Below are 144,179 nucleotides of genomic sequence, written 5' to 3' on the forward strand. Positions count from 1 at the left end.
ATTGTAGTTAGGATAGAACTTGTTCGTGGGCCTGACCCACTATTATTTTTTTTCAGGTGACGGACAATTACAGGTTTTAGAGCTTGTTCGTGCTGAGCAGGGTCGGTCACTCATTCTTCTGACGACGTAGGAGTATTCCTCTTGGTTTAGCATTGGATTTCTTTTCAGTTGTTCATTTTTCAGTATTGGATTTTTTGTTGGGGTCCACGAGATGGATTCCCGAGTTGTATTAGAAGTGGAGGAGAAGTTGGATGTATTAAACTAGTTCTTATTTATAAAATTATATTTATGAGGTTTTTCAATAAAGGATTTTCTTTTTAGTTTCTTTCAGCAAATTTTTATTCATTCATGTTATCTTAATTGTATTCTGTGTTCATTAATTGCTAATTGATTTGATATCTTCGGGTAATCGGGCATGGGCTTGGCCAACCCGCATCCGAAAATCCGGGGGTATCACAGTTGGTATCAGAGCACTCCAGGTTCTAGTGTCCTTAGGAATGTCTTTCGTTATTGGACTTCCACGTTACGTCTCTTAAAAACTTAGAGCTATAATAGGATTCGTTGTACTCTATTTACGGTTCGTTAAGAGGAGTTGATGTCAATTATATTCTGTATTTACAGAATGGTTGACACTGGGAGGAGGATTGGGTCTAAGGCAAAAACGATAAAGACCCAAAGGAGTAGAGGAGTACGTTATCGAGTTCTTTGCCAGAAATAGAACTTGAGATCGAAGGTTTAGTTATGGCATTGGCATTACTTAGAAAGTATAAGCCAAGGAAGGATTACGGCGTATGTGTTTGGTCGCCGCCTATCGGGATCAACATTCCTTCAATTGTTCTCAACTAGGAGACAAATGAGGAGTAGGAGTCCGAAGAGGATCCTAATGGAAGAGATTTCAGAGTATCCAAGGGAAAGGATACTAAATCCTCAAGATGAATGATTGTACGAGGATGAATTTTTTTTTGCTCGTAGTGGAATGAATGATACAAGTAAAGTTGGTGTGGACCAATTTATATATAGTTAAATTTACGTAATATCTCTAAGAGAGATAAATAGGAGGTACTCTTCAGGTATTTAGGGATTGGATGGAGTTCTTCACAGAACGAAATATAAGATTATATATCACGTTTCGGAGAGTATAAGGATTAAGTTGTGACTTCTAAGTTGCTTTATAAAGCCACATTGGACGGTTTGCATTTCGCATATAAGGGGGATGAGAGTTTAGCCTTTGATATTTGCTTAGGCAAACAGAGGATACTTTTAAGCTATGTTTAAAAGATCTGTTTCAAGGTTGAATGATTATCTACGAAACTATAAAATGAAGTAGTGAACCAATCTGGTAAGGTTGAGTACAAAGGAGATTTTCTTTTCTAAAAGGAACGATGTTTTAAGTAGTATTATATTTTTGTTTTATGGTATGTGTCTTATGTGTTTCATTGTATGTATTTTATATGTTTCATTTGTTTTTCGTTAATTAGTCCGGATTGGGAATATGGTTTAGTTAGGGGGCACACGTATGTGATCAGCCAACTATTGTTTTTGGATCTGTACATGTATCATTATGGTATGCTACTTGGGATGGGATAGTTAAACTATCAATACGAGTCAAATAATCTAAAACGATTAGGTTGATATGCTCTATGCTAGATATGGAATCATTTTATAACACCATAATAATGGTGGTATTCATGAGGGTGTGGTAGATAAAGACCACGGTAATGCCACTGTGGTTTATCAAGGGTGTTGGGGTTGCAGAACCTCTTCTTGGAAATTTCGAAAGTGGTCACCAAGATGGAAAGAGGATTTCGTGCTGGTAGGCACCTGTTAGAATGACGCCGAGAGAGGATAGTGGATTGATTAAATCTTCATCAGTCTGTACGTAATCAAGATATTATTCACGAGGGTGTCATTTGGAGGGGTTGCTAGTGTTGCACTTGGAGGAGGAACCAAAGTTTCTACACTGTATAAATGTGGAATTTTTTTTTTTTTTTTAGGGTCCTAATTCACAACAATTAGCTGTTGCTACGACGTTGATGACTATAGGGAGGATGGAAAAGTTCCATATGCATTTGAAGTGATACAAGGAGTCAAATTGACACTTACTTATATTAAAGAAGTAGGGTGTGTCAAAGACAGGAAGTGAGACCGAACACCTATATATAAGGAAGCGGTGCACGATGTGTGTGGAAAAGTCATAGCTGGTTGACTTTTGATGAATGGAATTACTGATTGACTTTCCATATCGGTAAGTCTATCATGGAATGAGGAATGTAACGACTGAGGGTCACAACTCTTTGTATGTTATGTATCCTGATGGATATTCAAGCTTTCGGTTAGTTATTGCATTTGGAGTTGAAGTCTTAGTTTGTGTAATAATGACATTGGCTATTACCAAGGAAATTAAGGAAGTCAACTTCAAATATTGGGGTTGATCTTAGTGGAGGTGTTACCTTACTCAGACAAAATTAAGGTACTGGAGGATTGGTTTCTGTTAATGTTGTCAAAGTGAGTGCGATGTAAATTTTCGTCACTTCTTCTCAATGCACTCGGATGATTATAAGGTACATCAAGACATCGAATGTCTGGTCAGGTTGATGTAAGGATATGTTTAATTGGTATATATGGATTGGTTGGTTTTAAATTAATGTTATGCATATGATATGCATACTAGGACTATGTGTGATTTAGTTCATCGTTAAATTTTAAATTGGCATGGTTGATTTGCCAAAGTATGATTAAATATACTTAAGGAGGCATGGTTGATTTGCCAAGGACATGGTTGAATGGTCGGCATGGTTGATTTGCTAAAGCATAATTAGAAATTGCTTTGCTAATTTCGGTAGTGATTTTTGCAATTCCGTGGAGCCCATACACAGAGGCAGAGTCCACAACGGAATGGAAATGAATTTTAATAGCAATAATTCAGAGTTTTATGAATTCTGAGGACGAAATTCCTTTTGTTAGGGGGGAAGAATGTAATATCCCTAGTTTTCAAAAGGATAAAATTGGAATTTAAATTATTTTTATTGCATTTTTATGTGACTATTTGCTTATGTGTTTAATTGTTTTATTCTTTATTTGATTTGAATTATTAATTGTGTATTTTAATTGCCTTATTTGGTTAATTAAGTTATGGCTTGTTTAATTTTTATTATTTAATTGACTTAATGGTATTGTTTGTTTTATTTTAATTTGTAATATTGCTTTAATTATTAAGTGGTTTAAAGTTAATTGTCTTTAATATGTGCTTAAGCAGAAGTTTAATTAACGGTCTTCAGTAATTAATAATATTAAGGTTTTAGTTTTGTAAACACGTATGGGCCGACTAGGGTTCAGTGTAGGGTTTAGTTGGATTAAGGTTTAGAAATTTCATATAAATATATATCATACGTCTCCCTAGGGTTTTATAACTCTATTCACGGCACAGTGAAGGCAAATACATAAAAGAGAGAAACAAAGAGAGGTTGTGAGGGGAAAACAGAGGGGTTTCAGTCAGGGTTTTGACGGAGGATTAAAGGACGGACTTAGGAGAAGGGAAGATTAAGCAATAGGAGATTGACAGTGAATTGGACATCATCGGAAAACCTAGGAAGATGGCAATAAGGTTTTGATTCCAAAACCACACAAGCAAGTTCTGTTCTTTCTCTCTCCTGTTGGCCTGTGTTCTGTGCATACCTAGGTGTCTCTAGGATTTTAATTGAATATTAATCAGATTTGGCATGCATTTTATATGTCAAATTGATTATCTATATGTGTTTATATTTGTCTGAAACAATTCTTGATTGACTTAAGTTCGTTGTCTGTTTTAAGCTTACAGATTTGCACTGTTCTAATGGTTGATTTAACTCATACTGTTATAAACAAGGGTTTAGGATGTTATTGAATATATATAAGATGGTTAAGATTGGTTTTGATTATCTGGGTATGTTTTAATATAATCTGTAAGTATGCTTGCAAATTGAAGTTCAAGTTTTGTGTTAACGCATAATGAATCGGTAGGGGTTTTAAGTCACGGTAATAAATTCCAACTGTCGAAACAAATCATTGGAATGCTACTGGATATATATTAGACTACTAAGATCAGTTTTAAGGAAGAACAGAGGGATTGGAAGTGGTCGGAGTCGAAGCAAAAGGTCGGAAACAAGGCTGGAATGGACTGGAGGCTCACAAAGAGGGAGAAAGCCGGCTCTGGGAAGCCAAGAGCCAACTTCCACTCTTCAAGAGCCAGCTCCAAGATGGTATGGAGCTGGCTCCATGCATATAAGAGCCTGCTCTCAATTTTTAAGAGCAGGCTTTCTCCTATTTTGACAAATTTTAATGTTTTCTGATTTTCTGGGCGCCGTTTGGATTATTTTAATTCTTTCAAACTGTGTTGTGAGGGCACTGGGGGTTCTTAATTTAAACTTCAAGTGTATTTAAACCTCTTATTGCATAGTTTATACATTTATGCTAAAGTGTTAAACAGTAGGAAAGTAGACAACTTTTCAGTACTGTTAACGGCTAGAGGAAAGTTAAATTGCGTAGTTTTAATTCAGTGATTGAACGGATTATAAAACAAGTCATGGGGATGATTTTGGGTATAAATAGGACTCTTAGGTTCAGTATTAAAGATGAACAGAAGGTTGGGAATGGCCGGACACGAAGCTAATAGGCGAAACGGAGCAGAACTGGACAGAGGAGACTCTAAGCTTTCAAGAGGAGGCTCTAAGCTTTGAAGAGCAGGCTCTAAGATTTTAAGTTCAGGCTCCATGGTGCAAAGATCCTGCTCTATGGTTTTGAGAGTAGGCTTCTTTGGTTAGGTTTCGTTTGGTTGCATTTTGGAGCTGTTCGGGCACTATTTGGGCTTTGCTTGGAATTCTGAATTGTTTTAGGGACTGGGCTAACAATTTTAAAAGTAATTTTAAGGGATTTTAGGCTCTTTAATTGCATAAGTTAGCCCATTATAGGAATGGAATGAACTGTGTGAAATTTAGACAATTCACATACTGTTAACGGCTAGAAGGGAAGTAATTGCTCAGTTTTTAAGTGGGCGATTTAAGGAATTATATCATGATTTAAATCTTGTTTTAAATGCACGTTAGGGTCATTTACTTGATAAATTTGATCTGTGCACACTCTGGAGTATAATTGTTGAATTAATAAACTAGTTTCTGCAATTACATGAATTAAGGATTTGAATTAATTGCTGAAATATTATTCATTATTCTGCAATTACTTGGACTATGGATTTTGATTTTAATTGCTAGACTATTAAGCTGTTTACGCAATTACTTGGATTAAATGCTTGGATTTTAATTGCTGGATTATTAAATTGTTTATGCAATTACTTAGATTATGGAGTTGGATTTTTATTGCTGGACTATTAAACTGTTTTAGCAATTCTAGGGATGGTATTTTGGGATTATAGTTGATGTACTATTTAAATTCGGTTTAATAAACTATTTGGATTGTGTGGATTTATTTGACGTACTGATTTTGTTGAGGCATCATTTACAGATCATATGCACGGTATGCACCGGTATGGGATGGTGGTATACGGAGGGACGGATTAGATCAAAACGCTAATTCTAACCCATTCATACATAGGGAATGGATTAACTAAAATAGTTAAATCCTACATGGTTTCATGTCCTGTCAACTAAACTAGTTGAAGGACATATTAGATGGTTGTTTATTTTATTTTTATTAGGAAGGATAGGGATTTAATAAAAAAATTATATATATTTAAATCCTAATTATATGTAGTGTCTGAGTGACGAATAGTTGACCGACACAACATTGCATTTGGATGAATTAGGAAGGATAGGGATTTAATTAAAATGTTTAAATCCTAATTATATGTCGTGTCTGAGCGACGAATAGTTGACCGACACAACATTGTATTTCGATGGAACTTATATATTTATTTATGGTACCAGGATATGAGCTTTAGTCTCAGTATCGTTGGTTAGGGAGCGTATATGCATTGGGATGCATAGTTGGTTATGATGGTTGAGGTATACCCTGTTAGGTCTAGGTACTCATGCCCACCTATGGGTGCGTTTTTGCATATTGCCTTCTATTCAGGTTGAGACCCTCATCATAGTCCAGTGAGAGTCATGTAGTGTGGATATATGCATATATATATTTACGGACTATATAGATATGGTTGAGACATCTAGGATGTATCTGCGTATTGGGTCTTTGTTTGGATTATAGTTAGGATAGAACTTGTTCGTGGGCCTGACCCACTATTATTTTTTTTTTAAGTAACGGACAGTTGCAGGTTTTAGAGCTTGTTCATGCTGAGCAGGGACGGTCACTCATTCTTCTGACGACGCAGGAGTATTCCTCACGGCTTAGCATTGGATTTCTTTTCAGTTGTTCAATTTTCAGTATTGGATTTTTAGTTGGGGTCTACGAGATGGATTCCCGAGTTGTATTAGAAGTGGAGGAGAAGTTGGATGTATCAAACTAGTTCTTATTTATAAAATTATATTTCTGAGGTTTTTCAATAAAGGATTTTCATTTTAGTTTCTTTCAGCAAATTTTTATTCATTCATGTTATCTTAATTGTATTCTGTGTTCGTTAATTGCTAATTGATTTGATATCCTCGGGTAATCGAGTATGGGCCTTACCAACCTGCATTCGGAAATCTGGGGTATCACAAAAACCAGCAGTTTACTTTATTAAGAACTTCTTTAGATCGTAAACTTCCAAAAGAATAATCGTAATATATTCTTTAAAATAATACTAGTGTACATGATTTAACCAGTACTACCTTCTATTAATATCTCCACTACTACTAGTACTAAATATCACTCTTAAAAGAGTATTCATCCTTGAACTCCGGTACCCTCCTTCTTAAATACTTTGATACCAACTGTGATACCCCTCGATTCTAAAGCCACGGGTGATTAAGTCCGAGTACAGATCCGAGGGATGCCAAATAATTAAGTGTATAAACAAGCATTAAGTACAAAAAGAATTTAAGAATAAATAATTAAGCTGAAAAGAATCTAAATAATAATCCTTGAAATACAAATTAAATAATCCAATAATTCCAAAACCTCCAATATTAATATAACTCGAGAATCCATCTAGTGTCCCTCGTAAGATCCCGACTGGGAATAAACAACTGAACTGAAAGAAACTCCAAAACTAAAACATAAAGAAGAGTCCTATGTAGTCGATAAAGTGAATGACTATCTCCGTTCGGCACAAACAAGCTCTAAGACTAGAACTGTCGAACACTTGAAAAATGATAGTGGGTCAGGCCCACGAACAAGTTCTACTCTACTACAATCCAAACAAAGACCCAATACGCATATACATCCTAGACAACCCAACAATAGCTATATAGTCCATATATATAAATATGCACTAAGGGACTTTTACTGGACTATAAGGCGGTCTCAACCTGACTAATAGGCAATTTGCAAAACGCACCTAAAGTGGGTATGAGTATCTAGACCTAACAGGGTACACCATTACTCATCATAGCCAGTTATGCATCCCACTGCATATACGCACCCTAACCATCGATCCTAAGACTCAAGCTCATATAATGGTACCATAATCATATATATATAAATCTATTCAAAACCAAGGTAATGTCATTCAACTGTTTGTTGACTTGACATGAATTATAAGTAGGACTTAACAGTATAGTTAATCCATTCCCTTATTCCAGAATAGGTAGAACTTAACGTTTTGAGCTAATCCGTCCCAAATATGCCATCGTCCCATACTGGTGCATATAATCCACAAATCCAATAATTGATGATTTAAAAAATAAATTTAAGCGTCAATTAATCCACAATAAGCGTAATAAAAATATGTAAATTAACATAATTATATTATGCCACTGCTACATGATTAAAAACTATATAATCATATATAGAAAATTGCTAGTGTAGAGGTAAGCAATTTGAATAATCTAAACTAAATATAATATGTAAATTTATTTTAAAATCTCATATTGTTCAAGTTCTTAACACCATTACGTTTATTATCCATAAGTACACACTCTGGGATTTTAGTATATCCTTATAATTCATTTAAATCCCCCATGGAAGCTTCTAAATCAATCTGGAACCCCAAAACCCAAGCACTGTGGCCAAAAACTCGTCAAAACCCAACACACAGGGAAGGAGTTACCTCCTTCCATCATGGTGTTGGCTCCCCCCTTAAGGGAGCCGCCTCCCTACTAAGTAGAGTCAACTCCCCACAAGAGGGAGCCACCTCTTTGCAATTAGAGCCGCCTCCCTTCAATAAGGAGCCGGTTTTTCCCCTGCTATGCGTTGTCTGCTTCATCTCCGGCGACTTCCAATGATTCCGTTCGTTTATGTTAAGGTCCCTAACAGTTTGAACTAAGTCCCAGATTAATCCAGAAAAATTATTTAAATCCATTATGCATTATTAATACCAATTAAAACAAGTATTCACGAAAGAAAATTCAAGATACAACAATTATAATCTTCATTAACATACATACTATTTTAATCTGATTCCACATGCATACATGATCAAAATTAATGTCTGATTAATCCTGGAGATACCTAGGTATGTACAGAAACACAAGTCAAGAGGAAAGAGTAAGAATAAGAACTTACCTTTTAGATTTCAGATTCAAATTTCAAGTAAAAAATGAGTACTATGCTAGCTATGATACATCATTAATTTCTCAAATCAACAAGAAACATGCATCCAACATGTATTTCATACAAAAGCAAGTAAAACCACTTAGAAAATAAATTATAACACCCCCTACCTCACAAGAGGATTGTTCCTCTTGAATCCAAAGCAAATCAACACAAACTAGCAAACCCTTCAAGGGTTATGAAGAGGAGGATGAGGGGAACAAAAAGCATTCCCAAGGTTATGTAATGACCCGGCCTTTTTCCTCCTTTTTTCATTTTTGGCGATTTTCTTTTTTCATCTTTTTCCTATTTTGTCTTTTCCCTATTTTGTCTTTTTTTTCCGTTTCTTTCGTTTTTCCTTGCATAACCTTACTTGTTGTGCTCGAATTTGATTCCGGTTTTGCATGCATTCATGGTATTTAAATTCCATGACATCTACATTTTTACTTTTGTAGAAATGCATATTAAATGCTTACTTTCTTTATAAAAGCCATGAAAACAAGACTTTTTGTAATTATCCATAACTTGAGGGGTTTTTGGGTAATTAAGTAAAGTAATTATTTTTCATCTTAGGGACCATTTTGTAATTTAATTTGGAAGATATTTTCAAAAAGGACTTGTTTGCAATTTCCGGAAAGTGTGACAAGTGCCACACTCTCATTGGTCCACTTGTTGACATTTGTGTGGAAACACTTTGATGCCTTGGATGATGACATGTGGAGGGTAGAGATTCACCCACTTGTTGGCCTAGGATTGGTACACTTGTTGGCATGGATGGTTGACAAATGTAGGTTCAATATTAAGTCTTGGAAGTTTACATAGGATGGTAACAAGTGTAGGCTTGAGATTAAGCTTGGGAATGAACCATAGATTCATGACAAGTGTAAGTTCACCATTTAGTCTTACATTATGTGTGTGAGAGAGGTAGTGTAAGAGCACATAGTGAGTGGAGGATTTCTAGCCCTTCCACTCACCATTTTACACTTTATCATTTTCATTTTCACATGTCTTCAAGAACCATAACCTAGCCACCATTGGAGAAAAGCTTGGTTAATAGCTTTTTTCTTCATTTTGGCCTCCTTCCACTCACCTTAGACATAAAACCTTGGAAGACAAAAGCTTCCTCTCACTCACCTCTTCATTAACCCTAAACTTGTTTTCCATTTTGAGCTTGGTTGCTTGGATTATAGAGATTCAATTCTCTATTGAGGTAGGGGGTGTTATCATTTATCTTCCAAGTGATTTTATTTGTTCCTATAGTGATATCTAAGTTATATGTTTGTCTTGTATTAAAATGAGAAATAAATTATTAATTGTGACTTGTATGTAATTCACTTAAGACTTGATAAATAACATGACCATGGCTTCATTCATAACTTATGTTAATTTGAGGTCATTTAGAGTTGTTTTAAAATCTAGAGGGATTAATGAATTAATTTAATTAATTTTTATTTATATGCTCCCATGACTTAAATCAAGTTTTGAAGTGATTTATATAATAACCATGACATGTACTACAACATATATTAAATTGAGCATGTTTGGATGAGAAGTGAAATCTAGGGAATTTAGTTGTTTTATTAAATTGTTTAAATTATGATTTTAAACTTATATCATACTTGTGAGGTTATGTTCTTGTTGTTGAATGATATTGTTGTAATTAGTGGCAAATTGCATAATGATCATTCAATATTCTTCATGCCATTTTAGTTGAGAACTTAGGGCATGTATTGTGTTTCCAAAATTGATTTGTGCATGTTGATGGCTTTACATTGTATATATATATGTTATGTTGATACATATATGTAATGTGCACAAAATGTTGATTTTGGAAACTTGGGGATGTCGTTGTTATGACTATGGCTAGGGCATGGTTCTAGTACGGGGGAAAGTCCCTCTACAAGTCTAGTGCGCACATAGGGAGGTTACCCATGGGCTAGTAACCCTAAAGTAACCACATTGTCGGTTTGATCCGGCGTGACGTCCAAGTATCCACTTTGGTTTGATTTTGCATTTAAATTCCAAGTTGTTAACTTTGTAAAATTACATCTCATTGTGTTATGTTGAAAGTTCTATTGTCACTTGATAGCATAAATTAAATGGTATTGGATTGTAACATGGTACAAAGATAAACCCATGCATTCCCTACGAGTAAACTTGTTTACTCACCCCTCAGTTAATGGGTGTTTTGCAGGTAAAGAAGCCTTAGTGTGGGATGCACAGCATTCGTAGACTCACTAGAGTTCTTGAAGTATATTTTGATGACATAGAATATGTATATGTAAACATATCTTGTCCTACTTTTGCTTACTTTAATGAAACTTGTACTTACTGTCTAGGTTATGTAATGTGCACTTAAGTGCACCTTTTGACACTCTTAGAATGTGCTTGTAATGAGGCCAAGGGCCAAAGACACTTATGTGAAATGTATGCTAACTTTGAACTTCATTGTTGCCTATGGAAGATATGTGGATTAATGCATTGAAGGGTTCTATTTTGCATATAATATGCCATGAGGCCATAGGCCATTGCAACACATCTATTTTATAACATTACATATGCTTGCATGCTCACTTTGGCAAACAAAACCATCCTTGATGAAACAAAGACTCTAAGTAGCATTTTTAGGGAGTTTTACCCTATTCTGTTCTAGGGGAATTTTTGGTATTTCAAAATGCGTTTTTTTCATTTTTCCTTTCTATTCACATAGAAAACTCAATTTTGATGGGGGTTTCTTCTTTGTGTTTTTTCAGAAACTGCCATCTTGGCCCTTAAAAATCTATTTTTTTCTGAAAAATCATTGCTGCCAGGTTTTTGCCGACTTTAGTGCAAATATACTTGGTACTATTCATCAACTTTTTTTTGAAAAGCGTGACGACCAATCTAAAACTTCCGGGGGTCTTGTGGTTGTATTTTAAGATTGCATTTTCAATTTAGGCAATTTAAAAACCTTTCGAAGCCCCATTTCCTTTCTTTGGGCAGTAGCTTGGAACGATTTTTGACCTCTTGACCTGATTTTCTTGAGGGTATTTTGGACATTTTACAATGCATTTTTTTAGTTTCCGTCTGTGTGTGGGGTAGAAACTTGATTTTAGGGAGGGTTTCTTCTTTGAGTTTTTCCAGAAAAGTCCGTTTTAGATGCCCGTTTTTACTCTCAGTTGCAGCAGTAGTGGGTTGATGGCACTGCAGCTGTCACGGCCTTCGTCGGGCCGCAGCGACGTCGATTTTGTTTTTGACCTTTCTCCCTCATCCGGACTCTAAATCAAGTGAGTTTTTTTTTTTAAATTGATTAATTTTTCATTTTCTATCCAACGGTGTGCTCGGTTGCACCCAGATATTTCTGGATAATTACCAATTTATCCTTTTAGCTTTATTGCTCGTTTTGCTTTGTTTTGTCTTTTCTCCTTTGTTCGGAATCCGGATAATGAAATTCTTGAGTCCATCATCATTAGTTTTTCATTGTCTTCCCAGTGGTGTGCTCGATAGCACTTGAATCCTTTTTTTTATAAAATGACCATTTTGCCCCTAGGTTCCTTTTTGCCCGTTTTTGAAACGACACTTCCGCATTTATTTTCCTTTGGGTTCCATGACCTCATTAAGGGTCACATTGGTGTCTTAGAGACGCATTGTGTCTCTAGAGACCATTGTTTCACCTTTCGCTTCCGCATTTCGGATCTGTTATTGGGTCATCTTTTGGTCATCACTGACGCACCGGGTTTACAAAACTTAGGCCGTCACAAGTGGTATCAGAGCTCTTAGGTTCTAAAACCTTAGGACGACGGGTTTTGGGTGCATAACATGCTTTTGTTAGTGTGCTTTGATTTATTAGCATACCTTTGATAACATGTTTTTGGCATTATAACATGATTACATGTGTTCTTGGTGACATACTTGTTATTATGATATGTCTCTATGTTTGTATGCTCATATGTTTAAGAAGCATCCTTGTTTAACATATTGCTTAAGTGCTTAACTATTTAAATAGCCTTCCTTGATTGCCTTATCATGACCGTATGTTACATAACTCATCTTGCTTCGTATTTTTTACTTTCATAGTACGAGTTGCATTCGGTCATAATAACTTGTGTTATTGTTGACCTCTTTCATTGTATATGTTTAGCATCATGGTTGTCACACGTGGGGAGTCTTCGCGTCAAGGCGTTGAGGAGTAGGTGGATGACACCGAGTTTACGAGGGGTCCAGGGAGGCCTAGGATTCCAGTTCATGGCACGGGTCCAAATCCACCACGAGCTCTGACTTACGAGGAGCAGATTGCACAGGGAGTGGCTCTGGGGATGTCAGAGTCCATTCAGGCGATGTTTCACCAGCAAATGGCGGGGATACAGATTCCAGTATTGGCGCCAACACCAGCACCAGTTGTTAATGAGGCATTGGACTACTTCATAAAGTTACAGAGGGTTAAGATCGACCAGTTTGTAGGGAGTATGGATCCGCTTGCTTCAGAGGCATGGTTTGATCTTATGGTACACAAGCTCGATAGCATGGCAGTACCTACAGACCGATTGAGGATCTCCTTGACGGCCTCTATGTTCATGGGAGATGCCGATATCTGGTGAAGGTCTATGACCAATATCCACGATATGGAGATGATGACTTGGGAGGAATTCAGGACATTGTTCTTTGACCGCTTCTTTCCAAGGGCTATGAGGCATGATATGAGAGTGCAGTTTACAGGTCTCTATCAGGGCAGGATGAGTGTCATTGAGTATGAGACACGCTTCACTTCTCTTTCCCATTATGCACCGGAGATGGTAGCCACCGATGAGCTCAGGGCAAAAAAGTTTCAGGATGGGTTACATCTTGGTATTAGGCCACGAATTTCAGTGTTAGATCTGAGGACTTATGGGGAGGTAGTACAGAAGGCTATGCTAGTTGAGGTAGAGGACCGAGATCAGCTTAGGATCAAGGGTTCATATAAGCAGCCACGTGGAGAGGCTTAATCAGTATCCGTTGGGGGTCAGTGGAAAAAGGCTAAGGCTAGGGACAGTTCACGCACTCAGGGACAGTCACAGCAGGCTCGGTCTGCATCTATAAGTCCAGTATCTTCGGGGTCAGCTCGGGGAGTCATTTGTCACCACTGTCAGCAGCCGGGGCACATCAAGCCTCGTTGCCCATAGTTACAGTCTCAGGGCAGTCGTTCTCGGACTAGTAAGTCTTCAGCTTCGACGCAGGGACTTCAAGGGGTTTGCAATTACTGCAAGCAACCTGGACATTTCAAGAGGGAGTGTCCGAGCCTACAGAACAGGGCACAGAGTGGCGCAGGCCCACAGGCCACACCAGCACAGTCGACAGTTACACAGTCAGGTTTCAGGGTGCCTCAAGCACAACAGCTAGTTGCACCAGTCAGTTCTTATCTGAGTAGGAACCCTACACCTACTGCTTCCGGACATCAGTCAGCTCAGCAGGGCAATTCACAGTAGTCAGGGGCTCAGGGACGAGCTTACGCACTGCCACAGGCCGATACCTCCGCAGGGACTTCTTCAGTTCGAGGTATCTTTCCAGTTTTCAGTTCTTGGGCTAAAGTTCTTGTTGACACAGGTGCATCATATTCATTCATATCTGCATCATTTGTACATTCTTTGGGTCTAGAGGTCACGCAACGGGATGGTTTCCTTTGTGTTGACACTCCAGTTGGTGGTCCAGTGTTTTTGGACCGTGTTTGTCGGGGTTGTGCTATCGAGATAGCTGAACGGACGTTGGAGTTTGATTTTGTTGTTTTTGACATGACGGGTTTTGACGTCATTCTTGGGATGGACTGGTTGTCTTTCTTTCGTGCCATGATTGATTACTTCCATGGGAGAGTGTCTGTTTGCACTCCAGCGGGGGATTGTTTTCACTTCGTGGGAGATCAGAGCGATTCCCACCCAACGGTGATTTTCAGTATCGGTGATTGGAGTTGCCACAGGTCCTACTTGGCTAGCCTATTAGTTGACGAGGGTAGCAGTCTGGGCCGTGTTTTTCTGAAAGTTGTAGACGAGTTTCTGGATGTCTTCCCGGAGGAGTTGACAGAACTCCCTCCTCTTCTGGAGGTTGTCTTTGCCATTGATGTCATTCCCGGTACTGCACCTATTTCTATGGCACTGTACCGTATGGCACCGGCAGAGCTTGATGAGCTGAAAGCTCAATTGGATGATTTGAAAGCTAAGGGCTTTATTCGTCCTAGTGCTTCACCCTGGGGAGCAACGGTTCTTTTTGCGAAGAAGATGGATGGGTCTTTGAGACTTTGCATCGATTATCGCAAGCTGAACCATGTCCCAATCAAGAATAGGTATATTGTGCCTAGGATTGATGACTTGTTTGATCAGTTGAAGGGAGCGACATGCTTTTCGAAGATTGATCTGAGATCGGGTTACTATCAGTTGAGGGTTAAGGATGAGGATGTATCCAAGACCGCTTTCCGCACACGGTATGGCCATTATAAGTTTCTAGTGATGCCATTTGGTTTGACCAATGCTCCAGCAGCTTTTATGGACTTAATGAACCGTGTATTTAGTGACCATCTTGATCAGTTTGTTGTAGTCTTTGTTGATGACATTCTTATATACTCAACTTCGGTGGAGGAGCATAAGTATCATTTGAGGACAGTGTTGCAGATCCTTAGGGATAATCGGTTGTACGCCAAGTTCGAGAAATGCGAATTTTGGCTACCAGAAGTGAAGTTCCTTGGACATGTTATGTCAAGGGGCGGTGTTATAGTGGATCCAACGAAGATTGAGTCAGTGATGGATTGGGAGCGTCCAAAGACAGTGTTTGAGATTCGAAGTTTTCTTGGCTTAGCCGGCTATTACCAGATATTTGTTCGGGATTTCTCTCGTTTAGCGGCACCTATGACTCGACTTACCCACAAGGGGGTCAAGTTAGTATGGAACGAGGCATGTGAGTCGGCACCAGTTTTGATCATTCCTGAACGTGGTTTAGGTTATATGATCTTTTGTGATGCTTCACGAGAAGGTTTGGGTTGTGTCCTGATGCAGACAGAGTAGGTGGTTGCTTATGGGTCTCGACAGTTGAAGACTCATGAGTTGAACTATCCAACACATGATTTGGAGTTAGCAGCAGTTATCTTTGCCCTGAAGGGGTGGAGACACTATTTGTACGGGGAAAAGTTTGAAGTTTTCTCTGACCACAAGAGTCTCAAGTATCTATTCTCTCAGAAGGATTTGAACTTGAGACAGTGCAAATGGGTTGAGTTTATGAAGGATTACGATTTTGAATTACAGTATCACCCGGGTAAGGCCAATGTGGTGGCCGATGCATTGAGTAGGAAGTCACGGGGAACTCTTGCTAGCATTTCCCTTCATAGATGGAAGATGCTAGAAGAGCTTGCAGATCTTGGTTTACAATGTTATGAGGATGTTTCACCGACTATTTTGTTTAGCCTTGTGGCTCAACCGGCATTTGTTAGCAGAGTTATTGAGGCACAGTTGGAGGATGGGGAGATGAAGGCTATCCATGTTCAGATTTCAGGCGGCGAGAATGTAGAGGGTTGGACCTTACATTCAGACGGTGGTCTCAGGTACAAGGGGATGATGTTTGTTCCATTGTCTTGTCTTGAGGACGTTCTTCGGGATTTCCACCACTCTAGGATCACAGTTCATCCTAGTGGTACAAAGATGTATCACAATCTGCGATGACAGTTTTGGTGGCAGGGCATGAAACGAGATGTTTCACAATTCGTGGCTCGATGCTTTACTTGTCAATAAGTGAGGGCAGAGCATCAGCGACCGGCAGGATTGTTGCAACCATTACCAGTAGCTGAGTGAAAATGGGAGCATATCACTATGGATTTTGTGATGGGACTTTCGAGGTCTCAGGTAGGGAATGATGCCGTTTGGGTCATAGTTGACAAGTTGACTAAGACGGCTCACTTCTTACCGATGGCAATGACAGATAGTGCAGAGAGACTAAGTGGACTGTATATGAGACAGATTGTTAAGCTTTACAGAGTTCTTGTATCCATTGTTTTGGATAGGGATCCACGGTTCATCTCTTACTTTTGGCCGAGTTTTCAGGAGTCTCTTGACACGGGGCTTCATTTTAGCACGGCATTCCATCCTCAGACTGATGGACAGTCGGAATGCACCATTCAGGTATTGGAGGATATGTTGCGGGCTTGTATTTTGGATTTTGGGGGTAGTTGGGTGGACTACTTGCCTTTGGTTGAGTTTGCCTACAACAACAGCTACCAGGCCAGTATTGGCATGGCACCTTTTGAGGCGTTGTATGGCAGACCTTGCAGATCTCCAGTTTGTTGGACCGAGGTCGGTGATACTGTTGCCTTGGGTCCCAACATTGTTATTGAGACTACAGAGAAGATCAAATTGATTCGGCAGCAGTTGGCTACCGCACAGAGTAGACAGATGAGTTACGCTGACAGGAGGAGGCGATTATTATCTTTTGAGGTAGGGGATCATGTCTTTCTTAAGATTTCTCCGCGTAAGGGGCTTCGGAGATTTCGGCAGACTGGCAAGTTGTCGCCTAGGTTCATCGGACCATTTGAGATTTTGGAACACGTCGGTGAAATTGCTTATCGTTTGGCATTGCCGCCAGACCTAGATAGGGTTCACGACGTCTTTCATGTCTTTATGTTGAGGAAGTACGAGCCGAACCTATCGCATGTTCTGCGGTGGACTGATGTGGTTGTTGATGAGGACGTGACCTACGAGGAAGGTCCGGTCTAGATTCTTGATTCACGGGAGCAGGTCTTGCGGACCAAGACCATTCCATTGGTTAAGGTCTTGTGGAGACATCACGGTGTTGAGGAGGCTACCTGGGAGCTCGAACAGGAGGTTCGCTCACGGTATCCCCATTTGTTCTCCTTTTCAATTACGACTCGATTTCGGGGACGAAATCCTTTTAAGGAGGGTAGGTTGTAATGACCTGGCCTTTTTCCTCCTTTTCCATTTTTGGCGATTTTCTTTTTTCATCTTTTTCCTATTTTGTCTTTTCCCTATTTCGTCTTTTTCCCGTTTCTTTCGTTTTTCCTTGCGTAACCTTACTTGTTGTGCTCGAATTTGATTCCGGTTTTGCATGCATTCATGGTATTTAAATTTCATGACATCTACATTTTTACTTTTGTAGAAATGCATATTAAATGCTTACTTTCTTTGTAAAAGCCATGAAAATAAGACTTTTTGTAATTATCCATAACTTGAGGGGTTTTTGGGTAATTAAGTAAAGTAATTATTTTTCGTCTTAGGGACCATTTTGAAATTTAATTTGGAAGATATTTTCAAAAAGGACTTGTTCGTAATTTCCGAAAAGTGTGACAAGTGTCACACTCTCATTTGTCCACTTGTTGACAATTGTGTGGAAACACTTTGATGCCTTGGATGATGACATGTGGAGGGTGGAGATTCACCCACTTGTTGGCCTAGGATTGGTACACTTGTTGGCATGGATGGTTGACAAATGTAGGTTCAATATTAAGTCTTGGAAGTTTACATAGGATGGTGACAAGTGTAGGCTTGAGATTAAGCCTAGGAATGAACCATAGATTCATGACAAGTGTAGGTTCACCATTTAGTCTTACATTATCTGTGTGAGAGAGGTAGTGTAAGAGCATATAGTGAGTGGAGGATTTCTAGCCCTTCCACTCACCATTTTACACTTTATCATTTTCATTTTCACTTGTCTTTAAGAACAAGAACCTAGCCACCATTGGAGAAAAGCTTGGTTAATAGCTTTTTTCTTCATTTTGGCCTCCTTCCACTCACCTTAGACATAAAACCTTGGAAGACAAAAGCTTCCTCTCACTCCCCTCTTCATGAACCCTAAACTTGTTTTCCATTTTGTGCTTGGTTGCTTGGATTATAGAGATTCAATTCTCTATTGAGGTAGGGGGTGTTATCATTTATCTTCCAAGTGATTTTATTTGTTCCCATAGTGATATCTAAGTTATATGTTTGTCTTGTATTAAAATGAGAAATAAATGATTAATTGTGACTTGTATGTAATTCACTTTAGACTTGATAAATAACATGACCATGGCATGATTCATAACTTATGTTAATTAATTTTTATTTATATGCTCCCATACTTAAATCAAGTTTTGAAGTGATTTATATAATAACCATGACATGTACTACAACATATATTAAATTGAGCATGTTTGGATGAGAAGTGAAATCTATGGAATTTAGTTATTTTATTAAATTGTTTAAATTATGATTTTAAACTTATATCATACTTGTGAGGTTATGTTCTTGTTGTTGAATGATATTGTTGTAATTAGTGGCAAATTGCATAATGATCATTCAATATTCTTCATGCCATTTTAGTTGAGAACTTAGGGCATGTATTGTGTTTCCAAAATTGATTTGTGCATGTTGATGGCTTTACATTGTATATATATATGTTATGTTGATACATATATGTAATGTGCACAAAATGTTGATTTTGGAAACTTGGGGATGTCGTTGTTACGACTATGGCTAGGGCATAGTTCTAGTACGGGGGAAAGTCCCTCTACAAGTCTAGTGCGCACATAGGGAGGTTACCCATGGGCTAGTAACCCTAAAGTAACCACATTGTCGGTTTGATCCGGCGTGATGTCCAAGTATCCACTTTGGTTTGATTTTACATTTAAATTCCAAGTTGTTAACTTTGTAAAATTACATCTCACTGTGTTATGTTGAAAGTTCTATTGTCACTTGATAGCATGAATTAAATGGTATTGGATTGTAACTTGGTACAAAGATAAACCCATGCATTCCCTACGAGTAAACTTGTTTACTCACCCCTAAGTTAATGGGTGTTTTGTAGGTAAAGAAGCCTTAGTGTGGGATGCACACTATTCTTAGACTCACTAGAGTTCTTGAAGTATATTTTGATGACATAGAATATGCATATGCTAGCATATCTTGTCCTACTTTTGCTTACTTTAATAAAACTTGTACTTATTGTCTAAGTTATGTAATGTGCACTTAAGTGCACCTTTTGACACTCTTAGAATGTGGTTGTAATGAGGCCAATTGCCAAAGACACTTATGTGAAATGTATGCTAACTTTGAACTTCATTGTTGCCTATGGAAGATATGTGGATTAATGCATTGAAGGGTTCTATTTTGCATATGACATGCCATGAGGCCATAGGCCATTGCAACACATCTATTTTATCACATTACATATGCTTGCATGCTCACTTTGGCAAACAAAACCATCCTTGATGAAATAAAGACTCTAAGTAACATTTTTAGGGAGTTTTACCCTATTCTGTTCTAGGGGAATTTCGGGTATTTCAAAATGCGATTTTGTCATTTTTCCTCGCGAGTCACATAGAAAACTCAATTTTGAGGGGGTTTCTTCTTTGTTTTTTTCCAGAAACTACCATCTTAGCCCTCAAAAATCTATTTTTTTCCAAAAAATCATTGCTGCCAGGTTTTTACCGACTTTAGTGCAAATATACTTGGTACTATTCATTGACTTTTTTTTGAAAAGCGTGACGACTGATCCAAAACTTTCGGAGGTCTTGTGGGTGTATTTTAAGATTGTATTTTCAATTTAGGCAATTTAAAAACCTTCCGAAGCCCCATTTCCTTTCTTTGGGCAGTAGCTTGGAATAATTTTTAACCTCTAGACCTGATTTTCTTGAGGGTATTTTGGACATTTTACAATACATTTTTTTGGTTTCCGTTCGTGAGTCGGGTAGAAAACTTGATTTTAGGGAGGGTTTCTTCTTTGAGTTTTTCCAGAAATGTCCGTTTAGATGCCCGTTTTTACTCTCAGTTGCAGCAGCAGGGGGCTGATGGCACTGTAGCTATCACGGCCTTCGTCTGGCCGCCGCGACGTCGATTTTGTTTTTGACCTTTCTCCCTCATCCGGACTCCAAATCAAGTGAGTTTTTTTTGTAAAATTGATTAATTTTTCATTGTCTATCCAACGGTGTGCTCGGTTGCACCCAGATATTTTTGGATAATTACCAGTTTACGCTTTTAACTTTATTGCTCGTTTTTCTTTGTTTTGTCGTTTCTCCTTCGTCCGGAATCCGGATAATGAAATTCTTGAGTCCATCATCATTAGTTTTTCATTGTCTTCCCAGTGGTGTGCTCGATAGCACTTGAATCCATTTTTTTTGCAAAATGACCATTTTGCCACTAGGTTCCTTTTTGTCCGTTTTTGAAACGACACTTCCGCATTTGTTTTCCTTTGGGTTCCATGACCTCATTGAGGGTCACATTGGTGTCTTAGAGACGTATTGTATCTCTAGAGACCGTTGTTTCACCTTTTGCTTCTGCATTTCGGATCTGTTATCGGGTCATCTTTTGGTCATCACTAACGCACCGGATTTACAAAGCTTGGGCCATCATAGGTTAAGCTTGGAAATCACTAGATGAACTAACACCATGGTCAACACATACACACACATGCAAGACCACATTTGGAGCCTACATTTGTCACAAATCAATGGCTTCTTCCTAGGCTTAATCTTAAACCTACACTTGTCAACCATCTAAGCCAACAAGTGCACCAATCATAGGCCAACAAGTGGTTGAATCTCCACCCTCCACAAGTCATCATCCAAGGCATCAAAGGTTTCCATACAAATGTCAACAAGTGGACCAATGAGAGTGTAACACTTGTCACACTTTCTGGAAATTGCAAAAAGGTACTTTTTGAAAATATCTTCCAAATTAAATTGAAAAATGGTCCCTAAGATGAAAAATAATTACTTTAATTAATTACACAAGTAACCCCAAAAACAATAAGTTTCCAAAGAAAGTGTGCGTCCACACCCCTAAGGAAGAAAGTAAACAAATGGCATGCATTTCTAGGAAAGTAAAAATACACATGGCATGGAATTTAAATATCATGGATGCATGCAAAACCAGAATTAAATCCGAATACGAAAAGTGAGGTTGTGCCAACAAAGTGACATACAGGAAAAAGACGAAAAGTGAATAGTGTCGAAAAAACGAAAATGTGGAAATGACTCGATCTTCAAAGGAAGTTGTCAATCCAAACGAAAGAATCTCAAAAACCATTTCCAAGCACTCGAGATGACACCTAGTGATGAGATACAGAACTTAAAAAAGAAAATTAAACGGAAAAAAATTATCTGTAAAATTTGAGAAAAGGAAAGGGAGGAAAATGATCGGGTCATTACAGCTGTCGAGAGAAAGAAAGAGAGGATCTTAGCCAAGGAGTAGGCCGGACCAAGGAGGAAGGAGAGAGGGTTGTTCATGGGTTGAACCAGGATCAATAGAGGGCTTCGAAGGCAGCCAAAGGTCGCTAGAAAAAGCTAGGAAGAAGAAGATAAGGTTTTCAATCTGAAACCTTAAGGTAAGTTCTTCTTTTATCTCTTTCCCTTAAATTTTGTGTTCTATATATGCCTAGGACAATTCCAGGATCATTAAATAGTAAAATCGACCATGTATGCATGCTTAAAAGGATTAATTATAGTGTCATTATATACGTGTATATGATTGTTTGATTTTGATTTATGATGCATAAAAACTTGTTTTAATTAGTTTAAATTATGCATAGTGACTTAAAATAATTGTTAGGGATCGTTTGGGACTTAGTACAAACAATTAGGACCCTTAACGGAGGAGAATGGAGCAAACAAAGGTCGCCAGAGATAAAGAAGAAGACCCGCAATAGTGATCGAGCTAACTTGGTTGATAATGAGCCGACTCGACTAGTAAAGGAGCCGACTCGATTGACAACCGAGCCTGCTTAATTGGAACCGAGCCTGCTTAGTTTGGCTGCGACCTGGGTATTTTGTTTTAATTGCACAGATTTTTTTAAAAATATATTTTAATTAATTTAAATAGGTTTAATAGACTTGGGAAAGTCCCATAATGCATAATATACCTTTATATGTTTAAGGATTGGACAGTATGGGATTTTAAATAACTTCTATGTGGTTTAATGGATGCTTTTATTTATTTAATTATTTTAATAGTTGAAATAAAGTGTTTAAATGATTTTAATCATGACTAGGAGGATGTATATAATTTAATTAAGATGTAGGTTAATTACTTTTGATGTAAGTTAACTGCATGATATTTAAATTGTCATTATTGCTTAAAACCATTTATTTATGGATTATTTGATGTATGAATCTATATATGTATATATATATATATTGCATCAATTGTTAGATTGTGGATGTAATGCACAATTTTTATGATATGGGGGCATATAAGGGATGGATTAACTAATAAGTTAAGTCCTACCTATTCGTATCAGGCCACAGAACCAGTTGGATGATATACCATTGAAAGAATAATGCTGGTAATAAGCGCCGAATATTGTGTATTCAAGCGTCCTTAATTGCATTAGTTAAGTCCATTATTTGGTTTTATTATATAGATTATCTTCATTTATGTGTTGTTGTGTATTTTCAGGTTTATTCTCCAAAAATAAATAAAAACAAGGTTTTATGGGCTTTTGAAGAATAATATCATCTCGGGCCTTAACATCAAATGATTTTCAAAAAGAAATGGCCCAAAGAGCTTATGGACACTTTCAGCATGGTTTAAAGATGAAGATGGAATCAATGGCCAAGCCAAAAGCAAAGCAAAAAGATGAAATTGGGCCCAAAATGCAACACTGTGGGCGCCCGCCAACTCCATGCACAAAAGTGGCAGGCGGACGCCAAGAAGGAAAAGCAGCCAATAATTGCAAGAAATGAAATAAATGAATTCTAGTAGCAAACCAATTTCATGGGCAGACGCCAAGAATCGCGGGTGCCCACCAGATGCCGCAGCTGCATGCAGCCATTCATTTATGCATGCACAGAGAGGCTCATGGCACCCGCTGGCAGATACCAGATGCTATAGGCGCCCGCCAACTTGCAGACAGCAATGAGCTGTCCTACTCTCTCTTGGTCAAATATTATTCCCTTAATTTAGGAAAGGAAGGCCATGACTTTGGGGGTCTTTGTAGCCTATTTTATTTTATTTAGAGGGTTGATCCATGATTGGAAAACGTTATTGAATTATTTAAAAAGAACGGGAGAGAGATTTTTAGGTTTTTATGAGTTTTCTACTGAAAGGAGGCTGCAACAGTGGGGTTGAAGTGGAGGACTTCTTCTTCTTTAATCCTTGAAGCAACTGCCATGTCCATAAGGAACCAACTCCTTTCCTAAGGAGTTGATGTAGCCCATTCCAAGTAGATATATGGTAATTGTATTTCAATTTGGGGATTTAATAAGTATATAACAAGTTGTATAATCTCGAGATTTACATATGTTGTAATTGGATTTCATTTAAATAAATGATTATGTTGAATTATCTATCTTGTCTTAGAATTCAGTTCTTCATAATTATATTTCTTACATCTTTATAGTGAGAATGAAGATGAGATTATGCAATGGTTTTCTTGGCATGATGTATGAAGATTTTGATAGTCCATGACTTAGGAAAACATTAGATGGATTATGACTTAGTCTTTCACTTCATGTGCATTTACCATACATGTAAAGGATTTGATAGTTCATGACTTAGGAAAGATGTTCCATACTACACCCTAGTTTAAGTAGATGAATCATACTAAGTTTTGATGGATTATGCTTAACTCTTAAATGTATGAACTTCTTAAAGATATTGTGGTTATCATGCATTTCTATATATCATGGTTGTATACATAGTAAGTCGCCAAGTTAATTGCAATTAAACATATTTATGAGGCTTTTGGTGAAGTCAATTCCCTAGCTTTCTCTCTCTAAGTTTAATCCATTTGAATTCATTTTATTCACTGTTTTTATGCAATTTCAATTCATAGCTCTAAGTGATAAACAAATCAAACCATTATATCTTTTATCAAACTTAAAGTGATTTTACAACTTTGGTTGCCATAAACTAGCAATCCTCGTGGTTCGACAAACCCTTTTAATAGCCTTATTCTACATTGATTTGTGCTATTGCAAGTGGTGATTTTAATTGATTTTGTTGTGATTGTTGTGTATCTTAGTTAATGATAGGCCGTAGATCATTGTCTCAACCACTTCTTGAGGAAACCATTGATATTGCTTCACTTGAAAGGACTCTTAGACAACAAAGAAAGAACCTTAGGGATCCTGAAACTATAAGGGAACTAGAAATTGAAGTTGACAACATGGCTAATAATCTTGAAAATCCTAGAGTTGAAAATCCTAGAGCTGAAAATCCTAGAGTCAAAAATGTTGGAGTTGAAAATGAAAATGTAGCACCAATGACTCTTAGGGACCACTTTGTACCCTTAACATATACATCTCCATCATGAATTGTCATGCCTAATGTTAAGGCCCAGTACTATGAAATCAAATCTACCACAATCCAAATGCTTCCATCTTATCATGGGTTTGATAATGAGGACCCTTATAAACATCTTGATGAATTCCTAAAAATCTGCTCCACCATCAAGATGAGGGATTTCCCTCAAAATGCACTTCATATACATCTTTTCTTATTCTCTCTAAAAGATATGGCAAAATATTAGTTGAACTCCCTTATTAAAAATTCCATCACTACATGGGTCTAATTGCAACAAGAATTCATGAAAAAGTATTATCTTGTGAGTAAGACCAACTAAATGTGTTGTTCCATTCTTAGTTTTTCCCAAATTGATGGAGAACAATTCTATAAGACATGGGAAAGACTTCAAGATCTTCTTAGGAAGTGTCCGCACCACTAAATTCCAAAATGGCAATTGGTGCAAGCCTTCTATGATGGTTAACCGAACCACATAGACAATTAATTGATTATTCTTGTAGGGGCATGTTCATGTCCAAAAATTCAGATGAAGTATGGACTTTGCTTCAGAGTATGAGCGGAAATTATATTCAACATAGTTCTCATAGAGCTCCTACTTCTAGTATTGGGAAACCCTCAAATATGTGCCAATCACGGATTTTAAGGGATGAATCATCTCAAGTGGATGCCATAGCACATAAGGTTATTTAGCTTATGGCACCACATCTTTCCTCTTCTCAATATTCTCTATCAAGTGCTATGTGCGCATATTGCACAAGCACTTTTCATCATAAAGAAGATTGGCCCACACCGGAGCAATTTTTTGGAGGTACGCAAGAGCAGGCCAATGCTATGTTTTCTCATCCTGGAAATAATCCTTACTCTAATACATACAATTTGGGTTGGAGAGATCACCCAAATTACTCGTAGAGGCAACCAGCCCCACAAAATTTAGCATTCCATAGTCATAGGCAACCAAATCAGTTTAATTCTCAGCCCATTAACCGGCCATTCCAAGCTTCTTCAAACTACCATCCTTCTTCTTATAATTAGAGCTATTTAAATCAAAATTCTTCTCCTCCTCACCCATCCCAATTGGATGAGATATTAAACACCAATAAGTAAATAATGGCTGCCATTAGTGGTTTGCAATCAACTGTGCAATTGGTTAATATTCATTCCCAATCAATAGCTAAAATTGAAACCTAACTAGGACAATTGGCTACTTCTGTGAATCAGCTTCACAAGAGGGACACGGGAAAACTTCTAGCTCAACCCATGGTGAACCTAAAAGGGCAATATGTGATTGATGAGATCCCTCCTCCGAGTGGACCACATCATGAGCAAGTCTAAGCAATCACCACACTTCGGAGTGGAAGAATTGTGGATAATAGGTTGATGGAAAAACCGAAATTCTTGCTCCTAAGAATTCAAGTCTTCCACCTAAAAATCTGAAAATCAGTCCAGATATTCCAAATCCGCCAATCCTAAATGTTGAGACATCTTATGAGCCTAAGGCTCTTTGTCCTCAATGCCTCAAATAGTTCACACACTTTGGGAAAAAGGGCGATAAAATTCAGGATATGTTTGAAGTCTTTAAGCAAGTAAAGATCAACATTCCTCTCTTTAATGCCATAAAGAAAACTCCACCTTATGCTAAATTTCTCAAGGATTTGTGTACTCAAAAATGCATTTCTAAGAGCAATATTCCTAAGAAGGTGAGGTTAACTGAGCAAACAAGTGATATCATTCAGCACAATACACCTCCAAAGTTTAAGGATCCGGGTGCCCCAACAATCTCATGTGTCATTGGAGACAACGAGATAGAAAAGGCCTTCCTTGATTTAGGAGCGAGTGTAAATCTGATTCCCTACTCAGTTTACTTGTGACTTGGCTTAGGGGAACTCAAACCCACCTCGGTTGTCATACAACTTGCGGATAGTCCGTTAAACAACCTTGCAGTATCATTGAGTATGTACTCATCAAGGTGGACAAGTTCTACTTCTCGGTTGACTTCTTGGTTCTAGACACTGAACTGGTCCATAATCCCAAAAGACTCATTCCTGTGATCCTTGGTTGGTTCTTCTTAGCCACAACTAATGCTACAATTAATTGCTGAACTGGGGTGATGGATATTTCTTTTGGAAATATGAATATAAAGCTTAACATCTTCAATGCTTCTCAACATCCTCCGGATGAAGATGAATGTTTCTTTCTTGACATCATAGATGAAGTGGTCGAAGAATCTCTCTCATTCATTCTAGGTCAAGATCCTTTTGAAACTTGCTTGGCTCACTTTGGCTTCAAAGATTACGATATTGATCAATCTATTCGTGAAGTCAACTCTTTGCTTGATGCCAATGCAATCTCGGACTATCCTTCTTGGAAAGTGCCAAAGGAACCTCTTCCATTAGTTTTTAGCACTTCTCGTCCCTTCGCTGAAATCTTCACCTCAACTTGAGTTAAAGCCACTCCTGGCTAATCTCAAGTATGTATTTCTTGGTGCCAACAAAACTCTTCCGGTCATTATTGCATCGGATCTTTCCAAAGACCAAGAAAATAGCCTTTTATCGGTGCTACAGAAGCACAAAAAAGTTATTGGTTCGTCGGTGGCTAATTTAAAAGGAATTAACCCCTCTATTTGCATGCACTGCATTCTTTTGGAGGAAGACGCCACACCTTCCCGAGAGGTGCAATGCAGGTTGAATCCTAACATAAAGGAGGTTGTCATGAAAGAGGTAATCAAGCTATTAGATGCGGGAATCATCTACCCCATCTTGGATAACAAGTAGGTAAGCCCCACTCAAGTTGTTCCAAAGAAATTTGGCCTCACCATTGTTGAAAATTCAGTGGGAGAACTTATGCCACAACGCACCACCACTGGGTGGCGTATGTGCATAGATTACCAAAAACTCAATTGTGTAACTAGGAAAGATCATTTCCAACTTCCATTCATTGATCAAATCCTAGAAAGGATAGCTGGCCAAAGTTACTATTATTTTCTTAATGGTTATTCTGGCTATAACCAAATGGCTGTAGATCCTCAAAATCAAGAAAAGACCACCTTCACTTGTCCTTTTGGAACTTTTACTTATCGTCGCATGCCATTTGGGTTATGCAATGCACCGGCTACTTTTCAAATGTGCATGATGTCCATATTTTCTGATATGGTCGAAAAATTTCTTGAAGTGTTCAAGGACGATTTTTCCGTCTTTGGACCATCCTTTAAAGATTGTCTCCGTAATCTCTCGCTTGTTCTAAAAAGGTGCAAGGAGACAAATCTGATTCTAAGCTGGGAAAAAAGTCATTTCATGGTTCAAAAAGGAATCGTCTTGGGATACATTATCTCTAAAAGGGGGATTGAGGTTGATAAGACAAAAGTTGAATTAATTTCCATCCTTTCTCTTCCTTCTTCGGTGAGATAAATTCGATCCTTTATTGGTCATGCTAGTTTTTACCGACGCATCATCAAGGACTTTAGCAAGATATCTTGGCCTTTAGGACATCTTCTTGCTAAGGACACTACTTTCAACTTTGATAAAGCATGTTTAGAGGCTTTCATGAGGCTTCATTCACTTCTCTCTTCTGCCCCACTCATGAAACCACCTAATTGGTCTCTTCCTTTTGAGATCATATGCGATGCATCCTATTATGCATTAGGTGCTGTTTTGGGCCAGCGTGTGGGTAAAGTTCCTCATGCCATCTATTACACTAGCAAGACCCTTTCAGATGCTCAATTAAATTATATAACAACTGAGAAAGAGTTGCTAACTGTTATCTATGCCTTAGACAAATTTTGTTCATATCTTCTTGGATCCAAGGTTATTATTTTCATGAATCATGTTGCGTTAAGACATTTGCTTACAAAGAAAGAGACCAAACCTTGACACATTCGTTGAATACTCTTACTCTAAGAGTTCAACCTTGAGATTAAGGATAAGAAAGACACTGACAATGTCGTAGCGGACCACCTCTCTCGGCTTCTCATTGAGAAAACTTCTGATTTTTCTCCAATTCATAATTCCTTCCCAGATAAGCAACTGTTTCAGATTTCTCATGTGTAACGATCCGGTCATTTGCCTTCCTTTCCTTTTTCCTGAAATTTTACGAATGAATTTTTTTCATTTAATTTTCTTTTCTGAGCTCTGTTTCATGTTGCTTAGTGTCATCTTGAGTGCTCAAAATTAGTTCCTGAGACTCTTTTCCGTGGATTGACAACTTCCTTTGAGGACCGAGTCATTTTCACATTTTTCGTTTTTTGGCACTATGCGCTATTTTGTCCTTTTCCTTATTCTGTCTTATCTCCGTTTGTCAGTTTTTGGCACAACCTCACTTCTCATGCTTGGAGTTGGTTTTTGACTTCACGTGCCTTCATCTTGAGTGGTTTTCTCGAATTACGTATCTTTACTTTTGCAAGAAAGTACTCTAGTTGCTCCCGTTGCCCACAAGGGCATGGATGCACAATTCTTTAGAATCTTTTTCATTTCTTGGGGTGTTTTTCGTAAATATCTTTTGAAGATATTTTATTTCAGGGCTATCTAAGAAAATATTTCGCAGTTAACCCTTTTTGTAGGGGTCATTATGGAATTAACGAAAGTTATTGCAAAATATCTCATCTGGAGCCTAGATCCTCATACAGGATTCATTTTCAAATTTTGTCGAGTCGTGGACTCTTAGAATTCCGTTCTGGTTATTTTTCTCCAGTTTCAGAGTTTCTGGACCCGGTTGCCGCCGAACTTATTCGGGGCATAACTTTTTGCTCGGGACTCAGTTTTTGACACTATTTCTTCCGTTATTCATATTTTCTTATTTTGAATCTTTTTCATTCATGGAGTTTTGCCGTTTGAGCGCGTCTGCTCAAAATCCACTTTTCCAGACCCGGCAGGGCCCTTTCGGGGCACTTTTTGTGATTTTCTATAAATAGGGGGTTTGAAAAATTAAAACAGAATTTTCCTCTTCTTCCCCACACGTTCTGGACCAGATCTCACAGCCTTCCATGGCTGCCATCTTCTCTCTCCTCTTTTGGTTCACTTTTCTTTGATGAAAAATCTTCGGCCTAAACGTTTAATATTTGTCTTGATGCCACGCATCTTATGCCCTTATTAGAATCCATTTTCGACGATTTTTTGAGTTCGGGTTTGGAGTCAAGTTGAGATTTTCATGGGGCTTCTTGCGGATTCTTGTTCACAATGTTGTCCCCGACAAAACCTCTCGGTATTATCGGATTCGGAACGCTTTCGTTTCGGTGGAGATTTGAGATTTTCATGTCAAATTGAGGTAGGGGATGTTCTAGGTTTAAATTCTTGTTATATAGCATGCTTGTGATGCTTATACTACTTGTTTGCATGATTAAATATAAAATCTAGAGATTTTATTATTTATTTTTCTTGTACGGGATCTAATTTTTCCGGTTACTCGTGACTTAGTTTAAACATGTAGCATGATATTATATTGCCCCATGATATGCTCATTGTCATGTATTAAAATTAGAGCATTTAAACAAGTACTAAAGCTTTTATTTAATATTTATCTTAGGTGAAAGATTAATTCACATGGCCTTAACTAACTTGAAATCAATATGTGTTAGCATATTAAATTAGGCCTTAGCATGCTCTCCAACATAGTTGAATTTGAAAGTAATTGGAGGTGTTTTGAAAATTAGTAATTATTAATTAATTTAATTAATTAATTTGCCCCGAGTGCACTATTCACTCTATTTGAATTCCGACTTGATATTCTTGATTTACATGCCATATAGCTTCACACATATTTGATTTATAATATTCGGTTAGGTTTTGAAACCTTTTATTTAATTAAATTCCATGTTTAAGATTTAATCCTCATGGTGATATACAACTTGGAATTGTATTGTGGCATGCTAGAAAATTAAGTTTTGGTATGGTTGTTCACATGTATTAAATTGGGATTTATTGCATGAGAATTGCAACTTTTGTTTTATATTTAACTTTAATGAAAGTTTAATTCGCATGGTCGTAAATTGAATGAAATAAACTTATAATGTGATATTACATTAGTCCTTGGCATGTTTTCCAACATAGGTTAATTTGAGAGCATTTGGTTAAGTTTGAAAATCTAGAGATTTTAATTAAAGGAATTAATTAAAATCTATTTTATGGTCCCATTAGCTTAATTAAGGTTTTTACTTGATATTTGTATTGGCCATGACTTATTTACTAGTATATATTAATTTGGGACTATTTGAAGTTGTTTTAGAACCTTGGGATTTAAATTAGCATGATTTAATTAAAGTTCTACCTTGTTGTTGTATTTAAACTCATGAGCTTACGTTTTCAATATTGAATATATTGTTATCTTGCGTAATGATTTGTACACTTCATATTTAACATCATTCATGCATAGCGTGTAACAAATCACACACTGAAGATTCGACATTTATCATATCATATTAGTTGTGGACTTAGAGCATGTATTGTATAGGTTTCCAAATTTGGTTGTGCTTGGTAGATAGTTGATTATCTTGCATATTCCTGTTGATATATGCGTTGTTGCACAACTTATTGATTTTGGAAACTTGGGGATGTCGTTGTTTGGCTATAGCTAGGACGTGGTTCTAGTACGGGGGATAGTCCCTTTATGTAGTCTAGTGCGCACATAGGGAGGTTACCCGGCTAGTAACCCTAAAGTAACTATGTTGTCGGTTTGATCCGGCGTGACGTCCGAGTATCCACTTTATTTGATTTCACATTTCATTTTCAAGTTGATAACTAGATGATGTTGTAACTTGTTGTTTCTTATTTGTCGTTCCATTTTAAGTTACATGATGTTAACTTTGCGAAATTTTGCTTTATGCGTTGTATTGGAAGTTCCAATGTTGGTTAAATTGCATCGATATTGAAAATTGTGTTTTGACGTTCTAACAAAGCTTAGGATTGATCCTATTGATTCATTTATAACTTAGACGTTAGGTGGCATGACCCACTTCTGTTGTTTTCGTGTTTTAGATTTCAAGCTGATAGCTTTAAGAAATTGTATTTTGTTGCCTTGTATAGTATGCTTTCATCTGGTTAGATTGCATTGAAGTTGTAAATTACGTTTTGATTGTTCAGCATGGCTTAGGATGATTCCTTAGACTTATTTAGAACATAGACATTAGGTAACATGATCACTTTAGTTGTTTCTGTATTCGAGATTGCAAGTTAATACCTTTAAGAACCTATATCTTGTTGCTTTGTATAACATGCTTCCATATTGTTTAAATGGCATAGATGATGTGATTTATGCTAGAAACACTCTAAGGTAGCTTAGGATGCTCCTTGAGTCTCATTTCGATATAGACGTTAGGTGGCATGAACCCCTTTAACATGTTTCACCTTAAGGTGATAAATTTGTAAAATGCTAGGTCGATGCATGCTCATCTCCTACGAGTAGCTTTATGTTACTCACCCCTACGATACTGGGGCATATTTCAGGTACGAAGACTTGGTTCGTGACGCCTAGCATTCCTTAGATGTCGTGTAGCTTTCAAGTTTCCATTTCATGCAAATGTTAGTATGAAATGTCATTTTGTAGACTTATATGTCAAAATATATATATTTGATTCCATGTATGTAATGTGTACTTAAGTACACTCCTTTCAATGTATTTGATATGTATGAAATGAGGCCGGAGGCCAATGACCATTATATTGTATTCTATGTACTTTTTAACTTCATGAAATATTATGAAAATCTTGAAAAATCGCAAGTCATTGCTTCACCATGGTTGCATCGGGTGTGGGAATTCCATTCTCATTCTTTCATAGGGTCTCATAAATCATGTTTGAAGTGTGGCTAAAGGCCAAATGATCATTTGATCGCGTTTTGTATTTTTGGATTTCGAGTTTTCATTCCAAGTTCCATTTTTGCCTTTTTGCCCGTTAGGGGGTCGGATTTTGTATCGGTGGTATTTTTAAGTCGTGGACCATTGTAGCATGTCCAAATAGGTAAGTTACGTTTGCGTGCATGGTCGTTTCCAGGCAAAACCTTATCGTTTGTGTTTTGAGCCTCTTGTGAATTCATTTCGTAATTTTTTTGCATATTCTGATCTAGGGGCATTATAGACTTTTCACGGTGGTTTTATTTTCTTCTTTCAAAATGGTTGAATAGAAAACATGATTTTAGGGGGGCTTCTTTTTCGTATTTTTCCAGAAAATGTCGTCTTGATATCGGAAATCGCTTACGAAGTTCAGCTCTCAGTTTTTCAATTTAGCAGCTTTTTGGACCTCCATGACCAGATTTCATGGAGGGTCATTTTGGGCATTCTACATTGCGTTTTTTTTAATTCTCTCAAAAATCATGTAGAAAACTCAATTTTGAGGGGGGTTTCTTCTTTGTATTTTTGCAAAAAAAATCATCTAGGCCTCCAAATTCGGCCTCTGTTCTGTTTTTTTTTTTTTTTTGAAAAAAAAACATATAGCAGCTTTTAGGCTGCTGGCAGCCGTGTGTACCCCCAGCGCGCGCGCGGCGTGCATGAGTGTGCACATGGGCGCTCATGGGGGCTGTCATAGCCCTCTCGTCGGGCTGCCGCGACGTTAATTCTTCTTTTGGGCTTTTCTCCTTCGTCCGGACTCTGATTGAAGTGAATTTTTTTTGAACTTGACTAATTTTTCGCTGTCTTTCCAACGGTGTGCTTAGTTGCACCCGGTTCTTCCTGGATAATAACCAGTATACCCTTTTTACCTTAAGTGCTCATTTTTTTCTTCGTTATGCTATTTCTCCTTCGTCCGGACTCCGAATCATGCGATTCTTAAGTCTATCTTGATTAGTTTTTCGTTGTCCTTCCAGCGGTGTGCTCGGTGGCACTCAAAACTACAATTTTCAAAAATGACTATTTTGCCCCTGGGGGCTTATTTGTCATATTTTCGGTCTTGTACTTCCGGCATCAGTTCTTGTTAAGTTCCACAACCTCATGGAAGGTCACTTTGACTTCTTAGAGTCTTGTTTTCTGTTTTTGCTTCCGCATTCGGATTCGTTATCGGATCATCCTTACGGTTCATCACATGACACGCTGGTCTAAAAACCAAGGTCGCCACATCATGTGTCGCCTCCTTGGTTTGTTGATATTGTCAACTATCTTGCGGTTGGAAAAATTCCGTCCCAATGGTCTAAGCAAGAGAAAGACCAGTTCTTCGTTCAAATCAAAATTTTTTGTTAGGAAGACCCGGAGCTTTTCAAATATTACCCGGATAAAATAATTCAGAGATGTATCCCTGAAAATGAAGTCTAAAATATTCTAAAATTCTGCCACACTCTAGAATGTGGAGGGCATTTCAATGCTAAGAAGACTTCATCTAAAGTCCTTCAAAGTGGATTTTATTGCCCTTCATTATTCAAGGACGCTTACAATTTTTGTAAGTCTTGTGAGTGATACCAAAAGCTTAGGGCCATGTCTAAAAGAGATATGATGCCATTGAACCCCATTTTAATTGTCGAAATCTTCGATGTATAGGGAATCAATTTCGTGGGACCACTTCCACCTTCACATGGCCATGAGTATATACTCTTGGCGGTAGATTATGTGTCTAAATGGATAGAGGCCAAGGCAACCAAAACCAATGACCACTCCACGGTAGTCAAGTTCATTCAAACGAACATATTTAGTCAGTTTGGTACGCCTATGAATAATTACCCATGGATAGCTGTGTGTGTGTATATATATATATATATATGTATATATAAGGATAGTCTTATTATTATTATTATTATTATTTGTATAATTAACAGTAATAATATTAATAATATTGGATAGTTAGTATGTATATATATATATATATATATATATATAATTATATTATTTAACTATGCATATTATATATATATGTATTCACGTTAGCTGGGGACTGGCATATAGTTATATATAATTTCCTTTTCTCTTTTATTTTCTTTCTCCTAAAGGCAGCCCAATTGGTTTTAAGGTAGGATTAGTGTAGCCTATATATATAAGTTATATTAGTTTGTACAAGGGTTAGAAACCCTTATTATGCAGATAAGAGAGGGGTGAGATACCGAGAGAGAGAAAGAGAGGAAGGAAGAGAGGATCTTGGCCAAGGAGGAAGGAGAGAGGGTTGGTCGTGGGTTGAACTAGGATCAACAGAGAGCTTCGAAGGTAGCCAAAGGTTGCCAGAAAAAGCTAGGAAGAAGAAGAGATGGTTTTTAATCCAAAACCTTAAGGCAAGTTCTTCTTCTATCTCTTTCCTTTAGATCTCGTGTTTTATACATGCCTAGGACGATTCCAGGATCCTTAAATAATAAAATCGACCATATATGCATGCTTAAAAGGATTCATTACCATGTCTTTATATATGTGTATATGATTGTTTGTTTTTGATTTATGATGCATAAAAACTTATTTTAATTGGTTTAAATTATGCATAATGACTTAAAATAATTGTTGGGGATCGTTTGGGACTTAGTACAGACAATTAGGACCCTTAACGGAGGAGAACGGAGCGGACAAAGGTCGCTGAAGACAAAAAAAAATGACCCACAGCAGCAATCGAGCTAACTCGGTTAAGAGCGAGCTGACTCGATTGGTAAATGAGCCGACTCAGTTAAGAATGAGCCAACTCGATTGACAATCGAGCCTGTTCAGTTGGGCTGCGAACTGGGTATTGCATTTTAATTACCTAGAATTATTTTAAATATATTTTAATTAATTTAAATAGGTTTAATGGACTTGGGAAAGTTCCAGAATGCATAATATACCTTTATAAGCTTAAGGATTGGATAATAGGAGATTTTAAATAACTTCTATGTGGTTTAATTGATGCTTTTATTTATTTAATTGTTTTAACAGTTGAAATAAAGTGTTTAAATAATTTTAATCATGACTAGGAGGATGTATATAATTTAATTGAGATGTAGGTTAATTACTTTTAATGTTAGTTAACTGCATGCTATTTAAATTGTCATTATTGCTTAAATCTATGTAAGAATTATTTGTAGGAATTATACTATGCTATTTATAGATTATTTGATGTATATATATATATATATATATATATATATATATTGCATCAATTGTTGGATTGTGGATGTAATGCACCATTGTCACGATATGTGGGCATATAAGGGATTGATTAACTAATAAGTTAGGTCTTACCTATTCGTGTCAGGCTACAGAACCAGTTAGATGACATGCCATTGAAAGAATATAGCTAGATAGTTTACTTTTATGTTTTTGGGTATGATGGATTTTTATATGTATAGATATGTGCCATGGTATATGCTTGAGTCTCAGGATCAGTGGTTATGGTGCGTATATTACCTGGGATGCATAGCTAGATATAGTGGATAGTTGTGTGCCCTGGTAAGTCTAGATATAGTGGATAGTTGTGTTTTGCATGTTGCCTACTATTTAGGTTGAGGCCGCCTTTTAGTCCAGAGAGAGTCCTTTAGTGTGCATCTATCTATATATATGGACTATATAGTTATTGCTGAGTTAACTATGATGTATACGTGTATCAGGTCTTTACTTGGACTATAGTGGAGTAGAACTTGTTTGTGGGTCTGGCCCACTATTATTTTTCAGGTATTTGTCAATTCCAGACTTAGAGAATGTTCGTGCTGAGCAGTGATAGTCTTTCATCACTCTTCTATGTAGGATTCTTCTTTACATTTCAGTCTTTAGATTATTTCATTTAAGTTATTTCTAATCAAATTTTATTAGGGGTCAACATGATGGATTCCCGAGTTATAATCTAGATGGTTACTGGTATCAGAGGATTCAGATGGTTTATGGAGGATTTATTTTATTGAATTTAATGGAGGATTATTATTTAGTTTCTTTTCAGCTTATTCATTTATTTTTATTTATCTTTTGTATTCTATGCTTATTTATTACCTTAATTGTCTGATATTTCCCTCGGTTTTGGGCTTGAGCCTGATCCATGTCTCGAAGTCGAGGGGTATCATAACTATCGCCTCATTTTTTAATATTTTTTTATAAGTTGTCCTAGAAAATAAAATAACCTATCCTAAATACAAAAGAAAAAATCTAAACTATTCTACAAAATCTAAACTATTCTACAAATTAAAAACTAAAATAAAAATAAAAATAAACTCACCTAAAACTATCCTAATCAACATTACAAAAAGGAAAATAAAATTAAAATTAAAACTAATCTATAATGGAGATGTTGCCCCCCATCAAATGCTAAGTTTAATGTCTTTAGCTAGACATAATGCTACTCTCTAGCCAGTATCTAAAAATTCTATCACTTCCTTCATTTGGATTTAACCGCCTCTGTGCTTCTTATGAAGGTTTGGAGTCTTCTTCCAAGACAATCTGATGTATGCACACTGAGGGATCTGTGACGACCCTGGATTTTTCGACCTAGTGTGTCCTGTGATGAACCAAAAGATGACCCGATGACGGATCCGAAATGCGGAAGCTAAAGAAGCAAAATGGCCTCAAGAGATGTACGTCACCCCTAAGGCAACAAGATGACTTCCCAAGAAGCCACGGAACTCAAATGAACTAAGCAATGAAGCAAGAATGCCAAACCCAAAAAGAAATGAACCAAGGGCAAAATGGTTATTTCACACTGAAATGGGTGCCACCGTTCACACCATTGGAAAGACAACGAAAAATGAACAAAGTTGGACTTAAGATTCGCCTGATTTTGAGTCCGGACAGAAAAGATATGAAATTAAAACAAAGTGGCCTTCTCCGTTTAAGAGTTACCATGACCCTATCTTATTAAAACTGGAATAACTCACATCATAGATGGAGTTTTGATGAGTGGTTTGTACCATTGGAAAGCTAACTTCAAGATCTTGAACTTAGACTCAAGAATGACTAGATTTGGATTAGAAATGAAAAAGATATGATTTCCCAAAGTTGGAACAACAAAGTTGTCCAAGGAAAAGATAAAGAAGATGGTCATAGGGAGGATCGGTCGACCGAAATGCAACCATCAGCCGGCTGAAGCTCAACCATTGGTCAGCTGAACCCCAATCATCAGTCGACCAAAACGAGGTTTTTCCTAAAAAGCCTACTGGAATGGACCCTCGAAACTTGTCGGCAGGCTGATGGACCCTCATCAGCCGACCGACACATCCACTGCAGCAGAAAAAGCTACTGCAATGGGTGAGAAATGTGTCCGGTCTGTCTCTAAGGTTTTACATGCATTCTACATGATCCGAACAAGTTTGAAAACATTCCCTAGCATCATACAAGCATCCAAAACATGCCAAAAATAGGGAGGAACTCAAAATGATACCCCAATGCATGAATTTTCATAAAAATTCATAAAAATTGCCCAAAAATAGGTCAAAAGTTGAAATTTACGAGTTTTGTGAAATATGGACGTGCACGCAAACGTAAAAAGACATTTAAGACGTGTTCTAATGGTCCGCGGCCTCAAAATGTCCTAAATGCAAAATATGACCTCTCAACGGCCAAAAATGCCTAAAAATGCAATAAATGAAACCAAAATGAGAAACCTAGAACAAAATGGTGTTCGGCCCTTGGCCATAGCTCATGCATGATCATGAGACTCTACGAAAGAAAAAGAATGGAATTCCCACGCCCGATGCAACCATGGTGAGGCAAAGACTTTAACATTTTTCAATATATTCATAGTAAACCTTGAAAATGAAAGTGCATGGAATACAAGATACATGTCATTGGCCTCCGGCCTCATCTTATACATTTTAAATACATTGAAAAGAGTGTACTTATGTACACTTTACATATATAGAATCAAAGATACAAGTTTTGTCATACAAGGATACAAATAGGATTTCATTCCAACATTTTCATGAAAATGATACTTCATGTTTACGAAACTTCCATGGCTCAGTGTGCATCCCAAATCACGGTCCCTGCACCTAAAAAATGTTCCCACTACATGGGTAACATAAAGCTACTCATAGGAGATGAGCATACATCGACCTAACATTTTACAAAATTATCACCTTAAGGTGAAACATGTTAAAGGGGCTCACGCCACCTAACGTCTATGTCAAAGTGAGACTCAGGGATCATTCTAAACTACCTTAGATCATTTCTAGCATAATTTACATCATTCATGTAATTTAAACAACATAGAAACATGTTATACAAAGTAACAAGATATACGTTCTCAAAAGTATCAACTTGCTACTTAAGATACGAAAACAACTAAAGTGGGTCATGCCACCTAATGTCTATATTCTAATGAATTTATAGGATCATTCCTAAGTTACATTTGAACATCAAAACATAAATTACAATATCGATGCAATTTAACCAACATTGGAACTTCTAATACAACGCATAAAGCATGATTTCTCAAAGTTAACATCTTGAAACTTAAAATGGGAAATCAACTAAGTAACAACAAGTTACGATATCATCTAGTTATCAACTTGAAATAAAATATGAAATCAAACAAAGTGGATACTTGGAAGTCACGCCGGATCAGACCGACACCATAGTTATTTTAGGGTTACTAGCCCATGGTAAACCTCCCTATGTGCGCACTAGATTGTAGAGGGACAATCCCCCGTACCAGAACCATATCCTAGTTATAGTCAAATGACATCCCCAAGTTTTCAAAATTAACAAGTTATCCAACAATGTATATATCAACATGTCTATACAAGATAATCAACTATCTACCATGCACAACCGAATTTGGAAACACATACAATACATGCTCTAAGTCCACACTACTAAGGCATGACAAATGTCGAATCTTCAGTGTGCGATTCGTTACACGCTATGGCAATATCATTCAATATTGAAAACATAAACTCATGAATTTAATGCAAATCCAAAATAATAATTTAAACATACAACCAACGTCAAATACATGATTAAATCCTTAATACAAAAGAAATGGAAATTAATTAAATAAACTAATTAATTTCCCTAGGTTTCAATTCTCAACCAAATGATCCATAATTAATACATGCTATACAATATAACTTGATCGTTACATATATCAATTCAAAAACTGAATTAGGCCATTGGAACAATAAAAAATGGAATTTAATTAAATCTTAATAATCAATTCTCTAAATTCTAAAATAACGTCAAATGGTCCCAAATTAATATATGCTAGTATACAAGTCCTAGTCATCACAATATCAAGTTAAAAACTTAATTAGGCCAATGAAGCCATTAAATAGATTTTAATTAATTCTTTTAATTAAAATCTTTACATTTTTAAACTCATCCAAATACTCTCAAATTAACATATGTTAGGGAACATGCCAAGGCCTATTGTAATATCACATTACAAGCTTATTCCATACAAGTTACATCTATGTAAATTAAACTTTCACCAAAGAAAAATATTAATTAAAAGTTACAATTCTCATTCAAATAATCCCAATTTAATATATGTGAACAACCATACCAAAGCTTAATTTTCTAACATGCCACAATTTAATTCTAAGTTACACATCATCATGAGAATTAAATCTTAACCATAGAAATTAATTAAATTAAATTCTAGAACTTAAACTAAAGCATGCATACAAGTTATATAAACTTTTAAAAACATCAATACAACATTAATATAAACCTAAGACATCTCCTACCTCAATTTGAGATGAAAATCTCAAATCCCCACCGAAAGAAAAGTGCTCCAAATTCGACGAAACTTCGGGGTTTTGTCGGGGACAACACGATGAACAAAAATCCCAAGGAAGCCCCATCAAAATCACAACTTGACTTCAAACCAGAACTCAAAATTTAGCCAAAAACGGGTTCTAATAAGGAGAGAAAGGTAAAGCACGACGAGGTCTACGATAAATCTTAAGGCCGAAGACTTTCTATTAAGGAAATCAAGTGGAGGAGAAGAAGAAAAGGTGGCAGCCCATGGAGCTCCCATGGCTGCTAGCCAAAGAGGAAGGAAGATGATAAAAAAAGTGACTTTTCACTTTAAGACATTCGATTTATAGGAAAACCATAAAAGTGCCCCGAAAAGGCCCCGCCGGGTCCGGAAAAGTGGAATTTGGGTAAACGCGCTCAAATAGCAAAGCTCTGTGAATAAAAAAGAGCCAAGAGGAGAAAATATGAACAACAGAAGAAACAGAGTCAAAAATTGAGTCTCGAGCAGAGAGATATGCCCCGAACAAGTTCGGTTGCAACTGGGATTAGAAACCCTGAAACTGGAAAAAAATGACCAGAAGGAAATTCGAAGAGTACATGACTAGAAGAAATGTGAAAATGAATCTCGTACAAGGATCCAGGCTCAAAACGAGGCATTTTTGCAATAACTTTCCTTAATTGCACAATGGCCCCTCCAAAAAGTGAAAACTGCACTAATGACCCAGAATGAAAATATCTTCCAAAAATATTTTCTTAAAAACCCCTAAAATAAAATATCTTCAAAAGATATTTATGAAAAACACCCCAAGAAAATAAAAAGATTCTGAAAAACTATGCATCCATGCCCCTATGGACACCGGGAGCAACTAGAGTAATTTATTGCAAAAGTAAAGATACGTATTTCGTGGAAACCACTTAGATTGAAGATAGGTGAAATCAAAAACCAACTCCGAGCATGAAAAGTGAGGTTGTGCCAAAAAGTGACAAGCGGGGAAAATAAAAAATAGGGAAAAGGACGAAAAGTGAATAGTGTCCAAAAAGTGAAAATGTAAAAATGACTCGGTCCTTAAAGGAAGTTGTCAATCTAAAGAAAAGAGTCTCAAAAACCATTTCTGAGCACTCGAGATGACATTAAGCATTGAGAAACCAAACACAGAACAGAAAAGACAATGAAAAAAAAAATTTATCCAAAAAATTTTTAGGAAAAAGGAAAGGAAGGAAAATGACCGGGTCATTACAACCTACCCTCCTTAAAGGAATTTCGTCCCCGAAATTAGGAACATACCGGGAAAAGAATAGAACAAGGACTGAACATAAGGTCAAACCAAAGGACAGATCATAAAGTACTAAAGGACAACTCCGAAAGCCCTAAGATCATTCGAAAGAACATAGAAACCAAGAACTGAGTGATACGTCCCCAAACAAATCGGCATATTAACCCAATGTCAATCACCGAAAGAATCCCAAGACAATGACAAGTTAAATCAAAACAGATGGCTAAGAATGACAAGGTAGTACGAACAATAACCTGAACCCACCCACACTTACTCGTTAGTAAGATAGCATGACAGTATAAGGTACTAGTTCATAACACGCCCCCAACAGATCAACTCTGAAAGAAACTTTTCGATACAAATGACATCAATGTCAAAAATGATCATTACCAAAAGCACTATGGGAACCATACATCAGCGAGAGTTGAGGTAGCTAATCCCAAAACTCTAACAACAATGTCACTGGCACCGTTACGCTTAAGGCCTTAAATCCCTAATGCTAGAGTAACAGCGACCCCCACATCTAAAAATACTACAACAACAACACGAGTCACGAACCCATAGCCTGACATGTCTGTGCCCATAAGCTAATGGATCGGACCCACAAAACCAAAAACCTATACATCGATCTGAAGTAGACCTACCGTAACGCTACATATGTGACGACCCTGGATTTTTCAACCCAGTGTCTCATGTGATGACCCGAACTGGATCCAGAATACAGAAGCAAAAGATGAAACAATGGTCTCAAGGGACATGATACATCCCTAAGACACAAATGTGATCCTTAATGAGGTCACGGAACCCAAAGAAAACAAATGCTGAAGCGACGTTTCAAAAAGGGACAAGAATGAACTTAAGGGAAAATGGTCATTTCTAACATAAAAGTGGGTACTACCGAGTGTACTATTGGAAAGACAACAAAAAATCAAGCAAGATGGACTCGAATATCGCATGATTCGGAGTCCAGACGAAGAAGACATGGTCAACGGAAGAAACAGGGGCAAAACGGTCAAAAGGAGCCAACCCAAAAACATCTAACCGGTTAGGAGACCTATCTAACCGGTTAGAAGGCCCTAATACATGACCAAAACACTGCCCAAGCACAGCTAACCATTTAGATGACTCTATCTAACTAGTTAGATAACAAAAAACAATAGGCTTCAGCAAGGAAAACCTGGCAGTAGGGTTTTTTTTGGGAAAAAGTGGATTTTTGAGGGCCTAGATGACATTTTCTGGAAAAACACAAAGAAGAAACCCCCCTCAAAATCAAGTTTTCTACATGACTCATTAGTGAATTAAAAAAAAACGCAATTTAAAATGCCCAAAATTCCCGACCATGAAATCTGGTCATGGAGGTCCAAAAAGCTGCTAAAATTGAAAAACTGAGAGCTGAACTTCGTAAGCGATTTTCAATACCAAAATGACATTTTCTGGAAAAACACGAAAAAGAAACCCCCCCTAAAATCATGTTTTCTATTCAAACATGTTGAAAGAAGAAAATAAAACCATTGTGAAAAGTCTAGAGTTCCCGTAGATCAGAATATGCAACAAAAGTGCAAAATGAGTTCATATGAAGCTGAAATCACAAACGATGAGGTTTTGCACAAAAACAACCAAGCACACAAACGTAACTTACCTATTTAGATGCGCTACAATGGTCCATGACTTAAAAATACCGTCGATGCAAAATACGACCCCCCCTACGGCCAAAAAGGCAAAAATGGACTTGGAATGGAAAACATGGAATCCAAAAATATAAAATGGAGTCAAATGACCTTTTGGCCCTTGGCCACACTTCATACAAGATTTATAAGACCCTATCAAAGAATGAAAATGGAATTCCCACACCCGATGCAACCATGGTGAAACAATAACTCAACATTTTTTAATATTTTCATAATATTTCATGAAATTGAAAGTTACATAGAATACAAAATAATGGTCATTGGCCTCCGGCCTCATCTCATACATATCAAATACATTGTAAAAGGTGTACTCATGTACACATTACATATATGGAATCAAATATACACATTTTGACATATACGCTACAAGTGGCATTTCAAGCCAACATTTTCATTAAATAGATACTTCAAGTCAACGAAACTTCTATGGCATAGTGTGCTTCCCAATTCAAGGTCCCTGTACCTGAAAAATGTCCCCACTACATGGGTGAGTAACATAAAGCTACTCGTAGGAGATGAGCATGCATCGACCTCGCATTTTACAATTATATCACCTTATGGTGAAACATGTTAAAGGGGTTCATGCCACCTAACGTCTATATCAAGTGAGACTCGAGGAGCATCCTAAGCTACTCATGCAATTCAAGGCGAACAATGGCATACAAGTATACATGCTCAAGTATACTAAACAATGCTAAAACATGTTATGCGACAATAAACATACATCTCTAAGTATACTAAACCATATTAAGACAAGCCATGCAATGTCTAAGCATATCTACACAAGTATATGATCGGTTGGTCAATTAACATCAACCTTCGCAATAGCACAAATCATTGTAAAATAGGGCTATTGGTCGGGTAAGTCGAACCACAGGGACTACGCTAGTCTAATACAACCTAAATGTCTAGAATCATTCTTAGAATGATGAAGGGTGTATAGAGGTTTTGTTGGATGTCACTTAAGCTAGGAAATTAAAAGTGCATAAAACAATAAATTGCAAGAATTCAAGGGAGTGAAGTACAAGTAAAGAAGGCTAGGGAAATGAATCCACCTCCATCCCTATACACATGCTAGGTTAAGATTAATTTAAGGGGAAAACAACATATATGATAGTCATGATACATAACAATACTAGGTTGCTATAATATCCTTAAGAAGTTCATTTAATTAGAAAGGCAAGAATAAACCATCAAAGGTTCGCATGATCAACTACCTAAACTAAAATGTAGCTTAGAACATGCTTACTAAGCCAAGGATTATCAAGCCCTAATTTAAATGGTGAATGCACATAAAGCTAAGAATCAAGTATAGCCCATCAAAGGGAAACCCTAAGCCATGAACTATCTAGGTTCTCCAACTCCATGCCATTAAAACCATTCCATGATCTAACTTCCATTGTCACCATGGAAGTGCAAGCAATATGATTAAGAAAAGCAACCACCAAGACAAGATGAATAACTCACAATAATCATTTAAAACATTCAACATTCATTACAACAAAAATGAGGCTCTTGACCATGGAAAGACTATCAAAAATACATTGTAATCCCCAAAAATAAACTATACTAACACATGCTTACAAGGGAGGGGTTTCATCACCTCCCTAGATGAGGTTTAGTTACCCATTGGTGAACTAGAAGAAGGAAGAAGCATCATCCTCATCTCCATTTTCGAGCTCCTACTGTAGCACTCAAGAACACCCTTATCCTTGCTCTCTTCTCTCTCCTTTCTCTTGCTCAAGATAAAGCTTAATGATATATGTGGCCTTTGGGTAGCCTTTTATGCTCCAACAATACCCTCTCTCCTCCAAGGAACACCTCCAACCACTTCATAAAGAAGGAAGATGGCATTGAGGAAACCAATGTGCAAGTGGGCTAAAATGAGCCATTTCCGAAGGACATTCTGCCTGATTTTCGAGCACACGCTTGGTGACTTCGAGCACTCTAACTTAGTGCAATGTGCAACATTCTCCTCTTGCTCAGTGCTGACCTATTTTGGGAAAACTGCTATAACTTTGTGCCCCGAACTCCGAATGACGATCTGTTTGAAGATTTGGAGAGCTGATTCAGTTCTTTAAAAACTTCATGTTTTGATGAAGACCCAAATCTTAAGTCTGGTTGGTCGAAAATGGGGAGAAAGGAAGTACATCAGTGCTGATAGGCAGTTCTGCGCACCTCTGTTGTGAAGATCATAACTCTCTGCTCCGAACTCCGAATGATGAACCACTTGAAGATTTGGAAAGCTGATTCAGAGCTCTAAATCTTTCATGTTATGAGGGAAGTCCAGTTCTCGAGTTTGGAAGGTCAAAATGGCAAGCAAAGTCCAGGCTCTACTGCTGCCAGAATTCAGCATTGGCACCTTTTGTTGCTCAAGATTCCACAAGGCCTTATTCTTGTTCCATTTTGGCCAATGAACCTGAAAATGCATAAAAACATAGAATTGGAGTTAATCTACATAAAATAATTAATAACTGGACTTTGTTAATGTAATTTAGGGCACTTGAATATACATTATTCGGCGCTTATCACACCCCCAAACTTACATTTTGCTAGTCCCTTAGCAAAACTACAATGAAAAACATAAAGAAAAGACAACCATGGGCATGCTACTACAAAAATATCCTCCATGGTAAAATGAGATAGAAACATAGCTCAAATACAACTTGAAACAGACAAAAACTGGAGATGGGGTCATTGGGAAAACTACCTTGCATATATGAAGCATTGATACAAAAATTGGCTAAATACTTTTCTACATACATGCATCAACATCAAAGTCTATATAAATAACTCAATTATCATCTCTTGAATGGAAATCAACTCTAGCTTCAGTGAAAGTGAATTGAATTCTCAACATGCGGCTTTTACTTTCTTTTCCAATTCCAAGGCACAAGTTTTCAAGTCAATGAATTCCCTTTTACATGAAGTCCCTAAGGCATGATTTTATTTTCAAGACAACTTTTGTTGCTTGTTAACAATTTATTTCAACACATAAGCGAAACATAGAATGGTTGTGCAATGCTGAAGTCCCTTAAGCTTTCTAACGAACCCTTGTAGCAAGCGTTAGGCCAACAACTCCCAAACCAGATGGCTTTAGGGTGCTAAGTGTAGAGACACTCCATAGGGCTTAATAGCTCAAGTTGGAAAGGCTACGAACTCCAACGAACCATGTTTATTACTAGTTTAATTTTTTTTTGAATGACCGTGCAATGTTTAAGTCCCTTAAGCTTTCTAACCAACCCTTGTAGCAAGCGTTAGGCCAACAACTCCCAAACCAGATGGCTTTAGGGTGCTAAGTGTAGAGACACTCCTAGGGCTTAATAGCTCGAGTTGGAAAGGCTACGAACGTCAACTGGTCATTTTTTTTTTTTTTTTTTTTTTTTTTTTTTTTGAATATACATGCCAAAGGTATCCATCTATCAGGTTCATCAAATCAGATTAACTAGGCCAAGGTCAAGGTCAATCAAGTTGCATGCCTCACAGTTAAGTTTCCAATGTGCATCTGTGCATTGTGAAGCTTATAAGAGTGTAAATCCAGCAAGAATCTAATTGAGGCATTTATACAGACTACATTGTATTTACATGATCATTTCAACTCAAATTTTTCTTTATTTTCAAAATTTTTCAATTGCTTCTATACACAAGGTATTAAACATATGTTTCATCTCCGACAAGTGTCAAGTTATACTATCATTGCTTAGCAAAAATTATGGAACCAAAAAAATATGCCAAGAATGCTTGATGCACCCCCAAACTTAAACGACACAGTGTCCTCAATGTGGACATGGATGCAAGTGAGAGACAAAAATGACAACGAGTATAAAAGGAACAACAATACCCAGGGGGAGGGAACGGCATTTTGAGACAAAAACCCCCAAACTTGAACTGGACTGCGCAACCTGGAAAGCAACATGAAGAACCAAAAGAAACAACCACAAACAGCATTAATATCACAAGCATAAAGACAGAAAACGAATGTATCGAAAGTTAACAGAACATAAAGAATTTGCATTGCAAAAAGAGTTTACATGATGACAAAAAGAGCTGTACAGGGATCATGTCGACCAGAGCAACTTATACATAGCAAATTCTTACAGTGTAAAAGGAAAACAAAATATACAAGAGAAATAGTTACAGAGGAAACAAAAGAGAAGGTCCACACGCGCAACAAGCTACTGGCCAGAAGGTAAACGGGCGAGGATGGAATGGAGGAGAGATTGAGTCTTACGCCGTTCAGCGGAAGCCAAACGACGGTCCTCAGCAGCAACACGGTGATCTTCAGTAGCAAGACGATGATCTTCTTCAGCACGTGAAGAAGACTCACACAGAGCCTGAGTGCACGCGGACAAAGAATGCTCAAAACGATCTAGTCGCGCATGAATACCGGCAATGGAAGCCCGGATGAAAGCCTGGTCCTGGTGAGAGTCGACCGAAGGCTCTACCCGCGCAGTGGCTGCGGCGGTGGAAACTGCCTCAGAAGGAGGAGGAGGTGGAGCGTGGATGAACAGGGGGGCCGGAGGCGGAGGGGTACTAGAATGGCTCAGAACATTGATCCACCGGCGCTGGGTAAAAAGTTTAATTTTGTCGCCTTTTGGTTCATGGGGAGGAACAACGAAACCCTTGTGCTGAAGGAGTCGAGTGATGAAAAACGGCAAAGGCAATTTCCGATTTTCAACTCGCGGAGCCCGTGCATTATGAGCATCATGCCAAAACTTCATAAAGGTGGACCAAATGAGCTCTGGGATGGAGAACCATTGACCTTGGTCCATGGCATATAAGGCTTGCAGAAAGAGGCCCCGACGCTCGGTGCTATGCACCAAAGGGCAAACATTGTGCTTGAAGACAGTGTCAATGAACCATAGGCGTTCCGGAAGATTGGTCTTGCGGATAAAAGACCGGGGCCGAGTAGGATCGTCAATAGGGCAAATGGCAGCGGCAATCTGCGCCACAGTTAATGTATCCGGCTCCTCATATAAAGGGAGATTCTCACGATTGACAATGTCATCGGGGCACTCAATGGGGCAACCAGAAACCTGAATGATGTCGGTCATAGTGAAAGCATAGGCGGTGCCATCAATGGATGTAGTGAGAGAAATGGGTGGCTCTTCAGGGCACTGGAGATTCTGGTAGAAGAGGCGCACTACACGGGGGTAGGCAACCCTGGCAAGGGGTGCGCAAATGTGTTGCAGACGCCGGTTAGTCAATTCGGCGACAGCCCACGAAGTTGTGGGTAGAATGTCAAAGGCATCCGTGAGCGGAAATGAGAGTTCGTAGTTGAGTTGTTTGCGATCCCAAGGATCACGTGGTCGCTCACGAGTGACAGCACGGGCACCTGAAGAGGGTCGAGGAGGGCGAGAAGGACCGGCACGAGACATTTAGAGAGGTGGACTTGGTTGAGGAATTTCAGCGAACACCTGGCGTGCACCACAAAAAGGAGAAGATGGAAGTGAGTGGGATGGAGGAGCAAACCCAAAATTTTTAACAAAGAAACAAGCTCTAGCATGGACAAAGCAACAACAAATCACCAACAAAACCAAACTCCAACATTACCAGCCCATCCTCCGTGTAAAACACCATGAATGAACAAAGGAAAAGAAAAACTAAGGAGGAGGACACAAACCTGAATGTCAGGGTATCCGAGAGCAAGAAGGAAGGCAGGAAGAGGGAGGTGAGAGGATGGGGTGGTGAGGTATTGAGGTGAGTTGGTTAGGCAAGTGGATGCTGAAGGTGGTGGGTGGAGGAGTGCCGAGAGGGTGATGGGTATTGGATGGTCATGCATGCAAGGTGTTGTGCATGCTGGTGGTTGTGACTTTGGTTGTGAGTGGGAGAGGGTCGAGCAGGAGGGTGGGGAAGGTAGAGAGAGAGAGAGGTGAAAAGTGGGTGCAATGAGGGTGGTGAAGTTGGAGCCAAGAGAGGGGGAGGAGAGTGAGGTGGTGGTAGCTTCGGGGTTTAAAAGAGAGAGAGTGAGAGCTTGGTTCGAGCACTCGAAGGCCCATTTCGAGTGCTCGAAATTTCGGCAGAGAGTTGGGTGAGGGGCTAGGGTGTGGGAATGAGGAGTTCGAGCACTCGAAGCTTAGTCTTCGAGTGCTCGAAATTTGAGCAGTGGGTTGCAGGGAAGGGTGAGGGGGGCCGAGAGGTGAGCTGGGTGGTGAGGGGTGTGAGGGGTGACATGCATGCATGGGCCTGCATGCATGCATGCCCGAGAGGGTGGATGCAGGAAGGTTGATGGTGTTGGAGGGGTGAGGAGGTGAGAGGGGTGGTTTGAGAGTGTTGCATGGAAGGTGGTTAGCTGGGTGGTGAGGGGTGGCATGCATGCATGGGCCTGCATGCATGCATGGCCGAGAGGGTGGATGGGGGAAGGTTGATGGTGTTGGAGGGGTGACATGCATGCATGGGCCTGCATGCATGCATGGTCGAGAGGGTGGATGGGTGGCTTGGGAGTACGAGCAGAAGTCTCAGAATTGGGTTGTTGAAGTTTCGAGCAGGCTGAAATATTTGGGTGGAGGCTCGAGCACTCGAAATGGGAATTCGAGTGCTCGAGATGAGGACAGTAGCTGGGGATGAGGCTACGAGCACTTGAAGCTTGGTGGTAGAGTGCTCTAAACTGGATCAGTAGGCTCAGCATTGTGGGTTGAAGAATGTGGAGCACTCAAATTGGAATTTGAAGTGCACGAAAGGGGCTCAGTAGCTCGGACATGAACTGACATATGGAGATTGAATGTTCCAGCCAACTTGAAGGCATGGATGATCCTGCATGGATGGATTGCATGGCTGCATTTTGAGTGCATGGATGAATGCATTTGATGGATTGCCATGCATGGTGCTTCGAACTATCCATCCATCATGTAAGATTGCAACAAAGAAATGCATAGAATGCATGCAACATAGAAATGAATGGAATGCATGCAAGCAAGGTGTCTAGGCATGCACAAATGCAATATGGAATGGAATGCCATGCATGGTTGCATGGAGTTGGAACTCTCTAAAAAAATGTTTTTTTTTTTTTTTTTTTTTTTTTTTTTTTTTTTTTTTTTTTTTTTTCAAACTTTGCAATTTCTAATGCATGGAAAAATTGCCAACTTTCAGAACATCACACAAAGCATGGGTGGATGTAAGAAAATTTTCAAACCTTTGCAACATCACACAATACATGAATGAAATTTCTGGAGAAAATTTTTAAACTTGCAAATTCATTCCATTCCAATGCATGGGAAATTTTGAAAGTTTTGTTTTGAAACCTTGCAATTTTTCAACTTTTTAAACATCTCAAATGCATGAAGAATTTTGAGAAAATTTTCAAACTTTTTAGTAAACATGAGAAAATATGCACATGAGTCGCATTTGAAAAAAAAAAAAATCTAATGAAATTGCTAGAAAGCGATGGAGACTTCCGGGAATGAAAATTAGAGTTGAGAAGGTCTAAGAAAAATCAAATTTTTGGCTTTTCTAAACCGTTTCCCAGAAAAATTTTTTAAGGCACGAGCAATTTCAAAGAGAAGGAAGCTTGGAACATCGAAAGAATTTATTCCCTTGCTTTGCTAAATTTAATGTCGATAGCTAGACCAAGCTAGAGCAGGCACTAATCCTCATAAATTGGATCCGTCAAGAGGACTTCCTCAACTTTTCGGGTTAGAATTGTGCCGTCAATGCAAGGCTTAAGCCTTTGGCCATTTACCTTGAAGAGTGATCCACTTGCAGGATCATGAAGTTCGATTGCTCCATGAGGAAAGACGGTAGTGACAATGTATGGACCATCCCATCTTGACCGGAGTTTACCGGGAAAGAGTTTCAAGCGGGAATTGAAAAGCCAGACCTTTTGTCCCGGGGCAAAAGACTTTTTGACGATGTGTTTGTCATGAAAAGCTTTAGTCTTTGCCTTGTAAATTTTTGCGCTTTCATACGCGTCATTACGCAATTCCTCAAGTTCATTTAATTGCAACGCACGATTAGAGCCGGCTTGTTTGAGATCAAAATTGAACCTTTTTATGGCCCAATAAGCACGGTGCTCTAATTCGACCGGGAGATGACATGCTTTGCCAAAGACAAGTCGATATGGTGACATGCCAATGGGTGTCTTATAAGCTGTCCGGTAAGCCCAAAGTGCATCGCTTAGCCTTAATGACCAATCTTTGCGGTCCGGTCTAACCGTTTTTTCTAAAATGTGCTTAATCTCCCGGTTAGAAATCTCTACTTGACCACTCGTTTGAGGGTGGTAAGGTGTAGCAACCTTATGAATGACTGAATACTTAGCAAGGACGGATTTGAGATAACGATTTCGGAAATGAGATCCGCCATCACTAATGATTGCTCGGGGCGTACCAAAACGACTAAAGATGTGAGATTGAATGAAATGGATCACGACTTTATGATCATCGGTTTTGGTAGCCGCGGCTTCAATCCATTTAGACACATAATCCACCGCTACAAGGATGTACTCATAGCCATAAGAAGATGGAAATGGTCCCATGAAGTCAATCCCCCACACATCAAAAATTTCAACAATTAAAATGTTGGTGAGGGGCATCATGTCTCTTCGGGACATGGATCCAAGTTTTTGACATCGTTCACACGATTTGCAAAAATTGTATGCATCCCGGAACAAGGTAGGCCAAAAGAATCCGCTTTGAAGGATTTTGTTAGCGGTCTTTTTGGCACTGAAATGGCCTCCACAAGCAAGAGTATGGCAAAAATTTAAAATGCTTGTGGCCTCGGTTTCAGGAATACATCGCCGGATGATTTGGTCCGGGCAATACTTGAATAATTCCGGATCTTCCCAAAAGAAATGCTTGACTTGGGAGAAAAACCGGTCCCTCTCTTGTTTGGACCAATGAGCTGGAATTTTGCCAACCGCAAGATAATTGACAATATCCGCAAACCACGGAAGAGTAGAATGTGAAACTTGAAGAAGTTGCTCATCCGGAAAGGAATCACGGATGGCTGCAAATTCTGAAGATTTCTCAATAAGTAAGCGAGAGAGATGATCGGCGACAACATTGTCGGTCCCTTTTTTGTCCCGGATGTCAATGTCAAACTCTTGAAGTAAGAGGATCCATCGAATTAAACGGGGTTTTGTCTCTTTTTTCGCTAACAAATGCCTAAGAGCGGCATGATCTGAAAAGACGATGACCTTGGAGCCAAGAAGATAGGAGCAAAATTTATCCAAGGCGTACACCACAGCTAGCAATTCTTTTTCAGTGGTGGTGTAGTTCAATTGGGCATCGCAGAGAGTTTTGCTAGCATAATAAATGACATGCGGACGTTTATCCACACGTTGGCCCAAAACCGCCCCTAATGCATAATCGGATGCATCACACATGATCTCAAAGGGAAGAGACCAATTAGGGGGTTTCATGATCGGGGCAGAGGAGAGGAGAATGCGAAGTTTGATGAAAGCTTCCATGCAAGCGTCATCAAAATTGAACGGAACATCCTTGGCTAAGAGATTACACAAGGGCCGTGAGATTTTGCTAAAATCTTTGATGAAGCGACGATAGAATCCGGCATGGCCAAGAAAAGAACAGATTTGACGGACGGAATTCGGAGGAGGAAGATTAGAGATTAACTCAACTTTTGCCTTGTCTACCTCGATTCCCCGCTTAGAAATGACATGTCCTAAAACAATGCCTTCTTGGACCATAAAGTGGCTCTTCTCCCAACTTAGAATGAGATTCGTCTCTTTGCATCTTTGGAGCACAAGAGATAAATTTATGAGGCACGAGTCAAAGGAGGAGCCAAATACGGAAAAGTCATCCATGAAAACTTCCAAGAACCTTTCAACCATATCGGAGAATATGGACATCATGCACCTTTGGAACGTTGCCGGTGCATTGCATAGACCAAAAGGCATGCGTCGATAGGCAAAAGTACCAAAGGGACATATGAATGTTGTTTTCTCTTGATCTTGGGGGGCGATGGCCACTTGGTTATAGCCGGAATAACCATCAAGAAAACAATAGAAGCTTTGGCCGGCTGACCTTCCTAGTTGATGAGTTGAGTTTACGATAGTCAATGCACACACGCCACCCGGTGGTGGTTCGTTGTGGCACGAGCTCGCCCGCTGAATTTTCAACAACGGTGAGCCCGGATTTCTTGGGGACAACTTGTGTGGGGCTCACCCACTTGCTATCAGAGATAGGATAGATGATTCCCGCATCTAGCAATTTGATCACCTCTTTCATGACCACTTCCTTCATGTTTGGATTTAACCGGCGCTGGACCTCTCTAGTAGGCTTTGCGTCATCCTCCATATGAATGCGGTGCATACAAATGGAGGGGTCAATTCCTTTCAAATCTGCCACTGTCCAACCAATAGCTTCTTTATGCTCTTGGAGCACCGCTAAAAGGTTGGTCTCTTGGTCTTTTTGAAGGTCCGAGGCAATAATGACCGGAAGGGTTTGCTTTGGACCAAGGAACACATACTTGAGATGGGCCGGGAGCGGCTTAAGCTCAAGTTGTGGCGGAGATAACAATGATGGGACCGGAGGAGTGGTGGAAAGTTGGGGAAGTGGTTCTTTTGGAATTTTCCAAGGAGGTACATCCATGATAGCATTAATATCAAGCAAGGAATTGACTTCTTGAATGGCTTGATCAACATCAAAGTTTGAGAAGTCAAAATGAGACATGCAAGTTTCAAGGGGATCTTCGCTTAGGATGAAGGGGAGAGATTCTTCGACCACTTCATCAATGACATCCACAAGAAAACAATCATCCTCATTGGAGGGATGTTGAGTTGCATGAAAGATGTGGAGTTTGACTTGCATATTTCCAAAAGCAATGTCCATCACCCCGGTTCGGCAATTAATTGATGCATTAGCCGTAGCTAAAAATGGTCTACCAAGGATCACGGGAATGTGCTTTTTTGGGTCATGGACTGGTTCCGTATCAAGAACCACAAAATCTACCGGGAAGTAGAATTTGTCCACTTTGATGATGACGTCCTCAAGAATACCTCGTGGATGCTTGACCGATCTATCGGCAAGTTGCAAAACCACGGAAGTCGGCTTAAGATCGCCCAAACCAAGTTGTAGGTAGACCGAGTATGGAATTAAATTCACACTAGCTCCTAAGTCAAGGAGGGCCCTCTCGATTTTGCTGTCACCAATGACACACGAGATTGTGGGGGCACCCGGATCCTTATACTTCGGGGGAGTGCTGTGCTAAATAATAGCACTAACATTTTCAGTCAACCTCACTTTTTTTGGCAAATGATTTTTAGAAGTGCGCTTTTGAGTGCACAAATCTTTGAGAAATTTTGCATAGGGGGGGATTTGCTTGATAGCATCCAACAGGGGCAAGTTAATCTTCACTTGCTTGAAGACTTCCCACATGTCTTGAATTTTACAATTCTTGTTCCCAAAGTGTGTCGACTCTTGAAGACGTTGAGGAAACGGAGCTTTTGGCTCATAAGTAGTTTCCACATTTGGGGAGACATGTGTGGGATATCCGTGAATGGTATTGGGACAAGAATTTGGATTAGAAGAGCTTGAATTTGGATTTTTCAACGGCGACACTTCTTCACTTTTGTCTCCATCGACCTTGTTGTCCACCACTCTACCACTCCGAAGGGTGGTGATAGCTTGAACTTGTTCATGAGTCGGCCCACTCGGAGGAGGGGTTTCGTCAATCACATGCATTCCTCTAGGATTTTCAAAAGGTTGAGAGGGAAGCTTGCCCTTGTCCTTTTGAAGCAATTGATTCACCGAGTTAGCTATTTGGCCCACTTGATTTTCGAGATTAGCTATGGATTGAGTATGAGAGTGAACCATTTGGAGAGTAGGCTGCAAGGATGTCAAGAGTTGCTTGTTGGCATCCATTATTTGCTTATTTAATGATTCCATCATTTGCTTGTTTGCAGCTACTATCTCGTCAGTTGGACACACAGGAGGTTGATTGGAGACATTTGGATTGTAAGGAGGACGGTAGCTTGAAGAGGCTTGGAAAGGTCTACCTTGATATTGAGAAGAGGGCTGATTTTGCCGCCCTTGGTTTTGGAATTGGGAATTCTGTGGGGCTTGTTGCCGCCATGAGAAATTCGGATGATCACGCCAACCCGGATTGTAGGTGTTGGAATATGGATTGTTCCCGGGCCGCGAGAACATGGCATTAGCTTGCTCTTGGTTGGGACTAGGAAATTGCTCCGATGTGGGGCAATCTTCCGAGAGATGAAATGGACTAGTACATGAAGCACAAACTGAACTTGCCGAATTTTGAGACAATGAAGGAGGAAGATGTGGTGCCATCAATTGATAGAATTTATGAGCGATGGCATCCACTTGAGATGATTCCTCCCTTATTGACTTTGGTTGACAAGGGTTGGTGTTATTTGGAGTGGTTGCGGTCGGAGCCCTACGAGAATTGTGTTGAAGTGAATTTTCACTCAAATTCTCAAGTAAGGTCCAAGCCTCATCCGTATTCTTGGACATGAACATCCCACCACAAGAAGAATCAACCATGAATCTATGGGTTTCGGTCAAGCCGGCATAGAAAGCTTGCACTAATTGCCATTTTGGGATCAAATGATGAGGACACTTCCGAAGAAGATCTTGTAACCTTTCCCAAGTCTCGTGGAGTTGTTCTCCATCAACTTGAGAAAAGCTTAGAATGGAACGCCTCATTTGGTTGGTTTTACTCACCGGATAATACTTCTTAAGAAATTCTTGTTGCAATTGAGCCTAAGAAGTAATAGAGTTGGGAGCGAGGGAGTTCAACCAATATTTTGCCCTATCCTTTAGGGAGAATGGGAAGAGATGGAGATGAAGTGCATTGTCCGGAAAACCTCTCAACCGGATGGTTGAACAGATTTCAAGGAACTCATCAAGATGCTTGTATGGATCTTCATTATCAAAGCCATGAAATGATGGAAGCATTTGAATGGTACTAGACTTGATCTCATATTGAGCTGCATCGATGTTTGGCATCACTATGCAAGATAGAGAAGCATAGGTGGTAGGGATGAAATGATCTCTAAGAGTCATTGGCTCGATATTAGGAATTTCAGCCCTTTCATTCCCCGGATTTCCTACGTTATCCCCCATTATATTGAATTCAGTTTCAAGGTCCCTTGTAAGAGTGGGTTCCCTAAGGTTCCGTCTAAGAGTTCTTTCAAGAGAATTGATATCAATGGGCGAATCGATTGTGGGTAAGGAAAGTGACCTACGACCGAACATCAACAATAAAGCATATACTCAACAAAGCAATTCATCAACCACAACTCCACATATGATGTTCCCTTTCTCCTCAATTATCAAGACGGAAAATGTAAATGGCCACGACAAGGACCGATGCTTTAACACAAAATTTAAACAGGATAAGAGCCTCAACAAGGGCTTCACAACTAAACTAAAACTAAATTAACACATGCACAATATTCACAACTCGAAACTAGAAGTCACGAGACTTACCTGGGGTCCTCTAGACTTACAATTTGCTAGCATTCCCACGGCGAGCTTCGAGTCCCTAGAATCTTACAACACTTAAAACACAAAGGTGGTCAAAACACACAAGGAATATTCACAAGACACAATATTCACAATCAAACTAAATTTAACCCTAGAAACTTCGGTTGCTAAACCGTTTGCAGTCCCCGGCAACGGCGCCAAAAATTGATCGGTTGGTCAATTAACATCAACCTTCGCAATAGCACGAATCATTGTAAAATAGGGCTATTGGTCGGGTAAGTCGAACCACAGGGACTACGCTAGTCTAATACAACCTAAATGTCTAGAATCATTCTTAGAATGATGAAGGGTGTATAGAGGTTTTGTTGGATGTCACTTAAGCTAGGAAATTAAAAGTGCATAAAACAATAAATTGCAAGAATTCAAGGGAGTGAAGTACAAGTAAAGAAGGCTAGGGAAATGAATCCACCTCCATCCCTATACACATGCTAGGTTAAGATTAATTTAAGGGGAAAACAACATATATGATAGTCATGATACATAACAATACTAGGTTGCTATAATATCCTTAAGAAGTTCATTTAATTAGAAAGGCAAGAATAAACCATCAAATGTTCACATGATCAACTACCTAAACTAAAATGTAGCTTAGAACATGCTTACTAAGCCAAGGATTATCAAGCCCTAATTTAAATGGTGAATGCACATAAAGCTAAGAATCAAGTATAGCCCATCAAAGGGAAACCCTAAGCCATGAACTATCTAGGTTCTCCAACTCCATGCCATTAAAACCATTCCATGATCTAACTTCCATTGTCACCATGGAAGTGCAAGCAATATGATTAAGAAAAGCAACCATCCAAGACAAGATGAATAACTCACAATAATCATTTAAAACATTCAACATTCATTACAACAAAAATGAGGCTCTTGACCATGGAAAGACTATCAAAAATACATTGTAATCCCCAAAAATAAACTATACTAACACATGCTTACAAGGGAGGGGTTTCATCACCTCCCTAGATGAGGTTTAGTTACCCATTGGTGAACTAGAAGAAGGAAGAAGCATCATCCTCATCTCCATTTTCGAGCTCCTACTGTAGCACTCAAGAACACCCTTATCCTTGCTCTCTTCTCTCTCCTTTCTCTTGCTCAAGATAAAGCTTAATGATATATGTGGCCTTTGGGTAGCCTTTTATGCTCCAACAATACCCTCTCTCCTCCAAGGAACACCTCCAACCACTTCATAAAGAAGGAAGATGGCATTGAGGAAACCAATGTGCAAGTGGGCTGAAATGAGCCATTTCCGAAGGGCATTCTGCCTGATTTTCGAGCACACGCTTGGTGACTTCGAGCACTCTAACTTAGTGCAATGTGCAACATGCTCCTCTTGCTCAGTGCTGACCTATTTTGGGAAAACTGCTATAACTTTGTGCCCCGAACTCCGAATGACGATCTGTTTGAAGATTTGGAGAGCTGATTCAGTGCTTTAAAAACTTCATGTTTTGATGAAGACCCAAATCTCAAGTCTGGTTGGTCGAAAATGGGGAGAAAGGAAGTACATCAGTGCTGATAGGCAGTTCTGCGCACCTCTGTTGTGAAGATCATAACTCTCTGCTCCGAACTCCGAATGATGAACCACTTGAAGATTTGGAAAGCTGATTCAGAGCTCTAAATCTTTCATGTTATGAGGGAAGTCCAGTTCTCGAGTTTGGAAGGTCAAAATGGCAAGCAAAGTCCAGGCTCTACTGCTGCCAGAATTCAGCATTGGCACCTTTTGTTGCTCAAGATTCCACAAGGCCTTATTCTTGTTCCATTTTGGCCAATGAACCTGAAAATGCATAAAAACATAGAATTGGAGTTAATCTACATAAAATAATTAATAACTGGACTTTGTTAATGTAATTTAGGGCGCTTGAATATACATTATTCGGCGCTTATCAGTATACATTAATAAGGAAATCTCATTAATCAAGTACACAACCACAAGTATACTAAGCGAAAAGGATTGCGCATGAGACAAGTATACCCATCACAAGTATACTAAATCATATTAAACGGGATAGCAATGTCTAGCACACATACACAAGTATAAGATATACATAGAGTACTCATAAATCAAGTATACAAACACAAGTATACTAAGCTAATCAAGTACGCACAAGATAAGCATACATGGCACAAGTATAGTAAAATGTAATCTATATATACAAAACAAGCATACTAAGCGTAAGAATACTAGATAAAGTTTAGTTACACCAACAATGATACAAATTCAAGTATACAGTTTCAAGTATACTAAATGAGTTCAAAATACACGAAGCAAGCATACGGTCTCAAGTATACTAAATGAGATCAAATACATGAGCAAGCACCAATTCTCAAGCTACAAGTAATCCATGATTAACAACTTGATATTTAAATGCAAAAATAAATAGTGGAAAGACTAGGGCATGCGGTCGCTAGACCAAGCAAGTATTTTTGAGAAATTACGACTCACAAGATACTACCTAGTGCGCACTTATGACTTAGAAGACACTTGTCTCCGTACTAGAGTCAAACCCTAGCCATCACATAATTTATGTCCTCACAAGCTTTCCAAAACCAATAAGTTCAAAACTTATACAAAATCAAATGCAAGTTACCACATTCCATGCACAAGTAAGGTTGATTCCATACAAACCATGTCCTAGAATTCAAGTCTAAATAGCATATGACAAGTCATGTCCTCAATATGCAATTTATACACAAAGTAAGAATATTTTACAACAATTGAGTCACATTTCCATCCTAAGCCACAAGTACTAAATAAGTTTCAATTTAGTAACTAGTTTCCAAGGTAAACAATTGTAATATTCTAGATAAGCTATATACCGACACAAACTACATTTAAACAAGCTTTACTAATCAACGATATTCTATATCATGTTAAGTCTAAATACCATTTTAAGAGGCCACAAGTACTAAGTATACATCAAATTAGTAGCATGCTCATAAGGTAATTAGAATACTACATTTTAAGAGATTTTCAACCTAATCATGGAAAGTCACTAGATTTCAAATATATCCCAAATAACCTCAAATTAATCTATGTTAAACAACATAGCATGCGCATTACATATATTAAACCAAAAGAGCAAAACAAGCAAGACATCATCATGTAGATTTTAATTAATTTAAATTAATTAAATCTCTAATTTTTTAAAATTTATTCAAATGTTCCCAAATAAATATATAACAAAGACTAAGTCATGGCCATGCCATATATCAAGTCAAAAATGGGAAATAAGCATTGTACAATCAAATAGAATTTAAATCAAATTAAATTCATTTAAATCTCTAGATTTGAAAACTCATTCAAATGGCTCCAATTTATTATATAACAAAGATCAAGTGAAGGCCATGCCACATACCAAGTCAAAAGTGAATTATATGCAAGTTACAACAATCATTAATTTATCGAATTAACATTAAAACATGCATATCACTTGTATTTCATTACAAAAGCAATTAAAACCACATAGAAAATAACCTATAACACCCACTACCTTACAAGAGGATTGTTCCTCTTGAATCCAAGGCAAATCAACACAAAATGGCAAACCCTTCAAGGGTTAAGAAGAGGAAGATGAGAGGAAACTTTTGTCTCCCAAGGTTAATGGTCTAAGGTAAGTGGAATACAATCAGAAATCAAGGTCAAGGCTTAAGGCTACAAGCTCCATCCATGGAGGCTAGGGTTTTTGATGAAGAAGGAAATGAAATGTGAATGGAGAAGTTAGAAATTCTCCATTCACTATGTGATCTTACACCATAGTCAAAACACACAAGTCTTGGTCAATTGCACAAAAACCCTTCTTTAAAACCATAATCCCAAAGTGGCCCAAAAATAATTACAAGACTAAATGTGAGACCTACATTTGTTATCATCCTAAGGTTCCCTTCTAGGTTTAATCCTAGGCCTACACTTGTCAGCCATCCAAGCCAACAAGTGATCCAATCCTAGGCCAACAAGTGGATGAATCTCCACCCTCCATGTGTCAAGAAGTCATGGTGCTAAGTTTCTCCACCCCAATGCCAACAAGTGGCTCCATGAGAATGTGACACTTGTCACATTTTTCAAAAATTACAAAATGGTCCTTTTTCAAAATATCTTCCAAAATAAATTACGAAAAGGTCCCTAAAATGAAATATAATTATTTTACATAATTACACTAAAACCCCAAAAGTTATGAATAATTACACTAAAGTATACATTAATGCCCCTTTATGAAAGTAGTAAGCAATTAACATGCTTTTCTAGAAAAGTAAAAATACCACTATCATGGAAATCAAATATCATGAATGCATGCAAAACCGGAATCAAATTCGAACCCAAATAGAGAGGTTATGCCAACAAAGTGACAAACGGGAAAAAGACAAAGAGTGAATAGTGTTGAAAAACGAAAAATGTGGAAATGACTCGGTCCTTAAAGGAAGTTGTCAATCCACATGAAAGAGTCTCAAAAACTATTTCTGAGCACTCCAAACGACATTAAACGACGAGGAACTGAACTCAGACAAGAAATTTCAACGAAAAAAATTCATCCGTGAAATTCTAAGGAAAAAGAAAAGGAAGGAAATGACCGGGTCATTACAACCTACCCTCCTTAAAGAGATTTCGTCCTCAAAATCAGGAACATTCCCAAAAGAATCGAAGAAGGACCGTACACAAGGTCACACCAAAGAATAGATCATAAGTACCCAAAGGCAACTCCAAAGGTCTCAAAATCAACGAAAGGACACGAAACCACGAACTGTGAGACACATCTCCAACAAATTGACATACTAACCCAATGTCAACCACCCCAAGGAGTTCAAGGCAACTACTCATCGAAACTAGGAACATAACCAGAAGTAACATGGCAGCTCGAATACTGACTAGAACTCGCCCACAACGTACCCAAGGTGTGGTAGCATCCACAGTGACAAGTGCCCTCCCACACTCACATTACTAGCTAGGTAATGCAAGGTAGCATCAACGGCAACTAGCACTCGCCCACACACAACCTGTATGGTAGCATGACAGTATAAAGCCCTAACTCGTCACCTGCCCCCAACAAGCTTACCCGTGAAACCCATTGATACAAATGACATCAATGTCAAAATGGTCATTACCAAAAGCACCACGAGAACCAGGCATTTTGTGAGAGTTGAGATATGGTCCAAAGATGTCTGGCCAGACCATTCTGGCCAATCCCAAAACTCTGACAACAATGTCATGGGCACTGCTACGCTTAAGGCCTTAAATCCTCAATACTGGAAAACTAACAACCCCAAGTCTTAAAACACCGCTGTCAACCACACCAGTCACGAATCCAAAGCCTGACAAGTCTAGGCCCTCAAGCCAATGGAACGGACTTTACAAATCAAACAACATCGCCATCACCCTAGTCATAATGACTCTCACCAAGACAATGCACCCAAAATCCTCCACATCATCCAAAAGCTGACCTACTACAAGGCTACACCTATGAGTCAAGACATCAGATCAAGCTCACACACAATCCCGGGAACCAAGGTCACACAACCCCAATCACAGTACAGAATGATAAGAAAGAATGAACTAATAAAGTAATTAGTCATGAAACATGTATACATATGCAATAATACACAAGGATACTAAGCAAAATCGAAACAGAAACGCAATATATATATATATATATATATATATGTACAAGTATACATCTACAAGTATACAAAGCAGTACTAAATCCATGGTAAACAAGTATACAGGCTCAAGTATACTAAAACCAAAATGAACAGAAATATACAACACACAAGCACACTAGGTACAAGTATACTAAACATAAACAAAAATCCACGCACCAAACAACTAAACACATAGTGTACAAGGGCAATCAAATATGCTGCCTATCACATAAGGGTTAAACATCAGCGATAAGCTACACATCACCTATGATGCTAGCATAACAAACAGATATAGCAAGTGGAAAACACATCATTTATATCAGCAAATAACTACCAAATAGTCACATCCCCTAAACATGTTTCTACGGCATGCGCAAAACAACAAGGCATATAAACATGTAAGAATGGCTATGCAATTAACAATCCCACAAAATCATAAGCAAGAAGGGATGAAATGCCTCTCAAAAGGATGAACTCATAGAAAGTGAAGCCCAAAAACCCGGATGGTTCCAATCTCTCACCGTGAGGAAAGGAATCACCTCCCAGAATGAACACTAAGGTCCCTGAAACTAAGAGTCTATAAGTCTTTCCCAAGATTAGCTCAAACACAAGGTGGAATCCTAACGCCACACAAACAACGATGATGTAATGGATAGTTCCAACGCTAACCATTAAGAGACACCAATAGGAGAACTCAACTCAACTCAAGATGCCAATGAGTTTAATGAGAACTCCACAGGATCCTATCAAAACCCTAAATGCAAAATCCTAAGTCTCTAAGGACGAGGGAGAGTAATTAATTGCACCAATGCAATTAATTACACAAAAACACTCACATCCCAACCTTAGCTCGTAGGAGCTGTTCAAGGCAAAACAAGAAGAATCATAGGTCAATGCACCTATCAAATCCCTAAGTATCATCTTAAGAAGAAAAGATATGAGAACTTCACCATTAGGGCTCAAGAAAATAAACCTCCCAATCCCCAAGGAAGGACTCGAGTCAATCCGACTCATTGTCCCCTGACGTTAGAAATAAGACCCCAATGACATCACCACATCAAGGTCACCATGAAACCCCAGAAGATGATGTCCTAGCATCAATCTCTACCAACCTAGTTAGGATAATCCACAATGCCTAAAAAAGACATAAAATAAGCAATTAACAAGTAACATAGCAATGGGCTACATACTCACACAAGTTGTAAGGTTACATAAGACATGTCAATGTATGCATCATACAATCATGCTAAGAAAAACAAGCACATGTAATACACTACAGCAAACAAACATTATCATTATGATGAGCATACAAGCGTAAATCAACATGTTAAGACAGTCAGGCGTATACAATGTACTGAAGCAAACAAGCACATATATCATGCTGAGACAGTTAAAGTAAACTTCTAAATATACGTCCACATAAGCACGTAAACATGTTATCAAGAAGCAACTAAACATATAGAGCATGGCAACACAAGCATGATATGCACCCAAAACCCGTCGTCTTAAGGTTTTCGAACCTAGGAGCTTTGATACCACTTGTGACGACCCTGGATTTTTCAACCCAGTGTCTCTTGTGATGACCCGAACTGGATCCAGAATATGGAAGCAAAAGATGAAACAATGGTCTCGAGGGACACAATAATCCCTAAGACATAAATGTGATCCTCAATGAGGTCACAGAACCCAAAGAAAACAAATGCGGAAGTGACGTTTCAAAAAGGGACAAGAATGAACCTAGGGGAAAAATGGTCATTTCTAACATAAAAGTGGATGCTACCGAGCATACCATTGGAAAATACAACAAAAAATCAAGCAAGATGGACTCAAGAATCGCATGATTCGGAGTCCGGACGAAAAAGATATGGTCAACGGAAGAAACAGGGGCAAAACGGTCAAAAGGAGCCAACCCAAGAACATCTAACCGGTTAGGAGACCTATCTAACTGGTTAGAAGGCCCTAATAAATGGCCAAAACACTGCCCAAGCACATCTAACCATTTAGATGACCCCATCTAACCGGTTAGATAACAAAAAAACAGTAGGCTTTAGTAAGGAAAACCTGGCAACAGGGTTTTTCTGGAAAAACATAAAGAAGAAACCCCCTCAAAATTGAGTTTTCTACGTGACTTGCGAGAGAATTAAAAAAAAAAAAAAAATTTTAAATGCCCAAAATGCCCCTCCATGAAATCTGGTCATGGAAGTCCAAAAAGCTGCTAAATTGAAAAACTGAGAGCTGAACTTCGTAAGCGATTTCTGATACCAAGACGACATTTTCTGGAAAAACATGAAAAAGAAACCCCCCCCTAAAATCATGTTTTCTATTCAACCATATTGAAATAAGAAAATAAAACAACTGTAAAAAGTCTAGAGTTAGCCTAGATCAGAATATGCAACAAAAGTGCAAAATGAGACCATAGGAAGCTCAAATCACAAACGATGAGGTTTTGCCCAGAAACGACCATGCATGCAAACGTAACTTACCTATTTAGATGCGCTACAATGGTCCATGACTAAAAAATACCGCCGATGCAAAATCCGACCCCACTACGGCCAAAAAGGCAAAAATGGACTTGGAATGGAAAACATGGAATCTAAAAATATAAAATGGAGTCAAAAGACCGTTTGGCCCTTAGCCACACTTCATACAAGATTTATAAGACCCTATGAAAGAATGAAAATGGAATTCCCACACCCGATGCAACCATGGTGAAATAATAACTCAACATTTTTCAATATTTTCATAATATTTCATGAAGTTGAAAGTTACATAAAATACAAAATAATAGTCATTGGCCTCCGGCCTCATCTCATACATATCAAATACATTGTAAAAGGTGTACTCATATACACATTACATATATGGAATCAAATATACACATTTTGACATATAAGCTACAAGGGGCATTTCAAGACAACATTTTTATGAAATAGATACTTCAAGTCAACGAAACTTCCATGGCATAGTGTGCTTCCCAATTCAAGGTCCCTGTACCTGAAAAATGTCCCCACTACGTGGGTGAGTAACATCAAGCTACTCGTAGAAGATGAGCATGCATCGACCTAGCATTTTACAATTATATCACCATATAGTGAAACATGTTAAAGGGGCTTATGCCACCTAACGTCTATATCAAGTGAGACTTGGGGAGCATCCTAAGCTACTCATGCAATTCAAGGAGAACAACGGCATACAAGTATACATGATCAAGTATATTAAACAATGTTAAAACATGTTATGCGACATATAAACATACATCTCTAAGTATACTAAACCATATTAAGACAAGTCATGCAATGTCTAAGTATATCTACACAAGTATACATTAATATGGAAATCTCATAAATCAAGTACACAACCACAAGTATACTAAGCGAAAAGGATTGTGCATGAGACAAGTATACACATCACAAGCATAATAAATCATATTAAACGGGATAGCAATGTCTAGCACACGTATAAGATATACATAGAGTACTCATAAATCAAGTATACAAACATAAGTATACTAAGCTAATCAAGTACGCACAAGACAAGCATACATGGCACAAGTATAGTAAAATGTAATCCATATATACGAAACAAGCATACTAAGCGTAAGTATACTAGATAGAGTTTAGATACACCAACAAGGATACAAATTCAAGTATACAATTTCAAGTATACTAAAAGAGCTCATAATACACGAAGCAAGCATACGATCTCAAGTATACTAAATGAGATCAAATACATAAGCAAGCACCAATTCTCAAGCTACAAGTAATCCATGATTAACAACTTGAAATTTAAATGCAAAAACAATAGTGGAAAGACTAGGGCATGCGGTCGCTAGACCAAGCAAGTATTTTCGGGTAATTACGACCCACAAGATACGGTAGTGCGCACTTATGACTTAGAAGACACTTGTCTCCGTACTAGAGTCAAACCCTAGCCATCACATAATTTATGTCCTCACAAGCTTTCCAAAACCAATAAGTTCAAAACTTATACAAAATCAAATGCAAGTTACAACATTCCATGCACAAGTAAAGTTGATTCCACATAAACCATGTCCTAGAATTCAAGTCTAAATAGCATATGACAAGTCATGTCCTCAATATGTTATTTATACACAAAGTAAGAATATTTTACAACAATTGAGTCACATTACCATCCTAAGCCACAAGTACTAAATAAGCTTCAATTTAGTAACCAGTTTCCAAGGTAAACAATTGTAATATTCTGGATAAGCTATATACCTACACAAAATACATTTAAACAAACTTTACTAATCAATGATATTCTATATCATGTTAAGTCTAAATACCATTTTATGAGGCCAGAAGTACTAAGTATACATTAAATTAGTAGCATACTCACAAGGTAATTAGAATACTACATTTTAAGAGATTTTCAACCTAATTATGGAAAGTCTCTAGATTTCAAATCTATCCCAAATAACCTCAAATTAATCTATGTTAAACAACATAGCATGCTCAATACATATATCAAATCAAAAGAGTAAAACAAGTAAGACATCATCATATAGATTTTAATTAATTTAAATTAATTAAATCTCTAATTTTTCAAAAATTGTTCAAATGATCCCAAATAAATATATAACAAAGATTAAGTCATGGCCATGCCATATATCAAGTCAAAAATGGGAAATAAGTATTGTACAATTAAATAGAATTTAAATCAAATTAAGTTCATTTAAATCTTTAGATTTGAAAACTCATTCAAATGGCTCCAATTTATTATATAACAAAGATCAAGTGAAGTCCATGCCACATACCAAGTCAAAAGTGAATTATATGCAAGTTACAACAATCATTAATTTCTCGAATTAACATTAAAACATGCATATCACTTGTATTCCATTACAAAAGCAATTAAAACCACATAGAAAATAACCTATAACACCCCCTACCTCACAAGAGGATTGTTCCTCTTGAATCCAAGGCAAATCAACACAAAATGGCAAACCCTTCAAGGGTTATAAAGAGGAAGATGAGAGGAAACTTTTGTCTCCCAAGGTTAATGGTCTAAGGTGAGTGGAATACCCTCAGAAATCAAAGTCAAGGCTTAAGGCTTCAAGCTCCATCCATGGAGGCTAGGGTTTTTGGTGAGGAAGGAAATGAAATGTGAGTGGAGAAGTTAGAAATCCTCCACTCACTATGTGATCTTACACCATGGTCAACTCACACAAGTCTTGGTCAATTGCATAAAAACCCTTCTTTAAAATCATAATCCCAAAGTGGCCCAAAAATAATTGCAAGACTAAATGTGAGACCTACACTTGTTATCATCCTAAGGTTCCCTTATAGGTTTAATCCTAGGTCTACACTTGTCAACCGTCCAAGCCAACAAGTGATCCAATCCTAGGCCAATAAGTGGATAAATCTCCACCTTCCATGTGTCAAGAAGTCATGGTGCCAAGTCTCTCCACCCCAATGCCAATAAGTGGCTCCATGAGAATGTGACACTTGTCACATTTTTCAAAAATTGCAAAATGGTCCTTTTTCAAAATATCTTCCAAAATAAATGGCAAAAAGGTCCCTAAAATGAAAAATAATTATTTTACATAATTACACTAAAACCCCAAAAGTTATGAATAATTACACTAAAGTATGCATTAATGCCCCTTTATGAAAGAAGTAAGCAATTAACATGCTTTTCTAGAAAAGTAAAAATACCACTATCATGGAAATCAAATATCATGAATGCATGCAAAACCGGAATCAAATCCGAACACAAAAAGAGAGGTTATGCCAACAAAGTGATAAACAGGAAAAAGACAAAGAGTGAATAATGTCGAAAAATGAAAAATGTGGAAATGACTCGGTCCTTAAAGGAAGTTGTCAATCCACATGAAAGAGTCTTAGAAACCATTTTTGAGCACTCCAGATTACACTAAACGACGAGGAACTGAACTCAGATAAGAAATTTCAACAAAAAAAATTCATCCGTGAAATTTTGAGGAAAAAGAAAAGGAATGAAATGACTGGGTCATTAGAACATACAGAAGATAAAACGCTAGGTCAAAATCTCTATAGCGGACAGATAAAATCTCAAAATGCAAGTCTACAACGTAACTCACACATCTCTGTCCCAACAACCAAGGTCACAAAACCCAACATAAGTGCCGGAAAGATGAAATAGTATAAACTAAATACTCACATAGTGCATACTCGTAAAAATTATATGAACTAGCTGGGCTTTATCAATGCCATGGTGTGAGCATTTAAGAATTAAATCATGAAAATGCTCCCAAGTTTAGTGAAATTGTTCCTCATTTTTCCCTCTAAAATTGCTTATGGAGTCTTGCATTGACTCTGCCTTTTGCATGGTGTAAAATTTGTTCATGAATTTCTTTGGAAGTTCATCCTATGTTATTGTAGTATAGTGGTAAGTATTCCCGCCTGTCACGCGGGTGACCCGGGTTCGTTCCCTGGCAACGGCGCCACTTGACGAGTGTAAAATTATGGATTCTGTCATTGTTTTTCTACACTTCGTGCAAAAATAAGAAAAACCTGCAAAAACTAAATTAAAGATGGTATAGAATTAGCAGGGTCGAACCATATAAGATTTAAATTTGTTAATCAAAATTAAAACCAAAATTTAAGGAAGAATAACTTTTAAAATAATTAAATAATTTTTTTCTAATGAACTAAAAATAAAATAAATAAATAAATAAATAAGATGAAATAAATTCTGATCAAATAATAAGAAAAATCTCAAGGAAAGAATCCACCACCACAGCTTACTATAAATAAATTTGTATATTTTCTCTTTATGTAAATTTTCCTATTGTAAGCAAATCACTCCACCAATCCAATTACAACTTGGAAAGATGAAGGAAAATAATAACGTGAAATAATAATTGCTTGAGAACATATTTTACTTAATCTGATATATCTTTAGAAAATAGAAATAGGTATTCTCCGAATTACCATTAATTGGCAAACACGAAGAATCCTCTTTCTAATTTTTTTTTTTATCAAAATAAGAACACAAAATAGAAGAGTAAAATAATGCTCTAAAGAGAAAATTTCATAGAAGAATTAAACTAAATTTACTTATATTTCAGTCATGGTGGCTTCATCACTCCCTTGAGAAGGGATGTTTAAGCTAGCACAATAAGAAAACAAAATAAAGAAATAAAAACAATCTTCATAACAAAAATTATAAGAAATAAATTGAAGACAAAAATTCTCTCTAAATTTTATTATTTTATCCCACTAACAATGTACATACACCTCCTTTACATATGTCCCTATTTATAGAGTTTGAATGGAACGATTGGGAGGAGAAAATTTAATTACAGAAGTGAAATAAAATAAAATAAAATCTTCCTAAAATCTTACTGCTTTCCAATTTGGTCTGATTTTTAACTTGATGTGATGGAAAGTCAAATTTGAATTTGACTGAGCGTATAATCTCATAAACTTGCTATTTTTGTCTCTTTTCTTCTTCTTCTGAAATCAGCCCCTACAAAACATGAAAGCAAGGATAAGAACATTTATCTAATAAAAAATATTAATTAATAATTTATTATTGAATATAAAATAACAAGTTTTGTGCACTTATCAGCCCTAAGCTTGTAATCTAAACTCTTATCTTTCAATTTTTGGGGATTTATATATTGTAATTTATGCTATAGTCTTGCAATGAGCGCTAAAAAGTGTGCATTTAAACCCCTTAAGCTCGAGTATTCTAAGACCTTTATCTATCTTACTTTCCCGTTTTAGACTAATTTTATGTTATTGCCCTTTTTAGGTGCTTATCCCAAAAATAAGTCAATTCAGCCAAATTAGAACATAAAAGAAGCAATCTCAAGCTGAATGGAAGAATGGAGCAAAGTAGAAGCAAAGTGATGGAAATCAGCAATCTTCGATCGATCAGGAATACTTTCGATCGATCTCATATTGATCGATCTCACCTCACCAAGATGAATCAGACCCTTTGTCCTTATCCTCAAAGAATTTCCATCTTCGATCAATCCAGCTCTCTTCAGATCGATCGAACTTCCTTGATCTTATCCCCACCTACTACTTTTGTCTTTTTCCCAAAATATCCCAAAAATATCTCAGATTTGTCTTATTCCAAAAAGGCGCCACCAAGGATTGATCGATCTGGCCTAACTTCGATGGATCTGGCCACAGTTCGATTGATCTCATCTGAACTTGATCGATCAAACCTCCTCAAGTTTGAATTAAAATAGAGTCCAGCTCATTAAAAGATGGCTCATGGTGCAATCATTAAAGGGACCCTAGTACACGAGACCTGACCATTGGGTGTCACACTTGAGCTACCTATAAAAGGATTTTGAGCCATTTTTACATATAATCTTAATATTTTCATATCTGGATAGAACATAACTTAGAATCATATATCTTGGAAAGGAGGCTATAGCTTAGAGAGACATACACTATTTTGGGAGTTCTTCCATTCTTATAGGGTTTCCATCAAGAAGAAGAGCATTTCTACCATGGAGATAGCCCTTGAGGGTCGGATGACTACATCAATGAGTGGCTAAACATCTTCTTGGGGCTAGAGTTAGCCCAAAGCATGCCTTCTAGACCTTAATGCTTTGTATTTTGAGGGGATTTGTGTTGTAATGTTGTCTTGGCACTTGATTTATATATGAATCTTGTTCTTGCAATGATTTGTGTTAATTAATACTTCCAATTGATCATTTCATTTTATCCATATGTCTATGTATGCTAGAGTAGATGTTCATGTGTTTATTTCTTGGTTTTGTGATATTGATGCATGTTTATGTGTATTGATGTTATGAATCTAGAGATTGTCAAGGCATAGTGCTTAAATAGAATACTCTTGTGGTTTGTTTGGTGGTTCGTACTCATTTTTTGATGGATTGTGCCTCTACCTTAGTTTAATTAGTTAATTTTCATGTCTCTGGCTTAGATGTAGTGTAGTTGCTTTACTTTCTTAGATGTGAGGACAATCCATGCTTGTTGTTTGATGTTCCATACTTATGAATGCAAGTAGTATAATTCTCTAACTTGTTAGTGTGTTGATTGAGAGCTTAAAGGAAGGATTAATGGCTTAATGTAATGACCCGGTCATTTTCTTCCTTTCCTTTTTCCTCAAATTTTACGGATAAATTTTTTCCGTTGTCTTTTCCTTTCGGTGTTTGGTTTCTCATCACTTAGTGTCATCTCGAGTGCTCAGAAATGGTTTCTGAGACTCTTTCCCCTAGATTGACAACTTCCTTTGAGGACCGAGTCATTTCCACATTTTTCATTTTTTGACACTATTCACTTTTCGTCCTTTTCCCTATTTTGTCTTTTCCCGGTTTCCTTTTTCATTGTATAACCTCACTTTTTGTGCTCGGATTTTATTCCGACTTTGCATTTATCCATGATATTTATTTTCCATGATATCTACATTTTTATTTTTGTCGAAAACCATGCTAGATGTTTACTTTTCTTGTAAAGGGCATTGATGCATAACTTATTCGAAATATTCTTGACTTTCGGGATTTTAGTGTAATTTTGGAAAGTAATTATTTTTTGTTTTAGGGACCTTTTTGTAATTTAATTTGTAAGATATTTTGAAAAAGGACCTTTTTGCAATTTTTGAAAAATGTGACAAGTGTCACATTCTCATGGTGCCACTTGTTGGCATAGGGGTGGAAAGACTTGGAAGCATAATCTTGTAACACATGGAGGGTGAAGATTCGCCCACTTGTTGGCCTAGGATTGGTGCACTTGTTGGCTTGGATGGTTGACAAGTGTAGGCATAGGATTAAGACTAGGAAAGAGCCATGGATTAATGCAAGTGTAGATACCAAAATGAGTCTTGCATTAGTATGTGTGTGAGAGGTAATGTAAGAGCACCTAGTGAGTGGAGGATTACTAGATCCTCCACTCACCATTTTTTTCACTTTATCTCTTTCATTACACTTGTTCTTCAAAACCCTAACCTAGCCACCATTAAAGAAAAATCTTGGTTAAGAGCTTGTTCCATTATTTTGGCCTCCTTCCACTCACCTTAGATCTTAAACCTTGGGAGGTAAAAGTTTCGTCTCACTCTCCTCTACAAAACCCTTAAAGGATCTAGCCAAACTCCTAGTTTTGCTTTGGTATTTAGAGATTCAATTCTCTAGTGAGGTATTGATCTATGATTTTGAAGTATTTTTATGTCATTATTGAGTGTTTTACATGCATAGAAGAGAAGGACTTATATTTTACCCTTAAATTGTTTTAACTTGAAATGAATCTTGTCAAATTAAATATAGAACATAAAAATATAATCAATTAGCTTTCATTTAGTTTTGATTTCATGTAATTTGGATTAAAATGAATTAGTTATGAATTTTTGAAGTTGCAAGCTAGTTGCTGGAAATTTAAATCTTTTCCTTATCTGGTCTGGAAATGAATTTTTATATAGAGTAGTGGTATTTCAATTGCCTTGAAATTTTTACTGGAAATTCCCCTATGGGTCTTAACTAATCAGAATTTTTTCACGATTTTAGAACATGCGTAAATTTTATTAAAAATCCAAAACTATCTGATGTCCAAGTTTTTATTACAGTTGGAAAACATATTTTTAGATGATTTATTTCACTAAAATTTTGACATTGGATCATGGCTTAAATTTACAATTTTACAATCTCATATGTTTACTTCCAAAATAAATTAAGTTTACCCAATTTGGATGTCAAATGAATTTTTAATGAATTTTCAAAGTTGGAAGCTACAGGCTGAAAATGTGTTTTCTAGGCAGAATTTGTTTCAAAGTTGTGAGTCAAAACTGTTTCAATTGGGAAAATATTTTTGTTAAACTAAATTGATATTATCAAGATGTATGTAGCTTAGAATTGAATTGTGGCATGATGAGAAATTAGGCCTTAGTATGTTTGTTAACATATATTAAATTTGGGTCATTTGAACAAGAATTGCAACTTTTATTTAATATTTTTATTTTGTAAAAGATTAATTCCCATGGCTGTGTCTTGCATTAAATTAATTTATGATATGCTTTTAAATTAAGTCTTGACATATTCTTTAACATAATTTAATTTGAGAGCATTTGGATGAGTTTGAAAATCTAGAGATTTTAATTAAAAGGATTAATTAAAATCAATTTAAAGGTTCAATTGGCTTAATCAAGTTTTTAATTTGATAACTGTGATGACTAGGACTTGTATCCTAGCGTATGTTAATTTGGAACCATTTGATATTGTTTTAGAAATTAGTGATTTGATTATCATGATTTAATTAAATTCCATTTTGATGTTTCAATGGCCTAATTAAGTTTTTGAATTGATATACATAATGATCAAGTTATGTTGTATGACATGTGTTAATTAGGGACCATTTGGTTGAGAATTAAAACTTAGATAAATTAATTAGTTTACTTGATTAATTTCCGTTTCTATCGCATTATAGATTTAATCATAAGTTGACATTGGTGGTATGTTTAAAGCATGATTTTAGACTTTTGTTAAATTCTCTAGTTTATGCTTTCAATATTGAATTATATTGTTATAGCGTGTCACGAATCGCATACTGAAGATTCGACATATGATGTTATTATAGCGCGTAACGAATCGTGCTCTGAAGATTCGACATTTGTCATCCTATAGTAGTTGTAGATTTAGAGCATGAACTGTGTGGTTACAACCTACTTGTGCATGGAATGTAGTTTCGTGCTTTATATATATTTCGTATATAAGTTGTTAACTTATTTATTTTGGAGTCACTTGGGACATTGTTACAGAGACATGGCTAGAGTTGGGCTCCAGTGCGGGAGGTATGAGTTCTACCCATTTATAGTGTGCACTTAGGGTGGTATTCCCAGCGGGTTCATGCCCGGAATAACCGTTTAGGTCTTGGCTTTATCCAAGATTTGATGTCCAAGTCTTCCACAACTTGATTTCACACTCAATTCCAAGTTGGCAACCAATGTTTAATTGTGACTTATGGTTTTGGTTATTGGCGATTTAATGTTGTTAAGTACATTCAGGCATTATGATTTCTAATGAATCATTCAAGCATTATGATTTCTAATGAATCATTGCAGGTTTTTGATGTTGTTAAGTACATTTAGGCATTATGATTTCTAATGAATCATTGCATGTTTTTGATGTTGTTAAGTACATTCAGGCATTATGATTTCTAATGAATTATTGCATGTTTTTTATATTGTTAACTACATTCAGGCATTATGATTTCTAATGAATCATTGCATGTTTTTTATATTGTTAACTACATTCAGGCATTATGATTTCTAATGAATCATTGCATGTTTTTGATATTGTTAACTACATTCAGGCATTATGGTTTCTAATGAATCATTGTAGGTTTTTGATGTTATTAAGTACATCTATGCTATATTATTCAAGTGAAACTTAAGAATGATCCTATAGATTCATTTAGAACATAGACTTTAGGTAGCATGATCCACTTTAGTTGTTTTCGCATTTTAGATTTCAAGTCAATGGCTTTGAAGATCTATATCTTGTTGCTTTGTATAGCATGCTTCTATTTTGTTTGAATTGCATGAATGATGTGATTTATGCTAGAAATATTTTAAGGTAGCTTAGGATGCTCCCTTAGTCTCACCTTTGACATAGACATTAGGTGGCATGACCCTTTTGAATTGTTTTAAGTTAATGTAATAACTTTGTAAAACGTTAGGTCGATGCATGCTCATTTCCTACGAGTAGCTTTATGTTACTCACTCACGTAGTAGGGACATTTTTCAAGTACAAGGACCTTGTTTCGAGATGCACACTAAGCCATGGAAATTTCGTAGACTTGAAGTATCATTTTCATGAAAATGTTGGCATGAAATCCTATTTGTAGCTTTGTATGTCAAAACTTGTATCTTTAATGCCATATATGTAATGTGTACATAAGTACACCTTTTACGATGTATTTGACTTGTGTAAGATGAGGCCGGAGGCCAATGACATTTATATTGCATCTTATGTAATTCTTGATTTCACGAAATGTTATGAAAATATTAGAAAATGTTAAGTCCTTGCTTCACCATGTTTGCATCGGGTGTGAGAATTCCATTCTTTTTCTTTCATAGGGTCTCTATGATCATGTATGAGGTGTGCCCAAGGGCCAAACACCATTTTGTTATAGGTTTTGCATTTTTGTTTCATTTATTACATTTTAAGGCACTTTTGGCCATTAAGAGGTAATATTTTGCCCTTGGGGTTAAATTTGTCCGATTTTCTTTTAATTTGTTTCCGCTACTTTGTTTTGAGCTCCGTGACTTCACAGGAAGTCATGGTTGTGTCCTGGGAATAATATACATTCTAGGGACGTCATTTCTATGTAAAATGACGATTTTGCCCCTAGAAGCTTATTTGTCATATTTTCGATCTTCTGCTTCCTCATCATTTCTCATTGAGTTTCACGACCTCATGGAAGGTCACTTTGACTTCTTAAAGTCTTGTTTTCTGTTTTCGCTTCCGCATTTGGATCCGTTATTGGGTTAATCTTCAGTTTATCACAGGACGCACTGGCTTGAAAAACCAGGGTCGTCATACTTAGTTTGATATATTGTGCTATTCACTAGGTTATCTAGACAATGTATGCTTAATTAGTCAATCCATGCTTATTGATTCAATTAATCACACCTCTTTGAATTGCTACACATGTTTCCCCTCATTCTTTACACATTGAATGTTTAGTGGTGACCTCTAGATCCCAAGACCTCTCTCTTTTGTTCTTTACCCTTTTATTTACTTTAGTTATTTAGTATTGAATTCATTTACAACGTAGTTTAATTAACCAACAAACAATCTTTTGATCATTCGACCTACTAATCTGATCTTGTTTCCATATTAACATAGTCCCCAATCCCTTGGGACGATCCCTACCCACCCTAGTTATATTAGTAGTTAGAGGTAGTAGTGGCTCTTTATAAATTTAAACTTGGCCACACTTTCATTGCAACTTTGGTTGGTCGACACGACTAGAACTACACCAAGTTTTGGCGCCGTTGCCGGGGATTGAATTGGCAAAGCCGTGTTTTGGAAACAATTAGGAATTAGTACTCTTTTGATCGTGTTTTTACTTTATTTTCTTTTTAGTTACTTATTGTGTTTGTTCTTTATTTGGCTTAGTGAATTGAGCAAAGGAAATCAAGCAAACGAGAATTGAAAGCAAGGAGCTAAGCTAAGCACAAAAGGGCTAAAATCTAAAAATTACAAAGCTAAGCAGAAAACTTGAAAAATGAATTGAAGTTGCTTAAGGACCCTTTGTGAGATCTTTATAACTCAATCTCTAGTTAAATCGTTGGCCCGCGTGAAGGCAAGTTCTTAAATTCTTAGATAAATCGTGAGCTCGCATGGAGGCAATTTACTTTTCTTTGCATATTATTCAAGCATGGGAGTATGGGATCATTGTATGTGGAGATTTGTTGATTGATTTGTTGTGGGGGTGAAGTGATTGCTATTTGTTTGTTATTTGTTTTGCTAGTGCATGCATGGTTGTGGGTTGATGAGCGCTGAAAAGTGCGTATTTAAACCCCTTAAGCTTAGGCATTCTAGTACCTTTATCTATCTTACTTTACCGTTTTAGATTGATTTCGTATTATTTCTATTTTCAGGCACTTATCCCAAAAATAAGCTAACTCAGCCAAATAAGAGCAGAAATGAAGCAATTCTGGGATTAATCAAAGAAATGAGCCAAGTGGAAGCAAAAGGAAGAAAATGGTGGAAATCAACATCTTCGATCTATCTTAGATAGAGGTTCGATCGATCCAACATGATCGATCTCAGCACTTCAAGATGGATCAGAGCTATAATGACATTTTCAGAGATCTCAAAAGTTCAATCGATCCAACATCATTCTTCGATCGATCGAACTACCTTGTCCTTATCCAAATGATTGATCTTATCTAGTTATACCACCCTACCAACCACTTTTGTCCTTTTCCCAAAAATATCTTCGAAATATCTTAGATTTTTTTTTTATCCAAAAAGCGTCAAAACATGTATTACAACACTAATCCTTCAATAATACACAAAATCAAGATGTAGAAAGCATGCTTGGGGCTAACTCTAGCCCCAAGAGGATGTTTAGCCACTCATGGTAATGCTTCTCCAACCCTCAAGGGCAAACTCCATCGAAGAAATCTACTCCTTGGTTGATGAAGAGCTCCCAAGCTTGTGTCTCTAGCTTCCTCCTTCTTTCTTCCCCCCTAAGAATAGCCTCTAGATTGATTCTTGGTATGCTTAGTATCCTCTTTTCAAAAAGTGTATTATATTCTATATATAGGTAGGTCAAGTGACACACAAAATGAGCTGGGGTCGTGCACAAAATATTCTCCAATGATTGGATAAGGACAGCTTTCAATGAGCTGGAAATTTAACTTTTTCGCACTAGAGGAAGTTTAATCGATCGAACCTTGGACTTGGATCGATCGAACATGGCTGAGATCTATCAAACTGAAGTTGGATCGATCCTCAATGGCGGCGTTTTTTGGATAAAAACAAATCTGAGATATTTCAAAGATATTTTTGGGAAAAGGACAAAAGTGGTTGGTAGGGTGGTACAACTAGATAAGATCAATCATTTGGATAAGGACAAGGTAGTTCGATCGATCGAAGAATGATATTGGATCGATCAAACTTTTGAGATCTCTGAAAATGTCATCATGGCTCTGATCCATCTTGAAGTGCTGAGATCGATCATGTTGGATCGATCAAACCTTGATCTACAATCGATCGAAGATGTTGATTTTCACCTTTTTCTTCCTTTTGCTTCCACTTGGCTCCTTTCTTTGATTTATCCCAGAATTGCTTCATTTCGGCTCTTATTTGGTTGAGTTAGCTTATTTTCGGGATAAGTGCCTGAAAATGAAAACAATACGAAATCAATCTAAAACGGTAAAGTAAGATAGATAAAGATACTAGAATGCCTAAGCTAAAGGGGTTTAAATAAGCATTTTTCAGCGCTCATCATACCCCCAAACTTAAATATTGCTAATCCCTAGTAATGAACTAGAAAGTAAAAGAATGAAATGAACAACTAACTAACTATGAACTAGAAAGTAATAAATGGATAACGCCACTTTCGTAGGGAACACGATTGCACTTAGCATATGCAACAAGCCTTTTAAACCCCTAGGTTACCCCTAGTGGATGAGTGAAGTCTCGTGAGGGTTTCCAGAAATGATACCCACAAACATTAAGCTCATTCTTCAAAAGAGACACCAATATTGCCAACAAGCATTGGGAGAAAACTACCTCAAGTATGCAATGTTTCAAACATTTCTAAGCAATCTCCCAAAATCTCAACATCAAGCAAGCAAGAATGGTCCTCTACACATCAAGAAAATGATCATGCAAATCAAAACAACTCTAAAATCCTTTTTGAGTGAACCGACATCAAATGTGTTACAATCTTAGCCAACTAAAGAATTAATCACATCTTTTCCCTCAAACTAGCACACAAATCTAGCACCGATCATTAAGACAAAAAGTGAACCTTTTATTAAAGCTTTATTGTTCTAGGTGCGCTTATTCTTTTCACTCGAATTTTTTTTTTTTTTTTTTTTAGGATCAGAGATGGAAGTATGGTGCAATGTGTTGATCTATTAAGCTTTCTAGCAATTCATGAGGTCGAGTGTTAGGTCAATGACTCCCAAACCAGACGGCTTTAGGGCATTAGATGTTCAAACACCCCTACGGACTTACAAGCTCAAATCAAATAGGCTACAAATCAAGACAACCTCCATCTAATCATTTCCCATTTCTCACCATTTAGGAGAAGTCCTCACTATCTATTGCTTTTGCTTTTGCTCTTTTTTTTTTTTTTTTTTTTTTTTTTTTTTTTTTTAAGCAAGTTCAATTATTAACCTAGAGTTTGGGCCCTCCACCTTTCGGCACGAGAAGTTCAGTGCTTGATGAGGCTAGAATCCCGGCTACTTAGTGAAAAGGGGTTGTTATCCACCTTTATCAAGAATGAAAGCTTTCAATGTACTACTAGCCCAATTGGGATATAACCAATTCAATAATCAACAAAGCATGTACCCCACAAATGAAAGCTAGTATGAGCCTGTGCTAGTGTACAATCCTAGAGTGAATCTCAAAACAATCACAAAATCAAGATGATGTAGACCATGAGTGCAACCAAGATATCAATCTTTCGAAAAATTTACTCCTAAATGGTTTCCACAAGGCATACAAGGAGTATTGGACTCTCAAGTCAAATAATTTTTAAATTTTAAGCAATATAGTCCTCAAAAGATCAAAATCATAGCTAGATATGGACCAATCATAGAACATCTCTCAAATACACAAGTCATGCTCAAAATTTTGAATTTAAAAATAAACACTTTAACATACACCATTACCCCCAAACTTAAAAGGCACAATATCCTCAATGTGCAAAGAAAACAAAGGAAAGAGTATACCGATGCAATTAAAGCAAAGAATGGCTGGGACTGAAGTATCCAAAGTGGGTGGCATGGCCCCCCCAAACTTGGGATTAACTGTGGTCCTGAAATTTGGCACTCGGATAAATTCATCAGATAACAAAAAGGGATAAACAGTGCACAGTGGACAGGCAAGTGTAAATGAAATAAAGCAGTGAGAGAGGTATAAGGGTGGTCCTGAAAATTATGTAGCATTCTCTCTCACTGTAGTCACTGTGATGCACCTAATGGAGTTAAACATACAGATATAAGAATATAACACATGACATCCATAACAAAAGCATATATAAAGAAAATAGAGTACTGGATACATCAAAAGATCAAAGTCGACAGACCGGCTGCAAATATAATACTAGCAACATATATATAGAGCATAAAAAAGATAGAAAGATAGGAAGTCTCAGGCAGAGGATGTAGGACTAGCAAGGCGATCTCCGCGGATTTCCCTGAATAAGTCAGCAAATGCAGCTATGATCTCTACACGGAAGGAAGCAATGTCAGCTCTAATGGCAAGCAGGGTATCCTCCAAAACCTGCATTTGTGCTTCAAGTCTAGCTATTTGATCAAGAGCCTCAGATGCAGGTGGAGCAGAAGAATGGGCAGTCTGAGCTTAGGAGGACTCTGCAGGGTCCTATGTCCGAATATACTTTTTTTTAGTCATGTCCTACAAAAAGGAAAGTGAAACTTGCAATGGGAGTTAGTGCTAGAATAAAGAATTGAAAGCACAAAATAGAGACATGCATGTCAAATGAGATAGACAAAATAGATAGATGACATGAATTTATACAAGTGACAGGATATGAAGCATGCTAAATAATGTAAGTATGAAATGCATCTAATGTGGAATATCATAGGCATTGGGCATATATGATATAGCATGAACATAATACATGATGAATGAAGTATGTGTATGAGATCTGTGAAGTTCGATCGATTATAAAAAAGTTTGAGATTGATCTTAAAACTTCGATTGATCTCTCAAGATCACTCTGAGAAATAAGTTCGATCGATCGAACTATGTGAAGATGAAAATCGAAAGGTCACAGATCTATGACATGGATGGCACGGGGCCTTCACGAACAGTGTCGTGGGCCCATCAACACAACAATTCCTCAATCCTACTCATTTTACAAAGCCCATACTCCCATAAATCAAATCAAAACTCAAATATAAACAAAACATGTAAACATATATATATATACATATATACATAGTGCCTCAAGCTTCATCAATGGAGGAAATCATCATCAATATATCATGGATTCAACATTTAAAACATATATTTAACAACTTGAAGCTTGAAATCAAAGATGGGTTTCGGATCTTACCCAAAATCGAGGAAAGAAGATGAGATGCGGATGGGGTGATGCAAACTCAGATCCGAGAGGAGAGAGAAGAGAGAGAGAGAGTCGAAGCTCACTAGATCTCGCCGGAGATTCACCGGAGAAGATGAAGAAGATGGGTGCACAGTGGTGATGGGAATGACGGACTGAGGGTTTAAAGGGTTAGATCGATCTAATTTATCGAACTTGAGACCCTTAGGTTCTATTTTTTAAAAACTTTTTTCGTCCAGTTCGATCGATCGAACTGAGATTTCAAATAGATCAAACTGTGATGATCTCTCTTCAAATTATTTTATTTATTTTTTATTTTTTAAAAAAAAAAAAAATTAAAAAGTCAAACAAAGTCAAAGATGGTGAGATGAAGAACTGAGATCGATCTGAACAAAATGTTCGATCGATCAAACAGAGAGCAAAAATATGCAGGTTTTTGGTTCAAAATTTTTTCTAAGTGTAGGAGCTCAAGATCGATCGAACTTTGAAGTTGGATTGATCTAAGGTCTTCTGATCGATCTGAGAATAAGTTCGAACGATGGGAAAGAGAGGTGATTTGGATGCAGGTGGATGCAGGTCAAAAAATTTTCTAAGTGTTAGATGCAGGTAGAAGTTCGATCAATCGAACTCTCATTTGAGATTGATCGAACTTATGTAAAATGCTCAATCACAACATAAAATTTCATGCAATCCTAATCACAGTCCCTAGCCATGTGTATGAACCTAAAGCCAATATCTAGACTTCGCAAGAAATGAAATTAAAGATAGAAATGAGGGAGGAATAGGGTTTTGACACCCTACGAAATGTCGTGCTAGTCTTTAACGTCTCTAGCAAGACATTGGGCTCTTTTAGCCTGATCAAAGATCTTGTAATGCATCCCCTCCTTGTTGGGGTGATAGATGCTTTGAACTCCACCCAACAAATGGTTCTTTGAAGAACTTGTTGAATTTAGCTCAAAAGAAATTTTTGATCCCTTGTCAATGCAATTTTCTATGTTTGCATATATCGGGTCAACTAGACGTGCAGCTTATAAATGTCTTTGAAAGACTTGATCCTCTATGTAAGGTTTCAACCTCTGTCCATTAACCTTAAAAATGTTTCCCTTCTTCAAATTTTTGATTTCAACCGCCCCATGAGGTGCAACAGAGATGATTTCATAAGGACCCTCCCATTTGGTTCTCAATTTCCCAAGAAAGAGGTTCAGTCTAGAGTTGAAAAGCCAAGCTTTTTAACCGGGTTCCAAAGACTTTTTCACAATATGCTTATCATGAAAGGCTTTGGTTCTTTCTTTGTAGAGTTTGGCATTATCATAAGCATTGTGTCTCAATTCTTCTAACTCACTCAATTGAAGTAGCCTATTCTCTCCGGCTTTATCAAGGTCAAGATTAAGCTTTTAACCGCCCACAAGGCTTTATGTTCTAACTCAACCGAAAGATGACAAGGTTTTCCATACACAAGCCTATAAGGAGACATGCCAATGGGAGTCTTATATGCGGTCCGATAAGCCCACAATGCATCATTTAGCTTCCTTGACCAATCCTTCCGAGTGGTGTTAACCGTTTTCTCAAGAATATGCTTAATTTCCCTGTTAGACATTTCAACTTACCCACTTGTTTGAGGATGGTAGGGAGTGGCTACCTTATGAGTGACGGAGTACTTAGGAAATAAGTGCTTCAAGAATTGATTGCAAAAATGTTTTCCTCCATCACTTATTATAGCCCTTGGCATACCAAAACGAGCAAAGATATTGGATTTAATGAATTGAATGACCACGGAGTGGTCATTTGTTTTGGTAGCACATGCTTCCACCCACTTGGAAACATAATCAATGGCAAGAAGAATGTATTGAAAACCATAGGACATAGGAAATGGACCCATAAAATCAATGCCCCATATGTCAAAGATCTCAACAACTAGTATATTGTCAAGGGCATCATATCTCTCCTAGACATTGTCCCCATCTTTTGACATCACTCACATGATTTACAAAAATTGTAGGCATCTCTATGAATGGTGGGACAAAAGTGCCCACTTTGAAGAACCTTCAAGGCGGTCTTCTTTGCACTAAAATGCCCACCATGTGCAAGAGTGTGATAAAACACTAGGACACTTGGAATTTCACTCTCCGAAATGCATCACCTCACAATTTGATCCGGACAATATCAGTACAAGACAGGGTCTTCCTAATAGTAATTCCAGATGTTGGCAAAGAAACGATTTTTTTCGTTCTTCGACCAAGAAGTTGGTAGCTTGCCTACTGCCAAATAATTCACAATGTCGGCAAACCAAGGCATTTTTCCATTAAAAATTTGAAAGAGTTGTTCATCCAGAAAAGAGTCATAAATTGGTAGACTAGGGAAATGCTTTATCGATAACCTAGAAAGATGATCGGCAACCACATTTTTCGGTGCCTTTCTTGTCCTTGATTTCAAAATTGAATTCCTGAAGAAGAAAAATCCATCTAATTAACCTAGGTTTTGTTTCCCTTTTTGTCAATATATGTCTCAAGGCGGCATGATTAGAATAAACAACAACCTTGGACCCTAAGAGATAGGAACGAAATTTATCAAGAGCATACACTACGGTAAGTAATTCTTTCTCGGTAGTGGAGTAATTCAATTGAGCTCCCGAGAAAGTTTTACTTGCATAGTAGATGGCACAAGGAAGTTTACCCACTCTTTATCCCAAAACGGCTCCCATGGCATAATCAGAAGCATCACACATGATTTCAAATGGCAATAACCAATTGGGAGGTTGCATGATAGGAGCAGATGATAATAATTCACGCAATTTATGAAAAGTGTCTAAGCATGCTTAGTCAAAGACAAAAGGAGTTTCCTTGGCAAGAAGATTGCACAAGGGTTGAGCAATTTTGCTAAAGTCTTTGATAAAATGGCGGTAAAAGCCAGCATGACCTAGAAAGGAGCGAACCTCTCTCACCGTTGAAGGTGGAGGCAATTCGGAAATAAGCTCAACCTTTGCTTTATCTACCTCTATTCCTCTCCTTGAGATAATGTGACCCAAAACAATACCCTCTTGAACCATGAAATGGCTCTTTTCCCAGCTAAGTACAAGGTTGGTTTCACGACATCTCTTAAGCACTAGATCTAAATTTTTGAGGCATGCATTAAATGAAGACCTAAAAACAGAAAAATCATCCATGAAAACCTCTAGATACTCTTCCACCATATCCGAGAAAATTGACATTATACACCTTTGGAATGTGGCGGGTGCATTGCACAAACCAAAAGGCATCCGTCTATAAGCAAATGTGCCAAATGGACATGTAAAGGTGGTTTTCTCTTGGTCTAATGGGTCGAGGGCTACTTGATTGTACCCCAAATAGCCATCAAGGAAGTAATAATATTGTTGCCCAGCCAATCTCTCTAGAATTTGATCAATGAATGGCAAGGGGAAGTGATCCTTTCTAGTGGCGGCATTCAATTTACTGTAATCAATGCATACACGCCATGAATTGGCGGTACGCTTAGAGATTTCCTCACCCTTTGCATTCTTAATCACCGTAATCCCTGATTTTTTGGGAACTACTTGAGTTGGACTCACCCATTTGCTATCAGAGATTGGGTAAATGATTCGGGCATCTAAGAGTTTGACAACTTCCTTTTTAACTACCTCCTTCATGTTTGGATTAAGTCTCCTTTGGGCATCCCTAAAGGGTTTTGCATCATCTTCTATAAGTATGCGATGCATACAAATAGAAGGGTCAATTCCTTTAAGATCCACCACACTCCATCTTATGGCTTCCTTATTTTCTTTAAGCACACTTAAGAGAGCATCTTCTTGGTCTTTTTCAAGACTTGAAGGAATGATAACCAGAAGAGTCTCTTTTGGTCATAGGAATGCATATTTAAGATTGGAAGGCAGAGTTTTAAGCTCAAGAATTGGTGGAGAGACTAAAGATAAGACCAGTGGAGTGCTAGAGAGTGTAGGAAGAGGTTCTATTGGAGTTTTCCAAGATGGAAAATCTAAGCTTGCAATAGATTCCATGAGATTGCTTATTTCATTCATTGATTTTTCATCATCAAACCCATAATTTCCATACATTTCAAGAAGCAAGAGGATCATCAGATAAAAGAGATGAAAGACTATCCTCAATTGGTTGTTTCATTACCATCGTTGGAATTGATTCCTCAATAACCTCATCTAACACTTCAACAAGGCAACACTCATCTTCATCTATGGGATGTCGACTTGCATGAAAAACTTTAAGTTTGACCATCATATTGCCAAAAGAAAGGTCCATAATCCCAGATCTACAATTAATTGTTGCATTTGCAGTGGCAAGGAATGGTCTTCCCAAGATGATTGGGATGTGGTTGGTGGGATTAGCAACCGGTTCGGTATCAAGAACTACAAAGTCAACCAGAAAGTAGAATTTATCCACTTTGACGAGGATGTCCTCAACCATGCCCCTAGGTGTTTTGACAGATTTATCGGCCATTTGAAGCACCACCGAGGTTGGCTTCAACTTATTCAACCCTAATTGGACATATACGGAGTAAGGAATCAAATTAACACTTGTACCTAAGTCAAAAAGAGCTCTACGAATTTCATGGGTTCCAATTACACAAGAAATAGTCAGAGCACCGAGATCTTTGAACTTAAGTGGAGTGTTTTGTTAAAGAATGGAGCTCACTTGCTCCGTGAGGAACACTTTTTTAGGGCTTGGTCCCTTGCTCTTCCTCTTTTGTGTGCAAAGATCTTTCAGAAATTTTGCATAAGGTGGAATTTGCTTAATGGCATCCAAAAGAGGTGATTTATGTTGACTTGCTTAAAAACTTCCATCATGTCGTGTATTTTCCCTTCTTGCCTACCATAAGGTGAAGTTTCTTTTAAAGCATAAGGGAATGGAGTTTTTGGCTCACAAGACTTTGTAATTTGAAAGGATGATGGAGAAGATTGAGAATTCTGGTTAGGAACATTTTCATTCAAGGAAGTAGGAGTGGAATTGGGAATTGGATGGGTGACAACTTTAGGTTGCACCGATTCACTATCTTCCTTTAGTAGTTCAACCCTATTGTCCACTTGCTTACCACTTCTTAAGGTGGTGATGGCTTGCGCTTGAGCTTGGGAAGAACACCCCGATGTAGGGTTTGCTTCCACACAAAATTGGGCTTTTGGATTCTTCTCGGGTTGACTAGGTAGTTTCCCAATTTCTCTTTCATTCAATGCATTAGCTATGGTCCCAATTTGGGATTCAAGCTTTGATATGGATTAAGAGTGGGAATGCAACAAGTTGGTATCCTTCTCTAAGCTACCCAAGGCCATCAAAACCTTATCTTCAAATGTAGAATTACTAGAAAGTGCTTGAGGATAATGAAAGCCAACTTGGGAATCATACATTTGAGGATGTGAGAGGTTATTCATTCTTTGATGATGGAAAGAAGAAAAAACAAACCTTTGAGAACCTCCATTTCTTTTATAAGGTGGAATGTATTTTCTTTGAAAATTTTTAGCTTGATAAGGGCTTGAGCTTTCATTCCACAATGGAACATATGCATTTGAATAAGGGTGAGCAAATGTAGCATTAACTTGTTCAAAGTATTCATTAACAACATATCCATTGGGACAATCGAATGTAGTATGCAAAACACTTGAACATGTCATGCAACGCTCACAAAGATGAGTTGTATGATGAAAAGAAGATGAATTGATAGCCGTTTTTTGATTCAACAAAAATTGATTGAGTTTTTGAGAAAGAGTTTTAACCTCGGCTACAATTTCCCTTGAACTTTCAATTTGACACACTGTTACACTTTTCTCCTTTTTATTAAATCCATGATTAAGCCGAGAAGTGTAATATTTGTGCAAAGAGTTTTCACTCATTTTTTCAAAAAGGTGTCAAATGTCATCTTCATGTTTTCCAAAATACGAACCTCCACATGAGGTATCAACTATGTCATTTTGCATGTCGGATAGGCTTTCATAGAAGTATTGGACAACTTGCCATTTTGGAATACCATGATGTGGACACTTTTTTAGTAAGTCATTCAATCTATCCTAAGCCTCATGCAACAACTCTCCTTCCTTTTGAGAAAATTCTCTAATTGAAGCACACATCACATTGGTCAAACTTATGGGGTAAATTTTTTTTAAAAACTTATTTTGCATTTGTGCCCAAGATGTTATTGAATTTACCCCTAAAGTATTGAACCAATGCTTTGCTTTATTTTTAAGCGTGAAAGGGAAGAAAAGTAATTTAAGAACTTCCTCCGGGACATTCATGTACCTCACGGTGGAACATAGTTCAAGAAATTCATTAAGATGCCTATATGGTTCCTCTTCATCTAAGCTATAAAAGAGTGGACACATTTGAATGGTCTCGGGCTTGATCTCATATTGATTAGCCTCAAAATTAGGCAACACAATGCAAGTAGGTGTATGGTATGTATGAAGATTATAATGATCATGAAGGACCATTGGAGGAATTGGGGCTTGAACTCCAGGGCAATGTTGATTAAGAGGTGGGTTTTGCATGAAACGTGGGTCTAAATAGCCAAGATTACCCTCTAGATTTTCCATGTGAATGCCTAGAATGAATGATATGACAAGGTCTATACAAGACTACAAGCGACACACAAATCATAACAAAACAAGCAAGCATTTCTCCTTCACAACAAATCAACAATTAACAAACTTCCTCCATATATAATGTTCCCATACTCCCATGCTCAAACAATATGCAAGAAAAGTAAATTGCCTCCACGCGGGCTCACAATTTATCTAAGAATTTAAAAACAAGCCTCTACACGGGCCGACGATTTAACTAAGGGATTGAGTAAAGGAAGTCTCACAAAGGTCCTTTAGCACTTCAACTCCAAATTTATAGCTTAGCTTAGCAATTTTTTAAATTTTTAGCATTTTTCCTTGCTTGCTTCGCTCCTTTGTTTGAATGCTCATTTGCTTGCCTCCTAACTCAATGCTCCTTGTCAAAGATGAACAAACACAATGAGTAATCAAAAAGAAAAATAAAAACAAAGTAAAGACACGATCAAAAGAGTACTAATTCCTAATGAATTCCACAAATACGATGTTGCCTAATCCCTGGCAACGGCGCCAAAAACTTGGTAGGGTGTTTTAGCCGTCTTACACCACAAGCTTAGAAAGTGTGCATTAAGGCGAGGGCCAAATTTTACATTTATAAAAGCCACTACTACCTTCACTAAAAATATAGTTAGGGCAAGTAGGGATCATCCCAAGGGATTGGAGTCGAATTTGGTTATGGAATCACTATTAGGGTTAGTAGGTCGAGTGATCAAACAAATAGTTGGTTGGTTGATTAAACTAGAGAGCAAATTAAACTAAATAATTGAATGCAATAAAGAGTAAGTAAGAGAGAGAGATCTTGGGGTTTAGAGGTCACCACCAAGCAATACTTTTCTACACCCTTAACAAGTGACTAATGAGGGAAATGTGTGTTGCAATATTGATATGTGTGTGTGTGTGTGTTTGGTTGATTCAATTAGCAAGGGTGACCAATTACGTATATATTGTCTAAACAACATGTGGAAAGCACAATATGGGTCATTAAATCTTACTCTTGTCCCTCCTAATTTGCATCTTGAATCGGTTGTTCATAATCCTAGGGGAAGAGGCAGTTCTCATCACTCCATTTCATCAATGGAGGAGCAACATGACAACCATGTGGAGGACCTTGGTCACATAGACCAACAAGACATCCTCCACCCTAATGTGCATCATGATAACATCCAAGTACCATTAGGCATGCCTAGACCATTCATTCCACCACAACAACAAGGCCAAATTCCATTGGGAATGCCTCGGCCAATTTTTGCTCCAAACCCTCCCATGGTTCAAGTTAATCACGGTGTTCGTTTAGCACCACCGGTTGGGAATTCCTCCATTGCTTTGCGTGATCATTATGTTCCAAATGAATACAATGCACCGACATGCATTCAATTGCCCCCATTTAGAGCACATCACTATGAGATTAAACCATAAACCATTCAAATTTTTCTTAACTATCATGGACTTCCAAGTGAAGAACCGTACAAGCATTTGGATGAGTTTCTTAAAGTGTGTTCCACCGTGAAATACCCGGACATGCCAGAAGAAGTGTTAAGACTCAAGCTTTTTCCTTTTACCCTTAAGGACAAAGCAAAATATTGGTTCAACAATCTTAGGCCTTTTTCGATAACTTCTTAGGCAAAAATGTAATAAGAGTTCTTGAAGAAGTACTACCCAGTATCAAAGACTAATGCTATGAGAACTTTCATTCGTGAATTTTCTCAAGGGGAAGGGGAACTGTTTCATGAAGCATGGGAAATATTTAATGATTTGCTTAGGAAATATCCACATCATGACATTCCTAAATGGTAATTAGTCTAATACTTCTTCAAAAGTTTGCCGGATAATCAAAAAGGAATGGTAGATGCATCTATGGGTGGTTCTTACCTTAATAAACATAAGAATGATGTTTGGTAATTGTATGAAAGTATGAGTGAAAATCCATGGATAGATCTTTATCCTCTAAAAATGGTAGAATTCTAGGTGGAAGGAAGAATGTCGGCTTATATCAAGTTGACAATTCAAATGACATAGCCGCCGAGGTGAAATCTTTAACTCAAAGGTTTGATCAATATTTGGTCAACCACAATTCGAAAAATCAAATGTCTTCCGCCCCTAATCATACTCATCATGTATCAAATGAATCTTGTATGACTTGTTCTAGTGTCTTACATACTACTTCCAATTGTCCCCATGAACATGTGCAAAGTGAGTATCGTGAACAAGTTAATGATGCATTTGTCAACCAAGGGAATAATCCTTATGGCTTACACTACAATGCCGGATGGAGGAACCATCCAAACTTCTCTTGGAAAAGCCAAAGGGAAGGCTCAAACCCTTCCCAAGGTGGTTTTCAAGGCAAGCATGTTCCGCCTCTAATGCAAAGCCAAGGTTCCCAAGGTTATAGATCTTCGTTTCAATCATCACATGGAAACCAATTTTCTAATTCTCATTTTCCTAATCAATCATCTTATTTCCAAGGAAATTCTAAGAGTCCCGCTTTTGAGGAGAAAGTGTTGACTACTTTGGGCACTTTAGAGGCCAACACTCAATTGCTTCATTCCCATTCTCAATCCATTACTAAGCTAGAAACCCAAGTCGGGCAAATAGCTAGTACCTTGAATACTAGAGAGAAAGGGAAGACGCCTCTAAATGCCTCACCAAAGCAACAATTTGTTGTAGAAACCAATGAAGGTCACACAATTGAACATGTCAATACGGTGACGACCTTGAGAAGTGGGAGAATTGTACACAATCAAATTGGTGTTTCTAATGAAGAGAGTGAACCGGTGCAACCAAAAGTTGACACCCGTCCCGTTTCACATTCTATTACTCCTTCATTGCATGTGCATGATCATCTTTGTGAGAAAGTGTTAAAAAATGATTTGAAAAGTGATTTGAAGAATGAGTTAAAAACTTTTTGTGTTAAAAATGATTTTGAGAAAGTTTTTGAGCCAAAAGCTCCATTTCCGGACGCCTTGAAAGGGTCCATTTCTATTGAAAAGCAAAAGATCAAAGTGAATGAAATCATCGAAGTATTTAGGCAAGTGAAGAACAACCTTCCACTTTTGGATGCAATTATGCCAGTTCCGGCTTATGCCAAGTTCTTGAAAGATCTTTGCACCCAAAAGAGGAAGAACAAGAGCCAAGCACCAAAGAAAGTGGTCATGACCGAGCAAGTAAGCTCTATCTTGCAACACAACACTTTCCTAAAGTTTAAGGACCCTAGTTCACCTACTACTTCTTGCATCATTGGTGTCCATATCATTAATCGGGCTCTTCTTGACTTAGGAACAAGTGTTAACCTTCTTCCATACTCGGTATATGTTAAACTGGGCTTAGGAGACTTAAAACCGACATCGGTAGTTTTGTAACTTGCCGACCGATCTATCAAAAAGCCCCGGGGTATCATTAAAGATGTTTTGATTAAGATTGATAAGTTTTTCTTCCCTGTTGATTTTGTTGTCATTGACACGGAATTGGTCCCAAATCCCAAGAGCCAAATTCCCGTTATCCTTGGCCATCCATTCTTGACAACCGCAAATGCCAACATAAATTGTAGGACAGGGATAATGAAAATATCATTTGGGCATATGAAAGTGAAGTTAAACATTTTTAATCCAACCCCGAATTCAATGGATAAGCATGAAGAAGTGTGTGTTGTGGAGAAGTGTGTTGAAAATGAACTTGACAAAGTTGAGTCATTGCTTGAAGGTCAAATTTTAAAAGTTCATCTTCCAATAGGATTTCTAAAAGTATTGTTTCAAAAACAAAGTTTGAAAGGGCATGGAAGCCTAAAAATTGCATAGACCAAGCCCAAATCCAACGAGTTCCTTAGGGAACAATTTGTTGGGTGAGATTCAAAGTGCCATTTACCCCGTCAAGGAGGGGATGCATCATAAGAATTTTGATCCGGGCTAAAAGAGCCCAACGTCTTGCTAGAGACGTTAAACACTAGTGCTTCGTAGGGTTTACAACCCTATTCCTCCCTTATTTCTATTTTACCTTTCACTTCTTGCGTCGTTTAGATATATTCTGGGTTCATACACATTGCTAGGGACCTTGATTGAGTATGCATGCACTTTCACTTTCAAATTAGGCATTTTGCACCTGTTCGATCGATCTCAAAAGAGGTTTGATCAATCGAATTGTCATCCCTGCATCCAATCATCTCTCTGTCCTATTGAGCGTAATTGTCCTGCATATTTTAGCTCTCTATGTATCGTGCGAACTTCATTTCCGATCGATCTGAGTGTTCCAAGATCGATCGAGATTTTTCTCAGATCGATCTTCAGTCCATACTTAGAAAAAAATTTTGAAACCCAAGAAAAAGGCCTCTCTGTGCATCATTTAAACCTGTCTGCAGGTTTTCACCTGTTGGATCGATTGCAGTTCCTTCCAGATCGATCTTTGATCGATCGATCCATGTTCCCTTTTGTTGACTTTGACTGCTTTTTGAATTTTACATTTCATTCTAATATATATATATATATATATATATATATATATATATATATATATATATAAATTCAAAAATCCAAAAATATATATATTTCTTTATTTTTATTTTTATTTCCATTTTATTTCCAAAAATCCAAAAAACATTTTGTTTTAATTTCCAAAAACTCTAAAAGTATTTTTCATTTTAATTTTCAAAAATATACTGTTTCGTTTTGTGGATTCAATCGATCTGAGTCCCTTTCAGATCGATCTTTGTTCAATTAATTTGATTTCTTAGTGATCGATCGAACTCGTCGGAAACAATTTTTAAAAATAGAACCCAAGGGTCATTTGGATCGATTCCAAAGATCAATCCAAGACCCCAGCTCTCTTCCGTCGCTGTTCATCATCTCTCCCACCTCCGGCGAACTTCTGACAACCATCCCAAGCCTTCGAACTCCATCTCTCGCCCTCGATTTCACTTCTCTCTCTTTTCCACTTCTCTTATTTCATTTTGGTAAGTTTTGAGTTTTATTTCCATTTTTGATCTTCACTCTACATGTTTTTGATGATGCCATGTTTAGATTTAGGATTGCCATGTTCCATTGTTGCCGATTTTGATCTTTAAAGCATATGTATATATATGTATATATCTATGTATATATTTTGCCCAATTTCAATTTTGGGGGTCACGTGCCTATATAAGTGACTATTTGTGATTTGTTGAAGTGTAGAGGGACCCACAAGCTTGCTTGGGTGCCCCCTGTGTTGTCCACATCGCAGATATGTGAATTTTCATATTTTTGCAGAGTTCAATCGATCACGTTCTTCTCTGATCAATCAGAGAAAGATCGATCTAACTCAATTACTGATCGATCCAACTTGGATCGATCTCATCTTTTCATAATCGATCGAACATCACAGATTTGCATATCCACTTCACATGCCATCTTTTGTGTTCCATGTTATCTTATATTTTGCCCAATGCCGGTGTTTTCTACATTTGGTGCATATTATTTAGTCATATTTAGCATGTTTCTCTTATTCATTGTCTATACCTGGCTGCATTACAACTTGCATAGATTCATGTCAATTTTTCTGAGTTGTCTATTTTACTTGACATACATGTTTCTATATATTGTACTTCAATTCTTTATTCCTGTACTGACTTCATCTGCAAGTTTTCTTTTCTTCTTTTTTTACAGGACATGGCTCGAGTAAAGACTGTCGCCCATAGGTAGTATGAGCACAGAGTGAGACGGTGGATAAAGGAGCCCGCAGAGCCTTCCCATGCTCAGGACCCAACTCTAGAGCCAGCTACAGCTCAGTCCTCATCAACCAATACCAGATTACAGTCCTCTATTTCCGCATCATCTTCTTCTAATGAGGCTAAGCATGTACCACCTCCTTCACAACCACCAGCACTGCCAGGTAGATCCGAGACAGGCCTAGCAGGAGATATACACGCCTTCAGGTGGCGCATGAGTCGATATTCGACATTGTCTTCTTTTCCTGGTCGGTTCTGACTCGGGCGGCATTCGATGATATTGACCGGCGGGGCATATCAGCCATTTTTGCCCCAATCACTTATCCAGTTTACCCGAGGCTCGTCCGGTTGTTCTTCTAGAACCTCCGGCCGGCCCAAGTAACCTATCGGAGCTACGAACTACTATTGATGGCCACCTCATCCGTATCACTGTTGAGTCATTGGCAACTTCTTCTTTATGCCCGCATATCTGCCCTCCTGGACTTCATTATCCTATTCTCAGGCGGCCATTTGATGCAGATATGGCCGTTGCTCTGACTGGCCACTATAGTGATGGCAAAACAATCGCCACGAGGACTTATCTGCCCGATGATCTTTGGTTCTTCGATTTGGTCTTGTACCGAAACGTATTTATGGCAGGCCATAAGATCCAGTGGCGCTCATATTTTTTGGCTGCTCTTTATGCCTTCTATATAGGGCATTGGTTCTCTGTTCCTGCACTCATCTGGAGTGTCATAATGAGGTTATACGTAAGCTACATCAGCAAGGCCAAGCCTAAGCGAGCCACTTTTCTCCCCTTCAGACACCTTATTACACAGATCCTCCGGGACCAGCATTATCTTTTTTACCCGGAGGAGCATACTAAGGATTGGAATAAAAGCTATAATGCTCTTATCAAGAGCTTAGAGCAGGAGGCCATTTTGGCAGCTAAGAAGGCGGTGGAGTTAGAGGAGGCAGAGGCAGCAGCAGAGCATGATCCAGCAAACCCACCAGCGGCTGCGGATGCATATATAGATATTGATTTAGAGCAAGAGCCTCTAGCAAAGTCACCACGTCACTCTTCGGCAGGGTCGCCATTGCATTCTTAGGAACAGGGTCAGGATATACCTCTAATTCATGATCCAGTTATCCCTGACGCTTCAGTTCCGACACCTGGTTTAGGAGAGCGTATACAGACCTTGGAGGACACGGTTGTCTCTCTTCAGTCAGATTTGGCCTCTCTCAGCACTAACGTGACTAGTCTCTGCTCAAATGTCTTGGCTGCGCTTCAAGATTTATCCAGAGATATTCGGGGATCACGCCCCGCTCGCCTGACTTCCTCTGGCTGATCTCTATGTCTCTCTACCCTCATTTATATATATGTGATACTTTACTGTTACGTTGATACTGTTATGATATTTTTATGGCCAATCTGTTAGCCCTGATACTGTGATGGTACATTATTTTTCTCTTTCTATGGATGCTATGCTTGGATGTCAGCTTCTTATATTGATACATCTATCTGATTAATTCCATTATCAGGTGCATTCTAGTGACTTCAGTGAGAGAGTGCTGCCTAAAATTTTTCAAGACCATTCTTTTTCCTCTCTCTTTAGTTCATTTATTATCTCATTTGCACTTGCATGTCCACTGTGCACTGTTATTATCCCTTTTGTTATCTGATGAGATTTTCTCCCAGTGCCATCTTTTCAGGACCGCAGTCAATTCCAAGTTTGGGGGAATTATATCACCCACTTCAGATATTTGTGTCTCGGCCATTATTTGCCTTAGCTGCACTGGTATACTTTTTCCTTTGTTCTTTTTGCACATTGAGGACATTGTGCAGTTCAAGTTTGGGGGTAATGGGTGTTAATTGCAGTGTTTGCTTTCAATTCAAATTTTGAGCATGACTTGTGTATTTGAGGGATTTTCTATGATTGGTCCATGACTAGCTATGATTTTGTTCTTTTGACGACTATATTGCTTAAAATTTAAAATTACTTGACTTGAGAGTCCAATACTCTTTGTATGCCTTGTGGATGCCATTTAAGAGTAAATTTTTCGAAAGATTGATATCGTTCTTGCACTTATGGTCCACATCATCTTGATTTTGTGATTGTTTTGAGATTCACTCTAGGATTCTACATTAGCATAGGCGTACACTAGCATTCATTTGTGAGGTACATGCTTTATTGATTACTGAATTGGTTATATCCCAATTGGGCTAGTAGTGTTTTGAGAGCTTTCATTCTTGATAAAGTTAGAAAACAAACCTTTTTTATTGAGTAGCCGGGATTCTAGCCTCATCAAGCATTGAATTTCTAGCACCGAAAGGTGGAGGGTCCAAACTCTAGGTTAATAATTGAATGCTTAAAAAAAATACTTATAAATAAAAAAAAATTAAAAAAAAAAAAAGTTGCAAAAGTAATAAAAGTGAGCACTTCTCCCAAAAGGTGAGAAGTGGGAGAAGTGGGAAATGATTAGATGGAGGTTGTTTAATTTGTAGCCTAGTTGATTTGAGCTTATAAGTCCTTAGGGGTGTTAAAACACCTAATGCCCTAAAGCCGTCTGGTTTGGGAGTCATTGACCTAACGCTCAACCTCATGGATCGCTAGAAAGCTTCATAAATCAACACACTGCACTATACTTCCATCTTTGATCCTTAGGATTAAAAAATAAAAATAAAAATAAAAAAAATAAGCGCACCTAGATGAATAAAGCTTTAATAAAAGGTCAATTCTTTGTCTTGATGGTTGGTACTAGATTTGTGTACTAGTTTGAGAGTAAGGATGTGATCAACTCTTTAGTTGGCTTAGATAGCAACATATTTGATGTCGGTTCACTCAAAAAGGATTCTAATGTTGTTTTGATTTACACGATCATTTTCTTGATGTGTGGAGGCCATACTTGTTTGCTTGATGTTGAGATTTTGGGAGATTGCTTGGAAAGGGTTGAAAAATTGCATACTTGAGGTAGTTTTCTCCTAATGCTTGTTTGCAATATTGGTGCCTCTTTTGTGAGAATGAGCTTAATATTTGCGGGTGTCATTTCTGGAAACCTTCACGAGACTTCACTCGTCCACTAGGGGTAACCTAGGGGTTTAAAAGGCTTTTTGCATATGCTAAATGCAATCGTGTTCCCTACGAAAGTGGCGTTATCCTTTTATTGTTTTCTAGTTCATAGTTGTTTAGTTGTTCATTTAATTCTTTTACTTTGTAGTTCATTGCTGGGGACTAGCAATATTTAAGTTTGAGGGTGTGATGAGCGCTGAAAAGTGCGCATTTAAACCCCTTAAGCTCGATTATTCTAGGACCTTTATCTATCTTACTTTCTCGTTTTAGACTAATTTCATGTTATTACCCTTTTTAGGTGCTTATCCCAAAAATAAGTCAATTCAGCCAAATTAGAACATAAAAGAAGCAATCTCAAGCTGAATAGAAGAATGGAGCAAAGTAGAAGCAAAGTGTGGAAATTAGCAATCTTCGATCGATCAGGATTACTTTCGATCGATCTCATATTGATCGATCTCACCTCACCAAGATGGATTAGACACCTTGTCCTTACCCTCAAAGAATTTCCATCTTCGATCAAACCAGCTCTCTTCAGATCAATCGAACTTCCTTGATCTTATCCCCACCTACCACTTTTGTCTTTTTCCCAAAATATCCTAAAAATATCTCAGATTTGTCTTATTCCAAAAGGCACCGCCAAGGATTGATCGATCTGGCCTAACTTTGATGGATCTGGCCACAGTTCAATCAATCTCATCTAAACTCGATCGATCGAACCTCCTTAAGTCCGAATTAAAATAAAGTCCAGCTCATTAAAAGATGGCTCGTGGTGCAATCATTAAATGGACCCTAGTGCATGAGACCTGACCATTGGGTGTCACACTTAAGCTACCTATAAAAGGATTTTGAGCCATTTTTACCTATAATCTTAATATCTTCATATCTTGTTAGAACATAACTTAGAATCATATATCTTAGAGAGGAGGCTAGAGCTTAGAGAGACATACACTATTTTAGGAGTTCTTCCATTCTTCTAGAGTTTCCATCAAGAAGAAGAACATTTTTACCATAGAGATGGCCCTTTAGGGTTGGATGACTACATCAATGAGTGGCTAAACATCTTCTTGGGGCTAAAGTTAGCCCTAAGCATGCCTTCTACACCTTAGTGCTTTGTATTTTGAGGGGATTTATGTTGTAATATTGTCTTGACACTTGATTTATATATGAATCTTGTTCTTATAATGATTTGTGTTGATTAATAATTCTAATTGATTATTTCATTTTATTCATATGTCTATGTATGCTAGAGTAGATGTTCATATGTTTATCTCTTGATTTTGTGATATTGATACATGTCTATGTGTATTGATGCTATGAATCTAGAGATTGTCAAGGCATAATGCTTAAATAGAATACTCTTGTGGTTTGTTTGATGGTTCATACTCATTTCTTGATGGATTGTGCCTATAACTTAGTTTAATTAGTTAATTTTCATGTCCTTAGCTTGGATGTAGTGTAGTTGCTTTACTTTCTTAGATGTGAGGACAATCCATGCTTATTGTTTGATGTTCCATACTTATAAATGCAAGTAGTATAATTCTCTAACTTGTTAGTGTGTTGATTGAGAGCTTAAAGGAAGGTTTAATGGTTTAATTTGATATATTGTGCTATTCACTAAGTTGTCTAGACAATGTATACTAAATTAGTCAATCCATGCTTATTGATTCAATTAATCACACCTCTTTGAATTGCAACACATGTTTCCCCTCATTCTTTACACATTGAATGTCTAGGATGGTGATGTTTAGTGGTGACCTCTAGATCCCAAGATCTCTCTCTCTTATTCTCTACCTTTTTATTTACTTTAGTTGTTTAGTATTAAATTCATTTACATTGTAATTTAATTAACCAACAAACAATCTTTTGATCATTCGACCTACTAATCCGATCTTATTTCCATATTAACATAGCCCCCAATCCCTTGGGACGATCCCTACTCACCTTAGCTATATTAGTAGTTAGAGGTAGTAGTGACATTTTATAAATTTAAACTTGGCCACACTTTTTTTGCAACTTTGGTTGGTCGATACGACTAGAACCACACCATCTTGTGTAATGAAACTTGATTTTCCTAATGGTTTCTATGGTTAATTATTCCTATTGATTCTCTTTATTGGTTGTATGTTATCTTATGTGTAATTAATTGAAAATCAATCTCTACACTAAATAATTTTTGTAATTGTGTTTAGTAATGGCTATACATAGTTTTTATTGGATGCAATTGTTAATTAATTTGATGGATTATGCTTAGACTTGATGAATTGCACTACACCTTAGTTTACTTGTTGTTAGGTAAACAATTCATGCTTGATTATGATAGTCTATGCTTATTATTGCAAATTGCATTAGTCTGTTGATTGATGTGTGCTTGTAGCCACATTTTGATTACAATATAATGTTTTCCCCATTTAAAGTAAGTAGTTTAATGCATGAGCTTAGTGACGATTCCAATGCCCTAAGACTCCTCTCATATCTCTCAAACTCTACTTATTTTAGCTTAATTTACCTTGCATATTTTAAATTGAGCATTAGTTTAATCACTAAACCAAACTTTCTTTCAATCTCATTTACGCCAACTTAAGTTAGATTCTAATTAGTGTGTTTAATCCCTGAGGACGATCCTTTCTCACTATACTTAATGTATAAGTGTTAAGTGATTTTTATAAATTGTAAAAGTTGATGCCCATTTGACGTATTTAAATATAAACCTATTTTTGTGCATACACCAAAGTTACATCAGCCTGCTTCCAATGGATCTTTTGTTATGGCAAGTGGAGCCATCTCTTTAACACATTCATCGATGACATTGACAAGAAAACAATCATTATTGTCTGAAGGGCATTGACTGGCATTAAAAATATTTAAGCGAACCTTCATATTGCTAAAATATAAGTCCATGATGCCAGTCCTACAATTTATGCTTGCATTTATTGTCGCAAGGAAAGGATGACCAAGGATTACTAGAATGTGCCTCCTAGGCTCTAGAACTGGCTTGGTATCTAGTACAATAAATCCATCAGGAAGTAGAATTTATCTACTTTGATGATCATATCTTCGATGATCCCACGAGGCTGCTTGGTTGACCTATCTGCCAATTGGAGAATAACTGAGGTAGACTTCAATTCTCCTAATCTAAGTTGCAAGTAAACTGAATAAGGAAGAAGGTTTACACTTGCACCCAAATCTAGAAGGGCTCGTTCCACTTGATGGTTCCCCATTGTGCATGAAATTGTTGGAGCGCCTGGATCTTTGAATTTTGGAGGAGTATAGTGCTGAATTATAAAACTCACTTGCTTAGTTAGTAGTACCTTCTTGGGAACATGACTATTTAAACGCCTCTTCTGAGTACACTTATCTTTCAAAATTTTGCGTAAGCTGGAATTTACTAATTGCATCAAGCAACGAGAGATTAATCTTCACCAGCTTGAATATCTCCATTATGTCCTGAAGTTTGCCTACTTGCTCCCCCATCTTTAATGTTTCTTGTAGTCTATGAGGGAATGGCACAACTGCATACCTCTGCTTAAGAGATGGCTTAGCAGTTGGAGGTGCTTCTTGTGCTTCTTCATTACACTCCTTCTTTTCTTCCAATTTTCATCCTTCCTTGCTTCGTCTTCTTCCACCTTATTTTCAACTTTCTTACCACTTCTTAGAGTAGTATTAATTGCTTGCACTTGTTTATGGTGAATCTCTTGTCTAATAATGTCATCAATTACAACGTACACCTTTTGGATTAGTCACTGGTTGACTAGAAAGCTTGCCATCCTCTCTTCTGTTCAAAGCTTGACCTAGTTAGCCAACTTGAGTCTCTAACTTGGCAAGGGATTGAGAATGAGACTGCACAAGTTGATTAGTTGGCTCTAACTGCTTTGCCATCATTGCCTCGAGTATTGATAAGAATTGTTGAGGTTGACTGAAGGCATTCATAGGAGTGAAACCTGGAGGATTTGAATTCTGAACTTGAGATTGAAAGTTGCCTTGCATCTGAGGTACTTGAGGTGGAAGAACTGATGGTCCTATGGCTTGACTTCTCCATGAGAAGTTAGGATGGTTTCTCCAAGCCAGATTGTAAGTGTTTGAAAACATATTGCTTTCTTTAAGCTGAGTTGCACTCGAACAAATAGACACATGGTGAGTCAGACTGGAACAGAAAGAGCACACTTCAAAGCCTTGAGCATCAGTTGAATGATAAGTAGAATTTGACTGTGAAGTCATCAATTATTCCATCCTCTTGGTTAATGCCTCTATCTGGCTTACTAGCCTTTGATTTACTCCTGTTTCATTCACACTTTCTGCTCTCCTTACTATGGTGGGATGTCTTACTACTGGAGGTAAGACATGTTGTGCAAAATTATCAGATATATTTTCGAAGAGCTACCATGCCTCCTCTTCACTCTTCAACATAAAATTTTCACCACACGATGCATCCACCACATACCTTTGTGCCTCATTGAGCACCATATGAAAGAAGTTAACAAGCTACCATTTTGGCATGTTGTGATGAGGACACTTCCGAAAGAAGTCTCTGAATCTATCCCAAGCCTCATGAAAAGGCTCGTCAGGCCCTTGAGCAAAACGGGTAATGACATCTCGATATTGAGTAGTTCTCAATATGGGGAAGTACTTGTTCAAAAACTTCTATCGCAACTCAGCCCATGTAGTGATGGAGTTTGCTGGTAAGGAATTAAACCAGCCTTTCGCCTTGTCCTTCAATAAAAAGGAGAAAAGGTATAGCTTCAGCACATCATCGTCAAAGCTCTGGATCTTTATTGTTCTGCACACCTTTGCAAAGTCATCCAAGTGCCAATATGGATCTTCTTTTGATAGGCCGTAAAAAGAAGGTAGTAATTGAAGAGTACTGGCCTTAATTTCATAGTGATGGGCCCTCACTTTAGGATATCGAACTACAAATGAAGAGTTATATACACCCGGTTCATAGTGATCTATTAAACGGCAAACCATTCTTGCAACAACCCTGTTGTTCTCCCTATCAGTCATCTTTTCCTTTTCAAGGCTTCAAAAATCTTTCTTCAAGTTTCTAAGAGTCCTTTCAATTTCTGGGTCTAATGGAAGCTTAGGGAGTGACAAAGCATGTCTTCCAAAGAAGTACTACCACCTGAAATAGTTAATATAATAAAATAAAATAAAATAAATAAAATTCTAAACTAAGATACTAATTGAAATTAATTGTAGAATTTAATATTAATATGTCAAGAACTAAAACAAGTCCCCGGCAACGGTGCTAAAAACTTGTTGTGAGATTTATATGTACCACTCGCAAGTACACGAATCTTTGCAGATATGACTTACTTGTAAGGGTGTCGTACCCAAGGGACTTGCATTAATAAAGTTTTTCAATAGATTTCTCAAATTCCCAATTAACTTGAAAATAGGATAACCAAATTGTGATAATTGATTAGTAGAAAAATAAAATAAAGAACAATGATTAAATAAGATGTAGAAAATAGAGGGAGAGACCTAGGGGCATGACTTCACCACTAACGTCGCACCACCAGTCAATTGTATTAATTTATTGGAGATATAACATATAACATGCATAGAGAATTAATTATAGCTACAAGCACATATTAATTCAACTAGAGGATAATATAAATTAGAGCTAAGCTTGGACTATCTTCAATTGGCATAAACCATCTACCTAACTACTTTATTCTATGGTATAGTATAGTCTATCTTCTCTAGGCACAATCCATCAAATCCCTAATATTATATTCAGAGAAAAACTGTTGTGTAACCATCTCATTCACAACTACAAGAAGTGAATGAGTTGTGTTCAATCACAAGATTCAAATATCTAAGACAAGATAGAAAAATACTTTGTAATTGAATTAAAACTATAAAACCAATTTTTATTGAAAAGTCAATTAAAAATCCTATAGATTACACAATCATGCATGAATAATAATTGTTCTCTAATAAATAAATACAATCAAACTAGTGGTGCTAAGCTAGGGCTACATCACAACCTTAGCAAAGCATTTAGCCAAGCATAACTGGAGTGGAATTCTTCATGGTTGAGGAAGACATCTTCACTGCTATGGATTGATCATTTCTTTCTTCTGAATGTTTCTCCTCTGATTTTAGGCTTAAGCTCCTCTATATGATGCCCTAATGATGTAGAGAACTCCCTTTAAATAAGAGAAGATCAGCCATAAAGTTCCCTTTTTCACATAGAAGACATATATAGAAAATCTGCTAAACAAGGATTCTAAAATTCGTACAGACTTCCAGCCCAGTTTTGACAAGGTAAACAACTGTTTTATGAAATCCTTGTGAAATACAAAATTGTAGCTCTTCGAATTTCCTTTTTCACATAATTAAGAATTTAACTATTTTGACACTTGAGGAGAGAGATAAAGGCAGATTACCAAAACAGGTTCAAATTACAAACTTTGGCACGCAAAAGTTTCCTACTTGGAAAAGGATTCTTCCTTCTCTTCTTCTTTCCATTCTCATCAACTTACGGCTTCTTTTAGACTCTTTTCTAAGTCTAATTAGATTTGGATCTTCATCATTACTCAGTCCCACGGAATGTCATCTTTTAAAACTCGAAATCACTAATCTTGACTGATATTACGATTAAGGCCTTGAAATAAATAAAAACAATAAAACAATGTAAAATCACAAATAAACTACTACTAAGAGAATAAAACATGCAAGTTAAGTGGCTAAAATGTATAACATTCAGCACCTAACAATGTTACTTTAACAATAATAAACTATCTTTCTCAACATTAGTAGTGGTGTAAAATTGAATCCCCAATTACTTAGAAACATTGGTTTGGCACGTGTACAATAAGATTAAACAAAAAGGCATAATGACGTCAATCACCCAAAAAAATAAAAAACTATAATGACATTAATCTTATATAAGGATTAGGTGATGTCTAAAATTTACACATTGAAAGACTGAAAGACCTCCTCAATACTTGAGTTGATAGTTTTATGTATTTCTAGTTAAAATGAGTTGCATAAGATTAAAGGGTGAATTAAGCAAAATAATTACAAATACAATGGAATTTTGGATGCACTTTTTAATCTTGTTTAACACAAATCTCATCACCTTAAATATATTAGAATTTTGTTCTCAACACTTTAAATTTTTACCTAAACTTCTTTTAATCTTGTTCTTACACATTTTACTCTTATTCTCAACACAGTTAATTTCAACACTTTTTAATTTTTACCTCAACGTCATTTAATCTTTCTCTCAACACCTTTTAATCTTTATGTCAACCTTATTTAATCTTATTCTCAATGCCTTTTAATCTTGTTTTCAACACCTTTTAATCCAATTCTTAACACTTTTAATCTTGTTTTCAACACTTTTTTGAAATAAAACTAAAATAGAACATTTAAAACGTTATTGAAATAAAACTAAAATAGAAATATTGATCCAATTGGTTTAATAGTTTTCAATTTTAGTTATTTATTATTTGGAGTTAAGAGTCCTAAAGCATGTTACTAAGTCCCATAAAAATCCAAGCACGAATTTACATCATTATAACATGTAAAAATCTATTTAAATCAAATCTAAGCCATGAATTTTCCAAATCATATATCAAGAACAAATATGAATATAACCCCACAAAACCTAGATACATATTTTAGATTAGTTTAAACATAGATACATATTTTATTAACCTTTTAATCATTCCTAAAGTTATACTAGAGGCATATAGATCATAGATCTAAGGGAGAAGTGTAGAACAAAGGACTTACCTTAAACTTTGAGATCGGAAACTAAACTCCTTCTTCCTTATTCTTCTTCTCTAACGCCAACAGTTTTCGGGTTACCATCGTCCCCTCCGATGATCCTTCTTCTTCTTTCTCTCTTTTTCTCTTCCTCACGTTTCTCTCTCTTTCTTTTCTCTTTCTAGATCTACTCTATATGTGTGTGTGTGTATATATATATATATATATAGATATATACTATATATATCATAGACCTAAAATACGTCTGACAATCTCAAACTAACTAAATAATATAATAAATAATTATTTTTAATGAAACATAATATAGATATATATATACGCTTCATTATATATATAACTACTAATCCCCATGAGTCACTATCTAACCCATTTAGGATCTCACTCAAATTGTCTATGACCCATCTAGTTGGTCCATGAGTTATAACCCAAATCTATAAACTTTTAAAACAAAATAAACAAATTATTTAACTAACATAATTAAACATTTAAAAACAATTCAATTTCATAAACACATTGCATGAAATCAAACAAAATACATAAACACAATTAGCCAACATAAATAATTTAATTAATTCAATTAAAATAATTAAATAAAACAAATAATTAATTAATCACACAATTAAACTTAAAAACAAATAATTAAATAGCCACGTAATTAAATAAAAATGTAATAAAAATATTTAAATAAATCTTCATAAATTAAAAATATTACAAAAAGTTTTAAGTAAATGCACACCAATTTAATAAAATTCAAACACTCAAACCTCTCATTTAAGAGAGGAGGAGGATACATCATACCATGTGGACTTGTAAGAACTTTGTTTACTAATGACTTCACTTATAATATTGAGTTGGGACAATTTAAATCCAATTGTTGTATTCAATTCATTAACTTGTCAAGACAATTTTAAGATTTTTATTTAGAATGTGCCCGCCACACATGTATCCTTTTAACATGTAAAATCTATGAGTATCTTCATCAGTGTGTTAAAAGATTATTTTATGTAAAATATACACAATGTGTAAATTATTATTATTTTTATTTCCCTCAATATGTTAAGATACATTGTCACCTCACCAATGTGTAAAATTATTGTGTATTTTGCACAGCCCCTTTACACATCCACATCATCATATGTTCTCTCTCCTCCTTATTTCTCATTCTATTAATGAATCAACCATATATTAAGTAGATTGTAAAAGTTATGTGGGGTCTGAAACATAACACGTGATTAGTTATTATTGACAGATAATTTTTTACACAAAAAGTATAAAACAATTATTGGAGTTAAAAATAATTAATCCAAAATTTTTATATAAATTTATTATGACATATTAGATTTATAAAAAAAAGTAATAATAACAAAAAAAAAAAAAAAAAAAAAAAATTGACAGCCATTAGAGATGCTCAAAGTCATAATTAGTGAAATCGAAATGCCAAAGGTGTGCTAAATGCCAGAGCAAAAATGTCGGTCGAATATGAAAATGGCACCTGCTTAGAAAAATGATGTGGCTTAGGTCTTAGTACTTAGCCTAGCTTTTGCTTAATCTTAGCCTGTATTAGCCTAGCTTTAGCCTACTCATGCTCCCATCATTTTGTATTCAATTTCCATCTTTTGTACGAATCATCCAATTTTTAATGAAAAAATGTGTCCTTTAATGAAATGAATACGTGTTTGTGTTTCTTTCGATTCCATTCCATTACTTGTTTCATCTACATATTTGTTCGTCTACAAAAATACTCGTTTTAAAGGCGTTGAGGACCCCGAGGAAAGAGTCGTTCCTATTTCTCATCAACATTGCCTCATCAACAAATTTTCGTGATTTTAATTTAAGTATAATTTTCTCAAATTTATATTGTTTATAGAAAACAAAACTTTGTTCCATTAAACTACCCACCATAAGCAAACTCGTAAGAGATTATTTTGGACACTAACAAAATGTTAAACCAAACTGGCAGGTGTATAAAGTGTGACAAAGAGACTTTGGTAAGATCACAACTACCATAACTAAAGCACACATATATTCAATTTTTTTTTTTTTTTTTGGTGAATATATATATATATATCCAAACCTTTCATGAACAAATCAGCTGAAGTTAGTTATTTTTTTATATAAAAAAAGGGAAAAATATAATCTTTCAACCGATGAGCCCATTACATATATCCATGCCGCCAGGAAATTTTTTTTGCCAGATTTAAGCGACAGAAAATAGTGTCCCTCACTAGTTCCCGGAGACATTAGACTCCGGAAAACTGCCTGGGTGAATCTTCTTACTCTTCCCGCCATGTTTACAATCACCATTTTTTTTCCCTTCGACATTGTTCCCTTCCCTTCTTGATCTTTCCTCCTCCATTCTCTTCAATTTCTCCTCGTAGCGCTTTTGCTGCACGTAAACTCCGGCGAAACTAGCACCGGTGGACATCATGGCCGGAAAGGGTGATTGGAGGAAAAGAAAAGAATGAAAAATGTGAATGTCAAATGTGGATGGTGGAAATGGAGCCTCAGGGAATTTATAGGGCAAAAAACACTATATTGTCTTTGTGAGCAAGCTATCACTAATTGTTTGCGTCAAATGGTTGATGATTAATTTTACCTACTATATCTTTTTCTACAGGGCGAGTATGGAAACACAGATAATAGAAGTGGGGTCACATCTAAAGTGGTTATCTTTTAAGGCGGCTCTTTTGTGGCTAAACCATTTCTACCAAAACAACGTGCCACTTCAGCTATGATATTGAGAAGAAATGGTTGTTGCATGGTTGGACATTATTTGGCTTAGTTGTCATCCTTCAATAGGGTTTAAACAAATTAGGTTAACCATCACTAATCTAGGAGACATGGATACTTTTACAAGGTCCAATATAGTGTTTGTATCAGATATTGGCATTTTTTGGATACTCGCAGATAGATACTTTTTAAATGTATTCATATTTTTAAATTTTTAATACGTATTCGATACTTCTCAGATATTTCGATCACGTATTCGATACTTTTTAAATAATTCAAAACACATTTTTAACAAGTTTTGAAGTAATTTTTTCGACAATAATATTTTAGTATAATTTTTAAGAAAAGTTCAAAATATAAGATACTTGTTTTATGTTTTGTGAAACGAACTCTTATGTTATATCAATTATTGCATTTAGATTCATAATGTTTTACAAAACTGACCAAAAATTAATATTATATATATATATATATATATATAATTTATTAGTTTTTTATTGTCGTGTCCTACTCGTATTCAGTTTATCTGATATTTGCGGTATCGCCGTACTTGTGTCGTGTCGTATTCGTATTTTATATTTGTACTACCTAACCTGTAATGTAGTGGTAGTTCTTCACTTTCAAAGTAAAAGATCAATGTTCAAATTCGGTTAAAAAAATACATAGATGTATGACTTTCTTGCCAGCATGCATTAAAAATAATAATAAATAAATAAAATTATGATAACTTACGAGAAATTGGATACGCTCAACCCACTGGCACTCTAGTGCATGCTTTGTAGCCATTAATCATATTTATGACATTAATTTTAATTTAAGAATGCCTAGCTAATTGGTATACATAACTAATTAAGAGTCCTAAGAGGGTGTTTCCATTATGAAGAGATTTCCAAGCTTTGTTCAGAGACTTTATGCCAACGTAGATATGCGGTGCATATTTCAAAATAGTTTTAAATTAGTTTCATATATAGTTATAAGATCATTCAGTAGGTCAAGTAACAACAGTATAAACAATTAATAATCTCCAAAATTACATAAAGCAATCAAACAGCTAATATATATATCATTAATACAACATATGTTAGAAGTGAAGATGATATGTAAAGAAGTGTAAGAATTAACTTTCAAAATAACAGCCAAAGAATGCTGCAACAAATTGTATAAAGCACTGTTGAAGTCATTCGGTTCAAAGCAGGAGTGACAAAGGACCGTGAAAAATAGTAACAGTAGATTGAAATGTTAATAGAGGTATTAGTTAAAAATAAAAAATAAAAAAAATAGAGTTTTCAGTCGTAAATAATTTTTATTAGGAATGTCTGGACATAGCCACAGTAGATGGGAAACGGGATTACATATTTAGACATTTTGTTGTTGAAATAACGTGTCTAAAAGTAAGGGTAACAAAATTCGACTCGGCATGCCAATAGAATTCGAATACAATATGGAATAAGCGAGTTTGAGTTGACTTTAATTATGTTGGTGTCAATCCATTTAATCCGTTCAATTAATCTTGCCAAGTTAATTTTTTAAAATTTAACTCGTTTAACCTGATTAGACTCATTTAATTAATTGTGTTAGGTCACCCTGATTAACCTATAACGTGTTTTAACCCAATTATTATGGACATGCATTTATATTATTTTAATATAAATTCAATATAGCTATTGTATTCAGATTTTTTTTTTTTTTTTGTCCAAATTATCTCAAATTTTTCTGTTGTAATTTTTTTTATGGTAACATAAATAAATAAATAAGTAGTAAGTTACTTGGTGCCTCGTGAAGTATCAAGTTTAAGGTTCGAATAATTTTTTAGAGGAGGGTGTGAATATCAACTAGGAAAAATTTAGAAATTTTTTTTTTTTTAAAAAAAAAAGGATAACATGACTCATTTAAATTAAATCAATGTAACCCGTTTAATAAATGAGTTGTGTCGTATTGTGATTTCTTGACACGATATTGTCGGATAGGAGTTGACCTATTTAACAAAATACTCATAAATTGATGCTACACAATTATTAACCTGTGAACGCAAATGATCACCCCTAAAAGCTTGGTTTGAGGTCACTGTTGAAGTTTAACTTGCAACACATGATTGAAAGGTTTTTACGTTATTAAAAAATATATATGTATGTATATATATATCTATATTAATATAATTTTTTTAGAAGATAATTTGTGGCAATTATTTAGACCTTGAGTTTCTTTTTCCTGCCTCATTTAAAATTGACAGTTTCTTGTCGTAATTTTTTTTTTTTTTTTTTTTTCCTCTTAAGGAGCTAGTCAAAATTTTGACCTAATACTTTTCGAGACGCTAACATTAAGTTTTTACCTACTTAAGCCAAGCCTTTGTGATTTAAATTTCTTCTTGTTTTATGTAATGTAATAGTAATAACTAAGAAGCAAATATATGGTCCAAGCAAAACAGAAGGCTGCACATAGGACAGGACAAGCAACCAACAAAATCTACCAAAGCTTTATAATCAGATGGTCAACAATTTGTATTTTTATTTTTTAAATTTTATTTTCAGTTAGTCAGGTAGACATGCTTCCCAACTAGAACTCCCAATCTTCCATGCAACAATATTAATAAAACAATGTAAAATCATCATATTAAAGTCCAAACAAAGATTAGGGAACTTGTTTTGGTATTTTGCTTCGCTATGGTACACCACCTGTGATTCAAAAAAAAAAAAAAAAAAACAAAAGCGGTTTCAAAGCATTCTCTGGTCTTCAAAAATTAAGAAACAAGGTTGGCTTCATTTAAAAAAAATAGTAGAATTTGTTTTGACCAAGTACAAATTTGTCTGTGCTGCACTTGGTTACATAATTCTCGAGGGTATGGTAGGAGAGTCGGAGGTTCGAGAAATACCAAAAAATAAAATAAAATTACTCTGACTGTTTTTTTTAACTAATCATTTTATTTTTTATTCTTGCGACACATTTTAACCAAACATGTTTTCATATTTTTACAGTTTCTAAATAAATCATACAATAAATTTTATGTTATCAAATATGTTTTCGATCACTATTGATAAATACACTCCACAACAAAAACATTATTTTTGTTTCGGATAAAAATGAAATGACAAAATAGAAACAGTTACTAAACAGACCCTAAATTAAAAAATTATAATAAGTTAGTTATTGTGAGATCTGTCATATTCCATGCCTTGAGAAAGAAATAAATATTGCTAATAAGTTAGTAACCCATACCATTATTATACATTAAGTGAAGCCACTATCTTTTCATTATGGGGGTGGCATATACCATCTCTTCTAGCTCGTGGACTCTAAGAGCTTTGTTTACTTAATTATTGCATTTATCATACACAATTTTAAATCCAATTATTTCTAAGAATGCTTTATAGATTTTTAAGATTATTTATAAGAATGTGCCCACCACACATTTATCTTTTAACTTTTTGATAAGTACGTACGTTTTGTTCCTTTCATGCCACAATGTATATATATAATTATATAATAATTATGTCAAATTAACAAAGGCCTAATCTTTCCATTTAGAGAGAATTGTATAGAAGTATTAGAGTTCAACCCTAATTAGTCATTATCTTTAATTAAAAATTCATGGCAGTGAATCATATATCTTATATCAGCTACATAGTGGGGAATTAATTAGACTTTTTGGTTAACTTATTGTCTAGTGGAGAATACTCAACTAAAATAAAAAAATCTATAAGGAGATTATTTGCTTTTATAATGACTTTAATTAACTATTATATTAAGTGTCATATTACAGTTGAGTCTCATGCTATGATTTCATCAATCTTCTCTCTAGATTCGTGATAGACTACGCACTTCAAAATTCTTCGACATTCTAAAAAGTTGGACAAAAAATATATATATATTTTTGTCCACTGCATATGTCAAGGAAATTGTGAGGGTAAAGGTCTCCCAAACTGTCACACTAGCGTGTATATATTTATTAGGTAAAAATTCGTACATACGGGTACAAATGCTCAGTACAGGGCTCCAACTCCTCACTTATTCTTTGAGAAATAAGAGGTTATGTAACCTCCACTAATGACCTAATGGTCACTTGATATTAAGTTAGTAATAAAGAGAATATAAAATTTTTAAGTAATTGATTTTTATTTATTTTTACCCTGACAAAAATAGATCACGAAGCAGCCGAAAATCAACTCCGACAATCCTTAGTTGCTAGAATCCGAATATCAAGAAAAATGTGAACAAGAGCAACATCCTTTAAAAGTTGAATTCTAAAAACGTTACGAGAGCGTTAACCACCTCACCCAATCGCGCACACTTATATTGTTGTCATCAATAAGTAATTGATTGAGTTGCAATAAATGTTAATCTCGAACAATTGTAATTTCGTTTCACAATCATTATTTTTTTTCTTCCACAAATGTATCACAATCAATTTTATATTATAGGTATTATTATATTTTATACTGATAAATAATCCACTCATATGACTTTATTTGTATAAGAATTTTAACCCTTGAAAGGTTGTTAAGGTTTCACTAAATTAAAGGACTCTCAGTTCACAATCAATTTTACATGAGCAACTCATTTATAAAACAAATAAAGGTCACTTGCTACATAAGTTAGATATTCCTTCCGTCCCAATTTAAATGTCACTTATGGGGGGAGTAATAATTTTTAAGGAGACATGTGAGGCATACATTATTTCTAGAAAGTTATTAATTTGCCCTTTTAAACTTTGAATAATCAAATTGAAATTTTAAACTCAAATGACATATATGGAAAAATGTGAAATATATTGTTTGAAAAAAAAAAGTAGACACTTATTTTGGGATAAACAAAAAAATAAAAATATAATACTTATTTTGAAACAAAGGGAGCAATTAATTTGAAAACTTTTTTTTTTTCAAAATTAACTTGAAATCGTGCATATCGGCCAAACTTGTATATCGAATTAGCTATTTTTCATACACTTGGGTTGTTCAAGTCAAAAGGGAGGCCCGACTATTTCTCTCTATAATATAGCCAGAGAAACACTAAATTCCACTCAATTGAGCAACTTTTGCTTTAAAATTCTTTCAAGAAAATGTTCTCCGTTCATCAGAGTAATTCGATCCTCTCAAGGTAAAGATTTTCTGTTCATCAGAGTTTGAAGATTTTCCCCCTATTTTATCTTATGTTCATCAGAATTTGAAGAGTTCTCCAAGGTGGAGGTGGGGCGTTTGCTACGGGCAGGCTTCTATGAATTAGACTTGCACTTTGCATGTCTATTGAGTCCTTCCTTAATTCAATTTTTTGAATTGGCCGGCTGTTGAGGTTCATTCTCATTAGAAAAATAAAAAATAAATAAATAAAGAAAAATTCTAGGCTGGCAAGAAATTATTAAGGTCATTATGGACTATTTTCAGGAAAGGACGCGAAAATTTACGACTTGGTCATTGTAACAATAGCCTACTCTATTTGCATTGTTATTGTCTATGCACCGAAGGACATGATTAAATTTAAACCCAGGAAAGGACATGACGGTCAATCCAATGACTTTGGTCATTGTTATTGTCTCTTTGTTGGACCTTCCTTAATTACATACAATATTTTGTAACCGGTTCTTTCTAAACATTCAGCCAATTGTACAAACCACTACCCCCCCCCCCGGCGGCGCGGCGCGGCGGCCGCTAAATTAATAAGTGCCCTTGAACTATGACAAAGTTGCATTTAAGGACATTAAGTGAGGTCTCCAGCATGGGAAAAATAGGATTACAATATTACCCTTGAGTAGAATTACGCCGTATTGGTATTATCTTAACCTCAAATGCTGACATGTCAAACAATTCTTAACCATCCAATAGAATTGTGACAACACATCACTACCTTATCACCTCATCCTTTTTGGTTTACACATAAGGATTTCTCTCTCCACGCTCTAGTTTTCCCACCGTCGACAACATTGTCAACCAAAAAGGTTTCGCCTAAGTCTGTATGATGCTCACCAAAAAGGTTTGTCGGCTGTATTTGTTTGGTGGTTCACTAGAATGAGACTTCACTGGTTTGCTCGCAGCGCTAGCGATCATGGAGTTTGAAGTTGGGCTCTCATTAGTTTCGCTGCTTGTTGATTCTTAGAGCATCTCTTCGGCGTCGACAGTAATGGAGTTTGAGCTTGGGCTCTCACCTGTTTTAATGGGAAAACCTCCATTTTGATTGGAGTGGCCGAAGACAGTCCTAGTGTTATCCCCTTTGACAGGCATAGTTAAGTGTGGCGACCTTCAATTTTCTCTTGCTATTCACAAGATCGTCTCTATAAGTTCGCCACAATCATTACCAAAAAAAAAAAAAAAATTCCATTAACACCATCCGCATCCCTGCACTGGTGACCTAAAAGAGATAATCCATCAATGCCGGTGACCAAAAAAAAAAAGAATTCATCAACACCATCCCACGCCGCATTGGTGAACCAAAAAAAGAATCCATTGAAGCTACCCTTTACCTTACTTTATTGGGGACAAATTAGTAAACCCTAATCCCTAATCTCTATTTCCAATCTCTTTATAAACCATTTGGGCATCCTCTATTTCTTCCTGGCAAACACGAAATAGTCACGTAGTAATTTGCAGAGGGTTTGTCGTCGTTACTTAGGCTATAAAAGTGGAATCCCCAAATTGACAGCAACAATTGAAACCTTGCCTACACCCATTCGAACCCTAAGCTTGCAAATCGCCCTCTCTCGCTCTATGTGTGGAAGTTCACCATTTTGATTCTCTGCAAGTCATTGTAGATTCACAAATTGAAGCACTGCATGTGATCCACAAACCCTTTATAAGTGAAATTTCTTTGATTTATAGTGAAAGAAATGAAGGTTTTGTTGAGCTTTCTTGATCTTTGGTTTGGTAGATAAGCTCTATTACGTTGCCGAAGTAAGCTTTGTTACAATATTTTTCTGTCTGTACAGGTTTGGATTTCTTCGTCTTAGGGTTTTGTTTGTAACGGTTGTGTGGCTTGTAGAGAACCAAAACAACGAAGGGAGTGTCAATTTTTAAGGTTTTAATAATTTGGGATTTTTTTATTTTCAATTTTGATTTTATACATTTAATAGCATAAGGGTAGTTTTGTCATTTTAAAAAGATAGAGAAATTAAACGGAACTTCATCGATGGGTAATTTTTCCCCTGCCGGGGGGGGGGGGGGGGGGGGTTCTTTTTATTGTTTACTCTATTTGCAGTTTAATGTTTTGTTGCACAATCTCACTATGGACTATCTCGAGGGTTTACACACAAAGATTAAAGAAAAAAGGTGTGGTTGAGTATAGAGATGGTGTTTGAAGCCTTGAAGAACACATCAATCCTTTTAATGGCCGGATAAATCTTCTCTTAAGGCTTAGATAAAGCCCTAAGCTTAAGCATTTGTACCATTTGTGTTTGAATTTTGGGGATTTCATGTTTGTATATGATTAGTTAGCCTTGTGTATTCAATTTGATTGTACCAAACATGAGAATGCTTAATTTATTTAATTAATCTTCATCTAATCTATATATCTTTTGTTTAGATTGTTGATGGTTAATCTCTACATTAATCACTCTTTGTAATTATGTTTAATGATGGTCATGCAATGGTTTTAATTGGATATAATTACAATTAGTTTGAAGGATTATGCTTAATCTTAATGGATTGTACTACACATTTAGTTTACTTGTTGTTAGGTAGACAATTCATGCTTGAGTTTGATAGTTCATACTTGCTAGTTGCAATTGTAGTTTTTTTCTTGCCTTTTGATGTGTGCTTGTAGCCACATCCTTGGTATACAAACTTGTTTCCTCAAATTATGAATGCAATTTGTATAATTACAAGGGCTTAGAGGTGAATTTCATACCCTAAGTCTTTCTCTCTCTCTCTTATTTACCTCACATTGATCCTCAGTGCTCTTTTACTTGCATTTCAAGCAGTCTAATCATAGTTCTTAGTAATAAGCAAATCAAAACCTTCTTCTTATCAATTAATCATTGAAATTAGCATTGAATCAGGCTTTCAAGTCCTTGTGTTCAATCCCTTCTCTCTATATGTAAATATAGTAGTAGTAGTGGTATAAATTTTAAAATAGACATTGCTAAGCTTTACATTCCACTATCATAAAACATTTAACAAAGTTGGCGATTGATCAACATGGGAGCAAAATATCCCATGCAGTATAAAAGTGATAAAGTTAGTACTTATGGATGGAGCCAATTAAGGCCTAGGGGACATGTGCCCCCCTCAACCTTTAAAATATTATATTTTTGTATGTATAATTTTTAAAAACTTTAAAATTGCTCCCCTCAACTTAAAAAAATTACATTTTTATGTATAATTCTTTAAAATTTTAAAATTGCCCCATTGCCAAAAAGCTTCTCTGCTCGAATCTTTGTTGTTAAGTCAGAATTTAAAATTGCGGGATTTACTCTAATTAAGTGAAAATTCATCCTAGATGGACCCAGATGATCCCAAAAGACCTAAAACCCATCCAACCCATATTAGAACTCAGTTCTTCTATAAAAAGAGGCACAAGGCCACAAAAAAACTCTCTATTTTCTATCGTTTTATTCTAGATCTAGTGGTGGCTTTTAGGGTTTCTGTAGTTATTTTGAAGCATTGAAGGTAAAGATCCTGAGAAAAAAAATGCAGTCCAAGATGATGAAGACCACAACAACACAGATGATATCTTTTGTCGTCATGAGTAGCTAATTCCTCTCTTTGGTCATGTATGTAACCCTAATCTGAGTATTATGGTTTGATTGTTCTAACTTTGGGAATTTAATTATGTATGTATTTTGATTGCATGATTATGAGTAATTGACTTAGATCAATTGGTGTTTTAATGAAGTAATGGTTTTTGAATGATTAATACATTGTCTTAAATTTAATTGTTCTTAAATTGTTTTCAACATATTCTTAATGTACGAGATTGGTGGCATAAGGGCTTCTTGACAATAAAAATAGAGATCATACAATAGTGTTCCACCGTTTTTCATGAATGACTGTTTTCATAAGTTATGCCTAGGGAAGATAAGTTATACTACAACATTAGTTAGAAGTAGGTAGGTAGATAATTCGTGCTAACCGAAGATAGGTTATTGTTAGTTGAAATTCATGAAATATCTTTCTTTAAACCCAAATTAAATGAATATTATTGAGTTTAATTCTATATGATACATAAATTATTGAAATTTCAAGGTTGAATGGTTAACCATAGTACGAGGTTCGTGGTGAAGTCAATCCCTAAGATCCTCTCTCTCTGATCTTTATACTTTATTCAATTTTATTTTATTTAATGTTTATGACACACACCAAAACAAAAGATATTTTATCACTGAATCAAAATTGTATTAATTGGACACTTAATAAACTACGAAATTCTCTGTGGTTCGATACCCTCTGAGTAGCCCAATCCTACATAGATTCGTTCTATTGCGAGTGGTAACTTATAATTGACATTGTTACGACACAATAATTTTTGGCGCCGTTGCCGGGGAGATTGTGTAACGGTTTATTAAGTTTACAATTAGTTCTGTTTTGATTTATAGTCTTTGGACTTTCGGATATCTCACCTTATTTCTTTTTCTTTTCAAGTGTACGAAACTAGCAGCGAGGACGAAGACGCCTAAGAAAAAAAAGCTTCAATTTCAGAACCTTTTGTGAGTTCTTGTTTTTTTCTTTACTTGGAATTTTTAATTTTTGTTACTGCTTGTGCAATTGGATATAGTGCATGTTAGGTCCCCATTTTTGATCAGAACCAATACTTGAATACGACCTTGAACTACAGAAAACTCTTAGGCAAATTAAGAACCCTAAAAGGAATTTTGAATTGTTAAGAGAATCCTCTAGGATAGAGATGGCTAATGATACTAATGCACCTGGAGCATATTTTCCAGTGGTACCTGCTCCACCACCACCACAAATAAGGGATCATTATATTCCTACATCATATACATCCCCTTCGTGTTTTCAATTTCCACAGTTTGATGCTACCTACTTTGAGATCAAGCCTGCTATGATCCAAATGCTTACTACATTCCATGGGTTTATAATAGAAGATCCTTATAAGTACTTGGATGTGTTTTTGGAATTGTGTTTAACTACTAAGTTGTCCACTCTTTCGGATGACGCATTCAGGATGCGATTTTTTAATTCTTTTTCAAGGATAAGGTAAGAACTTGGTTGCATACCCTAACAAATAATTCCATATCTACATGGGACATATTGGAACAAGGATTTCTTGAAAAAGTACTACGTAAAACCACATAAATGAGAAGAGAGATCATGACATTCTCCCAAATCTCGAGTGAATAACTCCATGATTCATGGGAAAGGTATAATGATCTGTTGTGGAAATGTCCACATTATGATATTGCTAAATGACACTTAGTACAGATCTTCTATGATGCATTATCTGATCCATATAAGAACATGGTTGATGCGTCCAGTAATGGAGTTTTCCTTCATAAGAGTGCAGCTGATGCTTGGGAACTGTTTAAGGCCCTAAGTGAAAATTCTATACAACATGCTTCTTCCTCTAGGTCTAGGTTTACTCCTTATATCCATAAGGTCGAGAAGTTATTTGAAGTTGAGAAATCTAGTGAATTAGCCACTCAAATAGAAGCGTTGAACTGAAGGTTCGACTAAGTCTTATAATCTGGCTATGTTCCTGTTACTACTCAGCATGCTTCTTTGCCAAAAGAAGTGTGTTCGATTTGTGCTAATCTATCGCATCTTGATGATAGTTGCCCTATGATGGGATAATTATCTGAGATCCCTCAGAAGCAGGTAAATGCTGCATTCTCCAGACCATTTTATAATCCATATTCTTCTACTTTTAAACCTGGCGGGAGAGATCATCCCAATTTATCATGGCAAAATCAGAGCCAAGGTACCACTATTCCACAATCTCTGGGATAGTACCAAAATCCATCTAATCCTTCGCCCCAAAACAATTTTTTGAATCAATCTTCCATATATCCTCCACCTTAGTTTAGGAATCAATCTACTCAAGCTCCTAATCTTCCACCTCCTTTTAGAAGTTCGGTTTTTGAGGAACAAGTACTCAATGCTCTTATTAATCTTAAAGTAAATACCCAACTTCTTCATTCTCATTTATAAGTCATAGCAAAGCTAGAGGCACAAGTGATAAGCGTTGAATATTGCATATTCAAGCCCCTAACTATACATATGATAGGACCTAAAGTGATACTTCTATCCATTGTTAAATTGATTTATGTTTACTTTGTGTTTTTAGGTACTTGACGAGCACTAAATATTGCATATTTGAGCCCCTAAATATACATATGTTAAGACTTTAAGTGATACTTTTATCTAATTTTAGACTAATTTATGTTTATTTTGTGTTTATAGGTACTTTTCCAAATAAACGATTAAAACTCAGACTTTATGATGACAAAATTGATAGATGTGTCAAGAGGTATTCACTCATTGAATATGAGACTTTTGGAGTTGCACATAGTTGTTGTCAGTCATTCAAAACAAGTCGAGAGTCAAAATGGTGAAGTTTGAAGTAATTCAAGTGCCAAAGCTCGAGCTTTAGAACTGAGGCTCAAGCTCAGCAGAAAAACAAGAAATTCAACTAAGGCAGCCAAGCTCGAGCCTTGACCTCAAGAGCTCGAGCTCTACCTAAGGGTGCTCGAGCCTTTACCCAAAAGCTCGAGCCCTTGAGGCGTGAGAATTTGAAGAGTTGATTTCAGAAAAACCACGCTCCCAGGACCAAGACTAAAGGGATCGAGCACTGTTCCACAAACCTCGAGCCCTGAGCCAAAAAGCTCGAGCTCTAGACCTAGAGCTTGAGCACCATGAAGAAAGGATTGAGTATTGTTAAAAGGAAAAACCCAAAAATATTCTAAGTGTTGATAGAAAAGATGCTTCGAAAAATAATTGAAAAAATTTGGCTAAGTATAAAAGTGATGCTCGAGCACCATTCCATAAAGCTTAAGCCATGTTCCAAAAAGCTCAAAATATGCTTTAAAAGCTCAACCCATGCCAAATACCTCGAGCTTAAGCTCCTGAAGCTCGAGCTCTCCTTGAAAAATTAGATTTTTTAGATGCGGGATTTATCCTTATTAAGTCTTATTTCATCCAGGATGGGCCAGAAGACATCAGAAGACCTAAAAGCCCGTCAGAATCCTAAAGAGAAGTTAATTCTTCTATAAAAAAGGGCACAAAGCCACATAAAATCTCTCTCTCTCTCTCTCTCTCTCTTTAGTTTTATTCTCATATTGTGTGGCAGCTTTTAGGGTTTCCATAGTTTTAAAAGGTGAAGATCCTGGGAAGAGAAGTGCAGTCCGTGACAGACCACAACAACATAGATGATATCTTGCGTCATTATGAGTAGCTAATTCTTCTCTTAGGGCATTGATGTAACCCGATCTAAGTACTATGGTTTGATTGTTCTAACTTTAGGAATTTTAATGAATTATATATTTTGATTGCATAATTCTGAGCAATTGAGTCACATAATTTGGATTTTAATGTTTAAATAGTTTTTGAATATTTAATACCTTGTCGTAGATTTAATTATTCATTAAGTATTCTCAATCCATTCTTATTGGATGATATCTAGTGGAGGCCTATCGAACATAAGAATGGAGATCATGCAATGGTGTTCCAATGTTTTTTATGAATGAATGTTTTCATAGTCTATGCTTAGGAAAGATGGATTATACTATAAAATTAGTTAACGTAGTTAGAAGTAGGTAGGTGGATAGTCCATGCTAATAGCAGATAGGTTATAGTTAATTGAAATCCATAAAACATCTTTTTTTAAAACCGAATTAAACAAATGTTATTGAGTTTAATTCATTTAATATATAAATTGTTGAAATCCCAAGGTTGAACGATTGACTATAGTACAAGGTTCGTGGTGAAGTCAAGCCCTAAGAATCTTTCTCTCTGATCTCTTATCTTAATTATTAGTTTACTTTTCTTTTATATTCATGACAACCAATCAATCAAATCAGTTATCTTCAAATCAAAAATTGGATTAGTTAGAAACAAAACAAATACTTTCATCTCCTTGTGGGATCGACACCCTCTATATAGTCTTATCCTATAAAGATTCGTATTATTGCGAGTGGTATACATTGAGCACACATCAATTTTTGGCGTCGTTGCCGGGGAGATTTTTGATTATTTGTTTAGTTTTTAATTAGTTTATTTTTGGTTTATAAGTCTTCGAACTTTTTGATATCTCACCTTATTTCTTTTTCTTTTCAAGTGCAGGAAATTTGCAGTGAGGACGAAGACGCTTAAGGGATAGAAGCTTCGGTTTTTGGACCTTTTGTGAGTTTTTACTGTTTTCTTTAACTTGGAATTTTTATTTTTGTTACTACTGTCTGCGTTAGTTGAATTAATATATGTTAACTTGTCATTCTCAATCAGAACCATTAATATTGTATGACCCTGAAATAGAGGAGACTCTGACTTAACTTAGAAAACTTAAAAAGAATTCTGAATTGTTAGGAAAATCCTTTAGATCAAACATGGCTAACAATACTAATGCAAGAAATGGAGAACAATTGCTAGCAGCACCTATTCCTCCACAACAATTGAGGGATCATTTCATTCCCACTTCATATACATCCCCTTCGTGCTTTATATTCCCAAATTCTGATGCAACCCACTTTGAGATCAAGCCTGCTATGATCCAAATGCTTGCTACATTCCATGGGTTTGCTACAGAGGATTCTTATACGCACTTGGATGTATTTTTGGAATTTTGTTTAATTACCAAGTTGACTACTCTTTCCAATGACTCATACATAATGCGACTTTTTCAATTATCTCTCAAGGACAAAGCAAGAACCTGATTGTAGTCCCTTCCATCTAATTCCATATATATTTAGGTAAATTCTTGAAAAAGTACTATACTTTGGGTAAATCCTCATAAATGAGAAGAGACATGATGTGGGTCAATAGTAAATTAACCACTTACAATAGAACGAATCCTTGTAGGATAGGGCAATGTTAAGGGTGTCGAACCTCAAGGACTGTGGTGGTTTATCAAGTTTTCAATTAATACTATTTTAATTTAGAAAGAGGATTTGATTTTGTGTGTTGTGTTGTAATTCAATAACAAAAAAGAAAATAAATAAAGTAAAAGAGAAGATCAAGGGTAGAGATACTTAGGGATTGACTTCACCATGATCCTCCTGCTACGGTCAACTGTTCAACCTTAGGATTTTAACAATTTATATATCATATGAATTAAACTTAATAACATTCATTTTATTCGGTTTTAAAGAAAGATGTTTTATTGAACTTAGCTAACTATAACCTATCAAAAGTTGGCATGAATTATCCGCCTACCTACTTCTAACTAATGTTGTAGTATAACTCGTCTTCCTTAAGCATAGATTATGAAAGAGTTCATTCAAGAAAAATGTTTGAACACCATGACATGATCTCTATTCTTATGTCCGACAGGGCTCCACTAGATACCGTCCAATAAGAATGGGTTGAGAACAGTTTATAAACAGTTATATCTAAGATAAGATAATAACTATTCAGAAACTATTAATTCATTAAAACACCAATTGAGTTGGCTCAATTACTCAAAATCATATAATCAAAGTATATAAATTATTAAATTTCCAAAGTATAAACAATCAAACCATAGTAATCAGATTGGGTTACATCAATGCCCTAAGAGAGGAATTAGCTACTTATGACGATGCAAGATATCATCTGTGTTGTTGTGGTCTTCATCGCCATGGACCGCCAAAACTCCTTTTTGGATCTTCTTCTTTAAAACCCTAAAAGTCGCCGTGAGAGTTATATGAGACAATGGATGGATTTTCTGTGGCTTTTTCCTCTTCTTTTATAATGGAGAACAAGTCCCTATCCCCTTTGGATTGGTTTTCTAGCTTTTAGTAACAATTGGGTCCATAAGGAAATAAAGAAATATAATTTTTGGTCATTCCCGCATGTATTTATGACTTCCAGGACGTCCATGCTCAAGCTCTAGAGTCCCAGGCTCGAGCTTTGAGGTTTAGGCTTGAGCATTTGGGTTCAAGCTCGAGCCTCACCTACCAGCAACTTTGTCCGACTTTCCAATATGATTTTGACCCATTTAGAATGTAAATTTGGAGATAGCTATTAGAGACAAAAACATCAGGCTTCAAGTTTTCTTTCCAGAGCCACTAAGTTTACTCAATTTAGAGTTCCAAGTCAAAAGTTATGGCCAAAATACTAAAGCAGGTTCAGAGTTTTTAACCATGCTCGAGCCCGAAGTGTTGGTGCTCGAACTTTTTGATTCGTGCTCGAGCCTTAAAGCTTAGGCTTTGCTCTGGGAGCAAAATTTGTCTGGAACATCTTTTTATTGATGATGCCCGATCCTCTCTTCATAGTGCTCGATCCCAAGGTGTTGGGCTCGAGCTTTGAGGTTGTGGGCTTGAGCTCTAGGTGTTAGTGTTCGATCCCTGAGGTCTGGCATGAGGTCTGGGAGCTTGGAAATCAATTCCTTCAAATTCTGACATCTTGTGCTCGAGCTTTAGGGTCAAGGCTTGAGCACCCTTGAGTTAGGCTCAAGCTTTCTGAGTTCAAAGCTCAAGCTTTGGAATTTCGTGCTCGAGCCATAAAACTGAGGCTTGAGGTTCTGAACTTAAACTCTTCCAAAATTCACCATTTTGACTTTCAACTTGCTTTGGATGACCGGCAACGACACGGTAAACTTCATTATCATTTTTTTCATCATAAAAGCCCGATTTTAACTGCTTCTTTGGGAAAACACCTAAAAACATGAAATAAACATAAATATGTATAAAACAAGATAGATGTATCACTTTAGGTCTTAATATACGTATATTAAGGAGCTCGAATATGCAATATTCAGCGCTCATCACACCCCAAAACTTACATATTGCTAGTCCCTTAGCAATACAAAACTAAAAAGCCGCTTTCGTGGGAATCACAGTTACATTTAGCTTATGCAACAAGCCTTTAAACCCCTAGGTTACCCTTAGTGAACGAGTTGTAGTCTCGTGAGAGTTTCAATGAAGATACCTACAAACTTCAAATTAGTGCCTTAACTGTACGGTAAGCTCATCCAAACCTGTTTTCATATCATAATGTCCCAGCAATGCATCAATCAGTTAACTACAACAAGTATAAAGAACTATATTAAACAGGAAAAATCTCTAACTCTCAATATCATATCAGTAGTCATGGTCCCTATATGTCAGTTTAATCACATGTTTAACAATCTCGATCCCCAAAATCATTTTTAATAGTGAACTTACAATTTTAAACATATAACTTACCATCCATACTTACATCTAAGTCATGTTATCTCTCAATTCACAAGTAAACCTTTCAAATTCTGATCCCCAAGGTATTTTTCCTAATTTTCTATAGGTATACATTTATTTCATTCATTACTCCATTTTTTTTCAACTCTTTTTTTTTCAAAAGGATACCGTGCAATGCTCAAGTCTATTAAGCTTTCTAAATCACCTTTGTAACGAGTTTTCAGCCAATGACTCCCAAACCAGATGGCTTTAGGGCATTACGTGTTAAAACACTCCTACGGACCTAATTGCTCAAGTAATCTAGGCAACCTAAACTTCTTATGTAACGAACTTTCAGTCAATGACTCCCAAACCAGATGGTCTTAGGGCATTAGGTGTTGAAACACCCCTAAGGACTTAATTGTTCAAGCAATCTAGGTACATACCTAAACTTGACCATTTTTCTTTCTTTTCATTTGTTTCTTTCACATTGGTGAAGAACCTTTTTTTTTTTTTTTTTTTTTTTTCATTGCATACATACCATATTATTTATTTATTTATTTATTTTTTTGATACCTTGGTTCTCAAAATCATCAAATTCACCTACTCATCTTAGTTTAACACAAATCAGAATAAGATTTCAAGGTTATACCCCACATAATGCATGTAAGTGTGAACATGTGCAAAGTGAAGTATTCTAGGAATCAAAATCATCAAATTGTAACTATCCTGACAAAGTGGACCACAGGCCACCAACTGATATCAAAAAATTTCAAAAATCCCTATTTAGCATGAATTCGGCATACAAGTCATCTTTAACCAATATCAGACTACATATTAACATCACAATAATCAACAGACTTAAAATAATGCTTAAACAATTAAATTGCATCCTCTTGTGCATAATATATCAATAACAAAATTTTAAAAGGCACTGCGTTACCCCCAAACTTAAGATGCACATTATCCTCAATGTGTGAAAACATATGTAGAGTTAAAAAGATGTTACCAAATACGCAAAACTAGCAAGGATCAAGAATTGATAGCTCTGAGGAATGAAATCGTCACCTCACCCCCAAACTTAGTCCTTTGTACCTGACAAAATATTCACACTCGACAGCACACATTAGAGTATCAAGTATATAGAATAAAACAGATATATATATATATATATATATATATATATATATATATATATCATGCACAAGTCAATTTTTTTATTTTTATTTTTTTATATCAAAACAAACCTAAATTAAAAATAAAAGAAAAATAAATAAATAAACTAAAAACCTAGAAAAACTAAAAAGAATAACAATAAACTATGGTACAAACATTCAAATGCTAAGTTTAACGCCGATAGCTCGACAGCATGCTAAGTTTAACGTCGATAACTCAACTGCATACCACTCCTTAGCATGTATCCAACAACTTAACTACCTCCCTCATCCTAAAATCAGTCTTATAGGTAATTATGAAATTTGAAACTAGAGGAACCAATGTGGTTCCATCAAGACCCATGAAAGAATACTCAATCTTATCCGGTGGTGGCTTAGGCTCAAGTTTGTGAGAAGACTCACAAGAAGGACAAAGAGGACTCAAAATCAAAGAAGGAGGATCTTTTGTTGGAAAGATGGTGACTGAATCCTCATCCATGACATCAAGAAATAAGCACTTATCTTTCTATGAGGAATATGGAGTGGCATTGAAGATGTTTAGTTTGAGCTTCATGTTCCCAAAAGAAATATCCATTGCCCCAGTCCTACAGTTAATGTTGGCATTTGATGTAGTTAAGAATAGACGACCAAGGATCACAAGAGAACATTGATTGGGATCATGGATAGGTTCTGTATCCAGGACAAGAAAGTTAACCGGAAAATAAAACTTATCCACTTTAATAAGAACATCTTCAATGATCCCATGTGGTTGCTTCATAAATCGATCAGCAAGTTGCAACACAATTGTTGTGGGTTTAGGCTCTCCCAAGCCTAAATGCTCATATACTGAGTAAGGAAGACGATTAACACTTGCTCCAAGATCAATAAGTGCTCTGTCTATCACATTGTTTCCAATGATGCAAGATATAATAGGAGCACCAGGATCTTTAAACTTAGAAGGAGTGCTATGCTGAATGAGTACACTGACTTGCTCAGTGAGATAGATTTTCTTAGAGACTTGGCTTTTTGATTTTCTCTTTTGGGTGCCCAAGTCTTTCAAAAATTTATCATAGGCAGGGATTTGGTCGATAGCATTAAGGAGAGGAATATTGAATTTTACCTGTTTGAAGACATCCATCATGTCTTGGATTTTCTCTCCTTGCTTACCAAAGTACGAGGGTCCCTTAAGACGTTCAGGAAAAGGCGCTCTTGGCTCATAATGTAACAACCCACTCCACCACATGGTATGATATTGTCTGCTTTGGGCCTGAGCCCGCACGGTTTTGCTCTTGGGCTTTACCCCAAAAGGCCTCATACCAATTAGAGATGACACACTTACATATAAGCACTTCACCTTTCCTCTACCCAGGCGATGTGGGACTGTGCACCCGTAGCTCGACAGTGGGGTAGCCTGATAGTGTCTCTCGCACCCGCCCATGGCACACCCGCCCACAAGGTCATCACAAGCCACCCCCCTTGGAGGCCCGACGTCCCCGTCGACACACTTTATTGTGATAACCTTGTGGGTGGGTGTGCTGTGGGCAGGTGCGAGAGACACTGTCAGGCTACCACACTGGCGAGCTACGGGTGCACAGTCCCACATCGCCTGGGTAGAGGAAAGGTGAAGTGCTTATATGCAAGTGTGTCATCTCCAATTGCTATAAGGCCTTTTGGGGTAAAGCCCAAGAGCAAAACCGTGCGAGCTCAGGCCCAAAGTGGACAATATCATACCATGTGGTGGAGTGGGTTGTTACAAAATGGTATCAGAGCTTGACCCAGCTGGAAGTGTGCCGACTGGGACGTTGTGCCTCCAAGGGGGGTGGATTGTGATGACCTTGTGGGCGGGTGTGCCGTGGGCGGGTGTGAGAGACACTGTCAAGCTACCACAATGGCGAGCTACGGGTGCACAGTCCCACATCACTTGAGTAGAGGAAAGGTGAAGTGCTTATATGTAAGTGTGTTATCTCTAATTGGTATGAGGCCTTTTGGGGTAAAGCCCAAGAGTAAACATTAGAGTATCAAGTATATAGAATAAAATAGATATATATATATATCATGCACAAGTCAATTTTTTTTATTTTTTTATATCAAAACAAACCTAAATTAAAAATAAAAGAAAAATAAACAAATAAACTAAAAACCTAGAAAAACTAAAAAGAATAACAATAAACTGTGGTACAAACATTCAAATGCTAAGTTTAATGCCGATAGCTCGACAGCATGCTAAGTTTAACGTCGATAGCTCAACTGCATACCACTCCTTAGCATGTATCCAACAACTCAACTACCTCCCTCATCCTAAAATCAGTCCTATAGGTAATTATGAAATTTGAAACTGGAGGAACCAATGTGGTTCCATCAAGACCCATAAAAGAATACTCAATCTTATCCGGTGGTGGCTTAGGCTCAAGTTTGTGAGAAGACTCACAAGAAGGACAAAGAGGACTCAAAATCAAAGGAGGAGGATCTTTTTTTGGAAAGATGGTGACTGAATCCTCATCTATGACATCAAGAAAGAAGCACTCATCTTTCTATGAGGAATATGGAGTGGCATTGAAGATGTTTAGTTTGAGCTTCATGTTCCCAAAAGAAATATCCATTGCCTTAGTCCTACAGTTAATGTTGGCATTTGATGTAGTTAAGAATAGACGACCAAGGATCACAAGAGAACATCGATTGGGATCATGGACAGGTTCTGTATCCAGGACAAGAAAGTTAACCGGAAAATAAAACTTATCCACTTTAATAAGAACATCTTCAATGATCCCGTGTGGTTACTTTATAAATCGATCAGCAAGTTGAAACACCATTGTTGTGGGTTTAGGCTCTCCCAAGCCTAAATGCTCATATATTGAGTAAGGAAGACGATTAACACTCGCTCCAAGATCAATAAGTGCTCTGTCTATCACATTGTTTCCAATGATGCAAGATATAGTAGGAGCACCAAGATCCTTAAACTTAGAAGGAGTGCTATGCTGAATGAGTACACTGACTTGCTCAGTGAGATAGATTTTCTTAGAGACTTGGCTTTTTGATTTTCTCTTTTGGGTGCCCAAGTCTTTCAAAAATTTATCATAGGCAGGGATTTGGTTGATAGCATTAAGGAGAGGAATATTGAATTTTACCTATTTGAAGACATCCATCATGTCTTGGATTTTCTCTCCTTGCTTACCAAAGTAAGAGGGTCCCTTGAGATGTTCAGGAAAAGGCGCTTTTGGCTCATAATGTAACAACCCACTCCACCACATGGTATGATATTGTCCGCTTTGGGCCTAAGCCCGCACGGTTTTGCTCTTGGGCTTTACCCCAAAAGGCCTCATACCAATTAGAGATGACACACTTACATATAAGCACTTCACCTTTCCTCTACCCAGGTGATGTGGGACTGTGCACCCGTAGCTCGATAGTGCGGTAGCCTGACAGTGTCTCTCACACCTGCCCATGGCACACCCGCCCACAAGGTCATCACAATCCACCCCCCTTGGAGGCCCGACGTCCCCATCGACACACTTTATTGTGATGACCTTGTGGGTGGGTGTGCCGTGGGCAGGTGCGAGAGACACTGTCAGGCTACCACACTGGCTAGCTATGGGTGCACAGTCCCACATCGCCTGGGTAGAGGAAAGGTGAAGTGCTTATATGCAAGTGTGTCATCTCCAATTGCTATAAGGCCTTTTGGGGTAAAGCCCAAGAGCAAAACCGTGCGAGCTCAGGCCCAAAGCGGACAATATCATACCATGTGGTGGAGTGGGTTGTTACAAAATGGTATCAGAGCCTGACCCAGCCGGAAGTGTGTCGACGGGGACGTTGGGCCTCCAAGGGGGGTGGATTGTGATGACCTTGTGGGCGGGTGTGCCGTGGGCTGGTGTGAGAGACACTGTCATGCTACCACAATGGTGAGCTACAGGTGCACAGTCCTACATCACACTGGTAGAGGAAAGGTGAAGTGCTTATATGTAAGTGTGTTATCTCCAATTGGTATGAGGCCTTTTGGGGTAAAGCCCAAGAGCAAAACCGTGCGGGCTCAGGCCCAAAGCGGACAATATCATACCATGTGGTGGAGTTGGTTGTTACACATAAGCTATCTCAAGGTTGGGAGTAGATGAAGAAATAACTTCACCTTCAACTCCTTTGGAGCTTGATGGAATGGGATATGAGGGAACATCTGTGGGATGTGGATTTGGAAGAATGGGATTGATTGGAATTCTACGCTTCTCTTTTTCTACCTCTTTTTCCTCAACTTTATTACCAACAATCTTTCCACTCCTCAAAGTAGTGATGGCATTAACTTGCTCATGACGAGTACTTAAAGGATTAGTCTCATCAATCATGTAAGTTTGCTTGATTGGATTTACAATTGGCTGACTTGGCATTGTGCCTTCCTTTCTTTGAGTCAACACTTTAACTATATGCCCAACTTGAATTTCTATCTTGCCTATAAATTGGGAATGAGAATGTACCAATTGAGTGGTGGACTTAAAATTATTAATTGCAGCCAAAACCTTCTCTTCAAATTTAAACGAGTACCTAGGAGGAGGAGGATCAGGATTAGCTTGGTTCCTAAATTGAGGAGGAGAGTAGATGGAAGATCGATTGAAAGAATTATTTTGCAGAGGATTGGATGAATTATGGTACTACCCCAGATATTAGGGAACTGTATTGCCTTAGCTTTGATTCTGCCATGACATATTGGAATGATCTCTCTAGCTAGGGTTATAAATATTGGAATTTGGATTATAACCCGAACTGGGGAATGCAGCATTGGCTTGTGCTTGTGGATTTTTAAAAGAGTAACCTAAGAGAGGATAACTGTTAGCATAATGAGATGGACTAGCGCAGACAGAACATACCTCTTTTGGCAAAGAGGAATGATGAGAAGAACTAATAGCTTTGACAGCTGACAAAACTTGGTCAAACTTTCGATTTAACACTTCTATTTGAGTGGCAAGCTCTCTAGATTTTTCTACTTCATACAAACTTTAAACCTTATGGATACCAGGAGTGGACCTAGACCTAGAGGAAGAAGCATGTTGAATAGAATTTTCACTTAGGGCCTCAAACAATTCCTAAGCGTCATCTGCGCTCTTATACAGAAAACCACCATTACTAGAAACATCTACCATATTCCTATGTGGATCATGTAATCCATCATAGAAGATTTACACCAAATGCCATTTAGGAATATCATGGTGTGGACACTTTCTCAGAAGATCATTGTATCTCTCTTAAGTATCATAAAGTTGTTCACCCAGGATTTGGGAGAACGCCATGATTTCTTTTCTCATTTGTGTGGTTTTACCCACAGTGTAGTATTTCTTCAAGAACTCTTATTGCGACTTATCCCATGTGCTAATAGAGTTATGAGGTAGGGAGTGCAACCAAGTTCTAGCTTTGTCCTTAAGAGAAAATTGGAAGAGTCTCATCCTAAAAGCATCATTAGAAAGAGTGGACAACTTGGTAGTTGAACACAATTCTAGAAATTCATCTATATGCTTATAGGGATCTTCAGTAGCAAACCCATGGAAAGTTGGAAGCATTTGGATCATAGCTGGCTTGATCTCAAAGTGGGCTGCATCAGATTGTGGAAATTGAAAGCAACAAGGAGATGTATATGAGATGGGAATGAAGTGATCCCTCAATTGTGCCCCATTTGGATTATCACCATTATTAGCCATGTCTAGGTCTACACCTAGAATCTATATGGTTAAAAAACTTTTTGAGGTAGAAAAATCTAGCGAGTTGGCCACTCAAATAGAAGCATTGAACTGTAGGTTTGACCAAGTCTAATCAGCTGGCTATGTTCCTGTTGATACTCTACAAACTGCCTTGCCAAAAGAAGTTTATTCAATCTGTGTTAATGCTTCCCATTTCGCTGATACTTACCTTAAGATGGGACAATCATTTGAGACCCCTTAGGAGCAAGTAAACGCTGCATTCTCCAGACCAGCTTATAATCTTTATGCTTCTACATATAATCCTGGTTAGAAAGATCATCTAAATCTATCATGGTGTAATCAAAGCCAAGGTGCCACTGTTCCATAATTATAGGGACAGTATCAAAATTCATCTAATCCTTCCCCCCAAAATAATTCTTTTAATCAATCTTCTATATATTGTCCACCTCAATTTAGGAATATTTCTCTTTTCTTTTTCTTTTCCGTCTCCTCTTAAAATTAAAATTAAGTCAAATTAAAATTGCCTATAAATATAAGTATTATGTCTACCAAGGGTTAGAAACCCTATTCACGTACACATAGAGGCAGAGAGATATACAGAGGGGTTTGAGAGAAAAACTGAAAGGAAAAAGGTAGGGTTTTGGCCGGAGATTGAAGGTCGGACCAAGGAGGAAGGAAGAAGGGTTGCTCGTGGGTTGAACTAAGGGCAACAGAGGAGTGGAGAATAGTCAAGGAATTGCCAAAAAGTCTAGGAAGACGACGTTGAGCTTTTAACCCGAAATCTCAAAGGCAAGTTATTTCTCTTGCTCCTTCCCTTAGACTTGTATTCTGTACATGCCTAGATAATCTCCAGGATTTAATCGGACGTTAATTAAACTTGTTTGAATGTTAATTCAATGTTTAAACTTTATTTTTGGTGTTTTTAACTGAAGTTAACCAAGGGGCTGCCTTCATTCTTTCTTCTCCTCCACTTGATTTCCTTAGTGGAAACTCTTTGGCCTTAACGTTTATCATTCCCCTCGACGTGCTCTACCTTTCCCCCTTATTAGAATTCATTTCTGACCATTTCTTGAGTTCGGGTTTGAAGTCAAGTTGTGATTTTGATGGGACTTCTTGGGGGTTCATGTAGATCGTGTTGTCTCCGACAAAACCTAGGAGTTTCGTCGGATTCGGAGCAGTTTCAATTTAGTGGGGATTTGAGATTTCATCTCAAAATGAGGTAGGGGATGTCTTAGGTTTATATTAATGTTGTATTGATTGTTATATGAGCATATACAACTTGTAAGCATGCCTTTGTTCAAGTTTTAGAATTTAATTTAATTATTTTCTATGTTTAAGATTTAATTCTCATGAAGGTGTGTAACTTAGAATTAAATTATGGCATGCTAGTAATTTAATTTAATTATTTTCTATGTTTAAGATTTAATTCTCATGAAGGTGTGTAACTTAGAATTGGTATACTTGTTGACATATATTAAATTGGGAGCATTTGAATGAGAATTGCAAAACTTATTTAATATTTATCTTTTATGAAAGATTAATTCACATAGTTGTAACAAGTATGGAATCAACTTGTAATGTGATATTAAAGTAGGCCTTGGTGAGTTCTTTAACATATATTAAATTGAGGACATTTGGACATGTTTGAAAATCTAGAGGAAAATTAATTAATTAGCTTAATTAATTTTATTTTAAGTGTTGTAGTCACTTAAATCGATTTTGGGTAAAATATATGTGAAGACCATGTTATGACCTTTAGCATACATTAATTTGAACCTATTTGGAATTGACTTGAAATCTAGAGACTTTTCATGTTAGGTTGATAATCTCTTGAAATGTAATATGTTTAATTACCTTGTGAGCATGCTACTAACTTGTTGTAGAATTAGTACTTGTGGCCTCTAAAGAGGGTAATTTGACTTAGCATAATATGTGATATCATTGTCTTGCATAGCTTGTTTAAATATATCTTGGGTAGGTATATAGCTTGTTAGAATATTACATTTGTTTTCCTTGGAAGCTAGTTACTAAATTGGAGCTTATTTAGTACTCGTGGCTTAGGATGGTAATATGGCTCAATTGTTGTAAAATATTCTTACTTTGTATGTAAATTGCATATTGAGAACATGATATGTCATATACTATTTAGAGTTGAATTCTAGGACATGGTTTATGTGGATTCAACCTTAATTGTGCATGGAATGTGGTAACTTGCATTTGATTTTGTATAAGTTTTGAACTTATTGATTTTGGAAATCTTGTGAGGACATAATTTATGTGATGGCTAGGGTTTGGCTCTAGTACGTGGACAAGTGTCCTCTAAGTCATAAGTGCGCACTAGGTGGTACCTTGTGGGTCGTAATTACCCGAAAATACCTGCCTGGTCTAGCGACCACATGTCCTAGTTTTTTCACTATTTGATTTCGCATTTAATTTCAAATTGTTAATCATGGATTACTTGTAACTTGAGAATTAATGCTTACTTTGGGTATTTGAATCCTATTTTGTATACTTGAAACTATATACTTGGTTCTTGTATTTAGATCTTATTTAGTATACTTGAAACTGTATACTTGTTTTGTATATTTAGATCTCATTTACCATACTTGAACTTGTATCCTTGGTTGTGTATCTAAACCTTAATTAGTCTAATTATGGATTGTATGTTTGGTTTATGCAATCGGACTTCATTATGTATACTTGTGTCGTGTATGCTTGTCTTATGCGTAATTCATTTAGCTTAATATACTTGTGCCTCTATACTTGATTCATGAGTTTTCCATGTTAATTGTATATTTGTATATGCATGCTTAGACAATGCATAACTTGTTTAACATGACTTAGTGTACTTGACCACGTATACTTGTATGATGTTTTTCATTTCAATTGCATGAGTAGCTTAGGATGATCCCTGAGTCTCACTTTGACATAGACGTTAGGTGGCATAAGCCTCTTTAAATGTTTCATCTTAAGGTGATAAAATTGTAAAATGCTAGGTCGATGCATGCTTATCTCCTATGAGTAGCTTTATGTTACTCACCCACGTAGTGGGGATATTTTTCAGGTACAGGGACCTTGATTTGGGATGCACACTAAGTCATGGAGGTTTCGTAGATTGGAAGTATCATTTTCATGAAAATGTTGGCGTGAAACCCTAGTTGTAGCTTTGTATGACAAAACTTGTATTTTGTTCAAAATATGTAATGTGTACATAAGTACACTTTTTGTAATGTATTTGATGTGTATGACATGAGGCCAAGGGCCACAAACTTTAATGTTCAAGTGCATGTATGTAAACTTTAAGTTTTGCCTTTGAAATACATTTTTATCATTAATGGAGGTTTGTCACGCAAAATATTGTAAATGAAATGTAATGAGGCCGTAGGCCATTGCAACATGTTTAAAATGCCATATTACACTTGCGTGTAAGTTCACATCATCACATAATAGCTTATAATGTATTTTGATCATGCCATGGGAGATGTAAATGAAACTTAGGAATTCTTTTCAGCCTTGATGCATAATAGGCTTGATTTTCACATTTTCGACCTGTTTCGGTCGACTGGTGGCTTATTTCGGTCAACCGATGCCCTTTGAATTTCAATTGAACAGTGAAAACTTAATTCTAGTAGCCATTTTTCATCTTGAGCCACAAACTGGTCAACCGGTTTATCATTTCGGTCGACCGAACTGAAGGCTCAATTCCCCTTCTTTTCTTAGCTCATTTCGGCAGACCGAAGCTCCATTTCGGTTGACCGAAATGGAGCTGCCTTGTAGGTTTTGTTTGGTTTGTTGCCTAGACAGGTTAACTTCATTTGTTGTTCTTACAGGACCTTGTTTATCTTGTTTGAGCCATTCTATGGCACACATGGTCTAGTTTGAACTAGATCTTGCTCATGTGGTTGTCATTGGTGCCCTAGGGTACCAAGTGACCTTTTCATTCTAGCTTTCCCTTTCGGTTATTCCTTTGGGTTCCGTGACCTCATGGAAGGTCATCTTAGGGTTTTAGAGGTGTGTTATGCCTTGAGAGACCATTGTCTTGTTTCTTTTACTACTGCACTTGGTTCCGTTATCGGGTCAATCTTCGGTTCATCACTAGACACTGGGTTGAAAAATCCAGGGTCGTTACAAAATCGATCAAAATGACCCTTGGGTCATATTTTTAAAAATTGTTTCTGACGAGTTCGATCGATCACTTGGAAAACAGATCGATTTAACTCCGATCGATCATGAAGGAACTCAGATCGATCGAATCCACAAAACGACACAGTATTTTTTAAAATTTTTGAATTTTTTAAAATTAAAAATTAAAAATATTTTTGGATTTTTTTTTTGGAAATAAAATAAAATAAAATAAAACGGACTAAAAGTAAAAATAAAAATATTTTTGGATTTTGAAGATAAAAATAAAATAAAATAAAATAAAAGTGTTTTTCGATTTTGAAAATATATTTATAAATTTATCTATTTATATGTTATTCTTATAAAATATTGTTTTTTTTTTCTCTTTTTTTTAAAAAAAATTAAAAATTGAAAATTGAAAAGAAGTCAAAGTTAAAGTGAAGCACGCAGATCAATCGAACATGGATCAATGAAAATCAATCGATCTAACAGGTGAAAACTTACAGAAATGTTCGAACGATACACAGAGAGTTGATTTTTCATGGGTCCAGAAATTTTTCTAAGTATGGAACTGAGATCGATGCAAGAGAAAATTGGATCGATCTTGGAATTTTCAGAACGATCGAGAATGAAGTTTGTATGATACAGAGAGAGCTAAAATATGCAGGAAATTTTCGCATAGAACAGAGAAATGATTGGATGCAGGGATGGCTGTTCGATCGATTGAACCTCTTTTGAGATCGATCGAACAGACACTAAATGCTTAGTTTCGGAATGAAAGTGCATGCATTCTTAATCACAGTTCCTAACAATGTGTATGGACCCAAAATATATCTAGACGTCGCAAGAAATGAAAAGTAAAATATAAATGAGAGAGGAATAGGGTTGTAAACCCTATGAAGCACTAGTCTTTAACGTCTCTAGCAAAACATTGGGCTCTTTTAGCCCGGATCGAAAATCTTGCTGTGCATCCTCTCCTTAGCGGGGTAAAAAGCACTTTGAATCCCATCCAGCAAATTGTTCCCTAAAGAACTTGTTGGATTTGATTCAAAGGAGATTGGCAGTCCTTTGTCAATCCAACTTTTAGGCTTCCATGCCCTTTCAATACTAGCTTTTGAGACAACAATTTTGAAAATCAAGTTTGAATACAAATCTTTTGAAATTCTACTTTCAAGCAAAGACTTAACTTTTTCACATTAATTTTCAGGACACTTTTCCACAACACATACCACTTCATGTTTATCCATTGAATTCGGGGTTGGATTAAAAATGTTCAACTTCACTTTCATGTGGCCAAATGAGATTTTCATTATCCCCATCCTATAATTGATGTTGGCATTTGCGGTTGCTAAGGGGCGGCCAAGGATAACTGGAATTTGGCTCTTGGGATTTGGAACCAGTTCCGTGTCAATGACAGCGAAATCGACTGGAAAGAAGAACTTGTCAATCTTAATCAATACATTCTCAATAATACCACGGGACTTTTTGATGGATCGTTCGGCAAGTTGCAAAACCACCGACGTCAGTTTTAAGTCTCCTAACCCCAACTTAACATACACCGAGTATGGAAGAAGGTTAACACCTGCTCCTAAATCAAGAAGAGCCCGGTTAATGACATAGTCACTAATGATGCAAGAAGTAGTAGGTGAACTGGGGTCCTTAAATTTTGGGAGAGTGTTGTGTTGCAAAATAGAGCTCACTTGCTTGGTTAAAACCACTTTCTTTGGTGTTTGGGTCTTGTTCTTTCTCTTTTAGGTGCAAAGATCTTTCAAAAATTTGGCATAAGCCAGAATTTACTTAATTGCATCCAAGAGGGGAAGATTGATCTTCACTTGCCTAAACATTTCAATGATTTCATTGGTCTTGGTCTTTTGCTTTTCAAGAGAATTGGATCCTTTCAAGGCATCCGAAAATGGAGCTCTTGCCTCTTAAACTTTTTCAAAATCTTTTTGAAAATCACTTCCAGCACAAGAATTTTTTAAACCATTGTTCAAATAATTTTTCTCAACAAGATGATCATGCATGTGCAATAAAGGAGGAATAAAATGTAAAACGGAATGGGTGTCAACTTTTGGTTGCACTGGTTCACTCTCTTCATTGGAAACATCAATTTGATTGTCAACAATTTTTCCACTTCTCAAGGTCGTCACTGCATTGACATGTTCAATTGTGGGACTTTCCGATGAGGAATTAGTTTTCACAACACATTGTTGCTTTGGTGGGGCACTTAAAAGCATCTTCCCTTTCTTCCTAGCATTTAAAGTGCTAGCTATTTGCTCGACTTGGGTTTCTAGCTTTGCAATGGATTGAGAATGAGAGTGAAGTAATTGAGTGTTTGCTTCTAAAGTACCTAAAGCAGTCAACACTTTTTCTACAAAAGCGGGACTCCTAGAATTTCCTTGAGAATAAGATGATTGATTAGGAAAATGAGTGTTAGAAAATTGGTTTCCATGTTATTGAAAGGATGATCTAAAACCTTGGGCACCTTGGCCTTACATTGGGGACGGAACATACTTGCCTTGAAAACCACCTTGGGGAGGGTTTGAGCTTTCCCCTTGGCTTTTCCAAGAAAAGTTTGGATGATTCCTCCACCCTAGATTATAATGTGTGCCATAGGGACTATTCCCTTGGTTAACAAATGCGACATTCACTTGTTCATGGTTCTCACTTTGTACATGTCCATGGGGACAATTGGAAGTAGAATGTAGGACACTAGAATAAGTCATGCATGATTCATTAGAATTGCGATGAGAATGATTAGGGGAGAAAGACACTTGATTCACCGAATTTTGGTTGATCAAAAATTGATCAAACCTTTGAGATAAAGATTTCATTTTGGTGGCTATGTCATTGGGATTGTCAACTTGATACAAGCCAACATTCTTCCTTTCGCCTAGATTTCTGCCATTTTTAGATGACAAAGATTGATGCATTGAATTCTCACTCATACTCTCATATAATTGCCAAACATCATTTTCATGCTTATCAAGATAAGAACCACCCATAGATGCATCAACCATACCCTTGTGATTATCTGGCAAGCTTTCAAAGAAGTATTGTACTAATTACAACTTAGGAATGTCATGATGTGGACACTTCCTAAGCAAATCATTAAATCTTTCCTATGCCTCATGAAACATCTCCCCATCCCCTTGAGAAAATTCTCTAATTGAGGTTCTCATAGCATTGGTCTTTGAAACCAAAAGGTACTTTTTCAAGAATTCTTGTTGCATTTCCACCTAAGAAGTTATTGAAAAAGGCTTAAGATTATTGAACCAGTATTTTGCTTTGTCTTTAAGGGTGAAAAGGAAGAGTTTAAATCGCAAAACCTCTTCTGGCATGTCCGTGTATTTTACGGTGGAACACACTTCAATGAACTCATCCAAATGCTTATAAGGTTCTTCACTTGGAAGTCCATGATAGTTAGGAAGCATTTGAATGGTTTGTGGTTTAAACTCATAATGATGTGCTCTAAATGGGGGTAATTGAATGCATGAAAGTGCATTATATTCATTTGGCACATAATGATCACGTAAAGCAAGAGGAGGATTCACAATTGGTGGTGTTACATAAGCACCTTGATTACCTTGAATAATGGGAGGTTGTGGAACAGAAATTAGCTGAGGCATTCCCAATGGAACTTGGCCTTGTTGTTGTGGGGGAATGAATGGTCTAAGCATACTGATGCGTCCGGGGGCGATGTGTCGCCGCACCACCACCGTCGAGCTTGAATGAGTGCGTAGATTATAAGGCGAGGGCCAAGAGTTTTACATTTATAGAAGCCACTACTACCTTTCACTAAAAATATAGCTAGGGCGAGTAGGATCATCCCAAGGGATTTGTGAGGATCGAGCAATGTCGTGGAATCATTATTAGGGCGAGTAGGTCGAGTGATCAAACAATTGGTTGGTTGGTTGATTAAAGAACAACTAAATTAAACTAAGTGATAGCAAAAGAATGCAATAAAGAGTAAGTAAGGGAGAGAGATATTGGGGTTTAGAGATCACCACCAAGCAATGCATTTCTATATCATTGACAAGTGATTAATGAGGGCAAATGGTGTGTTGCAATATTGGTGTGTGTGTGTGTGTGTTTGGTTGATTCAACAAGCAAGGATGACTAGTTAAGCATGTATTGTCTAAACATCATGTGAAAGACACAATATATCTAAGCAATGAAGCATATATTGTCTAAACAACATGTGAAAGGCACAATAGATCAAAACAAGTCATTAATCCTTTCATTAAGCTCACAATCCAAATACAACACAAGGATAGAAACATATGTTACTTGCATTCAAAAGCTTGGATCATCAAACAACAAGCATAGATTGTCCTCCCATTTAACACTATACTACAACTACACTACATCTACACTACTGGCATGAAAATAAACTAGGGGAGAGACATAATCCATCAAGGAATAAGTATGAACCATCAAGAGAATCACAAGAGCATTCCTTTAAGCACTATGTTTTGACAATCTCCAAATCTATAGCATTAATACACATAGATATGCATCAACAACACAAAATCTAGAGACAGGCACATGAACATCTATTCTAGCATACATAGACATATGGATAGAATGAAATGATCAATTGGAAGCATTAAACCACATAAATCATTGAATAAACAAGATCTAAATATATCAAAGTGTCAAAACATTAATTACAACACTAATCCCTCAATAATACACAAGATTAAGATATAGAAAGCATGCTTGGGGCTAACTCTAGCCCCAAGAGGATGTCTAGCCACTCATGGTGATGTTGCTCCAACCCTCAAGGACTAACTCCATGGAAGAGGCTTGCTCCTTGGTTAATGAACTCCAATGGTGTCTCTAGCTTCCTCCTCCTCTAAACTTTTTCTCCAAGAGATTAAACCCTAGAATACTCTATATGCTCAAAAAGTGCATCATATTCCTTTTATAGGTAGGTCAAGTGGCACATAAAATGAGCTGGGGTCGTGCAAAAAATATTCCCTAATGATTAGATAGAGGACAGATTGCACAAGCTGGAATTTTAACTTTTTCGCACTGGAGGAAGTTCGATTGATCGAACCTTGGACTTGGATCGATCGAACTGGCTAAGATCTATCGAACTTAGGCTGGATCTATCCAACTAGTTGAACTTTTTGGGAAAAGACAAATCCGAGATATTTTGGAGAGATATTTATGGGAAAAGGACAAAAGTGGTTAGTGGATGGTACAACTGTAGATAGGATCAATTATTTGAATAAGGACAGAAGTGTTCAATCGATCGAAGGATGGTGTTGGATCGATCGAACTTTTGGACTTTATGCTTTTGGGCCAAGGCTTGGATCTATCTTGAAGTGTTGAGATCGATCATTGTTCGATCGATTGAACCTTGAACTTGGATCGATCGAACTTTGCTGCTTGTCACCTTTGGCTTCATTTGCTTCCTTCTTTCTCCACTTTGCTCCTTTCTTTGTTTAATCCTAAAATTGCTTCAATTAAGCTCTTATTTGGCTGAGTTAGCTTATTTTCGGGATAAGTGCCTGAAAATGGAAATAATACGAAATCAATCTAAAAGAGTAAAGTAAGATAAATAAAGGTACTAGAATACCTAAGCTTAAGGGGTTTAAATACGTACTTTTCAGCGCTCATCACATACCTAATGGTGCTTGAATATTGTCATGATTCACATTAGGGTGGAGGATACCTTATTGGTCTATGTGACCAAGGTCCTCCACATGGTCGTCATTGTGTTCCTCCATTGATGAAATGGAGTGATGAGAGCTACCCCTACCCCTTGGATTACAAACAACGGATTTAAGATGAAAATCAAGTGGGACAAGAGTAGGATTTAACAACCAATGACCATACATGCACAAACAAAACAAAAATAAGCAACAAGCAAATAACAATCACTTCTCCTTCTCAACAAATCAATCAACAAACATCATCCATATACATTGATCCCATACTCCCATGCTTTAAACAATATGCCAAAAAAAAAAAAAATTTGCCTCCATGCAGGCTCACGATTTATTTAAGAATGTAAGAACATGCCTCCACGCAAGCCGACGATTTAACTAGAGATTGAGTTAGAAAGAGCTCACAAAAGGTCCTTAAGTAACTTTAAATTATTTTTTTCCAATTTCTACTTAGCTTTGCAAATTTTTTTTTAGATTTTTGGCCTTTTTATGCTTAACTTAGCTCCTTGGTTAGAATCTCCTTTGCTCAACTTCCTTTGTTCAATGTACCTAGCCAATCAAGAACCAACACAATAAGTAACCAAAATAAAAATAAAGTAAAAACACGATCAAAAGAGTACTAATTCCTAATTGTTTCCCGGCGTTGCCAAATCCCCAGCAACGGTGCCAAAACTTGGTGTCGTTCTAACCAACAAGCTAAAACATGATGTGTGGCCAAGTTTAAATTTGTAAAGAACCACTACCACCAGTACTACTAACTTAGCTAGGGTGAATAGGGATCGTCCCAAGGGAAAAGGAAGCAATATTAATATGGAACAAGGTCAAATTAGTAGGTCGAGTGATCAAAATATGAGTTGATTGGTTAATTAAACTACAAATTAAACTAAACAAGCACAATGTAAAACAAGCAAAGTAGATAAAAGATAGAGAAAACAAGATCGAGAGGGGTCTTGGGACTTAGAGGTCACCATCAAACATCACCTTTCTAGACACTCAATATGTAATGAATGAGGGGGAACATGTGTGTGTGATTGGTTGAATCAACGCATGGATGACTAATTAAGTATACATTGTCTAGACAACCTAATGATTAGTACAATATATCAAATTAAGACATTATTCCTTCCTTTAAGCTCACAATCCAAACACAACAAAAATAACTAGAGAAATATACTACTTGTATTCATAAGCATGGAACATCAAACAACAATCATGGATTATCCTCTCATCTAAGAAAATAGTGCAACTACACTACCACTACGCTAAGGACATGAAAATTAAACTAATTAAACTAAGGAAGAGGCACAATCCATCAAGAAATGAGTATGAACTATCAAATAAACCACAAGAATATTCTATTAAAGCAATATGTCTTAACAATCTCTAGGTCCATAGCATTAACATATATAGACATGCATTAATAACACAAAAACTAGAGATAAACACATGAACATCTATTCTAGCATACATAGACATATGAATAGAATGAAATGATCAATTGGAAGTATTAAACCATAGAAATCTTTGTAAAAACAAGATTCATATATAAACCAAGTGTCAAGATAAGAATTACAACACAAATCCCCTCAAAATACAAAACATCAAGGTCTAGAAGGTATGCTTAGGGCTAACTCTAGCCCCAAGAAGATGTTTAGCTACTCATTGATGTAGTCATCCAACCCTTAAGGGCTATCTCCATGATAGGAATGATCTTCTTCTTGATGGAAACCCTAGATGGATGGAAAAGCTCCCAAATGGTGTATGTGTCTCTAATCTTTAGCCTCTCATTCTCTCTTTTTCTCCAATACTGTATAGATAGATATCAATCTCCTCAATTTGTAAAATGGCTTAAAATCCTTATATAGGTAGCTCAAGTGTCACACACAATGGTCTGAACTTATGTAGTGGGGCCTCTTCAATGATTGCACCACAAGCCATCTTTTAATGAGCTGGGCTTTATTTTATTTCACATTTGAGAGGGTTCGATCGATCGAAAGTTGATGAGATCGATCGAATGTTGATGAGATCGACCGAACGTTGATGAGATCCATCGAATGTTGGCAGGATCGATTGAATCAAGGCGGTGCCTTTATGGAATACAGACAATTCTAAGATAATTTCGGAATATTTTGGGTAAAAGACAAAAGTGGTAGGTGGGGATAAGAACAAAGAAGTTGGATCGATCTGAGGAAAGTTGGATCGATCGAAGATGGTGATTTCTTGAGGATAAGGACAAGGGCTTGATCCATCTTAGTGAGGCTGGATCGATCAGTGTGAGATCGATCGAAACTTGCAGTTTTCCTCCACTTTGCTCCTTTCTTCCGTTCAGCTTAAGATTGCTTCTTTTAGGTTTTAATTTGGCTGAATTGACTTATTTTGGGGATAAGTGCATGAAAAGGACAATAACATGAAATTAGTCTAAAACGGGAAAATAAGATAGATAAAGGTCCTAGAATACCCAAACTTAAGGGGTTTAAATACGCAATTTTCAGCGCCCATCAATTATTCCCTTGATTCATAAATGCGGCATTGACTTGTTCATGATGCTGATTATGCACATGTCCATGGGGATAATTGGAAGTAGTATGTAGGACACTTGAATATATCATGCAAGACTCATTAGAATGATAATAAGGAGGGGAAGAAGAAACTTGATGAACTGAATTTTGATTGATCAAAAATTGATTAAATCTTTAAGTTAAGGACTTTACCTCGGCAACTATGTCACTAGAATTTTCCACTTGATATAAGCTTAAATTCTTCCTCCCTCCTACATTTACATCCCTACCATTTCTAGAGGACAATGATCGATGCATTGAGTTTTCACTCATGCTTTCATACAATCTCCATATATCATCCTCATGGTTATCCAAATAAGACACTCCTATTGAAGCATCAACCATGCCTTTATGGGTATCCGACAAACTTTCATAGAAATTTTGGACGATTTACCACTTAGGAATGTCCTGATGAGGACACTTCCTAAAAAAATCGTTCAATTGTTCCCATGCCTCATGTAACATCTCCCCATCCCCTTGTGAAAACTCACGACTTGAAATACGCATAGCATTAGTTTTGGAAACGGCATAATACTTCCTCAAAAACTCTTGTTTCCGCCTAAGAAGTTATGGAAAGAGGTCTCAAATTATTAAACCAATTCTTTGCTTTGTCTTTTAGGGTAAATGGAAAGAGTTTAAGCCTTAATACCTCTTCTAGCATGTTTGTGTAACGAACGATGGAACAAACTTCAAGAAACTCATCCAAATAGTTGTATGGTTCTTCACTGGTTAGCCCAAAATAGTTTAGGAGCATTTGGATGGGTTGTGGCTTAATTTTATAATGATGTACTCTAAATGGAGGAAGACGAATGCATATAAGTGCATTATATTCATTAGGCACATAGTGATCCTTTAAAGCAATAGTAGGATTTGCAATTGGTGGCTCTATATGAGCTCCATTATTAGCTTGGGCAATGGGTGGTGGAAGTGGCATAAAGAATGGCATTGGCATTCCAAATAGAACTTAGCCTTTTGGTTAAGGAGCAAGAGGTCTAGGCATACCTAAAGGAATGTGCATATTATCATGTTGCTGCACATTGGGATGAAGTATACCTTGTTGGTCTACATGACCAAGTTTTTAATATGATCGTCCATTAATACAATGGATTCACTCAAATTACCCCGACCTTTTGGATTGCGCATAATTGACTCGAGATTAAGTTTCAAAAGAACAAGGGGAGGATTTAAAGACCTACGACCATGCATGCACAAAACAAGACAACATAAACAACAAACACAACAAATAGCAAATACACTTCTTCTCCACAACACAAATCAATCAACACAAAACCTCCACATACATTGATCCCATACTCCCATACTTTTCAACAATGCAAGAAATTAAGTTACCTCCACACGGGCCAATGATAACAATAAAATAAAATGCCTCCATATGGGCTGATTATTTAACTAAGCAAGAGGAGTTTAGAAAGGCTCACAAAGGTCCTTAAGCAACTTTAAGAATTTTTAAGCATTTTGCTTCGCTTTTGCAATTTTTATTTTTATTTTTATGCTTTTTGTGCTTTGCTTGCTTGCTTTGAGGTTCCTTTGCTTTGCTTCTCTTTGCTCCAAGTACCTAATCAAATAAAAGTAACAAAGTAAGAAAAAAAATAAATTAAAATAAAGTAAAGATCAAAAGAGTACTAATTCTAATTCAATTCCTAGTAATGTGTTGCTACTCCCCAGCAACGGCGCCAAAATTATGACAAGGTCGCTTACATGTGCCAAAATTATGTGAGCGTGGTTCAAGAAAAGCTTTTTTGGTTAAATTTAAATTTATAAAAATCACCACTACTACTACTACTAATG

General features: G+C 36.8%; 1 pseudogene; it reads left to right on the plus strand.

The window, feature by feature from the left end:
* Window positions 1–137,212: 137,212 nt before the first annotated feature.
* On the plus strand, window positions 137,213–137,311 carry LOC132268017 (small nucleolar RNA R71; annotated as a pseudogene).
* Window positions 137,312–144,179: the final 6,868 nt, after the last annotated feature.

Source organism: Cornus florida, unplaced genomic scaffold (genome assembly GCF_030987335.1).
Source record: "Cornus florida cultivar Cherokee Brave unplaced genomic scaffold, ASM3098733v1 CherokeeBrave_3.0.0_Hap2_Chr07, whole genome shotgun sequence".
Taxonomy (NCBI): Eukaryota; Viridiplantae; Streptophyta; class Magnoliopsida; order Cornales; family Cornaceae; genus Cornus; species Cornus florida.